The sequence below is a fragment of the Epinephelus fuscoguttatus genome, linkage group LG9, assembly GCF_011397635.1.
Source record: "Epinephelus fuscoguttatus linkage group LG9, E.fuscoguttatus.final_Chr_v1".
Classification (NCBI taxonomy): domain Eukaryota; kingdom Metazoa; phylum Chordata; class Actinopteri; order Perciformes; family Serranidae; genus Epinephelus; species Epinephelus fuscoguttatus.
The window spans coordinates 29,516,002-29,618,575 of record NC_064760.1 but is presented as its reverse complement, the minus strand read 5'-3'; the positions used below and the strand labels follow the sequence as shown (position 1 = coordinate 29,618,575).

The 102,574-nt window shown below is 42.4% G+C and overlaps 6 protein-coding genes across 11 annotated transcripts; 3 read left to right on the top strand and 3 right to left on the bottom strand.

The window, feature by feature from the left end:
• Positions 1 to 36,632: 36,632 nt before the first annotated feature.
• On the bottom strand, positions 36,633 to 40,126 carry hbegfa (heparin-binding EGF-like growth factor a). 2 transcript variants are annotated; one of them, XM_049586164.1, is made up of 6 exons: positions 39,859 to 40,126; positions 38,865 to 39,107; positions 38,566 to 38,764; positions 38,313 to 38,468; positions 38,097 to 38,183; positions 36,633 to 37,985 (listed from the first exon to the last, which is right to left on the bottom strand). In XM_049586164.1, the coding sequence occupies exons 1-5, from the start codon at positions 39,899 to 39,901 to the stop codon at positions 38,111 to 38,113; spliced, it is 714 nt and encodes a 237-aa protein (XP_049442121.1). In that variant the 5' UTR covers positions 39,902 to 40,126; the 3' UTR covers positions 36,633 to 37,985; positions 38,097 to 38,110. The 2 variants fall into 2 exon arrangements, with proteins under 2 accessions (XP_049442121.1, XP_049442120.1); XM_049586163.1 differs by lacking the exon at positions 38,097 to 38,183 and having other exon boundaries at positions 39,859 to 40,037.
• A 2,339-nt stretch (positions 40,127 to 42,465) lies between these two features.
• On the top strand, positions 42,466 to 51,204 carry rufy1 (RUN and FYVE domain containing 1). The gene is made up of 17 exons (XM_049585360.1): positions 42,466 to 42,822; positions 44,194 to 44,373; positions 44,491 to 44,608; positions 44,710 to 44,811; positions 44,932 to 45,055; positions 45,167 to 45,228; positions 45,383 to 45,518; positions 45,702 to 45,803; positions 46,645 to 46,761; positions 47,061 to 47,228; positions 47,315 to 47,412; positions 47,494 to 47,613; positions 48,184 to 48,313; positions 48,729 to 48,823; positions 48,917 to 48,965; positions 49,072 to 49,149; positions 49,238 to 51,204. Exons 1-17 carry the CDS (start codon positions 42,492 to 42,494, stop codon positions 49,379 to 49,381), a joined length of 2,154 nt encoding a protein of 717 aa, XP_049441317.1. The 5' UTR covers positions 42,466 to 42,491; the 3' UTR covers positions 49,382 to 51,204.
• Positions 51,205 to 51,216: 12 nt separating this feature from the next.
• On the bottom strand, positions 51,217 to 57,185 carry LOC125894151 (heterogeneous nuclear ribonucleoprotein H-like). Its single transcript, XM_049585361.1, has 11 exons — positions 57,042 to 57,185; positions 55,729 to 55,825; positions 55,484 to 55,639; positions 55,251 to 55,394; positions 54,165 to 54,303; positions 53,242 to 53,420; positions 52,955 to 53,067; positions 52,685 to 52,820; positions 52,519 to 52,602; positions 52,238 to 52,330; positions 51,217 to 52,016 (listed from the first exon to the last, which is right to left on the bottom strand). Exons 2-11 carry the CDS (start codon positions 55,808 to 55,810, stop codon positions 51,919 to 51,921), a joined length of 1,224 nt encoding a protein of 407 aa, XP_049441318.1. The 5' UTR covers positions 55,811 to 55,825; positions 57,042 to 57,185; the 3' UTR covers positions 51,217 to 51,918.
• A 2,549-nt stretch (positions 57,186 to 59,734) lies between these two features.
• Positions 59,735 to 92,334, top strand: ankhd1 (ankyrin repeat and KH domain containing 1). Of its 3 annotated transcripts, none has more exons than XM_049586318.1 (39): positions 59,735 to 60,190; positions 63,119 to 63,272; positions 72,359 to 72,482; positions 72,702 to 72,849; positions 73,048 to 73,195; positions 73,277 to 73,510; positions 73,956 to 74,050; positions 74,905 to 75,060; positions 75,741 to 75,822; positions 76,077 to 76,268; positions 76,384 to 76,493; positions 76,744 to 76,831; positions 77,444 to 77,571; positions 77,682 to 77,825; positions 77,941 to 78,043; positions 78,189 to 78,451; positions 78,614 to 78,901; positions 79,171 to 79,594; positions 79,702 to 79,841; positions 79,956 to 80,067; positions 80,706 to 80,851; positions 80,950 to 81,092; positions 81,594 to 81,807; positions 81,920 to 82,095; positions 82,470 to 82,632; positions 82,723 to 82,818; positions 82,931 to 83,047; positions 83,822 to 83,990; positions 84,098 to 84,294; positions 84,425 to 84,780; positions 85,665 to 85,817; positions 86,047 to 86,196; positions 87,610 to 89,176; positions 89,316 to 89,505; positions 89,834 to 89,950; positions 90,150 to 90,401; positions 91,112 to 91,296; positions 91,384 to 91,551; positions 91,697 to 92,334. In XM_049586318.1, the coding sequence occupies exons 1-39, from the start codon at positions 59,912 to 59,914 to the stop codon at positions 91,754 to 91,756; spliced, it is 8,031 nt and encodes a 2,676-aa protein (XP_049442275.1). In that variant the 5' UTR covers positions 59,735 to 59,911; the 3' UTR covers positions 91,757 to 92,334. The 3 variants fall into 3 exon arrangements, with proteins under 3 accessions (XP_049442275.1, XP_049442274.1, XP_049442273.1); XM_049586317.1 differs by having other exon boundaries at positions 72,326 to 72,482; XM_049586316.1 differs by having other exon boundaries at positions 72,326 to 72,482; positions 72,687 to 72,849.
• Positions 92,335 to 93,574: 1,240 nt separating this feature from the next.
• On the top strand, positions 93,575 to 96,076 carry higd2a (HIG1 hypoxia inducible domain family, member 2A). The gene is made up of 2 exons (XM_049586323.1): positions 93,575 to 93,800; positions 95,484 to 96,076. Exons 1-2 carry the CDS (start codon positions 93,614 to 93,616, stop codon positions 95,648 to 95,650), a joined length of 354 nt encoding a protein of 117 aa, XP_049442280.1. The 5' UTR covers positions 93,575 to 93,613; the 3' UTR covers positions 95,651 to 96,076.
• A 575-nt stretch (positions 96,077 to 96,651) lies between these two features.
• cltb (clathrin, light chain B) lies at positions 96,652 to 101,739 on the bottom strand. 3 transcript variants are annotated; one of them, XM_049586320.1, is made up of 6 exons: positions 101,299 to 101,739; positions 100,609 to 100,655; positions 100,274 to 100,391; positions 99,972 to 100,083; positions 98,633 to 98,653; positions 96,652 to 97,740 (listed from the first exon to the last, which is right to left on the bottom strand). In XM_049586320.1, the coding sequence occupies exons 1-6, from the start codon at positions 101,465 to 101,467 to the stop codon at positions 97,569 to 97,571; spliced, it is 639 nt and encodes a 212-aa protein (XP_049442277.1). In that variant the 5' UTR covers positions 101,468 to 101,739; the 3' UTR covers positions 96,652 to 97,568. The 3 variants fall into 3 exon arrangements, with proteins under 3 accessions (XP_049442277.1, XP_049442278.1, XP_049442279.1); XM_049586321.1 differs by lacking the exon at positions 98,633 to 98,653; XM_049586322.1 differs by lacking the exons at positions 96,652 to 97,740; positions 98,633 to 98,653 and adding an exon at positions 98,107 to 98,179.
• Positions 101,740 to 102,574: the final 835 nt, after the last annotated feature.

Below are 102,574 nucleotides of genomic sequence, written 5' to 3'. Positions count from 1 at the left end.
AGATTTAAGTCATAAGCCGCGAGAGGCAGTGATTCACACTAAGTTTAAAACAGATAAGGGGCATTGTTAGGTATGATGCAGAGGTTCAGTGCAATAATTTATTGACAGCAAATAACTATTCTTCTGCCAAGCAATGTAGTTCGTCAGTGACATTAAGTTGAATGGTTGCCAAACAAGACACAAAAAGGGCGGACTGCTTTAGAAAGCCCTGACAACATGAAGCCAAACAAGTTCTCAGGCTCTAGAATAGCTCATAGGAGAAAGAATAAACAAGTTTTCATCATGTCGTTATATTATAAAAACATATATTATTACCATCAGCAACTTTAATGCTCACTTTCCCTGAGCTGTTGTCGCTTCTTGTTACAGTGTAGCTTGGTTACTTTGTGTGAAACCAAACTACACTGTGTCAAAAATTATGTCTCTTTCAATTGACAACATAGCTAAAGAAAATTAGCATAATAGGTTAAAAATAAAATCATGCAAGCTAGCCACAGTAACATTGTTAACTTACCATGGATTACTGGTGTAGGTTGTCTGCTTTGACTAGAGATAAAAGGCTGGCAGATTGTGCAGCAATTACAGGTATTTCTCCAACAAAACGAGAGGTCACAGTGGTTTCCCCAGCTGCTCAAACATAAATCCCTGTAGGCTCTCTGTGTTTCTTCAGCAGCATCTTTGTGGGTACTTTGTGCATTCACTGAATAACAGCGTTGCGTACTCCTGACCGCTCTCATCCTGGTGGATGATAAATGATTTGAGCTGGTGGTTGCCCTCTTTAGCTCTGCGTCCCATATTACAATAGGTGACTTATTGGTGCAGTATAACTGAAACTGTAGCGCAGTCACAGATGTGTGTTTGTAGAGTATTTTACAACAGCTTCAAACACATCTCATCCAATCATAATCAGGGACCCGAACTATCTGTTCTATCGAATAAAATTAATGATGGCTGAATTCCATTTAGGAACTTGGAGTCCTGGCCGTGTACACTCTGTCACACTGTTCCAGCTTACTGTGACACTTGAAATAAACAGAATCATCATTAATGTTATTCATACCTGTACTTTTCCAGGTATAACGAGTCCAAATATGTCTGCTGTGAAAAATGCCAGATTCGTCTTAGTTCAGTTTCCAACACCGTCTCCGTGGAGTCTGTATTTTTCCAGCACTACAAGGAGGTCCTCCTTCATCCCAGGTATGTAACTGATTAATTAACCACATTAAATACTATGGCCTAATCTTCAATGCACTATATATATATTTTTTAAAGATATTTTTTGGGGCTTTTTGCCTTTATTTGATAGCCTGGTTCCAGACCATAGACCCCGCCCACTCAACTGAGTAGGCTTGCATCTCTGGTCTGGCATACTTCAATGAATTTGCGATTTATCTCGTCCAAACAATGGACAGACCAATGAAAGCCAGGGGTCTAGCGATTGGCCAATCAGCGCCAAGCTGATGTCAAGCTATACGCAGGTGGGTAACTGGTAAGGATAGCAACAATGGCGGCCGCTACAGATCCTACAGACCATATTAACGATGCCATCGAGGTATTTCACCACTACTCGCGTTAATGGAGGATCAAATTAAGGAAGCTGCTAAACTGGATTTAACGGCGATGCAGCTGGGTGTGCACGACGATGGAGACATTTTAAACGGGCAATGCTCGCTTGTTTTCGGCACCCCTTAGGCATGGATACTAATGATGTCAGATTCTGGGTGAGTCGTTGATCTCTCTACTGATTGATTAGGGAAAAAATCAAATTCCCTCCCCCTTGTAAATCGCCTTCAATGGAAGCCATGTCAGACTGAAGGTTCTGGGAGCTTCAGTCTGACACTCAGGCTATTTATTAGATTGATTTGACAGATATAGCTTGAAAGGGTGAGAGAGAGGGGGGATGACATGTAGTAAGGGGCCTGTGTTGGAATTGAGCTTGTGGCTGCTGCAGCAAGGACACAGCCTTTGTACACAGGGTACTTGCTCTACTGCGTGAGCTAGTGGGCTCCCCAGTATATCATATATTAACCTATGTTTTGAAGCAGCAGGAATTATGCAAAGCCTGTACTAGTGGATTTCAATATAGCTCCATTAATTATATTTTATTGTTGTTTGAAGCTCTAAAATATAAAACTAGGTGTTAATTTTCTATCTAGGGTGTGAAAAGTTCCTTCACTAGGGTTTTTGACCACTAGTAGCGCTATGGAGCAATGTTTTTATGAGTGGGTCCCCATTTTGGTTGTATCATGCACACGCAGGAGCTTGCAGATGATGCGATAGGTATTCCTGGTGCTTTTTTATGCCACTCCACCGCCTGACAGTGATAAAATACAAAGAAGAGTTGCAATGTGTGAGGAAAGGAAGCTAAGAAGACTGCTAGCAAGTGAACATGGATGCAAAGGAAGTAGAATTACTTTTTTAAAATCAGCTTTGTAAGTGCTAAATGCATTGCTACAGCATGATTGTAAGGCCTCAAAGATATATATATAATGTCTTTGGGTTAGTCACACTGAATGTAGGCATAAGTTTTGCTTGATTCAATTCCACAGGGCACCTTTAAAATGCTAATGTCCCAATGTATCATGCTCAAAGCATACACTGAATGACTGCATAGTAATGAGCTATTGGGAAACGAGGGATGATTGTAGCCAGGTGATATCAGGTGTTTATACAACCAGTGTTTAGGATAACCCGATATGGGTTTCATAAAACACTGGCATGCTCTCTCCTGTATTTGTCTTCGTAGGTAATGATGTGGGACCTAAGTCAAAACAGCAGCGGAGGGGAAAACCGGAGACATTTTTGGGTGTAGTGCTGCGAGTCAGCAGGGTGCACGCAGGCGGAGAAGGCCTTCTATTGTTGTGGACAGAATGGAAACTCTCACACAGCCAGATTCCATCCTACCAGTGCGGTCACGGTGGCAGCGCTCTGATAAGCTTCTTCTGAACCATTCTCAAAGACTCTGTTGTCCTATTCTGTCAGATCAAAATTATTTCCCCCTTTTGAATACCTCTGTGGCCCATTTTCAGACAACAGCTCACAGATCTGATGGAGGCACAGTGTCCCAGGCTTGTGAATGCACACATTGATGTCTGTTTAATCTGATAAAGCAACTGTATTGACAGGTCACCTGTGGGAAGTGCCTTTGTTCCTTTGTCTATGTCGACTGCATGAAGAAGATGTGGTCATTCACTGCTGTTCAGTTAAATCACACCTGAATGAACTCTTGAGTGCCACACTAACATCATAGCCTCTCCACTTGCGTCACTTGCTGCGGTCACCGCTGGCTGGCCGGCTCCATTTCTCCACCCACAGCATCCATTCCACAGTATCAGTGCATCTGAACACAAAATCAGAGTTTGGATGGAAACCATGGCAATGACTTGTTACCACAGCAGTGACTCGCCGCCACAGTCACCACAGCACTGGGCAAAGCTTCTGTAGACAGTTGCAGAACCACAGTGTTTTCCTCCACTGGTCTCTAAAAAATGTATCACTCTATGGTTTCTAGGCTTTTTGATTCTGCAATGTTTAGACCATGGTCTCTGCTTCATTACGAAATGGTTTTCTGACTCTTTTTCTACGTGAGATATATGCTACAGCCTGTCTAAACAACAGTTGAGAATTGAATCTGGAAGTATTTATTTTGGATATATATTTAGCTTGTGACCACCAGCCTGGATCATGCCAACCATGCTAACTAGCTGGGGCAGGGCTATATTTACAGAGGGCTGGGCATCCATCATCGCAACGCAAAAGCACAGACAGGCAGAGAGCGAGGAAGGGAAAGTGTGGCCCATCAGTCACCACAGTCCAATCCCAGGGCTTGCCTATTTAAAACACCTCACAATTTGACCACAACGGTGCCATAGGTCACGCTGTACTACTGGACCTACAGCGCAGCACTAAACATCTGCATCCCTACAGCATGCCATCGAATGTGCATGAGTGCATTCCTCTAGTCATGCTCACATTGCATGTTTTTTTAGCATGCACATGTGCATGCATCCCCAGGAAACCCAGAGTGTGAGGTGTCTGATGACAGAAGAAAAGGCAGGAGGGGGAAAAAGAGCTGATGGTGAAACCTGGGCTTTTTGCCCTGGCACACTGCACCTGAATGACATCACTCAGATGCACAGACAAAATAACACATCAACTGTCAAATACAAACGGGATAGACTGTCTGATACTGCAAATAGACAGCCAGACAGACAGCCTGCAATGACAGATAGTATTAAAGCAGACAGACAGACGGACAGGCACAAGGTCAGAGAATGACTGACAGGCGGACAGACATGCTGTGTCACTGCTGGAGACAGAAACTTGTTTTTCTGCATTATGTGTTTGACTTAAAACATGTAACCATAGGTGTAGATTTTGGGAGGGATGCAGGGGACACGTCCCCCTCAATATTTAGAATATTTGCATTTGTCCCCCCAACTTAAAGATGAAAGTAGCAGAAATTAAAGACATTTACATCATAAATTGATGCAGAAAATGTACAAATAAGTGCATAAACACTTACCAGAATGCAGGAAATCAAATGTTTAATGCTTAAAAATTTTGGAAGAGGACCCATAAATCTCCTGCTTCGTATATTTTACACCTAAAGTTGAAGCAAAATCTACACTTTAGAGTGTAAATATGTGGAGAATTCCAAGGATGCATGAAGGATCACATATAGAAAAGTATTTTTTACATTGTTATTTGAATATATTTTTATGCTAATTAAAGAGCATAACAGCAAAAATTACAATAAATATCAATAAAAAATTCATAAGAGAAAGAAGAAAAATATATTCCAAATTCAACAGCATTCAGTTCAACTGTTTTTGTGCCTATATTTTATCTAGTCAAGGAACGCTGACTGTGCATACATGCTCTGTGTTTAAGTTCATTTCTGGGAGCTGCCCGGTACAACCACAGTCTTCTGCTCCTGACCACTGAACAGTCCCACTGGAGCAGTTGGGGCTTAAGTACCTTGTTTGCCACAATAACCATTGTTGAGGTAGATGACAGTGGTTGTCATCCATCCCACACAGATTTTCCCAGGCCCTCGGGGGATCTGGATCACATTCAGAGCAAAACTGTGACCCCTCCAGTCACAAGGTGCCCAGTTTGCATCCAACTCCTGCTCTGAGGGGTTGCTGCCCTATGTGTGGACGTGCATGTGTGCTTGCTCAGGCAGCAGGGCGTATAGGTTGCGCTGATGCCCCGCAGCACGGGGTCCAACAGGATGGCATTTTCAGCGTGGGGCCAAGTCGTTAGCACATTGGAGCGGAGAAGAAACCCGCCATGTAGGGACATTTGTCTGTGAGCTCAGAAACACTGAAACCCAAGCAGCCTCTCAAATCCCCCCAACGAACCACCTCTGGGGTATTAATAACACACACCCATATACACACTCGCGTCCAGCTACTGATCAAAATGACCAAAAGCAAAGTTTTTATCCTGGTGAGTGCTGAAAAAATGTGCCGCTGCATGCCAAATGCTTGGATCGTAAAAGTCCAAAAAGCACCGTTTCGCCCTTTCCCTGTTGCATGCATGCTGTACACGCAGTGCATTGGGTTCATGTTAATGTTGGGGTCAAGTCTGGGCTGTGATAAGGGTGTGTGTATGTGTCCAATTTAATGACATCATGTAGATTAACACCCCTGCTACCCGCCGTCCCCTGACCATGTGAATGCACGAGCCTCCTGGATGGTGAGGTCATGATGGTCTGTAGATCCTTGTCATGGAGCAGGGGGGTGGGGGGGTTCGGCTGCTAAATACAGAGTAAGGTTGGGAGGAATGCTGGCAATGCTCACCCAGTATACTGTATACTATGTTTGGTTACCCCACCGTCACCTCTCCCACTTACAACACCTACTGTGTGCATTAATCTTAAGATGTTGGTCGCTGAACTGCACTGCATGTTTTGTATTTTTTAGATGCATAAATTGTGAAAGCAGTAAACTTGAGGCACAGCTGCTCCAGTCTGTGAGCGCTGTTTTTTTACGACCTCTGGGCTATGAACAGAGACAGTGGCTCAGAAACATAGGTGCAATAAATCACGCATGTGTTGATAGCTGTAATCTGTGACCTGTGTGTTTGTGTGGCGTCACGGGCTCAACAAACAAAACTACGGGGAAATGGAAACAGAAGGCAAAAAGCAAAGGTGTGGTTATTGTGGAGGAAAGTGTTAAATAAAAACTTTATTGGTGAATCTGCTGAAATGCATCCCTTTCCTTCTGCTGCTGCACATCAAAGTGTTACATACTTATTTGCAAGTGCCAACAACTTGATTTTTGGTTTGGCATCCATTATAATCTAAAGACATTAAAGTTGAGCACACCAGTTCTTTTGTTGGATAAATCTGTTTGGAAAACTACTCCAGCAGCTCTTCGGAAAAATACAACAGACGGGCTCCTGGAAGACGGGGGAAGCCTGCTCTGCATTCCTGAGTCATGAGAGGAGTAATCACTCAGTGTGATGTCATGACAGGTTGATAGGTTGTGCTCACATACATGTCCAGACAGAGCACCGATGTCAACACCTCACCACACACCTTCACCAGACAGGAACATTTTATTTCCTGCGCACTGTGTCAGTGGTCTGATAAGAACATTGTTTCCCAAGATACATTACAGCAATGGACATGATTAATGGAGACACATTAAATCAGCAGTGTCGCCGTAAATAACTGACACTTTCTAATTATAACACAATGTAATCTTATTTTGTTTTTAGCTTGCCGTGAAATTTTGTTCGGACATTCATGGTCTCCAGAAGGTGACTCCTGATGACTTTGAAGATCCAGACTTCTCTATTGCCACTATCATGTTGACATTTGAGGTTTTGAATGGAATATTTCGACAGCTACCAGATGCTTCGCGATGGAATTTGGCAGATATTCATGTTCTCTTCAGGATGACATAATTTTGGTGATCACTTGATCTTTCCTCTTGCGCCATCATCAGGCTAATCTTTTAATTTCTCAACTGCTATGGATTATTGCCAAATACCTGAAAAAGTAATGAGACTCCCATCCTCAGTGGTACTTAAGTGCTAATTAGCAAATTTGGTGAACATGCTAGGATTGTGAGCATGTTAGCATGCTGACATTCGCATTTAGTATTTGTGCTTCCTCACAAAATGACCATTTGTAATTTAATTAGTCATGCCATGTTACCTTGAATTAGTTAAGAAAACTTTGTATTTCTTGCACGACGCCACCACGGGAAACGGCAAGCATATGGTGGCTATGTTAAACATAATATATCCGCTAAACATCAGTATGTTAGCATTGTCACTGTCAGCATGTTAACATGCTAACATTAGCATTTAGTTTAGAGCACAGCTGCAAACATAGACTGTAGCCACTGTGATGTAACCCACTGGTGTGTGGACTACCATTTTGAAGCCTCAAGTTTAGCGTGATGGCCGTCGCCATCTTGTTTCTTTTTTTTTTTTTTTGACCCAGAAGTGACAACATTTGTTCGACACACCTCCGTGGTAGTAAGTAGGCACTTGTCAATCACACGGTAGCCAAACCCTAAAGCATACCCTGCTTTAACATCTATTTTACTCCATATGGGACCATAATTTACAAAATGAACATCGTGCTTTATCAAAGAAAACTTGAAACTAGAAATTGGGACCATAAACTCATTAGGACAATGCTTACAGAGGTAATAAATCAAGTGAGAAGTGGGGTCATTTTGTCATCAAGGTGTATACAATTGGACTTCCAGTGGAGTTGCCCCCTGCTGGCCATTAGCAAGAATGCAGGTTTAAAGCACTTAAAAGCACATTTACTTCACTTTTCAGACCCGGAGATAACCACTTTGGTCGCAAAGCCTCACAGAGCTGCTGGCATGGCTGTAGCGTCTTGTCAAAACCGGTCCAATTGGAGGGTTGCTCCTCTATACTGAGAGCTGTTCCAGGTGTTCAAAATGATCAAACCTGTAAAAAGATTTATGGGTGTGGAGCTGTGATAACACTGTCACAGTGCCAAGTGTCTAATATTGATGTTTAAACCAAACTGTTGGTGTAGTATCTAAAATGTCAAACCCATAAAATGTCCACTCACGCCTGGAGTGACAAATACAAGCGCTGATATTATCTGTGATGCAGCTGAACTCTCATCCCAGGGTCAGCTCCTGTGTGTCAGCTAAGTCATCAGACTGTCTGTCTGCTTGGATTGGTTTTATTTCCAGTATCGTTCACGTCAAACAGAATATGTCTGTCTCCCACACATCCTCTGCATATTTCATATAATCCATGAGGCGCAGCTGAGACCGCCGCCATATTCCCTCCCTGCAGGATGTGAGTGTGGTCCGCGATAGAAAAACAAACCAGGCTTTTCATCATGGGAGGCATCACTCAGTCAAGGAAACCCGGGGCAGACAGACTTGTCTTACTCGTGACAAATGGTTTCGCTCTCCTTTTTTTCTCCAAATCAACACACTTCTGTTCCATATATCCTTTTTATGCTGGTTTGTGAAGGAGTAAAAGAAACCACATTGTCCCAAAAAAAGAGTCTGCAGCGCCTAAAGAGCATGCTTATGTTGGCAAAATGCACCATTTAATTGCTGGCCTTGTAAAAAACACTATTTGCCTCAGGGATTCCCCCTCTCATACGACACACACACACATACACAGAGTAACCGGCCGGTTCGTGTGCAGAGACATTTAGTCTTTCAAAAGCAGCATTGTGTGAAGGTCAGGAGAGTATGTGGAATGGAGATCTATTGTTGTGACATTCTCTGAGAAAGGCTGGACTGCCAGCTCCTGTTACATAGGCACCAGAGGAGAGCTGGATAAAAGGCAAGGAGTGTATTAGCGTTGGTCCATGTCTGTGTGTGTGCATATGTGTGTGCGTGCCGAAGCCAGAGAGCATTAGAGAGACAGTGACTACTGAGATTCTGATCTTATTATGACTGTCTGCCTTTCAGACGGATCTGAGATGAGTGAGTAAGACACAGGGGATTTCTGACTTCAAAGAATATCTTTTCGCAAAAAGGCCCACACACAGTTCTCCATAAACATTTTATCCTGATACTGCCTCTATTAAATATTAACAAAAAATGGGGTGGGTTACGGTTTCTCAAGCATGTAACTGAACATGCAGAAAGTGCAGTATGAGCTAATCCTGATGATGCCATCAACTCTGTGAATTCATACAACACATCAGAATGCTGCAAAGTCCAGCATTTATCCAAGACTGCTGCCACGTTACACAGGTCAGTGTTTGAGGTATGTTTGTGGTTACTGGGTTTGTGTCATAGTGGGTGGACTTTGAGCATCTTAACAAAGTTTAACAAAGGATATGTCAAAACCTAGATAAAACAGATGTCCGATGTATGTTTCTCGTAATTTAGGTTTTAACAAATTTATAAAATTTAACCAATGTCTCAATGTTCAGGGATGTGAAAGAAGATGGTGAAAGCTCTTTCTTGAGAAATGAAACCACAGGAAGGGCAGTGATTTGCAAAGGAAGACAAAGCAGAACCACAACCTGCCCTTTTCACTTTCATTCCCTCTGTAGCTTCCTCTTTTTTTTCCTCTCTTTGTCCCTGTGCTCCTTCCACTCCTTTACAGCTCTATCATTACACTGTACTTTCTAGTAAATGACCCTCTGTATATTTCCAGGTTGGCAGCAGGTCATCTGCAAATATTTGCCGAGGACTGCCTCAGGAACAAGTTACAGAAAAGGCATGAGCAACGGAGAGCTGTCAAGCGAACAGTATTGATCTCTGTCACTCAGCTGCAGTTACGCTTTCCTTTTCAGTGAGACTGCTGAGATATGATATCATCATATAATATTGTTTATCTACTCCGAGGCTTTTATGTTGCTGACGGCTCTCATTTCTTCTTTTTAGTTGTGATATCAGTCAACTTGTTTCAGACTTATCTATGTGCCCTACCTGCCATCGATCAATGCCCCAGTAAAACAAGTGTATCATGATTGTGTTTTGCAACCCTGGAATAGTGGTGGCTATACAGGCATAGCCAGCAGTGCTTCCTGTAGGTGTGTCTGGATTCATTCAGCCTACCTGAATCACTGGGTCATCCTGCTTGTCCTAACCCAACCCTAAACTGTAAACTGTCAATACAGAGGTGAGGATGATTTTATCTACACATCTGCCAACTGTTAGATCCCTGACAAGTTTTGTGATAGTCCATATAAACATTCCCCATTCACACATGTACCAAATTACTCCCATTCGGCCTCCGCTCACTGATAGAAAGAAATGCTAGGAATTTACAGTGGCTTAGCTTTCATCGTGGTCTCACAGTTAAAGTGTGACTCATTTTCTGCATAAACAAGGTTAGGTTATTGGCAGTTGGAGCAGCTCCAGCGTTTGGATGGGCATGACACTCCACCAGTTGAATCATCCTGACAAAAGATGAGGACCTGCAGTAGAAAATGTCTGTATTTTTTTTTTTTTTTTTTTAGGAAACAAGGTACAAGGTGTGGTTATAAAAAATGTAAGAGCTAAGAGCACAGCACAGTTTCCTTTTTCAGTTCCCACAAGTCCTTGAAATCACTGGCCACTTGACCACTGTGAATTTGAGGGGAAAAAATCACGGCCTTTAAAGTTTTTGAAAATAGACATAAATAGACACGGGTCATTTGAAGTGCTTGGATTTATTTACATTCTGCAGGAATGGAATCTGAAGTTCTTTTGATATTGTCTACAGTCACTGTAATACAACACTGGTGAAAAGTGTTCACACATTCAAGCCTCTGCCTCTTTTTAACAGTTGTCCATGGGCTTTTGTAAATTCATACATTGTATTCTTATAGTATAGGACAAAAATATTAGTAAATGAAAAAGTCTCTCCCAAATCCAAGAGCTAGAGTGCTAAAACTCAAATCTGTGATGTCATTAAATATAAAGTCTTTAGCTGCTTCATAGACAATGAACTGGGAAAGATGTTACAGATGACACTGAGAGCACCCAGGGGAATGTCCTGAGTATATTTTCTGTTTTGCAGCGGACACCACTACAATAAAATAAAGGTCATTCGGGTATTTAAAAAAGAAAACATTTATTCTGTCGGTCCACAAAATCACAAATTCAGTCTGTCATTCATTGTCTATGAAGCAGCTCCAGACTTTATACCCTATGACATCACAAGTTTAAAAATGACTTCTCTGGTTTCTGGCTTTGAGAGAGAGATAGTACATGTTCACAAGTATTGATTAAACTTTCCTCAGCCATGGAAATAACACATTGGAATACTGAATTTAGGTGGTGTTCTCCTTTAACCTTGATCATACCTTATCTCAGAGTATGCAGTGTTAGGTCCTTGAATTTGAGGTAATCAGGCTTGGGAAGTCCTTGAAAAGTCCTTGAATTTGATATGTAAAAAAAAAAAAGTCGAAATCCTCTTTCAAAGGCATCCAAACATCCGATCACAAAGCTTGCAGTAAATGAGTGGAAGATAGATTAGGCTTTTTAAAGGTCCAGTGTCCAGTGTGTAGGATTTAGCATCTAGCGTTTAGGTTGCAGAACTGAAATTTCTCCCATGTGCCGAGCGTGAGAACTTCAGTGGCCAACGCAGAAATGCAAATGGCCTTATCTAAGGTTTGATTTGTCTGCTCTGGGCTATGGCAGAACATGGCGGCCTCCATGTGAGAGGACTCACTCATTATGCAGATATAAACGGCTCATTCTAAGGTTACAAAAGCACAAGTCTTAGTTTCAAGTGTGTGTGTGTGTAAAGTTTGGTCATGTTTTGTGAATCATTTTAGAAGTTATGCGTCTTTTTTACTATAGGCCACAACCCCCTACCCTCCTTAGCCAATTAGCATGACCACAAGCACACACCCCCAAACTGACACACAAACACAAATTTGACCTCAAGGCCAAGTTTCAGCCTCCTAGGGCAAAAACTGTGGCCGCCAAAGGGTGGGGACATTTTTTTGACCAACCAACAGAGAGATCTGTAGAGCTCATGGTTGCAGCTGACAAAGAAAAAAAACTTTTAAATGGGAATTTACAGTGGTTAAAAATACTACCATAACAGCCTTTACTGGTTCTACATACACACATCAAGACCAACCTTACAACCAAAAGTTAGGCAGATATTTAGCGCCACTTAGAAGTGGGTGAAAAGGCAAAAACAGCTGGGAATGAAAATATATCTGAGTGCTTACTATTACTTTTGACTGTAATGTGCATCTTGGCTACTTACCCTGCTGTGTCTCCCACAAATGTAACATCTGTCTGATTGTGCCACATGTCACTTTCTCAATGTCACTGTGTTGCATCACATCGCTCTCCAATGTGATGCAATGACAATGAGTCACCAGTTGTTTGTCAACTTCACCAGGAACCCTTGGCTCAGGTTTATCATGTGGGCCGTGGTAGTTTCAGTGATGTGGTTGTTGTAGATGTCAAACATACCTGACATGCAGCTCACAACGCCTGAGACCAACACATGTGATGGAAACTATTTAGATAATTCATGGATTGTTCTGCTATGTATTTAGAGGAATGCTGTAAACCTTAAAAGTATTTCATCCTGAGAAAATGTAAACACACACTTTTCAACTGAATGCATAACACATTCATATTGTAACTATTTAAAAAGTCTTTAATAGACAATATTTAAAACCATCAATTTGCTAATATATTGGTCTAATGTATTAAATAACTATGAAATGGTTAATTGATAGCCTATCAATGGGCATTCATGGGTATTTAGAAGATGATTTACCTCCAAGCAGGTGTTAAGATGGCATAACTAGCCTTACTGGAAGATATTACAGTCCGTACCTTCAAGAGAGAGCACATCAGAGACCGATCTGTTTTAACATGTTTGAAGAGAATGACGAACGGCTTATCAGCTGTTTCCGACTGTCGTTACATTCACAGACACTCACTGACGGTGCAGTACTGATGTGTCAGGGCCTTGTGCTTGGTTTCTGCTAATGTTTGTGACTGGTATCCAAAGATCAGTTAATGTACAGATGATGCCTTCAGTGTCCAACACAAGGAAGTGCATTTCTTGGATGGATAGGGACCTGATAGAAACTACCTGTAGCCATGGGGGAAAGGCGAATATTGTCCGCTTTGTGCCATCCAGTAGTTTGGAATATGACTGTATATAATGTATAACCCTATTTTAGCAGAATAACATTACTCAGATTAATTATGTATAAAAAACTGGACAGACAAGTTCTTTTTAATCATCCAAACTCACTGGACGATCAACATAGGCAACTGAATTGAGGGAAATAGTCTGTTAGCTAGTTAGCAGCCTGTTAGCTAAGCTAGCACACTGTCATATGAGCTTGCTGAAATCCACTGCAATTTTTTGAACATTCTCGAAGCAAATTCTGGACCGAAGTATTACGAAGGGGAGGAGTTTCAAATGCACATCAGATATCATGTAGATTCCCATAGGAATGAATGGACTTCCATTTGATTCGTCTCTGTACACATAGGCATGGTGGTAAGAACAAAAGCTGCTGGTGCATATGTGTCATGAATCGAACGGTGAGTAAGAACATTTCTGTTCACATGTTAGTAAATAAGGCCCTTTGTCATATAGCACAGGTGAACTGTCTGTTCCATATTGTTCTTCCTCTTCATTCACCAGGTGTGTCAGTGCAAGATCAAACTTCAGTTAAACCCTACATGACCACAACAGGCTCTTCACCTGGTCTTTGCCACCCTGGAGAGTCAGAGCACACAGAGGTGTGTTATTGATCAAAGGATTCACCCCTGATTCTCCTCCATGTCAAACAAAAGCGATTAAATGCTCAGAGCTTTTCTGTGGTGGTGTAACATTCCAGGAGAGAAATGTGATATGTTTGTTGGAAAAGGAGCTTTGAAGTTACCTGAGTGCTGCTGCCTTGTCACACGTTTACTCAGGTTACTACAGCTGGCTCTTAGGGCCCGCACATACAGGACCAAGAGCAACAGAACAGCTGCGTGAAACAGTGTAATCTCTGTGAGTCAGTCCTTCTTGTGTAAATTGTGTTTCATTCAGCTCGTACCTTTGCAGAGGCAGAACAAGGTGGCCCCAGGCTACACTTAGCAAACTTCCCCTCCCGTCCCTCCTTCCTCTGCCGCTCTTACCTCCACGCCTTATTTATCACCTTCCTGTGTTTTCCTGTCACAACCTGCATTTGAAGTGAAACACAGTGTGTCAGAGTGCGTGTGTGCCTGCATGCTGTATGCATGTCCTGGAGGTGACCGTTTATGAGAAGGATTGTGTATAAATCTACCAGTGCTATTTGAAATCAGAAACACTTTGTTGTCATGGTCCATTGTTAACTCTTAAAAGTGGCCAAACATAAAGGAAATATTCTTTTTATCACAAGTTTGGTTTTGTTTTTGTCGCTTTGGCCATCAGTTCCTTTATTTATGATAACGCTGTAATCACCCAGTTAATCGTTGAGATCTCAGAACATGCCAAACTGATAAAAAGCTAGATAAGACCCCCATGTTAGACACTTATTTGAAAGAGAAAACTAAGGCAGAGGGTGAAATTATTACTCATCTATCAGTTTATAGATAGATGTCCTGGTTCAACTTTGACTGACCACACCTGCCTTGGTTGTGCTCAATCACAGTTTTCCCTCTTGACATTACACACTCTGTTAATTTTACCTTCAGATAAAGTGGTTTGATATTCTGGCTGTTGGCTTGTTCACAGGCTGTCTGATTTTCTAACCATTTACATGTGTTGCCCCATTGGAACAATTTATAGCAATATTGAATTTCAAGTTCCCAGCAATTACTTGGGTGAGTGCAGTGTAATCACATCTGAGAGAACTACTAGGCAGAGTAATAAAAATGAAACCCATGTTGTTATAAATTGTGATTTCTTTCATACCTATCCCCAACCTTAAAGGTCTGGTGTGTGTGATTTAGGGGGATATATGGGCAGAAATTGTGTATAATAGTCATAACGGCATGCAGCAGTAGCTCAGTCCATAGGGACTTGGGTTGGGAACTGGAGGGTCGCCTGTTCAAGTCCGGACCAAAAATATGGAGTGACCAAAAATATGGAGTGTAGACTGGTAGCTGGAGAGGTGCTAGTTCACCTCCTGCCGAGGTGCCCTTGAGCAACGCAGCAAACCCCCCCAACCGCTCGGAGCGCCTGTCATGGACAGCCCACTCTGACATCTCTCCACTTAGTGCATGTATAGGTCCTGTTTGTGCATGTGTGTGTTCAGACCTGTGTGTAATTGACAACAGAGTGAAAAATTGAATTTCCCCTCGGGGATTAATAAAGTATATGAAATAAAATTTAAAAAAAAATCATTAGTGTATAACCACCTGAAACTAAGAATCATTGTATTTTTGTTACCTTAGAACAAGCCGTTTATATCTTCATACAGAGTTTGCCATGTTGTTTCTACAGAAGCCCAGAACAGACACACAGGAGAAGTTTTAGTTGGTTGCAATTTGCAACCTCACCTCTCGATGCCACTAAATCCTACACACTGGACCTTTAAACAGATAGTTTGGTACAGGTACAGGCCCATAAAAGTCCTGAACACAGAAAATAAGAGGAAAATAAAATGAAATCAAAATATACAGGCAGAGGGCAGAGACTCTGCAGTGTGTCTTATGACACTTTTAGTGGATCATAAGTGAAGACTGATAGGAATTACCTCTGTATGAGTCTATACGTTGTTTTTTAGGTATTTAAAGTTATACCTAAATTAGATGGCGTGAACTCTAGAAAGTTTGGTAAGCAAAGTAAAGGCTTGTTGACAGAGTATAGCCCCACTTATACACTGCTAAATGATGAATAATTGAATAAATAATATAAAGTAAAATAAAGTGATAAACTAAAGCCATGGAACAAATAGCAATATCGGTTCTGTACTGACAATGCTTTATAGCTTCCATTAAACTCTTTTTCCACTGGTGAGTCTTTGAAATGATCTTATCTCAGAGTGTAAATGCAAAACACATTTACCATTACTGCATAATATATGCAGGGTTAAAAGCCCTGGTGCCCGGCCGTCTCCTAGCATAACAATGTTACATAGTAATGTTGCTTAGTAATGCTTGGCATGCCAGCAGTGCGTTGGCTGAAGTAGGAGCATACTTTAGAATATAGTAAGGCCCTCGTGGGATTTTACACACATTCCATAGAAACAAAGCAATAAAGCAAAGTGTCCTTAACGGGAAGCTCAGCTCTTAAACCTTTAGACATGAGCCGCCTTTTGCTTTGGAGACTAAGAATGCCGTAAAACAATCAGGAAGTGTGTTTCTGACTGCTACTGTCTGCGCAAAAATACTGACATAAAACTGAAATAGCAGCTTCCCACCGGTTGTGTCCATACCCAAGGGAATTATGGGAAAGTGCTACCACCATGCCAATGGCTCCCCATTGTGGCATTGTGTGTATGTCTGTATAACGTGTCTGCCTTCAACTGCACAGGCAGTGCTTTCATTTATTTGAAGGTCAAGAGTTCTGCTGTAAAACACGTTAAGATTTCTTCGATGAGGCCAGCAGACAAAAAGCTGGTTGAAAACCCCCTCCCTCTACTCTTTTATCCTCACAACAATCTCACTTCCTCACTTCAAACACTTGTTATTTCAGCTTCTTTGTGTTTATGGAGGGCAGAACTTAAGATCCACTGCTGTATGGGGAGCTAGTGAGGCCATATCCTCTTAAATTCTACTCTGCCATTAGCTCAAACAATCTATAAACATCACCCATGTTATGTTTATTCGTTTTTAGCTCAAAATTATCATGCGTCGAGGCCACCAGCATTTCCATGGCATCAATGCAGCAGTGATCTCACTGGGCCACCCTCTCTTGACGTCTCTCAGTTTGTCATCACTGCCAGTTTCGGCCCTCCGTTCTCTTTCCTTCTCCCTTGTCAGTACTTTTCTGAGACAGCACAGGAACTGGTCAGGGAGGAATGTGGTGGCACAGCAGCATGACACAGACAGAGCACCCACACGGACACGACAGAGTTTAAAGTGGAGGAGGTGGAAGGAGTGAAAAAAAGGTGTCATAGGGGGAAGTACGATGAAGTGTCAATGAGGTGTTGGGACTTTTGACTGAGGCATTAGAGAGTATTAAAGAGAAAACCACTTTTACAGTGCGTGCCGTCACTGTATGAGGGAAGTAAAGACACTAATGTGACCACAATGGATCAAATATAGCAAGGAAGTGATTCGTGTGTGGGCTCCAACATTCTCAGCTGCCATTTTTCTGAGGAATGAAAGTCAGACTGTGACACATTTATTCAGTGACCTATGAAGACCTTTCATTGTCTCTGTGTGCTTTTACAGTGTGCATGCAGGTGTGTTTGTTCTGTTGTTTTTACAGTGACTCAATGACTTACAGTTAAGGACTGATAAAAACCTGAAAAAAAAATCAGAAGTGCCTTGAATTTTGTCTCCAGTAGATTCAAAGTGGCATCCCTCACTGTACTCAGGAGTAATGGTGTCTCACGTTTGTGTGATACAGTAACTGGTGTGTCATGTGGTGAGAATGAACTGACCACCATGTGTCTTTCACTTTATCATCTCATCACACCAGGATGCATAATCTGAGCATGAGTGAATTTTTCGATCACATTGTAATCTCATGAACCTGAGGGGGTAAAATGCTGGACTTTCTAGTCACTTTCTGTGAACCTAGTAAAAACTGCGACAAATAGGTGCTTTATTGGGCCATTACTAGCAACTGATTAACCAGCAACTAGCATGAATGACTTTTCCCCCACATTGACTTACTTAATACATCTGCCTACTCTGCGGAGGCTTGGAAAACACCAACAATAGCAACAACTGGATGCCCAACCACTTTCTCCCAGTCTCTAACCACACTATAAGCCAGCTGGCCTATATTATGTAAAGCCTTTCCATGGCAGCTATTCCATGTTTCCAGAAGGTCGAGCGTGCGCATCCACTCGGGGGCAGGATCAAAATTAAAGACGTAGAATCTGCACTTAAAGCTCTCAGCACACTCCCTGCGAAAACCTTTCATCTCCTCTGCAGCTGTGCGCGCACAACAAATATTGTGTACATACTTGGGTGAGTTATGTTCTCGTCTGTGCGGGAGTTTTCCATTGATCTCTGCTGTGGTGGGCACGTCTACGGTAATCAGTCTTTTTTCTTTTTAAGAACTTTTACAGTAGCTAGTCCCTCACCTCAGTGAATACAGGGGTTACCAGAGTGCGGAAAAGAAGTGGAAAAGCAGGTGATTGGGTCAGTGGTTGATCACAAACAAGCCAATCACAATCAACAGGGAGCTGCACACAGATGCCACAGACCACAATGTTTCAAGACATACACCAGTCCCACTTCGACCTAAAATAAATGTTGGCATTGAATGTTCCTGCAAACCAATGATATGTAACATTTGTACAATATTACGTAGCGGATATGTTGAAAGTTTCTTTACATTTCAACATCACTGTGGTTAACATGTGGTAAAGTTTAGGCACAAAAATGTCTTGGTAAAAAAGACCCAGTTTTGTTTTGTTGGTCTCAAACAGTGGTCTGCAGCTTGGAAGCTGTCTCGTCTAGGTGTCACACCATCCACTATCCCCTCCTCCTCTTAATGCTGATATGATACATATCAAACATACAGTGTAATGCATCTATGGTTTGTAGAAACGCACGATGCCAACATTTGCTTCTCGCAACCTGGCCACCCAATTACATAATTGCTGTGGCTTGCGTGAGGGATTGCATGTGTGTGTGGAGAGTGACTCAAAAAACATGCAGGTCTTACTCAGTATGATTGCAGTGTGTGTGAGAGATTGTCATTGTTTTGAACTTTGGGAGAAACGCAAAACTGAACAACACCAAATGTGTTCAAATGGAGGCTGAAATAATCACAGTTGGAGTGGGAATCAATTAAAGCCCCATGTTTTGGCACGTCAAATGGTAATATTGAAAAAGACTAAAAATTGCACTGATTTTCACCAAAATCGTCTCATTCCTCTATAAACAAAAATCTGTGGCTTATGAATCATTTGAACGTCAGTATAATCACATACAAATGGCACAAGTGATTGTTTTGGGACAGCAGTAGCTTAGTCAATGGGGACTTGGGTTGGGAACCAGCCACAGGCTCAAGTACCAGCCACAGGCTCAAGTACCTGTCTGGACCAAATATGGAGCATGGACTGGAAGCTTGAAAGATGCCAGTTCACCTCCTGGGCACTGCTGAGGTGCCCCTGAGTAAGGCCCTTAATCCCAACTTCTCGGGGTGCCTGTCCATGGGCAGTCCCCTCACTCTGGCATCCCTCCATCTAATGCATGTATAGGTCCTGTATGTGCATGTGTGTGTATTTTGGACCAGAGTAAAGAAAAAATAATAATTTTACATCAATAAATAAAACACATGTAACCAGTGGACTCATGTGTCTGCGTTGTGTTGATATGAGGAGGCCCAGACGGTCAATATCTTTGGAGGCGATGTTCATTTATTCCTGACAACTGACAAAATAAAATCCTCCGTCAATTACTACCATATAACTCAAGCCCCTCTCCCATGGAGTACAACAGCAAAAGGGGCGGCCATGTTACATTCAGTTTATTACGATAAAACACAGAAACATACTTGACAGCAAGAGGTAAAAACAAAATTACGACCCTATAACTTGAGCCCCTACACAAATGAAGTGACACAGGAATATGTTAGCATATTAGCATATTAAGTTTAGGTTGAAAAATGAACTTATAAACGTAGCTTACCTGCGCTAAAACACAGAAATTACTACAAGAGCAATGTCGCGTACCTCTCCCATGGAGTAGTCTACAACAGCAAAAGGGGAGAGGTAAGGCAGGAGACACTCCTTTATAGGTGGGGTACCCCCAAAGGTGATCATAGGGGTACAGAAACTGAGTATCAGACTTTCCACATTTTGACTATGGAGGTCTAAGCATGTCAGGTAATAACACCTGGAATAAATTTTGTCTAATAGTAATACTTAATATAAAAAATAACTGCTGTATAATTGACCCTGTTACATACATCTTGGGAATGTTGAACAATAATGAAGAAAGAGCCTTGCTACAGCTCGATCAACACAGCAGCAGTTTATCCTAAATTCAATGGTCGTCACTGATGTGATTCCAGTGTAGTGGATTTAAGAGAAGCTGAATCAGCAAGATGTCAACTGTCTTTATCTGTTGACCACAACAGTGACAGCACTCACTTCTAGAGAAAACTGACAATAAAATGTTAAATGAGGATAAACACCCGTAACCGATCTACAGTCTAAATGTAGCCTGTTTTTACACTTTATATTCACAGACTTGTTTGCCTTTTTGTCTTTTTATAAAATAGCAAACAACTGCTAATTATAACCAACTTGTGTACAACATTTAGTCAGTATTTAGTGTGCACAGTGTGTCTGTTTGTGTCAGTGTCTCTGGACATATAAAGGCAGATGACAGCTGTGCACATAAACAAACTAAATGTTCAGACATTAGTTTCTATGCCTCCACATCCTCTTCTTCCACCGGTTCCCTCTTTTGTTTATTTTTAGGTCATTTTGAATTTTGTATTTTTAGTGCGTTGGCGTTACTTTAGGCTTCTAACACCCACTTCTAAAGAAAGCCTCTTTAAATAGCACCACTGACAGACAGATGGAATAAAACCCAGCTATGTTGGTAAGCGACAGGGTACTGGAAGAAAAAGGAAAACAAAGAACAATCTTTGTGTTTATGCAAGACGGGCCTTTTCTTGGGTGTGTAGGGTCAGCAGTGTGTCATCAGTGCGTGTGTGTGTGTGTGTGTGTGTGTGTGGTGGATGTGTGCCTGTCTGTGTTTCCGTTTGTGGTGCTTATGACTGTGCAGTAATCAGCCAGGAGGAAGAGCCTGTCCAAGTGCAGACAGCGTATCTCCCCCTGGCCTGAGGATCCGCCCGTTTTCCCACACAATAAACACACACATGCATGCATGGCCCCATTTGACAGACATTAGACAACAATGTGTAGTGTTTAGACTACAAAGGCATAAAAAATACCAGGAAAAAGCAAATGAAATGTTTCACCAAATGGCATGGGCAAGTGAGACGACAGTGCAGCTCTGTTTACTATGGCATAAATAGACACAATGATCTTGACAGAAGGGTTATTTTTAACAGCTGTGAAGCAATCTTGATGTTGAGATAAGACAATGGAAAACTATCAGACAGGCCAAAACGGAGAAATGTGAAGGGCAAATGTTAGGGAGGGGTGAGGTAAATGTCAATGGAAAAAAACAAAAACAAAATAAAATTCCTGCTTAGGCTTTAAAGTGTATCAAGGGTCATTGTAGGCTAAATAATTCCTGGGAGTTTGTTTAAAGGCTCAAAAAATTGACCAGATGCATTTAAGGTAGACTTACATTCTGCATTTAGTCTTTTTTCCCCCCTGTAGCTGTTCTCTGTGGTGACTCATTAACATAACTGGTTTTAACAAACCTTAAACAGCATGTGGGCCATTAGTCGACTAGTCGCCGCATGTTTAGGATATTAATTTAATTATCAAATTATATATTTTGGGCGGGGCAACATGACGGTCTGAGTTCAAGGTCTGAGTTCAAATAGTGTCAGTAACATTGTTAACACTGTGCTACATTACAGAGAAATACAAACCGTACTAATGAACCTTCATTAATATAGGCCTATATTTTATCTACAAGTGCACGTCACACACTGAGTGAGCTGCCTGTTAATGACACTGTTGGCAAAGCAGTAATGATTGTGCTAAGTGGCTAATGGACACGTAGCTACTTACATGTTTCAGATGATACGTCATGTTTGTAGTCGACGAATGATAGGCAGAGTTTACATATCATCTTGGGTTTGTCCTTCACCTTCTCAAAATGATCCCACACTTTGGATTTCCTGCCCGACATAACTAGCCTGTGTAATAACAGCAGGTACCAGCCCTGGAAATTAGGGGCCATGAAGATATCTGTCAGCTGTGATTGGTTTGTATCGTGACTTCTGTCTGACTGCTGAATGTGTCCTCTTCCTGTGTCTGTCCTTTCAAATCAAATCCCCACATGGTCCAGTCATAAAGGTTTTAATTTATTTTGACAAGGTGCAGCTCCTAATAGAGTTTCAAGAGTTTGAATTTGTTTTGTTTTCTGCAACTAAGCGACCAACGAAATCTTGCCGACTATGACCTTTTTGGACGACCAACGTTTGGTCGACTATTAGGGGGCAGCCCTACACTAAATGACCTTGAAAAGTTGATATGGCTTAAGTGTTAGCAAACATTTACCTGTTTCCACATGTAGTAAATTAAACAACTGGTTAGTTATATCAAATGTTACAAACACAGCTGGCATTTTTATCTTGTGGCCATCCACAATGATATGAATCAGTTCAGAGAAACATGCATAGATTTGTCAGTATGGCTTTTTTCCCTGGATAGTAATGAGCAGCTTCAGGCAGAATAAATATCTGTTTCCATTGCATTACTTGTGCTTTCCCAATTACTTTATTCAGTAACAGGTACATCCCAAGTAAAGATATAGTGGAGTAATGGCATCCTGACCAGGGGATGAATTCACACTCTCTCTATGTGTGTTGGAATTCAACTTTTCTGTTTATTGTTGTGGTAGACGGTCTATTGGCATGTGCATGTTAGTGCATGTGAGTCCCTGTGTGAACATCCCACTGGTTAGTTAATCACCACCATGGACTGTGCTGATATGGTGGTGCTGCTTATTGAGTAAGCACGGTGAGCTGCAAGCCGCCAGCTCAGTCACCTCCTCCAGCCATGTGCAGACGACCTGAATCAGACTCTGAATCATAGATATGCTCTGAATGTCATATACAGCTCCTTTAAATATATCTAAATGCTCATATAAAAATGTTATACTTACGTAAAAAACATATTATTCACTTGGGCAACACATGAGCTATCTGATCCCTAAAAATATATGATGTGACTTGGAAATTAATATCTGTCTTCTCTGCAGTGTGTGTTACATCTTGGGAAATTCAGACTCCTACATTGACTCACACACAATGATAATGATGAAGGAAAATGATGAGGGCAAAAAAAAAAAAAAAAAACAGAACAAAGAAAACATTATCTCCAATTTCTTTCTCAAATGAAAAATGATAAGAGACAGACACTATTGGAAACAGGGTGTGGGAACTCCTAAAGTTGACTGACTAACCTTGACCAGGAAAGTGCTAACCTCATCCTAACTGTCTACTGTAAGCCTGCTGTGACACATGAGCACACAAAACATTTCTTTCAGTCGCACAAAGAGAGAAACATCTGCAATCACTTACTCCCACCCACCCAGCTATAGAATCCAATAATGACTGTAAAACGCAACAGCAATTTTCTTTTATGGTGTTGTTTTCCCTGCTTGGCATTGCTTTCAGTAACTATAGAGATGGACAGCAGAGGCGGGCACTGACTCTAGAGAATGGTGTTCGATTCAGTGGTCACATTAAGAGGAAAAAACAACTTCCACCATTACTAAGTTCAGTGGATGCTCTACCGCTGGTTTACCCTCCCTGTTTTTCTCTATATAAGGTGCTATAATCAGATCCTACACACACACACTCACACACAGGAGTGACAGGAATGTCAGTCCTGGACAGTGGCCAGTACCTACTCACTGTGCAACAACCACTATTTAAACCTGGGGCCCAGCAGGGAATGAAGTGAGTCCACGGTGAAGCAAACTTCTCAAACAAAGACTTGTGGTGTGGTGATATCACTTCCTGGCAAACTGTAACTCTGTTTGATGTGGGGCCTCTGTTGGAGGACGAGGGGGCGAGGCGATACCCCACTGCGATGGACGTAGGTCGGAAGAGGCCGGAGAGGAAAGAGGGCTGTTAATGAGCACAGAAGCAAGAGGATGTTGTGGTGGGTCACAGTGCGGCTGCTTGGTTTACCAAACTCATTTCCTTCTCAGGCTTCTGCAGCGCTGAGATGAATTCGTTCAGCAGCTGCTGACCTGAATGTTAGGTCAAAAAGAAAAAAGAAAAAAAAATCAACACAGAGATATGGAGGGAGTGTTTGAGGAGGGACAGAATTCAGTGTCAATAAAGATGTCAGTGAAGAGTCTGTAATTAGCGTGACGGAACTCCCAGCGTCGCAAACACACCTGCAGTCTCGAACAATCACTCCTCTGTCTTAGAGAAGAGAATTGAGCCCTTATGTCAAGACAGTTTCTGTGTGTGTGTGTGTGTGTGTGTGTGTATGTGTGTTGTGTTTGTGAGTGTGCGTGTGAGATAGAGAGAAAATGAAAACAGGTGGTGAGGACTGTGATTGAATTCCAGAAGTGACAGTTCTGAAAGTTAGATACAAAAATAGCATTAAAGATACACACAATCTGTCTGGTTTGAAGGGCAACCTGTTTTAGGGATCTGAAACAGTCCTGCAGATGTCAACTGGTTTCACAACCCTTGTAAAAGGAGCATTCTATGCGATTCAAAGACACTCGACCTTACTGAACCACTGACATATTACCCTCATCCAATAAGGTTTCAAGGGTTTAATTTCACTTTGACACAAAAGCCGACCTCAAGGAACCAACTCGACAAAGGTTGACCTATCAAATGCTTTGTGTTGCCCCCCAATGCCTCATGTCTTCTGTTGGAGGTGCACTTGAACACACAGAGAAAATAAAACTGCTCTTATATTGGTTGAAAAAAAATATTGCTTGCACAAAAATGTTGCTTTATTACACTGGTGTTGGCAGCCAGATGTCTTTTTGAGGAAGAGTTGGCTCCACAAAAATGCCTCCGTCACTTCTTGCTTGTTGCTGAGAGTGTGTGTTAGCCAGCCTCCTTTAAGTCTCGCGTAGCCAGACCTATCTTGACAGAGCTGTATCAATGCTAGAGAAAGGTCTGGACGTTGACATTATAATTCTGGTATGATGGGGAAAAAAAACATCTGGGTTGTTTGTATTTCTCTAAGCCAGTCACAATCACCATAGGTGGTGCTAAGCCCAGAATGTAGCAACAGTGCCCTTGCAAAGCGTTGGCATGCAGTTAGCTGAAAAAGCCAGCGAGTCCAGCGAGTAGGACTAGCATGTAACTAAACTGGAAGGAGTCTCTGTCTGTCTGTCCCTTGATTTTCTCGACTACTATTCACTGGATGGACTTCAGAACTTGGCAGGTGTATTGCTGAAGATCCAAGGAAGTGAAGTGTCGAGTGCGAGCTCTTGAGATCTACAGGACATATTTATTAGTAGTGTGTAGTGTGTGTGCACAAACTGTGTATTGAGAGGGGAGCACTAGTAACTGCTACACTGCCGAATGACGTGACAGTTGAGAGAAGTTTTCTTAGAGGGCTTTCTACCAGAAAGGGATTCTCGGTTAATGTTAGGAAAGAAGTTGCGGTTTCAGTTAAAATGAAGATATTTCTGTCAGAAAGGCCTACAAGGAAAACTTCTCCCATGTGCAACAACGTGCCGAGTACAACCCGATCTCCGTTGCTCGCTACAGGACGTTGAACAACAGATGAAGAACGAGAGACTGGAGATGTTAGATTCGAGCAAAGTCAAACATTTCAAGCATTTGCGATGTAATTTTCGGAAAGAAAGTTTTTGTTCCTGGAAATAGCCTGGACCTAGATAGCTAGCTGTTAGCAAATGATGAGTTTACTCTGGCATTGCTAGAAGATGCAAATGTGTCACGTATTGCTCAGGACCCAAGGAAGCACAGTGTTGAGTGTGAAGTTGTTTCGATGAGCGAATCACTGGACTGGTGGCCAAGTGATCAGCTTATTCAGGCACATTATGAATGGGCACTGCACTAGTTGTATGAATAAGCAAAGCTGATGACCTTCCCGGCAGCTTCAGCTATACTTTGTGTTTAGCAAATGTTAACATGCTAGTATAAATTTATGCGTTAAGTGATTTGCCTCCCAGCCCTTCTGTGTGGAGTTTGCATGTTCTCCCCGTGTCAGCGTGGGTTCTCTCCGGGCACTCCGGCTTCCTCCCACAGTCCAAAGACATGCAGACTGGGGACTAGGTTAATTGGTAACCCTAAATTGTCCGTAGGTGTGAATGTGAGCGTGAATGGTTGTTTGTCTCTATGTGTCAGCCCTGCGATAGTCTGGTGACCTGTCCAGGGTGTACCCTGCCTCTCGCCCAATGTCAGCTGGGATAGGCTCCAGCCCCTCCGCGACCCTCAAGAGGATGAAGCGGTTAGAAGATGAATGAATGAATGAATGATTTGCCTCCCATAGAAACTGAGCACCGCAGCTCTTGAATTATCACCTGGAGAACTCCATCAGCTGCTGGTGTTGCCAATTTGACACGCTGAATCAGCCAAACAACAGTCAATAATAGACAAGGCAGCAGTGCCAGACATGGTGCAAAAACTATGGCCAATGGTCAGCCGCAAACACTCAACAACAGCCCAACATTACCTCACAGTCCACTGTTAACTTGATGTGTCAGGGCTCTTAGATTTTTGACACTAGTGTTGAAGATAGTGCTCAGTGATTCTGTAGTCAATCTTCTAAGTTCTCTTACATCAAGACTATGACAGTTTGGGTTGGGTTATAAGAGTGACTCCAACTAATCCCGCTCACAGGAAGAGGATCAGAGGACGTATAAAAACAACAACTGCTCCCACAGGGATGTGTCACATTCAGATGGGGGCCCTATTGTCCCCCAACAAAGCTCTGGTGCGATGTCACATTCCCGAAATCCACGCTGGGGAAGGGGGCTCGGGGAAGGAGAGATATTTTTCACACCGAGGCACAAAGCCACAGAGCGTCGGTCTCCGTGACTCACACATGGGGAGGAAAAGGGGCTGAGTAATCACAATAATAACCACCATCATCCTGTCGTCTCGACAGTTGCTACTAACTGGGACTCCTCATCCAATCGGTACACTAATACACAATCAGATCACTCCTCAAGATGAGACAACATTGCTGTTGAATCAGCTGTGTTGATGCATATGTGCTGAGCGGGCTAATTGTAGTGTGTTAGTAATCACTCCCATCTCTCAGCTAGTAATGGGGCCGATTTTAGCCGGGCTTTTCACATGGCTGAGTCCACTAAAGTGGCCCGGTGGGGCTCGACTTTACTGCCTTGTGCAAAGCTGGCTGTCATATGTGGTGTGTTGATAAAGACAGAGCAATCTGGACTGGGAGATTAGCTGTGGTGTAATGGGCAGAGATGAAAACTAGATGTCATCTCTCTGCCAACCTTCCATGGGCTCAGCCCTTTCTTAGTGTGTGTGTGTGTGTGTGTGTGTGTGTGTGTGTGTTGGCAGAGGGAGGTCAGGGGCGCGTCTGCCACGAGCTCAGCTCTCGCTCTGAGAGAAGCCATCATCCATGACCTCATCCAAGGAAAAATCCCCCTCTCCTGCCTTCCTCTCCTCCCTCCTCTCTCCTCCAGCAGCTGAGCTCCGAGCGCTCCCTCTGCATTCCTGCTCTCTGAACAGCTCCCACACTGTCTCGAGGCTGCCGCAGGAGAGAGGGAACACACAGAGTAACAGTGGGTGGATGGACAGAGGGAGAGCAGCGGAGGGGAAAGTCTCGCTAAGGTCACGGACCCCGCTAACAGCCTGTGGGCTGCCTAGGCGGCCTTAAGGGGGGGAATGTAAATTTGTTGAGGAGTCAGAGAGATGAGGCAGATGAATGAAGAAATTCAAAAGAGGGAAAATCATTCCCTTATTTGCTTTCAATTTTCCGGTTCTTGGTCATGGCTTTTACATCATACATTGAGCAGAAGGCAGGGTGACACCCTGGACACCTTGCTCGTCTATCAAAGGGCTATACATGTGGACAGTCCAAGGCATTCAAACATTAGCGGCATGGCATGGACGGCCGGTCCACCACTTTGGTTTCGACTGAAATAGGTTGGCATTTGAGGTTTTTAGTGAAATGTCCGGAGAACTACTGGGTGGATTGCCATGACATTTGGTACAAACCAGTGACTGTATAAAAATGGACAACATGACAGCTCCCCAAAAGTGAAGACAAAACATCTCGATTGCCCGCTAGAAGCAGTATAGGTCATAAACCCCGCCCCCTCCATGTTAGCGGATGGGCCAAATTGAAAACTTACACACATCAAACACATTTTTCTCAAAGATGGTCTCTGTCCTTTTAGGCAGTTCTATCACACTGATGTCTATTCGAGTGCTCTTTTTTTACATATAAATTTGGTTTAATTAGTTATTTGATACAATAAAAAGGGGGTTTGACATCATGATTGACAGCTGTGTGTACCAATCGGTGCACTCACATTCAATGGCGTTGATTGAGATTGGGTCGAATGGGTGTATGGGTGGGAACTCCATCCTGTGACTATGGCTCCAAATTACGTGACCAGCACAAGATGGCAGCGCTCATATCCGGGATATTTTGGCTTAATTTTTTGACACTCACATTCATAGCTACGGGCAATTTTAGACTCACCACCCCAACCTGCCTACATATATGGACTTGTGCTCTTTATACTACTTCCATTTTTACTCCTGTCACAATTTTAGAGTTACCAAATAACCTAATGTTCATGTCTTTGGATTGTGGGAAGGAAGCCACTATTGCCATGAGACGACAGTGCTAACCACTACACCACCATGCCGCCATAAAGTTACATACTTAATGCAAAGTTATTTAGGTAAGGTTGCGGCAAGTAGAATTATATAGGTTAGGTTTAAGGTCATAGGTTAGTTTGGTTTAGGTAGACAAATGTGGTGATGACGTACCTTAAAATAACTCAAACGTCCCTTGCTTTCACACAGGTTACGAACACCAGTCTCCTGGGGGAAAGTCCTGTGTTTGTTTGACCCATCCACCACCCAACCTGCCTCCGTATATGGACTTGTGCTCTTTATACTACTTCCATTTTTACTCCTGTCACTTTGGTGATGTGATCGGAGCCTTCCTGATTACATGGGTTATATACCAATTCTGGTGCGCTACTTTTCATAGATATACTTTATAAACAAACAGTGCAAGAGAACAGCCTGCTAAGCTTTATGTCTTTGAACTACAAAATGAAGTACTCAGTGGGAACCTATATGGAGGGACAAGCATGCACACTCCACTCACAAAGGGTCAGGAATTAGACATAGGCAGCCCTGATCACCTCTAAGCCTATGTAACTGTCACAAAGTCTCACAAAGGCTTATTGCATTACAGCATTTCTACATTAGTCTGCTGAACTGATTGTCTAGGATTGCATTGTTGGACAGTCAAATCAGTGTTCTGTGATTACATGTATATCTGACACATTGCGTGGGAACTAGAAAGTTCTTGTTTGAGTGATTCTTTAGCGGGACATTCCTCCCATGCCGGTATATCAAATACATGTACCTCAGGTCCACAGAGGTATTTCTCCACAAGAAAAATCCCTAAACTCTTTCCCAACAATCTTTTCAGGATCAAACTGAAACAATAAAGATTAAAGTGTTTGCCTTGAGGGTGAGGGGTGGTGGTGGTGGGGGGGGGTTGAGGTGTTCAACCACAAAGGAAACACAGTGAAGAAGAATGCTTCGAGCCCACTCCTTGTGGTAACCGGAGCTTGCTGCCGTCTGCTCTGACATCCGTCCGCCTCTCCTTTGTCATAAGCTGTGGTGTCAGCCAGCTCAACTGGCCAGCACGCGTTGGGCTGATCCCCTAAAACCACCATTAGGTGCCTGCTTCTGCGCACACGAACACGCACACTGGGCGGATATGGGAGGAGTTTTTTTTTTATTTCAGAGAACTGCAAGGCATACTGTCAGGGGGTAGAGAAAACAGATGAGTCAAGCATGCAGTCATCCAGTCTTCCTGTCTGTTTGCCGGCATGCTGTTGTTTGTGTGATATTTTTTTAGCTTATGTGTGCGTGTATGTGTGTGTGGCAGTGGTGATGGTGATTAGGGGAATGGTCAATTACATCCAGTTTCTTCCCCTGCTTTTTCTTCATTTCTCTCTCCTTCTCTTCCTTCCTCTCTTCTGCCTCTTCTCACCGTCCCCTCTTAACCCAACCCCACTCTCTCTCTCTCTCTCTCTCTCTCTCTCTCTCTCTCCCTCTCTAACTCTCTCTTCTCCTCTTACCCAGTAAGTAATGTGATGCCACCATCAGCCTCCTTGGGGCCTAAATAGACCTCAGTGAGAATTTAATAGTGTGACCATGATACATAACAAGTGTCTGTCCAGCAGGGTGACATCAGCAGCGGGGAATCTGCTGGTATCCCTGCCCAACTCCTGCTGGCATCGGGAGCAAGTGGAGAGGGACAGCACTGAACTGAGTTGCATTTTCAACGCCACTAACATAGAAAGCAGCAGTGTGGAGCAGACTTGATCATTTGGGGGGTTCAAAGCAAATTGTGAACCTGAAAATTTTCTATCACATCTTAACTTTAAGTTATAATCCTTTAAGATTCTGCTTATTAGAATTTGTGATATGGCTGGCAATTACATTACAGTGAAGTTGTTTGCGGCCCAGGATTCAAATTGCTAACCCACACACAGTGGATAATGCATGCACATACAAGACATAATGCATTACACAACATGAAATCTGACATGACTGCCATCTTTAATTATTTTCATGTGACATTTGGAAAGGAATTCTGCGACCTGTATTATTATAACCCTGTTACACTCAGTAACCCAAGCTGTCGCCAGTGTAGCCACAACTGATATCTTAAGGGTTTTTTACTGTAACTTTAACGCATTAGTTTGATATTTTGGGACATTGACTTTTTTGCTAAAAGTTAGAAGAGGAGATCAGTAACACTGACATGACTATCAAGAGGCTTATTTTTCTGTACTGGGATCAATACTGGTGTAGCTCATGAGTCCAAGTCACACTGTATCGCATCGCATCACATCGCATCGCATTGTATCGTATCGCATCACATCGTATCGCATCGTATCGTATCATATAGCATTGCATCGCATCGCATCGCATCGCATCGTATCGTATCTCTGTTGGTCAATCGGGCCACTGGTGAGCATCTGTCCCCTAGATTTTGTGGTGTCTCACACTATTGACACTAGTTGGCTCTTGTTGGCTGTTTATTGGGCGATTGAGTGGGTTGATTAGGCATTTGAGACGGCAGAGCCCGTTCGTGAATGAAATCACTGTCATTGGCATTTCAGCTTCAGTGCACAAGAAGAGAAATGGAATTGAGAAACCAAACAAAGTCAAGAGGGCATGAGATCTAAATAAACTTTAGATGTTTTTTTGAGCCAGTGAGCTCTTGAGCAGAAAACTTCCTGTTTGTGTTATTGTTCACATTGCACACAGTAAACATCCTTTATTGTTTCTACATCAAGTTGTGTTTTTCATGTGCTAACTGGCTAACTAGAATCTTGAATCCCTCCTGTCGGTCTTCTGGTTTTCCTATGTGAATGACAAAAAGAGAAACCAGACTAGCGCAGACTACCACTGCCTGCTGGTATGGAGACTTATTTCCTCTCACACAGGTGCAGAACATTTGTGCTGGTTGGACTCTGGCTGTAGTCTTTGCGGTTTGTTCAGGTGAAATTTTTTGGCGAGACACAGGTGACAATGAGATGATTCCACAAGTTTGCTGTGTCTGGACCCGAAGAGAGGGAGTTTAAATCCCAGGTGTAGAGTGGCAAGTATGATTATCATGTAATTTGCTTGTTTCCATCAATTTGTAGGTTTTCATGTATTGTGTTTGTAGTTTCCATCGAGAAGTACTTTGGAAATGAATGTTTTTAGTGATGCTTTGAAGTGAGTCATGGTACTTGTACTTCTTTGAGTTATTGTGCATTTAAAAATCAAATTACATGTCTGTGTGCTCTATGGCACCAAAGAGTCCGTTAGCTTAGCTTAGCATAAATTTTGGAAGCATGAAGAAACAGGTATCTTGACTCATGGCAAAGTTTAATAGACAAGATATAATGTGTAACTATTGAGCTGTAGGTGCTTAATCTTATTTTCTTAATTCTGAGTGAGTAAGACTAGTTATCTTCCCCAGCTTCCAGTCTTAGCTAACCTAAGCTAATTGGCTCTAGCTTCTTTGTTAATGCACAGAAGAGAGTGGTGTCCGTCTTTTTATCTAACTCTCTGCAAGAAGGTAAATAAGCATTTCCCCCCCAAATATTATAATATACTATGTTAAAAGCTGGCTGATGAGAGACAATAAGATGTTACTAGCAGCCCTCTGAAGCAGTTGTGATATTATTAGCTGTATTTTTCTTGTAGCTTTTGGTTCAGTGGTTAAAAATATTTGAGGTTAAGAGCTGATGAAGTAGTGGAGGGAGTGGGCATGACTCAAGAATGACCAGTTTTTAATCTAACAAATGAGGGGTGTTGGTCAGTAAGTAAATATATTCCAAATTGATGAAAAATTAGCTTTCATTACTTTATATTTTTTTCCATTTGCAGACTGTGTGTGGCTTTCTTTGCCTTAATGGTAAGACTGCATCTGAGCACGTGTCAGTTTTAGGCTCGAGGGAAGAGGAAGAAAAAGGAGACAGGAAAAGGATGAGGAAACGGAGGAGGGAAAAGGGATGTAAGACGGACAGGAATAAAGAATAAAGAAGGTAGTCCACAGGAACTGAAGGGTAAATCAAAGTAAAGGACCAGAGAAGGAAGAGTGAGAGCTATAATAGGCAGTGACAGAGCGACGCCTCTCCTCTAATCTTTTTTATCCACATGCAGGCGAAGACAAGCCTGCACCCTCTTAAGTAGAGGTTCTCACCTTGACCCATTCTCCATCTTCTTTTCGTCTCTCGCTCCCCTTCTCATGTTACCATGTCGACCTTATCTCTCACTCCTTCTCTTCATTCCTGCCATCCTCCTCCACCCTCCTCCTATTTGGCTGTCCTCACCGTGTAAACGGGACGATACAGACTGTACAACACACTTGCAGCCTCTTTTTGTCATGCGACAATGACTATGTCGCTGTTATCACCTCATCAGTCAGGCCTGAGTGGCACACTGAGGCTGTGCTGGCACTTCATCTTGACTGTAAAGGAGTAGGTCGGGCTCCTATTTTGTGCTAACATGATGCAAACACATTTTATTTTGCTGGAACAACAAATTGTATACTGATGACACACACACTCATTAATTTTAGGTAATAATGTGTTCCTGTTGATGACATCCGGTCACAGAATAATTATATTTCCAACTGTTGCTGTACGCACTTCCATATCAGTGTGGAAACCACCCATTGTTGCTCCTCAGCGGGGCAGGAAGCACCTTTCACAATAAACTCACCCTCCTCACACTGATTCTATCCAATACAACAACTATAGCATCTGATTACTCAAGTCTATTTGGCAATATATCAAGATAACAGAGTGGTTTACTTTGTTAATGGATTTACGTCTTTTCATAAAAGCTTCAGAGAAATATATTAGGTGACTATGCAACGTTATCAGTACACCCACATGCTGCACTGATACAGTATCTGTGACTAGAAAAGTCAGGGATTCCACCTGTAAAGGCTTTAAATTGGTGGTCAACAACCTCTTCCATAATCAATGTACACCTACAAAATATCACCATGTATTTAAATGATTTACTGCTACTAGCTATAATGTGTATCGCAAAGTAGTTGGGAACATTTTCCTGAGTCTAAAAATCTTTTATGTTTCAGACAAAGGCGCCTACAGTAAATTCAGCTTAGGTGAGCACACCTTGATGTTAACAACCGCTGCCAAAAAGTATCAAAAACAATAGCAATCTTGGCACACCGGCAATTCCCATAGAGTGTGGCGCACAATGAAATCTGCCACTTCCGATGAATTTTGGCCAACCTGCAAGGAAATGCCTCCTGAGCTGTGAAAATATCCTCTTTGAGTCTCTCCAGGAACATTCAAGAACACTGAGAAGGCGAGGACGCTACTGTGACCCTACAAGGAAAATTCAGGAGTGGTGCAGCGCTGATGCCTGATGATGGGCCACCATGCCGGACATTATTTCCTGGCTGTGGTCCACTGAGAAACAGAACGCAGCGAACTCCCTTCTCTCTCAGCATTCTGGCTCTTTGGTGGCCATCAGCCCCGGGAATAGCAGCTATGTGAGCATGACTGCACGGCACTATTTCTGTGTGCTCTGCTACTTGACATTGAGAGGCCGGGATTAGGTGGCTCCACTACTGTAAATGACTAGCCCCCTGTCACACATACAAACACACGTACACATGTGTGGGCTTTTGCAAATACACACGCATGTTTATACGCACTGCGTATGAAGTCCTGTGACAAATACAGAATGGAAAGTTAGCTACGTTTATTTGTAACTGAGAATCAGGGTTGTCAGCATATTCGCTATTTGCTGTGACCTGAGAGAGGCAGACAGAGGGGTCTACAGTCTGTGTTTGAAGGATATATCCAGGACGTCAAACTGACTCAGCAGCAACAACAGGTTAAGAAGACAAAGATAGTTAGAAGCTAAAGCCGAACTATAGGCTACAGATCACAGTGTAAAAGTGAACCACCACATCACTGCTGATCGCCACAGAACACAATGAATATAAAGGGAAACCTCCCTGATATTAAACCAGCTGTGTGGCATCGCAGTGTGTGCAGATGAACGGTGTTTGGCTCTGCCTCCGTGCCACTGCCAATACCCGGACCTCCGCCGCCAGATGGGCAGGGATCTCCAGGGGAAGTCAAACATCTGTGCACAATGCAATGACACAGAGCTGGTTGAATATCAGCAAAGTCTCCCAGCTTCCCTTCACTGGTTCCTGTACAGCAGGGCCGGCCTTTGTTTCACTGTTATAATCATTAAAAAGCAAAAGCAGCATGTGTATACATTCAGTAGGCTATATCTTCAGTAGCTAGCTAGCTAACCCTACACTTTTCAGGGTTTGATTTTGGTTTTGGAACAGGGAAGAAACGTATATCTTTTTCCAACCTCTCCAGGTAACAGTATCATTAATACATGACGTGCCCCAGGCACAACATTTAGCTCCAAATCCACAGCCTGAAAATGAAGGAAATCTGAAACAATTGCATTAGAGTCAGTCACTGGTCTGAGCTGGCCCAATGCTACATCATGATTGGCCAGTCTGCATCCAGGGGCGGGACTTAGCAAAGGGTCAGTTGGTGGTGGGACGGGGCTAACCTAGGGCGCTGAATCAACCCATAAAATGACACTTACTCCATCAGTTTATCTGTAAAATTTTAAAATAACCAAATGTGGAGATACATAGTAGTTCTCATTGGACAGATTGGGTATGCTTTAAATATCGGCCAACACGACCATATTCTGTATCTTTAGATTGTTTTTATGTATGTGCATGAATTATGTGTGTTTTTATGTTTGTTTGATGCTAGACGTATCAAGTATTTTGAATTTAATTGAATATATCTGCCCTGCAGTGAGTTCATCTGCTAAAAATGCAAACCGAGCGTATGTGCATGGATTTTTTTTTTTTTTCCGTGAGAAAGTTAAATGCTGAAGTGCTGTTTTTTAGTTGCTCAACAAATGGTTTGAGGAGTACTGCGTCCTGAATCAGTTACCACACCCTTATGTTTCAGCTGAACATCTGTCTTTAACTACCATCCCCCCGCGTGAACATACAGTCCTACAGTGTCTTGTTTATTTAGTATATATAGAAAGTATGGGAATCAAACCCGCAAACAGTGTTGAAAACGATCCCATAGCAAACATGTAAACACTTGTGTTTTGCTGTGGATTTTTGCTTGTAATGGTTCGGTTAACCCCTCTAACCCACGCAGCCCCGGCACAGAGGCATTACTCCAACACATTCCCACACACACATACGCAGCGTCGGTGTAACAACATCCGTGTAGGAGGTGACTTCAAGGGGTGACTAACATTTGGCTGGGTCTCAGCCTGCCTTTGAGTCCAGCTGGGTCTTTTGACTTTCCTTACCCCCATTAAACCTGTGTGCGGCATACATGACAGCATTGTTGCATCCTGCTAGTAGTTGCCGTATGCGGTCTCTCTGAACTCTGCGGCATTCAGGGCTGGTTGAGGTCTCAGATGTTTCACTTGGTGGTGTGTCTTTGAACATGACATCTGTTGGCTGTGTGAGTAATGGCGTGTGGTGTTGTGGCACGATGTGTTGTGGCTGAACATCAGGTGTTCCCGGCCTGTGTGCCGCACATCTGCTCCCCGTGGCTCAGTATACGTACACACAGCGGTAAGTGAGTCCTGACCGCACTCACTATGATTGATCTGTCAGTGAGTCTGATGAAGCTGTTGTCGACACATGAAACTGATAAAGTCTTCTTTTATATTTGCTCCAAAGAGAAAGGCCTCTGGGAAACATTAATTTAAGTACAAACAATCATTTGTTTTACAGCACAATTGGAAAGGACTAGCGATTACACACTGCATGGCCTACCAAGATAACCACATCTAAACATAATAAACTGGGAAGGCCTTCTGACTCTATATCCACACAGCACTGACTATAAATATTTGCCTTTTGAGCACAGAACATAATAGCACTAATAGCCAGGATACAGGTGCTTTTTAAAAGTTGGTGCTCACACGTCAGAGACAAGGGAAATAAAATATTGTGTTTACTATAATTACAGCTCCTGAATGGGCCAAAAGAACACACCGGTGTTATCATTGTCCACACGGGCCACTCTAAAATATCACATTAATGTTTGGGCCTGTCTCAGGAAATGAACCAAAGAGCAAAAATAAACTTGACCTTACTTAACTGATCCTCCAGTACAACATCTGAGACTCCTATTAATGCTGAGAGCACAGGGGGGTTGATGTAATGAAACAAAAACTACATGAGTCAAACATTTGGATAGACTTTTTTTTTATTTTGCTCTGAAAAAAAAATCACATAAATAAAAATCACTTCAAAACTACAGGACAGGATTTGAAAGGGTGGAACACTTTAATTCACATTTTTTTTTTTTTTTGCGCTTGACAGCTTAACATGGATCTGAGGGAGTTTCTCCTCGAATGAAGGTAAGACAACATGACATCATATTCATACCAAATTCTTGCTACAGTGCATTTGATATTTGACTCCCTTTTTAATAAAGTTTCTTGACAATACAAGCGCTGAGTGCACAGTCTGTATGTCGCCTTTAATCAATACATAACCAGTGCAGTGTATCATGACGGCAGGCGTCCATCTGATCTTACGACAACAGTGAGGCAGAACACTAATGTGGCCTGAAGATCCCCAAACCTGCGGGATGCATTAGGGTGGGGGAAGTGAAAGAGCAGTGCACCACTGACGTGCCTTTGAGCAAGGCCCCCCGACTTCTACAGCAGAGCTGCTTGGTGGCTGACACATCCAACTGGTTGTACTGGGCAGCTTCCATGTGTGTAACTGTGTGAGTGTGAGCAGGGCGTTCCTGAAAAGCACTGCTCTCAATCAATAATTTCAAAAAATACGATCATATCTATTCAACGATCAATTCTTTAATCACAGTGCTATTGATCATCTACCGAGTGCCAAAATTAAAGTCAGTAATCAGATAGTTTTATGCATCATCCCCCTTTTTTTGCAGGAAATACTTAATATCTCAAGGAGCTTCTGCATTGTTTGCTTTTCTGTTTCATAAATAAATAGCGTCCAATAAGAAATATAAAAAAAACTGTAACATCATTATTTTAAAAACGGTTGAAGGTGGTTAAAATCTCTATAAATACAGTTAGCTTAAATAAATAAATTAAAATTATAAATATACTGTTTACTGTACACAAAAAAAAGATGGACTTGTGCAGGAAAATACAAAATGCTGTCTGTTGAGAAAAAAATTGTTAAAAATCTTGTTCAGTTCAGTCTGACACGACCTCTTTTTTCACACAGTCAAGAAGCAGCGCAGGGTCTAGACGCGTTCCTTCTTCTTCTTCTTCTTCTTCTTCTCATTCCTCCGTGCTCGTCACCTAACTGCTCGTCACATCTCCAGTCCATCCTCGGGGCCGTTAGTATTCCAGTTTCAGGTGGGCCGACTTCTTCTGAGGCCTTCAGGAATATGTTCACCTGCCCTTTTTACATCTGAACGTCTAGCAGAGGGTTCGAGGCAGACAACAACCTCTGTTCCCTTCTTCATGTACGATCCTTTTTCCCCTCCAGGACCTCCTTTTGCAGTTCACTTCTCTTTTTCTATTTTGAGGTAGAATTTCCACATCTGTGCCTAACGTGGAAAAAAAACAAAGAGAGGCGATGAGCACAACTTTGTTTCACGGAGGCAACAAAGACGAAAGAAAGATGGTGTTTGCTGGTGTGCATGTTCCTCACGACTCACCTCTCTTTGTCTCTTCAGTGGTTGGACGCTAAACCTAGTTTGACCTTCTCTTCACTCTCTACATCATACGCTCCCCGCTTGTGAAACCTGTAGTACACAAAAGAAAAAGGAGCTCAGTCAGACTATTTTCTGTGTCTAGCTATGACAAGTATCCTAAAAAATCTATCTGTGTGTGTGTGTGTGTGTGAATGGTTGTTAGTGTGAGCCTTCTCTTACCTGAGCAACAATAAAAGGCCTATGATGGTGAGGCACACGGACGACAGCACCACCGCCACCACCGCCAGAGCTGTGGTCCGGTTGTAGCCCTCCTGGGGTTTCTCCAGGGGCAACGTGAAGAACTCACACCTTTCCCCGGAGTAGCTGGGGTGGCACCTGCACACAGGACAAAGAGGGAATCGGTTTAGAGGCTGATAATTTGGTGATAATCTGGAGAGGGGGAAATGGTGAGCAGATAGATGCTGATACTTACACACAGGACGCGGCACGGATTTCCCTCAGGTACTGGCAGGTGCCGTGAATGCAGAAATCTTTGTACTTCCTCAGGCAAGGATTCCTCTTCTTCCCCTTGCCTTTCCCCCTCTTTCTTCCCTTTCCTCTCCTCCTGTTTCCTTCGGTGCTTTCAGCCTCCAGGATGGCAGACGGGTCTTTGGGTTTGCTTACCATGGCAACTAGACCAAAACCAGAACAGAAAAAAAATCATTTTATGACCTTTGTTGAGGAGGCGAGTAACAGTGGTGAGGAATCTGAGACAATGACAAACTTCCTTACCTCGTGGCAACTCCTCATAGTCTCCAGACAAGCCATCTTCATCCTCATCTTCATAATAATAATCACCGTACTCCTCCTCATCCTCGCCTTCCTGGCCGTACTCCACTGTTGTCGCTTCCACACTTCTGCTCTCCTCCTCCACCCTCCTGTTCCTGGTTGTGTCCAGGTTTATAATGGCTGTGTGCCGCTGCCTGTCGCTCTCATACCTGTCCACTGCAGCACCGCTGGCGGGTCTGGACACCACTGAAGGAGAGAAAAAGTTTAAAACGTTAAAATTGCACATAAGTTTGCTTTGATAGTCTGTAACAGAGCAGATCCCCCAAAACCACCCCAGAATCACTTCCTCTAGGGGACGAGCCATGCTCACAGGTTAGTGTGCCAAGGTGGGAGGACCTCTGAGGGCAAGTTGAAACATGTTGTGCACCAGGAAGCTCCAGGCGGGATTTTTGGCTTTCAGTGCAATCATGCTGATCCCTATTGGGAAACACACAAGCTCAGATCCTTAGGGGATGGTAGGTATGCAATGCCTTGCTCAGGAGCACCTTGGCAAAGCGGACACCGGCTTGAACTAGAAAGCCAGGCCCTCCCTCAGAGAGAGACAGCTTAGATTTGTGGGCTTTGGACGGGAAATGCACCAGGGAGGCAAATAGAAGTTGGCATCTACTCCCTGTGTCTCCCACACGAAACGCATGGACAGACAGTTAGCTAATGTGAGGCAAGAATATGAGTTAAAAATAAATGTATCCAGTTACATAAAGCATGCTCTAAAATAGAGAGATGACCCCATTAGCTCCCGAATAGCCTGGCATCATGAAAACCGTTGCCTTAAAGGTTATGAAGTTTACAAGTGACAGCCCGGCCATGCTGGAGGGGTTTACAGTGATAACCAAGATGAGACGGTGTCTCACAGGTAGGACACACACAGGATATGACAAACAGAATGAAGTCACTCAGCAAAGATACACAGAGAGAGAAATGAACACATGAAACTCACCCAAGGCGTGAACCAGTAAGAGCACAACACTGAAAATCCTCATGATGTCCAAACTTCCAGTGATTTTTAGGAAACAAATGTGATGATTTATAAGATGTATTCCGTCCACTTGTTCCGCTTCTATAAATTCCTTCCCTTTTTTCGCTTCTTTTTTTTTTTTTTTGTCGGTGTGTTTTTTGTGAATTAATTCCGCCTGTTTGCGACCTCTTGTCGTTACTTGAGAGGACCGCTGCGTCCCGGAAGTTCCAGTGTGAGAGGAGCGGAGTGAAGGAGCGTCCCGACAGAGGCACCGCGGTATTTATGCTCCTGCGCACTTCACCACGCCTACAGACTGCTGCTGCTGCTCACAGACTGCAGGGAGGAAATTTGTGAGAGGATACAGTCATATGCTGAACAAAGTGTGGACTTCTGTCATAAAGATAGTGGCACATTTGAGTCATTAATTACTACACTAATTAATGGATCATTACAGTAATGACTGTGGTGTGCAGCTGCAGTATACAGCTCCACTTAAAATTCAAATGAGACCCACTGATGGTCACACTGGTAGGCATTACTAAGGTATTAATATTTTAGTACATGTGATTTTTCCTACTCTTAAATGTAGGCAACACCCTGTATCAGTTTCTGTGGAAGTTGTTTGATGATATAAGAATCTGCATCTTCATCTTCATCTTAAAGCTTTCATCTACCTGAAGTGGTCTTGTCTTTCAAAACACTGTCATTTCCATAAGCCACTTGTTGCCCCTTTTTTAAGAGTTTTATAAGTATTTAATGTCAAGGAAAACATGGTCTTACTATGATTTTACTGTTATGGCACAGATGGCCCATGTACTTTAAGCTCCCTTGTTATTAGACAGATAGATAGATAGATAGACAGATAGATAGATAGATAGATAGATAGATAGATAGATAGAAAAACACCAAATAATAAACAAAAACAACATAAAATATTTTTTTCTTTCTTTAAAAAAATAAATAAATTAAAACCCAAAGTATAAAATATGTGCCTTTTTATTTGTGTTTAAATTTTTACTATTTTGCCGACCTTTTAAGATTTACTTTTTTTTGGGTCACCCATTCACTCACACTTGCAGTCTACACTGTAACTCTAGGGATTCAGTGTTGTTTAATTCAGATGAGTCCAGTGTCCTCAGCCCACACTTACATATCGGAGTGCAAAGTATCCCTCACATATCTTAAAAGTAAGATAATTAGTGATGTTGAAAAATGGTGGGTTAACACACCTGATAATACAGAAAAAAAATAATGATAACTGCTCGATCCAAGCTGGACTGGTGGGTGTCTTTAGGCCTATAAATAATAAAAAACACCTTGTGAGAGGTTCCACAAGAAAGTAACGCACAGCTTGTCTGCGCCACCATGTGGTGAAACTAGGAAGTACAGCATGCATGCTCTCAGTACTTGGAGAGGATCTGGATGACGTCTTTAGAGAATATTTGACCACTAATTAGTTTTACGAACTACATCTAATTATTTAGTGAGGCAGTTGTAAGATTAATTATTTCTAAAAAAAATATTCTGGAGAGACTTTTAATGTAACTTTATTATGAAACTTAATTCTTCTGAGAAAATTTTTTCAATATTTTTTCTAGTTCAGATTTTGGTCAGTGCTGCACAGTGAGTTTAATGTTTAATCAGTCTGCTCTTTACACTGAGGCCTGCAGAAGAACCTGAGCTTTGCTCTGGGTCAAGGCCTCAAAATGTCACATAGATAGGACTGATATCTGCAGACTTGCTGCCACATAGTGACCCTATAGAGCCTGTGGTGACCCTGTGGGTCTGAGGCCGTGGGGCAGCTGCTCACATTGCATGGTTGGTAATTTAGGCTTGATTGTCAAATACCATTTCCTGGGGAAAAAACCATCCTATTTGAAATCTACATAGTAATGGTTTACTTACTTCCATCTGTAGTCTACAAAATACAAAAGCATTAGTGATAGAAGAAATTGTGGCAACAACAGAAAGGGCAACACCCTCACTGCTGGTCTGAAGTTAGGACACATATGGTTCAATTAAGGACTTAATGAAATAAACACAAAACAACTTGTACAAACACAGTATGATCAGCTGTAGTGCATGTAGTGCTACTTGTAATACTTTTACCATGAGAATCAGGAATGTCATATCTACAAAGAGGAATAAAGGAAGCAAAACACACCATTACAACAGGAAATGTTATTGGTGCTGTATCGCGGAAATGACGTAATCATTTAAGGAATTAGTTAATAGAGGATGGAAATTTTTTTTAAGGAAGTGTTTGTCATTTGTAAGAGGAGAGAGGGTGATGCAAAATAAGCACTTGGGGGCGGGGGGGGGTCATTCAACTTTAAACTGTCTTATTTGTATTTATTTTAAAAACCCTCAGAACCCCGCAAAAACCTGTGAGTGTGTTTGAAAGGCATGTATTCTGATAAGTAAAGTGCAGACTCTATTTTCTGTTTATACTGTACTGCACCGACCCTCCAGTCCAGTAGGTGGCGGTAAAACACCTGTAAACTGACTCCCTAACCGCCAATAAATCCAATGAAGAAGAAGAACGTCCTGACAGCGCGCGTGATTGCACTGGCCTGGTCACGTGAACACAGGGGGAGAGGGGAGGGGGGACAAACATGGCCGACGAGGCAGGGGAGGTAAACACAGCTGTAGAGGATAGCGAAGCAGAACAACAGCTAGATGAGCCCGAAGTTTCAGAAGCCGCGCCCGAGGCCGAGTCCGGCAGCAGCGACGGGCAGGAGCGGACGGAGAAGCCAGCTCCCGCCGCGACGGAGAACAGCTGGTCGGCTCCTATCTTGTCTCTGGCTCGGAAGGCCACGGAGACGATTAGCAGCGGGGTGAGCTACGCTGCTGCCCAGAGACACCCCTCACAGGGATCCGCTCCGAGCTCTCCGCTGGAGAAAGAGCCCGAAAATGAGCTCAACAACACTTCAAGGAAACTTCCAGGTAGGCGGTGACTGCTCAGAGTAACACTCTTTATCTGATCTCGTTATGTTATAAAGTATTGCAGCCATACAGTCCATGTCACTACTTCCTCTTGAACTTTAGGTTAGTTAATTGTCAGCTGTCATGACGCATGACTTCAAGGCTTGGTGATCGTGCATAAGATCACACCACTTCATGTAGTGTTTATGCTGCATTTCATGGACTCAAGCATGCATGACATCTCCTCCAAGCCTGCGTCTGTATGACTGTTCTTATTGCAATGCTTTCTCTTTGCCTTTTATTCTTTTCTTTTTTTTTTTGTAAATTCAGTCTATTATTGAATGTTTTTTTTAAGAACACAAAAAAAACCACAAACTAAAAGAGCACATACTAAGCAAAAGCACAGCATAATCTCTGCAGTGTTTATAACATATATGATTCAAAAGCCCATCAGCACAGCACCTCTCCTTGTAGCAGCCATTAATGTGCATTTGTTTATATACTTGGACAGGCTGACACCCGTCCTGCAGTGCACAGTGCCAGGATGCATCCAAACCTTATCTACAGATCAAACCTGAAAACAAAAGAAGTCTCTGTGGCACACCCAAAGGAAAACACAAAGGCCCAATCCCTTCACCTGCATATTAAGAAATAAGAAATATTAATTTCACTAACTAAACATGACACATACATGCACAAAGCAAACACGTTTCTCAACAGTACACTGTAGTTTCTGGCTTCTATGACATGTTAACACATTTTCTAACAGTCAAAAACTGATTCCAGACATGCAAATATGATTCACTACAGCAGGGATGTCAAAGTAATTTTAGTTCACAGGCCACATACAGTCTGATTTGATTGCAGGTGGGGCTGGACCAGTAAAATCATTGTTTCATATCCTATAAATAACAAACAACTTTTTTTCCCTTTATTGCTTTAAGAAGTACATTTTAAAATTGCTAATCCATTTACAAAACAGATGACGAACAGCCTGTGATGTCTCCAGAAGAATAAATGCAATTTCAACTTCAGTTGCAGCCAGTCATTCTGTCATTACATGTGCATTTTTTTTATACATTTCCACTCCTGTGTAGTCATTCTGACATCACCACACCAAACTAAAGTGAAAGAAAATAACTGTATTCTGGTCAGGGTGGAAAAGCCTCTGAAGCAGCATTTCACATGAGGAAAGCAACTCAGTGTTTAACTTGCTCCTGGCACCTGGCACCTCTTAGCCTTCACAAGCGCATCACTATAGGTGTGCAAGGTCATCCAGAGGGCTGGATTGGACCCTTATGTTTGACACCCCTGCTCTACAGTTATGCAGGTTGGCTATCAACTGATGTGTTCTCTGTCATTAACTTCACCTGTGCCTTGCATTCTTTACAGTTCTGCCCCCCAAAGACCCCATGGCAATAGAAAGGTCCAACCTCCTCAGCATGATGAAGCTGAGCATCAAAGTATTAATTCAGTCCTCCTTAAGTCTGGGCAGGACGCTCGATTCAGATTACCCTCCTCTGCAGCAGTTCTTTGTCGTCCTGGAGCACTGCCTCAAACATGGGCTGAAAGGTGAGACAGTCAAGAGGCTCACCCTTTTTTTTTTTTTTTTAAACTGAATTAGTTTCTATTAAAAGTGATCCAAATAAATGTCAGTGCTCTTATATTTGTTTTGATTTTTCTTTTCAGTCAAGAAATCCTTCATTGGTCAGAACAAGTCCATATGGGGACCTCTGGAACTGGTTGAGAAGTTGTGTCCAGAGTCTGTTAACATTGCCACAAGTGCCAGAGACTTGCCCGGCATAAAGTATGCTATTGCAAACCATTTCCCAGCATACCTACAATGTAAGATATGCTCAAACCTATTTGATAAGTGTTTGTGTAATTGCATTTTTATTCTCCTTTGAGGACCGGCCTGGGGAGAGCAAGGGCTTGGCTGCATTTAGCGCTCATGCAGAAGACAGTAGCTGACTACATGAAAGCTTTGCTGGACCGCAAAGATCTCCTGAGGTTAGTAACCATAATTATTTTGTACAAGAATATGTTCATGTTCATGTGTCAGATAATAGTTCATTTTTAAAGCTTCCAACTTATTCTTATTCAATCCCCTTCATGTCTGTCTCCTCCTAGTGAGTTTTATGACTCTGGAGCATTGATGATGGAGGAGGAGGGGGCAGTGATAGGGGGACTGCTGGTGGGCCTCAACGTAATTGACGCTAACCTCTGCATTAAAGGGGAGGATCTTGATTCTCAGGTGAGTGCTGACAAGTTTTGTAAGCCTACACATCCCAGCTGCTGCACCTCAGTTTCAGTATGAGAAGAGTGAAAGTGGATACACAGTCATGAGTTTCTCTTTCCCATTTAGGTGGCAGTCATCGACTTTTCTCTTTATCTGAAAGACACTGCCAACAGTGAGACTTCAAAAGAGTGAGTGCTTGCATTCAGATGGATTGAGCATACTGCCTACACTGCCTTTTGTTATATTATTGTAGTTTGAACTGTAGCGCCTGGCATGATAATAATTCGATCCCAAACAGACCTGATGCTTACTCAGCCAACATTGTTATTCTTTCTCTCTCAGCGATGCCAAGATGACAGCCATTTTGGATCAGAAGCACTACATTGAGGAGTTAAATCGTCATCTAAGCGGCACCGTCACTGACCTTCAGGCTAAGATGGAATCTATTGAGAAGACCAACAGCAAACTTGTAGAGGAGGTCAGACACACCGTGTGTGAACTGTTGTGTGACTGTGCTCGTAAGTGTTGGGTGTGACACATTTTTGGATCACCACAATGATCTGTCTACAAAGAGGGCTTTCCTCTGTAATGTAAACATGTCATCTGTGTATATTAGGTGTGTTTCACCTGACTGATGAGCGTTTGTGTTCTTTATCCTCAGCTGACGGCAGCGACAGACAGAATCAACTCTCTGCGGGAAGAACAGGAACAGCTAAGAAAGGAGAATGAGACGATCTTGCAGTCCAGCCAGAAAAAGGAAGAGGTCAGAAAGCAACTAGAAGCATCTGCAGTTTGGGTTGGGAAGTGAAGTGAAGTTAAGCTCAGGAACTTGGGAATTTTTGCATCATTTTAATATAAAAATCAAAACTTTTTAAAGTGAACTTATTTGGGAGGTGGGGTAATACACATAAAAAAAAAGCAATACTAGGTCTTACGGCATGTTTTTGTTAAAGTATGGTCACTTAATTGAACTGTACGCATTCAGCAGCGCACCCTTCCATCACAGACACATATAAAGTAGTTTGCCAGCACACTGTCACATAGGAATTCAGTGAAATTATAACCTCCGCGTGCACAGTGCATTCTCGTGTCACATGTTCAGATAACTCTACTGCACCGTTTGAGTCAAAGGACCGAATACTGGAATCGAAGTTTCCATTATATTACTGAAGTTAATATGTATGTTAAAAAAATAATATTTCACTTAACTTGTTAACACCTTCTAGCTATCTGTTATCATGTGGCACGTAGCAAAGGAGTTTTAATTACTTAATTGCTCGCTAGCTAACTCATAACATGGCACATCTCGCGTTGTTTGTATTTGACAAATAGAGTTGTTTATCAAATTGATTATATCTGCTTTTAATAGGCTAAAGTTTTTGTTTCTGTCTGCAAATGACACTGTAAATACAGCCTGAACAAATAACCCCTTTATTTCCATTTTATTTCAGTTACTTTTTCATTAATTCCAATAACTTACCTATATATTCCATTTAATACCCATAGCAAGTTTCCACCTTATTTCCCAGAATTTTGCAACCCTAAATGCAACTAATCCACTTCTAATTTACAAAAAACTGTGTGGTGTGTTGGTGTTTTTCCAGGCAGCCCTTCAGGACAGCCAGGTTGAGCTGGAGACGTACAAACAGACTCGACAGGGCCTGGATGAGATGTACAACGTGGTTTGGAAGCAGTACAAAGAGGAAAAGCGCATTCGCCAGGTCAGGTATCAATTGACTGTAGCACTATATCATGCATGTGGCAGTAGAAGGTGACTCGGCAGCTCTGTGTTGCTTCTTGGGCGGGGGGGTAGAAGCTGGATTCTTTTTGGGTGGGAGGCATCGTCTGGTTGTCTCCAACAAAGTTAAACAGAAGCCAGCAGTGTGAGTACTGTGTGAGTTTTAATGAGTCATTTGGCCTCCTGTTAGCAGAAAATTCAAAGCTCATTTTTGTGGCCTGATTAGACTGTAGAACTGAATTTGACTCATGCCTTTTGTACGTTTGCAATGCATGATGTCAGGAGCTGGAGCGTGAGTTGGAGCTCCAGGTGGGCCTGAAGCAGGAGATCGAGGTGGCCATGAAGCTGCTGGAGAAGGACACACACGAGAAACAGGACACGCTGGCAGCCCTGCGGCTCCAGCTCGACCAAGTCAAGACTCTGAACCTGCAAATGTTCCACAAAGCTCAGGTAGACACATGTGAATACACCTTTTCTTTCTCTTGCTTGGCCACTCAGACAGAACACACATTAACACAACCTATGTGGCTCTTTAGGACTCAGAACGAGAGGCAGAAAAAAAGCAGGCGGAGGCTGTGCAGCTTGAGCAGAAGATGGATGAAATGGAGAAAGCCATGATGGAACTCGAGCAGAGGTACGTGTTGTGTATTTTTCTGTTTCTAAAATGACATTCCTTTAAATTAATATTTTCCTTCTTGTCGTTTGTGCATCACAGACTTCAGAACTCGGAGCAAGAGCGCAAACAAAGCGACCAGTCAGACAAAGATATGAGGGTGGAGCTGGAAGGAAAGGTGGATGCTTTGCAGAAACAGCTGTCTGACCTGGATACACTAAGGTAAGACACACATTTGGAAAGCATAAAATTGATACAGCACAATCCCATAAACCTACAAAAGAGGCACGAAAAATGACATGACTATAAATATGTTCTGCACATGGAATAAAAAACAAAATTACCAGAACACAGAAAAGACAGTCTATAAAGGATGAGATTTAAAACTACTTTGGCTAACGTGTTAATGCCATACTGACGAGCAGTTAAGTAGCTCTTCTTGGAAGTATATCAGCTAACACTTTATTTAAAGACTATTAAATCTTAACTGCAGATAAGATACAAGCTTAGCTTTTAACTTCAATCCATCTGACACACATTTAAAACATTTTTACAGGTATTAGGTTTGATTTTTTTTTAATTGTCACAGTCCAAATCAAGTAATTATTAATGATAGATTCGGGGTCTAAAAAAAATCTGCCATTCATGGTATGTGTTTGAGTCACGTATCTGGTCCCCCATCTCAGATTTTTACAGTTATCATATATAGATTGATACTTAAAACCTGTGATCCTGCACACACACAGGCTGGCGCTGGCTGTAAGAATCACCATGTCTCTTCTGTATTCTCAGGCTGGGTTTGGAGAATGAGCTGCGCACTGAGAGGGAACAGAGACAAAGCCTGCAGAAATCTCTCCAGCGGGAACAGGACAACAGCATAGAGCTCCGCACACAGCTGCAACAACTCCAGGGCCTGCACACGGTCAGTGTCACACACACTTAGACACCGAAGTGTGCAGAAGTCCTTGAGATCATGTGTATAACATCCAGACACGGACACAATATAATCACTTTGTAAAAGGTGTAAAAGTGCCTCTTTATCAAAGCTGTTGTGTTCGAGTAAATCCTTAAATTCCATCCTAAATCTACTCTAGGATTAGTTTGGTTTGGTGCTGTAGTTTGTTTCCTGTTATAATGTTTACATATGTAATATATATACATATATATATATATGTCAGTATTTGTTTTGTAAATGCTGTAGCTCAGATTTTGCAACAGCCTCAAGAAAAGATTGTTCACCTTACTTCAATTTCTCCAAAGTATTGTGAGCAAATACTGATAATCCTGCACAGCACTGTGATGTAATGGTGCCATTCTTTTGCGAACTGTTGGTGCAGGAGCTGCAGGATTTGAAGCACGAGAAGCAGCAGCTGCAGCAGACGTGTGAGCAGCAGGAGCAGGCTCTACAAGAGATGGGACTGCATCTCAGCCAGTCAGTACTTCTCATTTATTGTCTTCTTTTGCTTTTTCCTAACTATGTGCACCATTTAATGGGGTTTTTGTGTTGCCTTCGTCTTTGTCAAAGGTCCAAACTTAAGATGGAGGACTTCAAGGAGGTCAACAAAGCTCTGAAGGTAAAATATGAAGATGTAAAGAGTAGCACACTTCTACAATTGATGCCATAAAATTGAAAAAAGAATCCTGTCAAGTAACATGCTGCACGTTTACTGCTCCCATCAGGGCCACGCCTGGCTGAAAGATGATGAGGCCACTAATTGCAAGCAATGTGAGAAGGAGTTCTCCATTGCACGCAGAAAGGTCAGCTCCTTTATGACTGCATTTTATTTGTGCTTCTAGATACTCATCTTCACAGTAATAACAATTAACTGTTGTGTTTGTGTTGCAGCACCACTGTAGAAACTGCGGAGACATCTACTGCAACAGTTGTTCCAGTAACGAGCTGGCCTTGCCCTCCTACCCTCGGCCTGTGCGGGTGTGCGACAGGTGCCACTCCCTCCTGCTGCAGAGAAGTTCGTCCACAGGTTCCTGACAAAACCCCTACAAGCTTCAACGTTTCTACGAGAGCTTTCTAACACTGCACATACTCATCCACTATGATTTTTAACGACTCGTGTTTGAAAAATGTCATCAAATCTTGGGGGAAATGTGATTTGGTGTTCCATTTCCACTGTTACCTGAAATTCAGGAACATTAGTAACATCTGTATTAAACAAGGGGCCACCTTTTAACACTGATGAAATGAGCGATGTGTGTCAAAGGGATAGTTCACCCCAAAATCAAAAATATATGTTTTTCTCTTACATGTGGTGCTGTGTATCAATTCAGATTGCTTTAGTGTTAACTGCAGAGAGTTGGAAATATTGGCAGTCTTGAATATGTCTCTGACACACCAAGCCAATGGTCAGCTTGTGTTTACTGTTAGCACAAGTCAGCACTTGTCGGCTGCAGATTCAGCATGTTAAATTTGTGTCAGAGCAGCAGCTCAGCTCAATGCATGAGAACAGAAACAGAATTGAGGAAGGCAAATTAACAGCTAGAGTCAAGAGGGCGAGAGATGTTAACAAATGTTGGGTAAGATCATTTTTTTAGCCAATTAGCTCTTCAGCAGAAATGGTTCATAATGGGTTGTTATTGTTCGCTAGCACATGGTAAATATCCTTTGTTATTTTAACAGTGGGTTGTTTTGTTGTAGTGCTTAAGGGCTAACTAGCTTGACTTGATGTCAAGCTTCTTGACTACGTGATGTCAGTCTTCGGTTTCCCTTTTTTGAATGATGAATATAGACTACCGCCACCTGTTGGTATGGAGAGTTATTTCCTGTCACGCAGGTGCAGAACATGCATGCCAGTTAGCCGTCTTAGTTTTAGTTAGCGGTTTTAGTTGTATGCAGTGAAACGTAATGGTTGACACACAGGTGACATCAGGTGACAACAGTTGGCCTTCATTGACACTAATTCTTTAATGTCTTGCATTTCCTCATGGACGAAAAGCATCCTCCTTGGCTGAGCTGTAATGTTAGCTTGCTGAGTCAAACTAAGATGCCCACCTCCTTATGTGGTGGGTGTAGTTTGACAGAAAGAAAATAGTTCCTACATGAAACTGCTAGCAAGGCCTGTGGATTATCATGAGTAACCGAGTCGTGATTTCTGGAAAGAGACATTGAGTCTTCAAATATATTTGTTAGTGCTTTGAGCACCACAAGCCTAGTGTCATCTAGTTCCATTATAATCCCAGAGAAGGCAGCCTTGTCTACAGCTGATATCTCAAACACTCAGCAACAAGATTGATAAATAGAACTACAGGTGAGAGGAAAAGAATTTGTATTTTTGATTTTGGGGTGAACTGTCTCTTTGAAGATACTCAAGGTAGCCTGGAGGTTGAAGTAGTTTAGAATATTTATGTGATCAGTGTTTCTTTGGGCTGGAATAACATCAGTTTTACAATTTGGCATCATAAACTGACCATTTTTAGTGTGTAACTTTTCTAATTCAAACCGTGGATGTAGATTATGTTGAGATCCATCAAGGTTCCTGTTGGTTTCTGAGGGTCACTTGTGTGATCTTTAGTATGAACTATTCATTGTACTTCACTTTGATATTATTCCAACTTGTCATACATCTACTCTGTAATAATTTTCACAGCTACAGCCCCACTGCTGGACACATGCAAAATTATTGTGTAAATGACTGTAGAATGTTAACAAATCTAACTATTTTAGAATGTATTATTACGACAGGGTTTTGCGGATTGTGTCAACTGCTACAAAGCCATTTTCTTAATTAATTTGGGAATGGTGACCAAAAGTTTTTTATCTAGATATTTGATAAATGAATAAAACCTCCTTTTTTGCAATGCTTGTTTCAATTTAGATATTCCAGACTAGTTTTTATTCACTTTGTGCACAGGAAATACAAATAGCATTTGAAGCAGTAGAAACCTTCATGTCAGCAGATTTGAAATTCACTTGCCCTTGACATAGCCCTCATCCAGAAAACAAAAAACGCAGAACTGTCAGTCACACTGAGGAAAACAAAAAACATGCTCTGACCATGTAAAGTCTCAAATTCAGATCAACATTTTAAGTGGAAATAAAAAGGCTTTACACTATGTAGAAGGTGAAACAAGGTCTAAACATCAGAAGATACCAAACATATTCTGAATTTTCTTCTTTGTTCATGCACTCAGACATTGAAAGTAATGTTAACGCCACCAGCACAGGATTAGTTAACTTTGGGGAACAGCCAGGTTTGTGGAGAACGGTAACACAAACATAAAAAGAAAAAACAGCACACTTCCTGGAAATGAAAATTTAAAGCATGGTTTCTGTGATGTGTCAAACCTGTGAGGAATGGGGAAGACAAACAGCGCTTCTCTGACACCGGTGATCTCACTTTCTCTGAAGAGCATCCACTTAAAAAAAAAAATACAAACCCTACCCCTCAGTATTTTCAAAACAACCTCACCTGACCCTACCCTATGTTTACTAGGTGAGACTTGCATTTCCAGTCCTTCCAGCAAAATGCTGAGTTAAAAAAACACATTGAATTAAGGGGGGAAAAAAAAAATCTACATTCCCCATCCCCCGCCCAGTCCATTCATAGAGCCTCTGCTTCCTCCTCCTCCTCCGCCGCCGTAGTAACTGCTTCCCATTCCGCCCTGGTTACCTAACAAGAGAGAGAGAATACACACTATAGGACCGAGGAGTTCCTCAAGGAGTCATACATAGGAACACTGCACTTTTGTCCTGCAAACAAAAATATTATGCCAAGGTTTCAGTCTAAGAGTTTGCTGTGATGCATAATACTTTGTGTGTTGAGAGAGCAAAAGGTTGCAGTTTAGGGCGGATCATGTGGAGGAAAACTATTATAACAGAGCTGACACTCACTGTAGTCACTGTAGCCGCCCATATTGCCCTGGCTGCTGTATCCTCCAGAATACCCTGAGCTCAGCTGCCCACCGCTGTAAGACGACTGGTTCCCTGTAGAGAGGACAGATCCCATCAGGCTCAAGAGGACGTTACAGACTCACAATTATTCCTTAGATGTGTCCTGCTGATTTTGTGAAGCCAAGCATCATCAAGGCCACAAGATTTTTTTTTCTCTTGGCGCGAGCACTTCCATTCACACAGACTCAAAGAGTCTCGTGACCTCCATTACTGAAACTCACCCATGCCACCCATCATCTGGCTGCCGTATGCTCCGTTACTGCCACCTGCTGTTGAGTTCAAGAACAGTTCCACATAGCGGTGTTCTGAGGAGCAGAGACAGAAACCATGAACATCATGATAACATCTATATGCAGGGAGGAAGTGGTAAATGTCACTTAAACTCACGCATGTTAGCTTTGTCTTTGGACATGGCTGCCACAGCATCCTCGTGTGTTGCAAACTCTACATCCGCCTCCCCAGTTACCCTGCCGTCTGGACCGATCTCAATATGGACCCGCACTGGATTCAACGGTGAGAAGAACTAAGACATACAAACAAGGACAAATTAAACACGTTTATGTAAGTGGAACCTTAACATCTGAAATATGCAGAGTGAAGAGAATTTAAGCAATCCAGTTGTTTTGCAGATATTTTGCATTTGGTCCTCCAACTTACATTGTAGATGTCTGTCTCTGTGGCTCTGTACGGCAGGCCCCTCATGTGGACACAATGGCCTGTTGTACTCTGGAAGGAAGAGCCGCCATCGCCATACCGTCCATCCGATACACCTGAATATTTATAATCAAGATTTACACAAGGTCTAACGAGGACTTTACATGCTAATCTTTGTCATTCTACTGTGCAGTGTTAGTATGAAGTGACACAGGAAGAGTTATTACCCTTAAACAGGTTCATATCACTGAATCTGATTTCAATTTATCTTCAGTCCATTTGACACCCACCTCCTCCATAGCCTCCGCGACGCATTCTGTCATAGGATCCCCCTCGGCCCATCATGTTGTAGCCGCGACCACCCGAGGGTCGGTCATAGGGGCCAGGTCTCTGCATGCCCATGGGCTTCCTCTGGGGTTCGTAATGGGTCCGCACCTCAGCGCGGCTACTCTTGAAGATCTCAATGTACCTAAGAGCATAGAGATACCACAGTGAGGGCATGGGGAATGGACGAGGCACGGCTGCATTTGCTCAATACTGATGAATCTGGGCTATGTAGATGCTGTCATGGTATAGTCCATAGGTAGTAATATCTTTGAGTGCTTAATGCTAGTTGTTAAAAGAGCAGATAAAAAGAACAACTTGTTAACTGAGTTGCAAAATTAATCTGTCCAAATTGATAAGGGCCTCATTAACTTTTACACTTTTCTTATGGTTACCTGAAGTGAGTTATATATCTGATTTAGTAGAGTGTCCTGTGTCCTTGCCATGACAGCAATTGTCCTGGTTTTAGAGGAACAGAGAGAGCTCCAGCCCTTCTGCGTCTCGCTCTAAGCTTTACCTGTGACAAAGGGCTCCAGATCCATGTGTACAGTGGCCCTCTGATTTTACCACCAGGGAGACTCCTTACCATTATGAACGTGGACTGATGTTTAGTGCTGAGACACCATTTGTTCTCAAAATTAAGCATGTGCTCTGATTCACGTCATACTGGTGAATGGTGCCCAAGCACTAATCTTCCCATTGAACAGTGTGAGTGTGTGGCGTATTTGGATCTAACATGACAATTTGTCTGTGTGTTTGTGGTAAATATTACAAATATGCTTGAATGAGCCAAGAGTAATGTGGTGTCCGTTTTGCATTTGGTTCAGATGTTGAGGGTGCACACCATAAGAAAAGCAACTTATCCAGCCAACCAACCAACCATCCCCACCTGTGCCCTATTCTTTCCTTGTGTTTCTTTAGAGCCTTTTCAGCTATATCCTGTGAAGCAAACTGCACGAAGGCCTCCCCCGTACTCCTCCCCTGGATGTCCACCGGCAATGTTATCCCATTTGGCACGATTTCCAACCCTTCAACCCAAGGACAGATAACCCCAGCAGGGGACATATTAAATCACATGCCCAATCACAGAGAGAACTTTCTCTAAAGAGAGATAGAAAACTTATGGAAAACTCTATACATCATCACACATACCAGTTCAGTTTTTAACCAGTGACTGGCCATTTAAACGACTTATAGTTACTGCACTTTGGGGATAAAATAGAAATGAGAGGATAGAGGAAGAATATGGAAAGGGGCACTGTGTGGGACATCGGGCTAGTATTGGTGTGTTGATGAAGAGAGAAAAAGATCCTGGTGGGTGACATGAGGAAAAATTACTGTTCACCAATTAGGAACTGATGCAACACTTGCCGTCTAGTGTGTATAAGAAAAATGCATTTAAAAGACAAGGGTGTGAGTAAATGGGGAAAAAAGAAACAATGATACTTGGGTAAGAGACTGTCTGATCAGTGATGAGTGGGACCCATTCCATCATTAGTAAATTACCAGTAGACACAGATCACTTAAACATTTAATTCACGGTTTTACATCACCAGACCCAATTAAAGAGGAAAAAAAGTGATGAAAATGGGTTTATGATGAATATGATGGGCAAAGATGGGAAAGGGTGTCTGCATAACAGAATCCTGCTGTTGAGCTACACAAAGTCTTCAAATAGTTCCTCCATTTAAATTCTATGTAGCTTCCTTTTCTGGCGTCATTTCCTCACTTATCACAAATCCATAAACATGACTAATTTTACTATGCTATTATGTAATAATATACAGTAAGTTAGAATAATTTTCCAATATCCACTTCTACGTAAAATCAGATGCAAGTCTTGGTAAGTGTCCACAGGAGAAAGGAAACAAGAAAAGGAAGATGAAAAAATAAAAAATAATTAAATAATAAAAAAAACCCCGTATCACTAACATTATATCAAGAAGTTTAACAATTGCGCACTGAGCCTTCTTACCTGAGAAAAACTGTACTATCTCCTCCTTGCTGCAGCCGAAAGGAAGGCCTCGGAGCCGGACGAGCCCATCTCCTGCTGTTTCTGGACAGTTTGGACCGGTGTGCTTCATGACCCAGTCCATCTCGACATTGTTGGATTTAAAAACTATCACAGGACATATCAAAATCAGCCATCACAGCATAAACCTCGAACAATTAACAAAGGAGCCATTATCTGTAAGAAATTGTACACACCCTCTACATATCTGTGTCCCATAGTTTCCCTGTCCTTCTTCACCGCAATCTTCAGGTCTTCCTCTGTCTCCAACTCCACAAACGCCTCTCCGCTGGGACGCCCCTCTCTTGTGTAGGTGAAGTGGATGCCACCTCCATTGTTGATGATTTTGCAATCTGCATTTGAAATTCAAATTATCAAATCAATTCCGACTACATTAATTGCTGATGTATTTGCTGAAAATGTATAATTCATGTATACATACCTGAGAAAAATCTCTGAACTTCATCCACTGAACAGGACCAAGGGAGACCCCTGATGCGTACTACATATCCCTCATCGGCCATGACTGGTCACGATCCCTTAAGGAAAAAAAAAAAAAAAAAACACGATATTATACAAGTGTGAAAGATCAGCACATGCTACAATATAAATAATGCATCCCAATCAGACATCACCAATGTCAGTAAAGGTGGACAGTGTGGATACAATCCTCTGTCATGATATTCATCCCGCTATAAAACAAGCTTCTGCGCCTTTTTCTGATGTAATGTTCATATCCTCAGTTTTGGTGCATCACTGTTCCACTTGGGAAGCACTTTTCTCTGTGTCACTGCTTTAAATAGATCCCCACAAGCACATAAGTACACCGTGCCTCCCATTTATGCGCCAGTAAATCCCACGAACACGACTTTTCATTACAAAAGTGGAAACACTCACCTACATTTGAGGAATTCACTGACATTTTAGTTCTTTCCTGTATATTTGTCATACCAAACAACACTTTTAACGGTTAAAAACTGTTTCTTTCTCCAATAAAAGCTAAAAGTAAATGTTTCGGGCGCCGTTTTAATTTAGATTTAACTTCTAAAAGGTAAAAGGGTATAATTTTTCCCTATAGACAGTAGTCTTGTAAGCGGGTTGCATGGTGGGCCTGAGTATGTTAACTGTTATATGTGAATTAGTTGGCAGCGCCATCTTGAGGCCGCTCAACGGTGCCTACCGGGAACGAAACTAACGTTTATCAAAAAACTCATTGTCGTGTCTTTACTCTGCTACACAAAAATGTTTCTGTCTACAATTATTAATCGAAGGCAATTCACACAACCGTCTTATTCCCAGCTCTTCATACCTAAACCCCTGAGGCGAGCACTTCATAGAAAGCGCGAACCCAGTCGGTCCCAGCTAGCGTTAGCGACACAATATGCAATGTTAGCTACGTTACTTATATTAGCCAACGTTTCTACTAATTGAAGCGTTTGAATTAACGTTTAAAAGTTACCGGAAGCCGAATTATGAATTAATAATTAGGGACCTCATTCATTTTCGACGGAGTGAGTGGCCCTCAGCACGCTCAATACCGCACCCAGACACAAGAACAAAAGCGGCCCTCTCACCCGGCGCCATGTTATTAGCGTTAACTGTTAGCTAGCTCTGACGTTAGCATACGCTAACTAACGGTATTATAATTTAATATGGTGAACAAACCGGTTGCTATGTTATGCTATTAGCGCCCAGAAACGTGACATTGTGTTTTAGATAAAGTAAATTAAACGATAGTAGCAATGATCAATTTACCTGAAACAAACGTAGAATCAACACGCCGGAGTATGTATGACCAGACCTGCGTGATGCAGCTGAAACCTTCTGCTGGGTTGCCAGAACTCCTCAACTATCCCTCTTTCAGCAACCACTAATACATTATAATAGACACTTAACAAATCTTTGCCAACATAAAAACATTATTCAACGTGATCAAATATCTTAAATACCAATATGAGTATCTTTCTTGTTCTGAATCGTGTCCATTTTTAATTATCCCAAGTTTGCTGAAGCTCATGTACTGTGACAAAATGGACAGAAAGTGTAGGTTTTTATACACATCTGGCAACCCCGGCTGCGTCCACGCCCTAAAACGATGACGTTCTCGCCCAAGGCCTTGGCTGACCGGGTGCATCTCCTGGCCTTCTAATCCAGGTTACCCTGTTTGTGTGGTCAGTAAATTGTAATGATTCTCAGCCCCTGTCAAGGTAGAACATGTGTAGCCTACTTCATAGGCCACATTTCACAAGGCCAAACGGATCTAATGCTCATCAAAGTCAACTCAAAAATTATGAAAAACAATATTTGACACTAAAACCCACTTAAGACATCTCATAGATTTTGGAGTTTTGTGACAGTGATAATAATGATGCAGACGATGATGATGTGTAAAGAGTAACCTATAAGCTTATTTAGGTAGCCTACATTATTGTAACCAGAGTAGACCACAAGCCTTGGCAGGTGGTTTTGGTGACATTTATGTCTGAGCGATTATCGGTTTAAAATTTGGAAAGGAGAAGTGAACAAGCAGCACTCACGTACTTAACAACTAGCTAATCCACAATGTTAGTGTGGTGGCAGCCCAAAAGTAATAATAGTGAGCCACATATAGCTCATTTGTTGAAATCAGTGAACACTCTGCAAGGATTTGGGCAGGAGAGCTTTCTCTTTCTTTAGAAACAGAGGAGCCCTTTAGCAAGGCACTACCTCCTCCTGCTTCGGAGAAGCTATTCAGTGGGCAATGGCAGGACACTATAATAATGGTGAGCTTCAGGTATTAATTTGTGTATCTCAGAGGTAGAAAGTAAGAAATTAAAAGTGAATATATTAAGCAATGTAATTAAGCACAGTTTTGAAGTACTGGTACTTGAGTATTATATATGCCTAATATACATAATTTTAGTAGGAAATGTTACTCTTACTAGTTACATTGCATTATATCATTAAAAATGAGGCATTCATGTATATCAAACTCCACAAGACTGTGTAGTTAGACTTACCACTGCCTGGGCCATCTACAACATTAAAACGACTGCTTGACGCTTATTAATAAATCATTAATTTCACATTTTAGGGTACATTTATGTTTGATTCTTGGATATGTGTGCAGTAATACATGTTAACTTTTATGTGAGCAAACTTTCTTATGGGGTATTTTTATACTGCAATATTGCTGCTTATTACATAAGTTAAGGTTCCAAATAAATCATCCAATACTGGTACATGTAAAAATATGAAACACACAGTGTTAGGAATTTGGCTGATCACACATTTATAAAGATAATCAAACAGTGTCACTGTCACAGATTGCTAAGTTTTATTGCAAAAGCAGAGGACATCTTTTTGTGTTAACTTTTGTTTTAAGTCTCACAAAATTCACTTACTTTGTATTTTTTTTAATGCATCACTCATTTCTCAGGAGGAAACAAGACTTCAACAAAAAGTGTCCCATCAATGAAATAGCTACACCTCTTTAAGCAAAGACATTTTTACCCTACCTAAAAAATAAATATAAGCAATAACATGGAGCAAAGGCATTCAAGGGACTTTGTTAAGTGAGGCAATTTTTACCCAGGGCCAGTCTGTTGTCATGGTTCATGATGGACAGATGCCAAACCAAACCTGAAGTTCAAACCAAACATTCACTGGGGTCCAGGTAAAGACTTCCACATTTGTGAGTACTTGAAAATATTTTTTATTACACCAGAAGGCCATTCAAGAGAAATGTGAATGCCTCAGTGTTTTGGAAATGAAGTTCTTGATTTCTGTGGCTGAGGTCACTGGTGAAACCAATGTGTGTTTTTGTCTCCATTATGTAAGTCGCCTAAGTATACACAATAACTTAAAGTATATCATATATACAATATACTCATTTGCAGCAAAACATCTATGTACATATTTAAGAGGCTCATTTTAAATAACAAATGTGATTATAATACAAGGTGGATATTGTTTTTTTTCCTTGTTTTTCTATGTGTGGATGTATGTTTTGTGTCATATTATTGACCCTTAAAATGTCCTCTTTATTTTTTTCTAATTCCAACCTTATTAATCATCACTAACAAATTAAAGACATAATTTACAGCATATGTAACTTGTGAAGTTCAGCTATATATTCCTATTCATTGCCGTTTAAAATTACATAAAATGAGTCATTAAAATTTACAACAGGTACCGGCTTACTGTCACTGTGGCCCTTCCACATAAGTGATTTCCCAATAAGAGTTTACATGAACTAGTAAAGCTAGCTACCAGTTAAGTTGGCCTACCATGTCATGTCTTGACGTTCGTTCTACAGCCTCGTGATATTGGTAAACCTAACATGACGTTGCGGTCTCATGTTTGACAAACGTTAACCTCGTCCAATTGGAAAGAGAGCTTTTTCCTGCTAAGCCAATAGCATTATCAGGATTTCCTACAGAGGCGGTCTTTCTGAGAAACAGTGCGTATCGGGTTAGGTTGTTAGAAAGTTAATGGCTGGGGGAAAGAGATCCTCCTCAACCCTCGCTTCGGGAGAGTTTTTGGATTCCCTGAAGTAAAATCACGCAAATATCCTAAAAGAAACAGCCTGGACGGACGTTTAAGTCAACAACTAGCTCGTGAACACACGTATCGTGAACATAAGTATGCAGGATGCAGTAGCCGGGACGGCAATGCTGACGGACGGCTTCGAGGACGAGATTGACTCGGTGACTCCTCGCTCCCCAGTGGCAGGGATGGGGGTAGGAGCGACACCAGGAGGAGTCGGACTAGGGGGCATTGGGATTGGTGTAGGAGGAAAGAAAGTACGCTTGTACGGTGAACCAGGCGGGCCTGCAGCAGAAAGACTGGATTTCAAACTAGCGGCCGCGGCCGTCCTCTCCTCGGGTCCAGGATCCGGCAGCGACGAAGACGAGGTTTCAGAGGTAGCTACGCTAAGCTAAGCTAGTTAGCTAAGCCTAACCAGAGAGCTAAGCAACATTCCTCTCCTAGCGCGAGCTGGCTGCTAGCTAGCGATTAGCTCGCAGTTGGCAACCACCCCCTCCCAGGCCGCTGAAATTACGTAAAATAACCCAGCAGTTTAGTCGAATAACACCTCTTGCCAGCTCAGATGCTTATGGAGGGTTTGATGTGGATAATGTTTGGTGAGACACAGGCAGTTGTTCACGCTGAGCGGCTGAAATGTTTTATTTATGCAGCGCAGGCTGTGACCACGGCCTAGTTCGGGTGGAAGCGACGACGGCCTCGCTCGGTGCTGTCGTCTCGCAACACCCATCACAAGTTTGCAGCTCTTCCAACAGCTTTCAGCCACGGCAAATGGAAGATGCCCGTAAACCCACGGACGTACACGGCCAGCTAACTATCTGCCATTTCGTAGTTGTGGTGCAATTACGTCACTTTTCCAAATCATGTAAATGAACTCCGATCGTCCCTGAGCTAACTTTTCGATACGTATAGATAATGCTTTTCCTCGCGGAACTCCTCGAATTTTCGACAGTTGGTGTTGACAAATAAACCAGCTGTTTTTTTTTCCATCCCTCGGCTCTTTCGGTCAGATAGCCTCTACCAGTGTGTCAACTCGATTTGCGTTGTCACAATTGAGAGCAGCTAGAGTTCAGGTTTGAGAGGTGTCCAACTTTCCATGTGCTGGCAGTCACACACGGGGACAGGTGTGATGGCATGTCCTCCTCAGCTAAACATACTTCAGACATGCTTTATATCAGCTCAGAAGAATACACAATATTTGTCGCTATAGCACAAATTTCATGTGTCACCTAAAATCACCTGCTTAAATGACAGCGTGACAAAACCGCCTCTTGGGGAATTTTCTCAGAAATAATGAAAAGGTTACTTTGTCATAACCAAACCCTTTTTACTGCGTGCCTGCTCCAATGTGAGCTGCCAGTTTTAAGATATCAGGGCTTCTCAGCCACACTATTGTCATGTAATCGAGTTTACCATATCATATGACTGCAGCAGACACAGGAATGGGACTTGTCAGACGGCTAGATGGCACATATATTATTTGCACAAACGTATCAAAGGTCTCAGCTTAATGACATTTTCATGGTAAGGTAATATTCATTATCATCTAAGAGGTCATGCAGCCTTTACTGTCAGACACACTATCATCAAAGAGGTATGGGTGTGGAGAGAATTTGCACGGTAGAGCAATGCATATTACCTGTTGAGCTGTCTATATTACACTTAACTAATATCTGACCAAAGGGGTATCGGTCTGACACATACTGCAGGCATAACAGGAAGGATGTCAGTTGAAACTAATGTCAGTGTAGCCTGGACATTTCTGTCTGAGCATCAGCTGTGTAGCAGCAGAGGAAGATAATATCAAGTTTGACCATAACACCTCTGGCAGTTTAATTGAATCAAATTGCAAATGTGTGTCCCCCGTGTCATATTTCCTCACTCACCCAGCCTCCTATAGAAGCCTGAAAGGGAGCGTTTGTTGTGGTGTTTTACTCCAGTGGAGAGCTCGCTGCTCTGGGCAGTAGCTAAAATCTGAGCCCCAGGATTAAGCAGATGCCATTCTAGGCCTTTCCAGCTCTCTGGATACCACCACTCTGGGAACTGTAGTTCATTAATAGTGGAGACTGATGTCCATTGTTGATTATAAAGGCCTTCGTGGAACTACATCCCCCATGGGTTGTTTTGCTCGGCGTTCCTATCGTATAGCTGAATTCCTCCACATTGCTGAATGCTGACTCTCCCAACGTTTGCTCTATAGGCCAGGCCCTAAAAGCCGGCTGCAGCTTATGGATGGCCATAGACAGGGATCGTTACCGCTTCACTTATTGTCAAAGGTTGTTTTGTAAACTGTTGAATGATGTGAATGCTTGTAATTTATTCAAAACCTTATAATTATTTTAAAATGTCACCTTTTAGGTAGGCTGAGTTAGTTGTGACTTCTGATGTATGTAATATATTGCTTTTTTTCCGCACTAACACTGTAAACAGGGGTCAGTATAACTAGGTATACTTTTCCCATATCAAAGTTAAATTCTAAGACAGTGTTTTTAAATCAAGAGCTCTAATCTGTAGTTTTAATTTAGCCTCTGTACAGTCTACATTTTATTTGAAAGGTTGGCATATTGGCTTCATTTAATTGCTTAGTGTTATGGAGATACTAGTTCATGCTGTAAGATGAGGCTAGCTTAGGGATTTATCTCACCTGTGTACCAAAATATGTCACAAGTAATTTCCACAACGCCTTGCAGTGCTAAAGTCTCATCTCTAAAATTAAAACACTGGAATTGAACCAGCAGATTCTCTGAAAATCACTAAATGTAAATATAAACTTAATTCAATTTAAACAAGTCAGCTTGGTGTATTTGTTAACATTAATAATTGATTTAGTAAGTGATTAGTGATCACTTAAAAAAAGCACCCTTTCTTCTCTACAATAACGTGAGTATAGCTGTAATTTATGAGGTAAAAAATATGAATTGGGACTTGATTTACAAAAGCATTAACTGACATAGTAGCTACACTGGTTGTTGTTCTAGTTAAGTTTTCTGATGTGGATTCAGTTCGGGTATTTTGATGAACAAAATGTAACTCTCAGTAGTATCTCTCGTGTTGTGTGTAGAGGTTTTAATTCCTGGCCGAAGCACTTCCTGTGCTTTGACCCTCGTATCCCTGTGCTCCTTTTGTCTCTACTTGTGTTAAAAAAGCGAGAGAGATGTATTTAGCAACATAATGTATGTTACAATGTTTTCACACTTTATTAGGAGTTATTATATATTACAAGTACTAGTGGAGGTCTAGACTTTATATGAATTAATGTTAAAGGGCCAGTAATAATTCTGTTACCCTCGTCTCTGTTACTCTTCCAGGTGGAGTCATTCATTTTGGACCAGGAGGACTTGGATAACCCCATCATGAAGACGGCATCAGAGTTGCTTTTGTCAAGCGCTACAGATGGAGTAGATTTGAGGACTGTTGATCCAGAGACACAGGCTCGACTTGAAGCTCTACTGGAAGCTGCAGGTACGACTGAGTCGTCTCAACTTAATTCAACTTAAGACTTGACACATGTTTGTTTGTAGTTGACCAGTATCTCATTGGCCACACCTGTTTTGCTCACACCAGTATTGAGTTGTTCTTTAACATACAGTAACTCTGTGTAAGTAAAACCACACCTTTCTGCCTCAGCTTCTTTCCCCCTATCCCTTTCAAATCCCAACAAAAGTTGAGGTCTTGGTGTGTAAGGCCCCGAGGCTGAAATGGCAATGAAGAGAACCTGCCGGTTCTGCAAGTGTCATATCAGCACATAGTTTGAAAGTGATTTGGGTAAATTAGTTTGATTAGAATTTGTAATCTAGGTGTAAGAAGGTCTGTGTAGATTAATCCATTAGGCCTGGGTGTCCTGGCCTCGTTTGGGCTTATGAACATTACCGGGCAGATTAACGCTGCAACGCGCTTGAGCCTCCACAGCATGCAGAGAGCCTGTGTTGAACGGCTAATGGCTAATCTCATTCTATTCCCCTTTCTCCCTGACTAGTCGGAACAGAAGAGGTGACAACATACGTTATTCGTTTGCTTAAGATCTATTACAGCTTGAATAATGATGATAATAGTAATAATGATACCTTGAATCTTTTCTTATATTGATTTGTGAGGTCTACTATTCCTTTAATACAGAAATACAGTAGAAAGAGGAATGTCTGTTTGTAATAGTTGTGGCACGAAGGTTTGGACATCCTCTCATCATTCTTTGTATGAACAAAGTAGCCAAAAAGATGCCAAGAGCCTGGTGATGTTAATGACCTGCAGACTTCAGACAATTATTTATTGCAAAAGATTTGCAACCGATTATGTTTAATAAGTCGTTGAGGTTATTTTCATTTTTCCAATACATTTTAGACCCCTTACATTGGGCTGTATCTATGAAAAGGACTACAATATCCATGATGGTAATCTGACATGGACGTAAACACTTTAATTTAAAAATAAATTTTAGCTCTTTACCCTTCATAGCTGTTGTGTCAGTTTCACTTCCAATCCATTGCGCTGGATTGCAGAGCCAACAAAACATTTTGACACTGTCCTGCTACCATTATACAAAAATAATACAGGAAACTATCAAAGGAAAAGAGTCCATTTGCTATGTTTTCTTAATGTGTAACATTAACAGTAATTATAACTATAAATATATTGTTCAAAAAATCATTTAACTCAAATGGATGGTCCGCTCCACAATCATATCAACCACAGTGGTGAACGATAAAGTCAGGATCATTTTTGGAGCGATTTCATGAATGATGCAAACACTGACAGCCAGTCAGAATCTATTTACAGGGCGTAAGCTGCTGACACAGCAGGAGTACACAGCGCATGCTTGGCACCACTGTTAACACAACATTAACGGTCATCAGTGTGAATGCTGGCTCACATTGGTATAGTTTCAGTTGTCATTTTTGGTTGGACAGCCCTTTAAACTAGGACAGATTTAAGCAAAATGTTCAGTGATCAAATTTGGTGTCAGGAATTAGTCGATATTAAAGGACTCAGGTTGTGATCTGGTTAAAAACCTTGTTGGTGACATCCTTAGTCCTTTGAATAATACCTCCTGAAATGTGTAGGGATTTTCTGTTTTGTTTTATCAAGCCTGTTGTAGGTGTTGTAAAGACTATTCATACTCAACAGAAATTTACAACAAACGCAAGATGTAAGAAATGTCATCATGGATTATTCATGAAAGCTAGTGATACTACCATACTTGGCATAATATCTACACTTCTCTTGTTGATAAAGCTGTAGTCTGATGAGTAAAAAAAAGGGTCGTAAAGTGCGCAGAACACAAACACAAAACCTAGTTAACATTAACTTTAAATAACTGATGAAAAAACTGATAAAAGATAATGAAAATGGACAGAACGATTGTTTGAGATTACAGACGGCTTTCACAGAGTTACATACAGTGGTCACTTTATTAGCTACATCTTTACCATCTACTGCAATTAAATAGTACAGCTCTGCCATATAGTTTACTTTTGCAAAGTTTATGACATTTTGTTTTTGTTAACATTAATTATGTAAATTAAAGTTTATGTTTATTAGGTCATAGTTAAAGGTGGTGGTGCATTGGACTATATCATTTTTTTCCCCTCCCCGTTTGCCTTCAGAATATTAGAAACACCTCAATATAATGCAGTCCAGTACAACACCATCACTAACTATGACCTCAGCACTAAAACATGATGAAATAAACACTTCTGTGACAGTGTACAAAAACACTCAACATTTATAGGTGCTATGAAAGTAGACTTTGTGGCAAAACAGTTTTGGATTTCATTAGATTGTACAGGTGTACCTAATAAAATGGTCACTGAGTGTATAAAACAACATGTCAGTGTTTTAGCATTATTTAATGTTTACATTTTTGCTTCTTGACTGTAGCAAGCCACAGTCTTAAACCAGGGGACATCTGTGTCATCTATCGATCCATAAGTTGGTTCACGTGGACTTTTAGACTAAAATTTGAGACTAGATTTTTTTCTTTCAAAGTGAGGAAAAGATTCTTTCAAAGGGCAGAATACGCATAGGTCTGCATCGCCTGTTAGAACCCAGTGGTCATGTAGCTTTCTGCTGGCCAGGTGTGCATAGGTGTGAAAATGGGCTTTCCCCCGCATGTTCTTTTCTCTGCAATAATCACAGTCCTGCTCCTGTCACAGTTTGTGCTCCTGCTGAGCTGCCTTTGCCTCTGTATTGCCAGCGATGACAGGCAGTGTGTTTTCAGAAAAGAGATGAGAAAAATGTGACAGAAATCAGCAAGTTCTCAACCACAGCTCGGGCTGCTAGTTTGTGGCAAAAATCATAATCACAATTATTTTTGTCACTTTTGAGATCATGATTAGTTTACATTTGTACTCAATGACTTTGGGAACATTGACATTGGCCTTAATTATTTTGTGACAGTTAAGACACTAATACTGGCATATCGTCAGTAAGAAAAACTAAATATAAAAAACAACACAAATGTCAGTAATGTAATTCTCCATCATAAGACTCAAACCCGTTGATCATTCCTGAACTGCAGCTTGTGCTTGTTTAACCAGAACAGACAAAACGGACTGACCTAAATGTATATGTTGTAGCAGGGTTTAAGCACTTTGACAATATGCTTTAATCCGTATTCTCTGTGACATACAGTATATGCGGGTGTGGTAGGATACCCACAATTATCAACACTCTATAGCAGTAGCTAGCTTTCACTTTGGCACTGTCTGAATCTGAAGTGCGAGGCTGCCTGAACACTGTGGGGAGAAGGTTTGCCTTCCAGTCTTTTTTTGTCTCATTCCATTAATCAACATCTTCAGGTGATGCTGTCGTAGAATGAAATGTAAGCAGCCACCCCGAGACCCTCGTGAAGTCACCAGAGGGTCCAAAAAGCAGCTAAATCTTGCAAAAAAGTCATCAAGTTGGCAACACTGAGCGCCCAGCTGTGAAACGTCATGCGGTACAATAATCGATCTATCTCGATTATCTTGTTTTCTTAACCGTTGGAAGCCGTTATTGAAAATGAAATTTGACTTATTGCCCAGCCCTAGCAACAGCTAAGGTAGTTGTACGCTGATAGACAGGCTCTCCCTATCTAGATAACCAACTTTTTGCCCCTCCTTTGCAGACCTATTATTAGATATCGTATAAATTTACATTAAAATATACCCTGTGGTGTTTGTGAACACAATGTAGTGTTTGCACGTTAGGGCTACTATGAACAAAATAATAATCATGCTTATATTGATAGATTGAGATCACAATTACTTATCATCATAATTATTTATCCTTTTTGGGACAAAATAATATCATTGCACTTGACATTTAAATAAGCAGAGCACTGCTTTTACTTCCATGTTGTGCTACATTCCGAATGTACTAATCTTCCCATCAACATAAGACTGGTCCTTTTCCACAGTGCGTCTCCTAGAAGCAAAATATAAATAACATTGTGACAAAACTTTTTACCCAATATTAAATCAACAGAGCACTGCTTTCCCTTTCAAAATACTTCTTTAAAATAAGGTTCTTCTTCATCCGACTATAGTGCATCTTCTATGGATATGCATTCAACACTGCGTGTAGGCCCATAGATATATTTTTTACAGTGGTCACAGTACTGAGTTGACACTGGGCGAGGACGAGGATTAATGGCAACAGTACAGTAATGTTAGCGACCTTATCCATCTTGGCCTCCATGCATTCATCGCACTGCAGGTTGTAGTGTTTTGTTTTTTTTTCTCAGGTGGCTTAACAAGGTAGTTGTGCTGCTTTGCGGCACACAAACCTCGAATGCACTCTTTGCATATGATTTGTTCACTCCTGTCTCCAAACAATGGATAATGATGGTTGATGATGGATGTTTTGCACGTCTGCAGTTGCAACATCCAGGACAGTTTTTCCACAGGCTGCTGCTGCAGCGTGCACACGTACAGGACAGCTCTTCCAAACTTGAGGCTTGATGTTTGTTTAGGGAGCACTTTATTTGATATGCAGCAGAGTTTTCTATGAGCGGAGCACACATTTTGACGTCAATATCGCAGCTGATCATATGTATGTAATTGTGTGAAGCTAAAATCTTGATTGTGATTAATATTCGATTAATTGTGCAGCCCTAGCACATTTACAAAAATTGTTGGTATATAGTGCTCGACCAGTGCTCAGATGAGGACGCATGTACACGCTGAGCATGGGTGTTACATGATAGACATTTTGATGACTGCTAAAGGTGGTAAAACATATCACAGTTGTTTGTGTTGCAAAAAGTAGCACTGTGCCTGTAAAAAGAGAAGAAAAAGACTTTTCTATTAGCAATTATACACAAAAAACACATTCCAAAAGGCGTAAAAATATTAAGAAATACATAGGACATTTGTATATACCCTTAAGGGTACAAAAAATGCACTTTCAGGAGTATCATTCAGTGCAAACAAAACAGTTTACAGTTATTATTCCTCAGGGTGCTTTTAAGGCTCAAACCCTCATATATTCTTTTTGGGGAACCTTTGTTGTTCTCTGCTTGGAAATGAGACATGTGGGCATGCTGTATGAGATTAATAAGAATTAAATCCCCCTTTTTGTCATATCTTGGCAGTCACAGTTCCTCTGTCAAATAATTTTGCACAGTAACAAAAAAACAGTGTGGAACTCCCTTATTCTCAGGTTTAAAAGGAAAAAGAAGGCGGGTTTATTTGTTTCAGACCTTACAAACGCACACTATAAGTACTGTATGTCGTTGGATAGAAATGCATTGTGCAGCATTTAAAATGACAGTTTAAAGTTAAATATAATGGAAATAAACAAAGCTGATAGACGCACGAGTCAAAGCAATGCAAACTTAACCGTGAGTTTTAATAAAGGAGGTGTGAAACCTCTTTGCAAAGGGAGCCCTTCTTAATACAGCAGTATAAAAGTTTCAGAACAACAACACAAAGCAGACAAAGTACAAAAGAATCAAGCTCAAAAATAAAGGTCGGAGGTTCAGTGCAGATACGATCCAGTAATAAATGGCGCACACTAATTAATGAAGTGAAAGTCAAAGCGACACATTAGCCAAGACTCAACAGTGCTAACATTGCTACATCTTACCCAGAGTGCAACAAGTTCTCCATGCCACCTGTGAGACAGGCCACCACTAGAAGCTCACTTTTGACCCATTTTCTTAAAGTAAATCATTGGTGTGGGAAACGAAACCATCTTAGTCAAGGATTGCTGTAGATTGCTGAAGTTAAAGGTGCTGAAAGCTTTATGTTGGATAAAGTATGGCTGACGTTTAAATAATGATGACTAGAATATATATAACGATATTTTTTACACGATACCTCTAACAATATTGCGACGATATTGTAAGGTTCACTATTGCTCCCTTCAGAAAATATTTACATTTCCAGATAGATGATGAATAATCATCTGCAGTGTGGACATTAGTGCGTAAAGGCAGAGAATAAAGCAGCTAGAACAGTCTGGTAGGTTAAAAGAAATTACATCACTTCACTGTAATGCCGCCAAAAAGACAACAAGACAAGATATTACGATATTTAAAAGTCATTATCTAGTCTCATTATGATAGCAATACGATTTTTGAATTGCTGCCCCACACATCTCTGATATCATTTGCTGTTTTATTTTTGCTCATTTCTCCGAAAGGTCAGGATGCAAAGTGGTGTTTCTATGTATGAACAGTAACTAGCCTCAGAAGAAAAAGATGGCAAAAAAAGGCTACGCGATTCCTCATTTGACCTCTCATTTTTATATAGCTAATACAGTGTTTCCTGTTCATCTTTCTGAATATTAACCCAAGTGTCCCTCTGACTTATCTCTAAGTAAGTGTGTGGTGGTGTATTTTTCTGCAGAGACTCTCTCCCTCTGTATGTATTTTCTTGTTTTTCGAGTTCAGGACGATAACGTGCGTGTACCCTCACAGCACCCTGGTGAGGTTGGGGCTATATAAAAAGGTAGGGACCAGGTGCCAGACTGTAAGCAGCAGGCGTCGGACACAGCGCCCAAAAAAAGCACAACTATCGCAAGCCAAAACACCAAATGACAGTGAATCTGGGGTTGGCTTCTACTATCACCTTCACTTTTGCTGGTGAATGTGTTTACAAAAAGTAACCAATGATCTTGCTTAGTGTATCTTTAAACGATCAGACGCTAAGTTAATGTGACCCACGTGGAGACAACTACCACCTTAAATAATCTGTTGAAGCTGCGCTGCAATGTAAATACCATGTAAATGTCTTACCAATGGTGCTTCCAGGTTAGTGGGAATGCCATCTGTATGTTTTGAACAACTATTTGGTATATACACCACCACTGACACTTAATGTTAGCCCAACTAGATAGAAGATCTTGTTATCTGTGTAAACATGTAAGAGTTTTGGGGAGAGCAGTGCAGGAGCAAGTGTTTATGGATAAACACACTGTACATCCCTTTCATCTTGGATTTGGAATTGATTCCACGGATTCAAACACCTTTTGTGCTGCGTGGTTAAAGGCCAAGGCAGGTCTCAGCCAGGAGCTAGGGATTCTTTGTCAGGGTGTCTGCACATTCATAAAAAGTCTAAAATGTCTTGAATTCAATTTTTTAAGTAAGAGTCCCTAAAAGTCATTGAATAGTCTTAAATTTAAATATGTGAACATTTAATCTAATTTAATCTTTTTGTCAAAATGGGTCAAACTCAACTGCGTGAACATCCACATTTCTGATGTTACAAATCTACCACTGAAGCTAATACTTTCTTTTATACCTGATGAACCTAACTCATTCCGATAACTTTATTTCTACATATATTCTACTTGCCTTTTATACTTACCTGCAATGCTTGAATAAGAAAAATATGTTTTGTCAAGAAATCTGCCTTAAATTTGGTTTAAAATGATCTTGAAAAGGTCATAATTCCAGTGTCTGAATACGCCCTGTTTTATATGGTCATTCTAAAATGCTGAAAACAGCTTAAATCAGAACCAGTTGCTAGTATGTTATTGGATAAAAAAGATGCAAGTCATCTTTACTCCTGCCTAGTGAGCCATTTCCTACATCAGGAAGTTAATTTACAGATGGACAAGTTGATTCATTCATGTTAAAACAACAGATGACAACTGCTTTGTTCATAAATTCAACGAGGTTTTAAGGTGACCTGCTTGCAATTTTGCGTCGGCTGCTCTCAAACAAACTGAACTTTTAATTAGCAACTCGGATAAAAATGTTTCTCCAGATTGCACAGTGCGTTGGTGGTACAGTGGGTGTAGGCTGCTCAGTGGCTAGCCAGTTACTCGTTTCAGTCGAAACACAACAAAAATATCTGCTAGTACTCACAGAGTCACAGTCTCGACCTCAGTGAGAGCCCAGTGTCCAGTTTGATCTAAATAGATGAAGATCAGTTATGTCTGTTTAAGGTGTGATCCACAGCTAAGGAAACTTGTAGTTTCAGAAATGTACAAATAGGCCTGAGGTATTTAAAATGTGTCAGCCTCAGTCTGTTTTGGTTCAATGAACTACTTGCATTCTCCGAGATAAACATGCTACAGTAAAACATTAATGATCAACTTCCTTGACCTCTTGTTTCCTTCTGCCTTTGGGACTATTGCGAAATTGTTGTCTGAGAGCCGTGCTAAGTTTAGCCTGAGTCGCAGACCTAGTGGTCAAAACACAGGAGGACCACAAGGACCGGAGCTCACTTCTGCCTGGCTAATAGATGGGTTTCGGGCTGAGGCCGAAAAGTTCAAGGCCAACACTTTTTTCCGTCACTCTTGGCTTGTCTTGCTTCCTTTTTTCCCCACATGCCTTTAAAACATATGCCGCCACACACAATACAAAGACTTGAACAGTTTCATTAGTTGGGAAATGGTCCTTGTTCTGTCTTCTGAAAGAGATCTTTCAATGTAGGCCATTAGCAAACACGTTTTTTTGCCTCCTCCTGCTTACTCTTCCTTTTCATTCCCCTCTTTGGCTTTTCTTCTCTGTCCTGACAAACGTGCACACACAAACACATTTTTCACTCATATGGCATTTTGTTTTTCTCCCAGCTGTGTTTTTCTCTCTTTTGGACCACTGTCTTCAGTTTCTGTTTCCCTCACATTCACTGCCTCTTACCCATCTATAATTCACACAGGAGAAGACCTTTTTCTCTTTAACCATTAACAGCCTGCACCTATATCTACTCGCCTATAGGACTAACATTACCTCCCTCACTGTATCCATTCAAGTTCTGCTCACAGATCTGCTCTTACCTGGACAACAGTAGTCGAGCAAATATTGTTTATGAGTCATTGGCATATATATTGGAGTTATTAAGAATCATAGATGGTGTATTGAAAGTAGTGAAAAAAAAGATATGAAGCCATATTAACAAATGCTTGTGTGTGTTTTCTGTGTGTGATTTTTTTTTTTTTCTTTTTTCTTTTTCCTCTTTGTGTATGCTGCTACTAACCCTGGATTGGATTGGCTGGACTGGACTTGCTTCTTCATCTGGTCTGGTGTGGTTGTGCTCCCCTGTGGTTTGCCTTGCCCTATGCACCTCTGCCCTTTTGGTGTTCGGCAGGCATCGGTAAACTGTCCACTGCCGATGGTAAAGCTTTTGCAGACCCCGAGGTGCTACGGCGACTGACGTCATCCGTGAGTTGTGCCCTGGACGAAGCTGCAGCAGCCCTGACACGCATGAGAGCTGAAAACACACTCAACGCCGGCCAAGCCGACAAGTATGTATCTCGCCCATACCGACACTGGCGTTAGTCAGTTTGTCTTGTACACAGTTATTATACACCTGTCATTCTCTTTTCTGTCAAATCTGAGTTGCACATGCAGACTGTGTGCATGTGAGTGTGAGTTTGCTCTTTGGAAGTGTTTGTGTAAATGTGAGGCGTATGTGTGCTCACCTGTCACAGTGGCAGTAATTGTAGCAGTCTGGTTATTTTCAGCCGTAGTTTAGCAGAGGCGTGCTCAGATGGGGATGTCAACGCTGTGCGCAAACTGCTCGACGAGGGACGAAGCGTCAACGAACACACGGAGGAAGGGGAGAGCCTGCTGTGCCTCGCCTGCTCGGCCGGCTACTATGAACTTGCACAGGTATGTAAAGGCAAGGTCGGAGTGAGACGTGGTTGAGTATAACTGTGATTGACATGTTTACAACACGTAGTACCTGTACACTTGAATAACCTCCCTGCAGAGCTAAGATAAAATGATGATGGTACCTCTAGTTGATTGTTTTGGTGACAAGTTTCCGTGCTTGTTTCTTAATATCACCGTTTCATGTTTCATGCTCAGGTTTTGTTGGCCATGCACGCCAATGTGGAGGACCGGGGCATCAAAGGGGACATAACGCCACTTATGGCTGCTGCCAGTGGAGGTTATGTCGATATCGTCAAACTGCTTCTGGTCCACGGGGCAGATGTTAATGCACAATCCTCCACAGGTAAAAACCTCTCTTCACTTACTATCATTTCCCTTTCTCTCTGTGTTTCGCACTCTGATTAATCTCTCTGATGTTTTCCAGGCAACACAGCTCTGACGTACGCATGTGCCGGTGGCTTCGTGGATGTGGTGAAGGTGCTGCTGAAAGAGGGTGCTAACATTGAGGACCACAACGAGAATGGACACACACCTCTAATGGAGGCGGCCAGTGCGGGCCATGTAGAAGTGGCCAGAGTACTCTTGGAGTATGGCGCTGGCATCAACACACACTCCAATGAGTTCAAGGAGAGTGCTCTCACGCTTGCCTGCTACAAAGGTCAGAACTCAATTATTGTGTCTTTCCTGTTGGTCACCTCATTCAAATGTCCAGTGTGTAGGATTGAAGGGCATCTATTGTGAGGAATGGAGTATAACAGTCATAACTATGTTGTCATATGTTTATAACCTCCTGAAAATAAGAATTGTGTTTTTGTTACCTTAGAGTGAGCCGTTTATATCTACACAAAGCGAAGGGCTTCTTTCACAGAGTCTGCCATGTTGCTCTACAGTAGCCTAGAATAGACAAACCAAACACTGGCTCTAAATAGTTCTCTTATGCGCTCGGTGCGTTGGAGAAGTTTCAGTTCTGCAACCTTACCGCTAGATGCCACTGAATCCTACACACTGGACCTTTAAGTTCTGTGCTATTAACATGCTCTTTGCTAATACTTGGTGATAAAAGGCTTAGAATATTGATTTTTGTTTGTCCTCTGCATCTGCAGGTCACTTGGACATGGTGCGTTTTCTGTTGGAGGCTGGAGCAGACCAGGAGCATAAAACAGACGAGATGCACACGGCACTGATGGAGGCGTGCATGGTGAGCATCTGACCCAAACCATTATTTAAATATTTTATCTCCAGAGTCAGTGAATGCTGTCGTATTTTTGTTTCAGACAAATACTGCATTCATTTTAGTCTGATTTTGTTTGATTATATGTTCTAGTTTTTAAACACTTTATTTACATTTTGTCTCAGTTTGAGTTACAATTTAATAACTGATATCACTAAAAACTGTCTTATTTTTAAAGTCACTTTGTACGTATATAGAATATATTTTATATGACTGTCAAATTATAGATATAACATTAAAACCAAGTCAGAATTAGAGTTTATAAGATTATGGATCGTCGAAATCAGCACGTCGGCAGTAGAACAGCTGCACATCTTTAGTGTCCGCACTTGGAAGCACTTTGACAGAGCTCTCGGCACAGTACACAGTCATGTACTTGTGCACCTAAGTGGGGAAAAAAAGTTGACTTGTTTCAGTAAATATGGAAAGCACAGCCTGTGACCGCCTGTGCCCCATGATTATGATTTCAGCCATCTTGCTCAGTGTTAGTTCAGAGTTTTATGGTGTGTTTTTATGTAGGCTAGGCCACTTAAATAACTAGATGTTGGGAAAGTTGGATTATGTTAATTATTTTTGTACCTTTTGATAAATGATTACACTGTTGTGAATGTAGCACTACAGTAAGAAGATGTATGGAACTAATTATTGATTCATGAAGAGTCATCAGGAAGTGTTTTGTAATTTAATTATTGCACGCTGTTTTAAAAGTGAAGGTTCTCGGGCTCATGCAGCATGACTGTATGTTGGTGTCGTTGAAAAGTGATCCCACGTATTTATTCAGGTGCTTATCTCTACATTCTCTGTGTGTCTCGCTGTCCCAGGACGGCCATGTGGAGGTGGCACGGCTGCTGTTGGACAGCGGTGCGCAGGTCAACATGCCAGCGGATTCCTTCGAGTCGCCCCTCACCCTCGCAGCATGTGGAGGACATGTGGAGCTGGCAGCCTTGCTCATAGAGAGAGGAGCCAACTTGGAGGAGGTGTGTAAAGAGACAGACACCTAAATACCAACACAAGTTTTGGGAAGACCACAAAGTACAGGAGAGGCTGCAGTTGTCATATAAATATGAATTATGTCGCTGTATACCAGTTTTTGATTGCACACACACTGCAATAGAGATTTTTCCGAGGAGAATAACCTTCAACTTTTTGACAGTCATACTGCTGTCCTGCTACTGGGATACATTGTACTGAATACTTTAGAAGCTGCGGTCTTAGAATATTGATAGGAATGCGCGTTTAGATAAGAACTTGTTTCTGAAATGGCAGTGACATTTAAATGACATTTATGAAACCAACTGCTCGGGTAATCCTTAAAATGCAAGCTAGAGTAAGTAAGTAAACATAAAAATGATTTGGTCATATTTCATTGTTGTTATTTAAATCTTAATAAAGAAATAAACACAGTCAGCTGGCAGTGAGGTGGCAGACTTAAACTCAAGATGCCAGGCTGAATGACAGTGCTTCAGGTTTTTGTGGCCTCTCGTCTGTCACCACACGTTTGATGTAAAGATGTCGACAACAGAGCCAGTGTCAAACAACCTGCCAGTTGCAATTTCCCATCCTCAGTGAGAGTACACAGACACGAAAGACAAGCCCACGGAGTAATCTTGCAGTGAGTCATGTTCGCCCCTATGTTTTCTTATCTGTTTGTGTCCAGGTTAATGATGAAGGCTACACACCTCTGATGGAGGCAGCTAGAGAAGGCCACGAGGAGATGGTAGCACTGCTGCTGGCTCAAGGTAAGCTTTGCTCCTACATCTGGGAAATGGAAACTTAATGTCAGATGCCATTCCAGTGAGTAGTACACACTGATGAGCCATCTCTTGGTATCTGAATGTTTCTTTAGCAGAAATAAGATGAATGAGAGTGTTATCTGTGAAATGATAATGACATGATTTTTGTTTTTTGTTTTATTAAAGAAAACATGCATGTTTTGTGCTTTAAGAAAACAGATCAGTCACTCATCACTAACTTTTCTCATTCTATTGTCCAGGTGCTAACATCAATGCCCAGACGGAGGAGACGCAGGAGACAGCCTTGACCCTAGCATGCTGCGGAGGCTTCTTGGAAGTGGCCGACTTCCTCATTAAGGCGGGCGCCGACATCGAGCTGGGCTGCTCCACACCTCTAATGGAGGCTGCACAGGAGGGCCATCTGGAGTTGGTCAAATACCTACTGGCTGCAGGTGAGCTGGAGGAAAGAAGGCGGGGAGCTGCAGATCTGGAAGAACAAAGAGACAAAGAATATGCCTTTGTTGTACCACTGTGCTTACAATCCTAATTTCTGACTTTGTCATTCAGGGGCAAACGTTCATGCTACCACGGCAACAGGTGACACGGCGTTGACGTATGCGTGTGAAAACGGACACACTGATGTGGCGGATGTGCTGCTGCAGGCCGGAGCCAACTTGGTACGCCATACTCTTAAATCCTCTTTGTCACTTGTGATTGGCCTTTTGTGTTACGTAGGTTTAGCTTTGGTATACAAATGTTAATTGATCAACACAGTCTATTGTGTAAAGCAAGGCTTGTACCTTGGAGAACTACAGAGGCAGTTTCTTGTTGAGTCACATTTTTGTGGACAAACATATCCTGACTCTTTTGTTTAACTTCTGGAGTAAACTAGAATCTGACAAACATGTCTTCACCTTTGTCTTCCAGGAACATGAGTCTGAAGGGGGGCGGACGCCCTTGATGAAGGCAGCGAGGGCGGGACATCTCTGTACAGTGCAGTTTCTTATCAGCAAAGGTGTGTTATTGAGTCGCTGTTCCAACAAACAAGATAAATGTCCTTTTTTGCAAATGATTGGTTTTTGTCTAAATCCATTGAAATGCTTTTTGAGTCTCTCTTTTGAAAAGTCAAGATGTAGATTGTTAATAACATGCCTTTGGGCATTTTAAGTAGTTTTCTAAATCCAGTTCAGTGTATTTAAATGTTTTTTTAAAAGACTTTTCCATATGTAACGTCATTATATAATGAAATCAAAAGCCGAAAAAATATTTTATTAATTTAAACAATTTGACCAGAAGATGCTTCACTTTGACAGAATTTTTTTTTTTCTTCAGTTTTTATGGAGTGTATTATACACTGATGCGCATATTTTTTGTATGACACCAGTAATAGATGAGTCACAATTTGTTACAGTACTTGTATTAGTGAATTTACACACTAAAATTTCCTTAGAAACATTTTTCACAAGCTCACTCATCCTAATGAAGGAATGCTTATTTGTATATTTGTTTAATCCCTAATTCATTTGGATTAGAGGTCGAATGAGTTTGATTTTGTAAATGTAATAATAAGACTTATATCTCATACAAAGTGAGGTAATGTGTTCACTCTTCCTCTCTTGTTGTCCAGGTGCTAATGTGAACAGAGCTACTGCCAATAATGACCACACAGTGGTGTCGCTGGCCTGTGCTGGAGGACATCTGGCTGTGGTGGAGCTGCTGCTGGCACATGGGGCGGATCCTACACACAGACTCAAAGTAATGCACACACTCTGGATACATATTGGACCAGTTAGAATATTTCTGCTTGTACACATATATGTAATAAACGCACATTATTGAGACCGTATGTGTTTTCTCTTTTGTAGGATGGTTCAACCATGTTGATAGAAGCTGCTAAGGGTGGCCACACCAATGTGGTGTCCTACCTGTTGGACTACCCCAACAACATCCTGTCTGTCCCAGCCCCTGACCTCTCCCAGCTCACTCCCCCCTCGCAAGATGCCTCTCAGGTAAATGCAGCGATAAATCATATTTCTGCAGGGAAATAGATCTGTTTTTGGTTTTTAGTGGTTTTTTGTTTGTTTTTGTTTTTTTGCATGACACTAACGTCCTCGTTTGGTACAGGTTCCTCGTGTCCCATTCCAAGCTCTCGCCATGGTAGTGCCCCCTCAGGAGCCCGACCGAGCCCCATCAAACATCGCCACACCCCCACCCGTCTCCAGCAAAGGTAATCATCGCTTAGAGTCCTGTTACGTGGAGATGTACTCACAAAATGGAGGTGCAGACTTAACTCAGCCATTTGACTGTTATCTCCCCAATTTTAAGGCCGATCCAAATCCTCATGTTCTCATGTCTCTTTTGTTCAAATCTAGGCGTCTCCAAACAGAGACAAGCAGCCCTTCAACCCGGTGTCCCCAGCTCAGTCGGCCGGGGGCCTGAAGCAGAGCCTCTGCCGCCTTTCCACTTGTGCCAGCCTCTAGAGTGCATTGTGGAGGAGACGGAGGGGAAGCTGAACGAGCTGGGCCAGAGAATCAGCGCCATTGAGAAGGCCCAGCTTCAGTCGCTAGAGCTCATTCAGGGGGAGCCGCTCACCAAAGACAAGATTGAGGAGCTGAAGAAGAGCAGAGAGGAGCAGGTATAATCCATCACCCATTAAAGATCTGATCCCACTTTGAATCTTGTTTTTAGAACTTACAGTAAGATGGATGTCACCTTTACATCAGATCACACTTATTTTGCATGCAAAGCGACATATCAGAAGTAAGACAAACAAGGATGTGGCTGTCCCCCCACTTAGGTGCAGAAGAAGAAGAAAATCTTGAAGGAGCTGCAGAAGGTGGAGCGCCAGCTGCAGCTGAAAACACAGCAACAGTTCACCAAAGAGTACATGGAGGCGAAGGGTTTGAAGGAGGAGCAGGAGGCCGGACAGAGCCAGGGCCCAGGCCCGGGTCCTGGAAGTACGACGCCTGCTCCGGGGCCGCTTCCCACCGCAACAGGTGCCCAAGTTCACACCAGCTCTGACACGGATGAAGAGGCCAACAAAGATGGGGAGCAAGAGGAGCGGCCAGGGGAGGAGGGGGAAGAGGTGAAACTCTTTGATTTTGATTTCTGTGTTGTTATGATGTTTGTTCTGACTCCTCTAACACCTCCGTTTATTAAGTTTAAGTTTAAGTTTATTCACTTTATTAAGTCTATTCACTTTATTAATCCCCCTGAGGGGAAATTCAATGTTTTCACTCTTGCTTGTCAATTACACACAGGTCTGAAAGACACACACATGCACAAACAGGACCTATACATGCACAAAGTGGAGAGATTGACTTAAGACTTAAGGTGTTTTCTATACATTTTCAGGAAGAGGAAGACGACGATGATGAGGAGGGCTCAGATGAAGAAGCAGATGGTGAAGAGGACGATTACCCCAAGCTTCCTCAGGTGGGCACAATCCTCTACAGGGATGGGCCGCAGCTGCCACAGCAGCCTCCTCTTCCCCCTTCGCCACAGGCCCAGCCCCAGCCTCCTCCCCCGCCTCTTCAGGCTGCCTTCGTCCCTATCCAGCCCCTGCCAGACTACAACCCTGCAGACTACCCGGGAAGCACCAGCCCAGAGCTGCAGAGGGTACTGGTGGGGCAGCAGATGCTGGGCCAACAGCAGCAGGGTCAGGGTCAACAATTGGCTGGGTTAGGCCCAGGAATGATACCTCAGCAGGCCCCAGATGGGCTCATGGTAGCTACACCTGCACAGACGCTCACAGACACGCTGGATGACATCATGGCGGGTAGGTGCACTTCTTTTTGCAGTAGGCTTTGGATTATTGGTGACTCTCGTTGTATGTAAGTGCCCTAATCTGTATGATCTCATACTTTTCTTTTGTTTCTGTTGCAGCTGTGAGCAGCCGTGTGCCCATGCTGAACACTACAACCTCACCCACACCCCTTTCCCAGCCACCCACACAGATGCCCGCAAACATCGCCTCACCCCCTTCAGTCCTGCCCCTCTATCCCTCTGTTGACATCGATGCACATGTAAGACACACTGCCAGCTTTGACAAGACTGAGATCTTCAAAGTGACAACATAAATAAGTAGATGCATGCACAAAGTTCCCAACCCTGTTAAGAGATCTTGTTTTCCACCACAGACGGAGAGTAACCATGACACAGCGCTAACGCTTGCATGTGCAGGAGGACACGAGGAGCTTGTGTCTGTCCTCATCGCACGGGGAGCCAACATTGAGCATCGGGACAAAAAAGGTATGAAAGCACAATAATAAAATAGGCATATGAAAAGGTCTGTAGTGGTATTATGAGCAATGGGGGGGTGTGAATTGGATTTTAATTTAATTTATATATTAAAGGGATACCAATTTTAATTAGCTTTTTATTATAATAAGATGGGGAGTATGTGTAAATTAAATGTAGTAAACAGTTCTCCATCCCACCAGCACCCAAATCTCCCTGCTGATCTCCCCTCTCATATCTTGATTCTTAATTTTCGCTGGCTCTCGGGCTATTGCTTGAAGTGCACATTGTACCTCTGCATTTTTTCTACGCCAGCCACCACAGACACAAAGAGTATAGAAGCGGATCGAGAAAGAGTCTCCCCTCTCTCTCATTCTCTCAAACTCCGACCAAACTCCAGGCAAACTCTAAAACTAGACAATAATGATCGAAAATAAACCAAGATTCTTTTACTGTTTTCCACCTCTTCAGCAAAAGTAAATACCACAGCCCTTTGCTCTGTTTTTGTCGGTCATGTAGCACCAATTTTAAATGTATTAGCATCTTTTTACTGCATAGACAGCCTGGTTTTATGAAAAGACCATCTTTCCAGCATTGAAATTATTCTCTAAGTAACCAAAAAACCTGCATATTCCCTCTGTTCTCCACAGGTTTTACTCCTCTGATCCTGGCTGCCACTGCTGGCCACGTAGGAGTGGTGGAGGTGCTCCTGGACAAAGGGGGTGACATTGAGGCTCAGTCAGAGAGAACCAAAGACACGCCCCTCTCCCTGGCCTGCTCCGGGGGACGCCAGGAGGTAAACACATTGTTTTTCAGTTTAACCTTCACAATGGTGACATTCCTGTCAATTTTTTTTCCCTGGCTTTAACTGGCAACTGTCCCTTGCGTTGTCAGGTGGTCGAGTTGCTGCTGCTTAGGGGAGCTAATAAGGAACACCGCAATGTTTCCGACTACACGCCTCTCAGCCTGGCTGCGTCCGGGGGTTACGTCAACATCATCAAGATACTCCTCAATGCTGGAGCTGAAATAAACTCCAGGTAAGTGACAGGAACTTCAGTATTCACTTTGGCCCCTTGGTGTAAGTGAAACATGTCCACTTATATTAGGGTCATTATCAGAATATAATCCTTTTCCCTGATCTGAATGTCACAACATTGTTTTAGTTCCTGAAAGTGACTGAGGTTGCACGTAGGAGACACGGTGCCAAACTAATACAACATTACTGTAAAATGTGCCTTTGGGTTTTAGCCACACCCAGAAATGACAGAATGGTGATTAACTGTGTTATGAATGAGGAAACAGCGGGGCAGTTACTTCAAAACAGAGGCTTTGTAGCAGCTGCTACTTTGCTAAATGCTGCACTGCAAGAAGTGGAAACACATGTTATGTTGCTAAGTCGCAGTAAAACAGTAACGTGAACTGAAACTGAGACAAATTCTTTGTGATACATGGTATGCTTTTAGTGCACATTAATACACAGTTCGATGTTTTATTTTGGTTTTAGGTGTCTAAACATTTTATTGATTCTCTCTCACCAGGACCGGCAGTAAGCTGGGAATCTCTCCTCTGATGCTGGCAGCCATGAACGGCCACGTTCCGGCAGTGAAGCTGTTGTTAGACATGGGCTCGGACATCAACGCTCAGATTGAGACCAATAGAAACACCGCCCTGACCCTAGCCTGCTTCCAGGGGCGGGCTGAGGTTGTCAGTCTGCTGCTAGATCGCAAGGCCAACGTAGAGCATCGCGCTAAGGTGAGGAGTCCAAATCACATTGGCTAGATTTCCAGACTTAATATATATTTTGCACTGTCTGAGCTCATGGCGCAGCTGGCCATCTTGCTGAGTAACTTCTCACTTCCTGCAGACTGGTCTTACTCCTCTGATGGAGGCTGCCTCAGGAGGTTATGCAGAGGTAGGCCGAGTGCTTCTGGACAAAGGCGCTGACGTCAACGCTCCCCCTGTTCCCTCATCCCGAGACACTGCCCTCACCATTGCTGCTGACAAGGGCCACTACAAGTTTTGTGAGCTGCTTATCAACAGGTGAGGACTCTAGGGAGTTTGTGTACAAAACCATGTTCTAGTTTTCTTTTAGGTTACAATCTTCTTTTGAGTGAATTAGCTGTTAAGGCTTGGCAGTAGGTCATAACTTTCCTGCCATTTTTCGAGTTCTTTGATGCCGTGTAAGACGGTGTTCTGGCAAAGGCTGTCTGTAAAATAGAGCCCCCTATTGTTGCTTTGAATGCAGCGATGATTGCTTTTGTCACATCATATTCTACACCTTGAATGCTGGTGAGGTAGAAATATAAAGACACCCTTTGTGATTTAAATCAAGCTTGTGTTTCAGTCTGTTGCCCTGCTTGTCCTTTTAGCTGCTATGTGACCCCTAAAGGCAACACTTCTTCCTGTCTTTGCAGGGGTGCCCATATTGATGTACGAAACAAGAAAGGGAACACCCCTCTTTGGCTGGCTGCAAACGGCGGTCACTTTGACGTGGTTCAGCTCTTGGTGCATGCCAGCGCTGATGTGGACGCAGCCGACAACCGCAAAATTACCCCACTCATGGCTGCTTTTCGCAAGGTGCAGAGTTTACCAGAACCCTAAATGTCAGTGTGTCACACGACACTTTGGCAAGCCTCTGGTTACTAACCATTTTACTTGACATTTCAGGGTCATGTGAAGGTGGTGCAGTATCTTGTGAAGGAGGTCAACCAGTTCCCATCAGATATTGAGTGCATGAGATATATTGCCACCATCGCTGACAAGGTAGGTCGATTTCCTTTTCGGTCATTAGTCTGCTGCGTTTATTGGATTTGAGAGAGCTGTTGAAGACGTTAGCAGAGCTATAACTCCAGCTGATTGATTCCTGTCGTTGCAGGAGCTGTTGAAAAAGTGCCACCAGTGCATGGAGACCATCGTCAAAGCCAAAGACCAGCAGGCAGCCGAGGCCAACAAGAATGCTAGCATTCTCCTCAAGGAGCTAGACTTGGAGAAGGTACAGTCAGACCACATGGCTGTCCTTTGGGATGTTAAGGCCCTGATCAGACAGAGGGCTTTCTGCAGCTTTCTGGTTGTTGCCATGCAACCACCAAATCACCTGTCCTCAGCTTAACATCTTTGTTGTGAAGTAAACTCACAGAAATGTACCTTTAAAATCTGGTTTTTAAAAAATGGACAGGCAGAGGGCTCTAATTGAGCATGAGAGGCTGTTCCCAAATAGTGTGTTGAATGCAGGGAAATGGAGATCCGTGTGGGTACACAAGGCCCTCAGAAAGAGAAAAATTTAGAGTATCTGCAGCTAGTCCAGGAGCTTTGCCTAAATTACGGTCGGTTTAAGCCACGTTTTAAGTTGGTGAAATGTTATAAAGAAGTTAAGGCTACAATTTGTTCAGATATGTCTTGCAGCTTGCTCAGGGCAACGTTGAATGTGAGCGAACTTTAGCTTAACACAAACCATGTACACTACCACTTGTTGTCATTGCCAGCCCGGAAGGCCTGCCTCTGAATTCTTCTGATTGGACAATCGGGGGGAAAAAGGCCAGCGACAGTGGGTGCTTTTCCACTCTGATTTGAAGTCTTGTTTTATCTTGAGGTGTTTAGGGCTGAAAAAACATGACAAAACACTCATTGAAAACACTTCCAAAAAGCCACCCCAGGCTGCTAAAACACGCTCTGTCTGATTGAGACCTAAAGCATCCTGAATACACTGCATACAGTGAACGAGGACAAACATGGTTTTATACAACTTTGTGTGCGATGTGTGTTACAGTCCCGAGAGGAGAGCAAGAAGCAGGCCCTGGCTGCTAAACGTGAGAAGCGCAAGGAGAAACGCAAGAAGAAGAAGGAGGAGCAGAAGAGGAAGCAGGAGGAAGAGGAGGGGCAGAAAACCAAGGAGGACTTCTCTGAGATGCAGGAGCAGAAGGAGGATTCCGCTGACGGTAACTTTATATGACTTTTGCTCTAGGTTGATAGTTACTCACTATGTACTATAGTGAAGTGGTTGGTACTGATCCTGTTTGAATTTTTCCCATTTCCCCTCCTTCAGAAGCAGATGTTCCTATTGAGCCTCCAAGTGCAACCACCACCACCACCATTGGTATATCTGCCACCTCCACCACTTTCACTACAGCTTTTGGTAAGAAGCGAGCAAGTGTGGCCACTACCCCAAGCACCAATCGCAAGAACAAAAAGAACAAGACTAAGGACTCGCCCAATGAACCCATCATATTACAGGATCCGCAGGTGAGCACTGCTGCTTTTATTGATAGCATTGTTTGTCTTTGCTGATTCATAATGTGCTTTGTAGATGTGTTTTTCTCGACTAAAAGTACCTTTATCTGTAATGACGTATGTGTGTGTGTCTTCCCGCTAGGTTGCACTAGCACAGCACAAGGCTGACAAGAACAAGATCCACGGTGAGCCACGGGGCGGGGGTGGGGGAGTGACAGGTGGCAACAGCGATTCTGACCCTTTGGATAGCACCGACTGTGCCAGCGAGAGCAGCAGCAGCGGGGGCAAGAGTCAGGAGCTCAACTACCTCCCTGACCTCACCTCCTCCGCCTCCTCCTCCTCCTCCTCCTCTTCCTCCTCCTCCTCCTCCTCAGTCCCCTCCTCAGGAGCAGCCCAGGGCCTCCTGCGCGGTCCGGAGAAGAGACACTGTCCTCAGCCGCAGAGTGACAGCAAGGTGGACAACAAGGTCACAGTCTCCATCTCAAAACCAACGCAAAAGTGAGTCTCTGATGGAGCACATTTATCATCTGAAGTGCAGCTTGTGTGTGTGTGTGTGTGTGTGTGTAGCTGCTCATGTTGGAGGAACATGCAGAGTTTTAAAATGCTACCATTATGTGTGAATTATATGCAGCAAGTTTTGTGAAAGAGCAGGTCCAGCTGCGTTCTGTGCGTGATTTTTCAAATGGAAACGCCCACTCAGCCATTAGCAAAAAGCAGTGACGTAGGTTAGAACAGCGAGTGCTGATCATCATAATAATAATAATATTTGAAAGGCTTAGCTCAGATATTTTGAAGCGGGGTTGTTTGAGGTACTTATCCATAGTCACTGCTTCACCTTGCCGTCAGACAGCCCTTTCTGACAGGGAACTGAAGCAGTTATCTGTGCTCTCCTCAAAGCAGCCAGACTCCTTCGACGGTGGGTCAGTCAGTTTGTGATAGTGTAACTTTCAGATCCAAACTGTGTAGCAGTACGTTGGTTAAGGGGTTAGAGGAATGCAGCTAATGTCAAAGATGAGTAAGACACAATTCTCAAAGAAGGCTTGGCTCAGTCACAAAGAGGAATGTTAAGGGGTTTATATGTAGCAGCGCCATCAAGCAGAAACTTCAGTCATGTCTCATGAGAAAACGCTTTTAGGGCTTGGGAAAAAAAACCCACTTGGACACTAAAACTTAAGCATCTTGACCAGAATATGAATGTTCGGTTTTGAATACACAAGAAACAGAAAGATTCACCCTTAAACCTTTAGACTTACATTCTAACTTGAACCTGTCGCTTATTTCAAAACATTTCCCAAGTGTAGGCCAACATAAAAAATGCAGGTTATATCCTCGTTATTATGATTCAGTCAAACCCGAGCTTTGTCTGTTTCTTCTTGTCACAGAGCTCTGGACACGAGCGACTCCACCTCCAACTCCTTGCCCTCTCCATTCAAGACCATGGCTCTTCCCGTCACCTCACCCAACAGTAAGCTCAGTCTCACAAGCCCCAAGAGAGGCCAGAAGAGAGAAGAAGGTTGGAAGGAGGTTGTCAGAAGGTAAGTTGTTTGTTAATTTATTTTACATTGCAGCCTTTCACAGTGCTTTTGATTGACATGGCCAAGTTTTACTGAATGTGCAAATGTTTATAAGAGAAAGATGGTTCTTAAAATTCTGTGCAGAACTGGTTTGGTTTGAGGGTATCAGTTAATGTAAATTACCATCAGCAGTGTTTCCATCTGCCAGTATAGACGCATAAATAATACAATTTCACCGCTTCTTTTGAAGATCAAAGAAGCTGTCTGTGCCCGCCTCTGTTGTGTCTCGGATCATGGGCCGAGGAGGCTGCAACATCACAGCCATCCAGGACGTGACAGGAGCTCACATTGACGTAGACAAACAGAAGGACAAGAACGGGGAGAGAATGATCACCATAAGGTAAAAATAATGCCCTCTGGTGGACTGTAAACAGCCCTGCAGCTAGAGTAGAACAGTCTGTTAGTTGCAACAAGCACGTAAGCCTCGTCTGGATGATGTCATTCATTCCCACTGGGCCAGTCTTACAGTGCAATTACCCCACACTTTGTTTAAGATACGGGAACACTGGGTTTGCAGAAGGTTAATGTTTCATCTTCTTTATATTTTATCATCTTTATTCTTTTTGGCATTAAATGTGATGTCAAAATCATTAATAGTGCTGCTGAGGACAAGTACTGCAGGATGAAAATAAAACCAGAAAATGATCTGATACATAAAATGATCAGCCCTCTCAGGCCTGTAAGATCTAGAGCAAATTTTACAACAAAAAAGTCTGCCACTACAACAGTCGTGGGGAACATAGGCTCAGTTCCATATGCAGAGCAGATCCTTGAGTCAAATGTTGATCAGGCCAGCTGTATTTCACTCACACTGGTATGTCAGGTGGAAGTGTTAAGTTTTTAGACTCTGGTGGATGTGTTGCCCGCATCTTGGTCTGCCATTGTTATGGTGAAAATAGCAAACATGCACATCTGCTATTGCTAGTGCATAGCTCACAGTGTTTCCTGTGTACTCAGAAACTAGATTTGAGATAAGAAGGCTGATAGCACGAGAAGAATGATGCAGCAGCTATATTTGACCGAGGACTTTACACACCGGCAGAGGCTTTAATAACTACATGTGATGTAGACCATTGGAAAAAGTGTTGCTTCCTGTTTTTCAGAAAATGGGGGTGTGGTTTATAGTTGGACATAATCTATTACCATGGCAACCCGACTGTCAAAGCTATAGCATTGATATTAGCATAGATAGATGCCATTTGTAACATAAGTTATGAGGTGAAGGATTTTTCTCCACCGCCTTCACCAAAAGGAAATGTAAATCAGTAAATATGACTCTATTGCTGGCTGGAATTCAGTCACTTCTGATAACAACCGCATAGCTTAATTAGTTAACTGACAGTTTATAAGGGCAACTAGTAACTTTGCAACAACCTAAAGAAATACCCTAATTTAAAATCAATATTTCCGGTCAACTTCCAGTTATCTCAGATAAGTACGTTAGCCATAGCCTACTGTATATCAGCTGCTTTAAATGGCAAATGGTGTGACTAATCAATATTGTTCAGAAATGACTGAAATGTCATCAAAATGCCAAAATATACTGAATCAGGGCTGAAACTGTGCAGCGCAACCTATGCAAAAACTGAGGACCTAAAAAGGGACCATACGGGGACTAAGCCATTAAGCTTTTTTTGGTTGTGTGCTGGACTATCTCACAATTTTATCAGCCTGAATTACGTCATCCCTTTTGATTTGTTCTACTTTTTAAAACAAGAACTTAGTCTGAATGAAGTGTGTTTTGCTGTTTTAGAGGAGGGACGGAGTCTACAAGGTATGCAGTACAGCTGATCAACGCTCTAATCCAAGACCCAGCCAAAGAGCTTGAAGATCTGATCCCCAGGAATCACATCAGAGCCCCAGGCTCTAAAACGACCTCAGCTTCCTTCCCCAGTACCACAGGGGCCACCAGCGGTTCAACCACTGGGCCAAAGGCCCTGAGCTCGTTGGTCACCTCCACAGGCGTCTCGTTCCAGCCCTCTTCATCCTCGTCTTCACCCTCCTCTCAAGCTGCGGGAAAGATCGGGAAGGGGTTGTCATCAAACGTCAGACAGCCCTTCCCTGTGTCTCTGCCCTTGGCGTACGCCCACCCTCAGCTGGCTCTACTGGCTGCTCAGACCATGCACCAGATCAGACACCCTCGTCTACCCATGGCCCAGTTTGGTGGCACCTTCTCTCCCGCCGCCAGCACCTGGGGACCCTTCCCTGTGCGTCCAGTGAGTCCTGGCAGTGCTAACAGCTCCCCTAAGCACAATGGAGGAACCAACAGCACCGGAGGCCAGGCCAGACCCAACTCCACTCATAGCGAGCACAGCAACGCAGCCAGCTCAGGAGCCTCAGTCACGACCACCAACACCACCACCACCAGTGCTCCTAACACATCTACAGCTGCAGCTTCACCTCATACTCCTAACCCTACTCCATACAATCCCCAGCCGAGCGTCCCCACTCCTTCATCAGTCAGAAAACAGCTCTTTGCCCCAGACCCCAAGCCTGCTGGTGTCACCCCTGTGTCTGTTGCTGCCACGTCTACTAGTGGCAGCAGTGCAGTACGAGGCACAGGTTCTCCTGCACATCATAGTTCCACTACAACAACCGCTAACGCCCCTCAGCAGCCAGTCGGACCTATCTCACAGCCCCCCATCCAGCCAACGAAAACAGAGCCCAGTGCTGTTGCCCCTCCTGGAAAAGACAAGCCCTCTCTATCTGTTGAGAACCAGGCTGTTTCTGTCAGTGAGAGCATCAACTCCGTGGGTTTCAGTGCCCCCGCCATGGCTTTACCTCCGAAGCCAGAGCCTCGACAGCAGTTACCTCCTCCTCCCTCCTCTGTACCATCCACAGAGGCTCCACCACCCCTCCTTAACCCACAGCCCAGCTCCCACCACCCCTCAGCGCCTCCTCCTGTCCTCTCACACAATGTTGCACACCCCAACAACACTGTACCCCATTTCTCAGCCCCTGCCCCCCGAGTCTCCCATCGTATGCAGCCACCAGGGCCTTACTACTCCCTTCCTGAGCAGCAGCAGCAGCAACAAACGCAACAGCAGCAACAGTCTGTGTTTGTGCCCTTCAACGCTCAGCAAGAACCTCCGAAACAGTCCCAAAACCAGACGTCCCAGCCGACAAATTTGCCTCCACAAGCCCAGACCCAAGCTCAAGCCCAGGCTCCAGGCTCTCTTCAGGTCTCTGCTAACCTGGGAATGATGAACGGTTCCCAGATGCAGCATGTGGCCAACACAGGCAAGCCACAGCAGATACCCCCGAACTTCGGCCCTGCAGGCCTCTTCAACTTCAGCAGCATCTTTGATAACAATAGCCAGGTGAGTTGGAGTAATATTTTATTTCAGCTGTTCACATGTAGTAATTTTGACTGACAAAGATGGTGTTCAAATAGCTAAATAACTTAGCTTAAATATCATCATCCATACTCAGTAATTACAACATTATCAATTGTTGCAGGTTGGAAACAATCAGGTGTGGGGTGCATGCCATCTGCCAGCTCGATCACCTCCAGAGCAGTCGTACTCAGCCCCACCAGCCTACATGAGCATGGGCCAGATGGAGAACATGATGCCACCACCTCCTCCGGACAGCTCCAAAGCGCCTGGCTACCGCTCTGCCTCACAGAGGATGGTCAACAGCCCCATCGGTATGACTGTCATTATCACAGTGTGCACGTGATCATTGTGTTGATGTTTATTTAAGCAGGCTAAATTCAGTAATTAAATCCCTTTAAGATTAAGGATTAGTTTTTAAGAGGAACCTAATTTAAATAACTGCATCAAAGTGGGGGGTATTAACTGCATGTGCTAACAAATAGAATAAAAAAAAAATCCTACACACATCAGAAAAGTTAGTATAGTTAACGTGTCTTAACAAAAGGCCTCGTACTTTTTAGAGTGGTGAAGTTTTGAGGTATATTCTGCTGTCTCCTGTGCTCAATAATGAGCTTTCTCTTTAATTGTGTGCGCCCACAGCGTTGACCAGCTATGCCACCAGTATCTCTGGCAGCCCTGTGTATCTGCACGGTCACGGCACACCCTCATTCAGCAGACAGCACTTTTCCCCTCACCCTTGGAGTGCTTCCACATCAGGTAGTAAGCTCACACTCAAACCTTTCAGCCTTTATTATCTATTTGGACTTCTAAAAAAAAGTAGTTTGGTAACCCTTTTTAAATTCATGAGTAGTATTTTTACTGGCTTCTTTTTCTTCTACTTTCAAATACTTTCAGATGTTTAAACGTGATCTGCTTCTAACTACTTTTTCCTGCACTGTCTTTCCTCCTCCACCAGGTGAATCTCCTGTCCCGCCTCCCTCTACGGTGTCATCCTCCGCCCTCTCCACCTCAGCCGTGCCCCCTCCTCCCCAGCCTAAGCAGGGCAGCTCCTCGCAGCAGGACCGGAAGGTTCCCCCACCCATCGGCACAGAGCGGCTGGCCAGGATCAGGCAGACGGGTTCCGTCAACCCGCCTCTCCTCACCACCAGCTACACGGCATCTGTGGGACAGGGAGGCATTTGGTCATTCGGGGTCGGCAGTGCTTCGGGTAAGAGCGAATGCGAAATTTGTTGTGGTATTTTGTCTTCCTTTTTTGTTTGTTAGAATTTAGACACAGGTGAAGATGGAAAAATAGTTTGACTTAAACACAACCACATATTTTAATTATTTAAGTGAGTGAAGTGTTTTGCTCGCTGCTTTTACATTGCAGGGCACTTCGCGTTTTTCTGCTCTATGCATGGAGTTTTTTTCCCCAGTGTCTGATTGGATGAATTAAGAGGTGGGCCCTCTGTGGTTGCGACGACAACAAGTGGTAGCATACAGTTCATGGTTTGTAGTAGGCTAACAATAGCTCACTTTTTCAAAATGGCCTCAGGCAAGCTGGAAGACATATCTGAACAAATTGTAGCCTGAACTTCTTTCTGACATTATACCAACCGTAATTAGGCCCAGTGATTGACAGCAGATTATCAAACTGTCCCAGACTCATCCTAAAATAAGTACCACCAGCTGGTCCACAAGACTCCCTGTGATTTATCCGCTTTGTGAGGATCTCTGTCTTTGTTTCCTTGTGTCCAATGCACGATTTGGGAGCAGCCTCTCACCCTCAGAGCCAGAGCAAGTGCCCTCCACCAGTCTATTTTTATGCAGCTTTTAAGGTTTTGTAGGCTGCAACACATAGTGTCTAATGGAGGCCTTACTGTGCAGTAGTAGCTGATATCCTTTAATGATGTTAACCCTCTGTGTGTCTTGATGCAGAGGCCATGTCCGGTTGGTCCCAGCCCCTGATGAGCAGCCACATGATGCACCCTCAGCTGCAGGCGGAGCAGTCAGCCTTCTCTCAGCACCAGCCCATGGAGCAGGATGACACAGGCATTGCAAACCCTGCTAACAACTACCACCAGCCTCAGCATTTGCCCAACAGTTACATGGACTTCCCAAAGGTAACACAAAGCCATCGCTCTGCAGATGATTTTAACCCGTTCCTCTCATGAACACGTTTTATTAATCATATGTTATTGTCTGCTAAGGGGATGCCTATGTCAATGTATGGAGGAACCATGCTGCCCCCTCATCCTCCCATGGCAGAGGGGCCGGGGGGACCGATGTACAATGGTTTGCACGCTGGTGACCCTGCATGGAGCCCCATTATCAAAGTGGTCCCAAACAATGCAGATAACTCTGACCCACAGCAGCAGGTATGTCCTCTTTTATTGTAGCCATGCTGTCTCATCACATGCTTGGAGTTAAACAGTCAGGCTTGCATTACTGCCATTAATCAGATATAACATTTGGCTACAGTCGTTCTAACACGTACTTTTTATTGGTCCCCTCTTCCCGCAGGTGTGGCCTGGTACCTGGGCACCTCATGTGGGCAATGTGCACCTGAACCACGTCAACTAGACAGCGTCCACAGCAATCAAACGCACACAGCATGACCCACAGCGCAAACATGAAAAACCAACTGACGAATATGACCGAATAAGACAACGAAAAAAGAAAAACGTACAACATGTTAACTTTAGTAGAGACCTGAGAGTGCAGAGCAGAGGTTAAAGAATTGGAAGTTCTCTCGACGCCATTCTTTGATGTGCCTATCTCAAACAAATAAAGAGGATAATTGGGCGAGAGCTGTTATCAGTGTCCCAATGATGCAAACAAACATGCGCGATCACCTGTTCAACAGGATCCATTCTCTGCGTAGTTTAGCGATTTTGACTTAAACCCACATACACCGTTCTTGGGCTGCAGGGGGCTCAACATGAAGTAGCTATTTAAACTTGGCCCAGAACTAGATGATGATTACCTAAAGAGAAAGAGAAATCAGAACCTTTTAGAGTGGTAAATACATGTATAATTGTTTACATACTAAAAAGGGTTAAAATGAGAGTAAATTTCATGTCGTATAGTGGCTCTACTTTATGTAGCCTGTATTAATGTGAAATATTTACCTTAATATTCAATAAAAAGATTGAAAAGTATGTGTGCTGTTTTGTGATCTCTACTGTTCTTTCAACTTCGACTTGGTACACGTTTCATCTAATGAGATAGTCAGTTTTGGCTCCTTTTTGGGCATCCTTTTCACAGTCCACTTCACAGCTGGAGTCTTTGTGCAGTCTGGAGATCGATCTTTATGGTTACAAATTGGCCTTGAAGATCAGTCAGATTTCTCTTTGGTAACTGTATTTCACTGAGATATGTAAGTTTAGTTTTTAATTTTTTTTAGCTGAGAATAGAGACATCTGGATGGGCTTCACTTCAATAATTTCTAACTCCAATATCATACCTTGAAAAATATCCATATTTAAGAAATTTTCAATACCTTTCAATATGACTGCTCTTTTCTTGGTTATTAGCACAGAATAGCAGAAAGGCTGTGATTAACATTAATAAGAGAGAGAGCTAGTGTATCAATACAACAGAAAATGAGTATTAAAACTGTCTGAAATATTCAGAATTTATATTTTTGACACTACTTCACTGTCATGACCAGTGACACTCAGACATGATGCATGCTTTGCTGGAGTTTGACCATGGACTACATGGAGAATCTTGCAGGGGTATTGAAGAAATAAATTGGAGGCATAACTACCTGTTTCCAACCCGAAAATACTGCCACTTAGTGGTAAGAGCGGGGGTCCTAAAAAAAAGAGACTGGCAAACATTTTTACCAGTTATACTATTACAGTACTAGTAGTAATTTTGCTATCAATAGCAAAGTCATGATCAAACAAAATGTGGCCCTATCTCACCATAGATTGCAGTTTCTTACAATGGTTAATTCATTGCCACATATTTTTAATTTGTATAGTTGCATTAAGCTTACCTGAGCCTGTAGGCCCCAGTTTACACTTCAATATATCACTACTTCCTTAACTGACAAATGCCAAATGGTTAGTTGACAGTAGGGCTGTATAATATATTGAATTTAGTTAGCAGCAGCAGTTGCTATAAATAAATCATGTTTAATACCATATTAAAGTTTTTACATTTTGAAATTGTTATACCCTAAAGCAAGTTAATGAGTGTTTACCCATATTTTTATGTAAAGGGAGGTGCACTTTATTACACACTAACATTTAAAACGAATTTAGTGCAATGTGTGCACAATGCATGTAGAGCAGGCAGCAGACACCAGGAGGAGGCACTGACACACCTTCCTCTGACGTTTGAAACATCTGAGCTTTTATTGTGAAATCCGGGGTCAAAGTGTAACCGGAAGTGTAGTTCTTCAGCTCGTTGGGTTTGTGTAAGTTAGGCATGGCGGCAACTACAGCACCAGTGGTCCCAGACCAGACGCCTAAATCATCGCCGCCAGCAGCTTTGCCGTTTGACATATCTCAGCCTCCTGTTATCGAAGGCTTCAACCCTCTGCCGAAAGTCAAAGATGAGACGTTCAAAGAGAAGTTCATGAGGAAAACAAAGGAGAACCCGTTTGTCCCAATAGGTGAGTTATACAAGAGTGGCAACACAGCTGAGGGGAGTTACACAAGTGCTGCTCCGAGTCGGTACAACTCGTCCTTTGTTTAAAAAAGATGGTCAAATTATATTTTCGGAGGCATTTACATTTCAACCTAACGGAGCCGACTGTAGCATGCTAGCAATTAGTAACTGCGTATGCTAACGTCAGAGGAAAAGTAGCTAACTTGTTGTATGTGTGTCGGTTTGCGTTTGTCGTCAGCGTCACCAAAAACACCTTGTTGTCACCTGAGTGTCGTCAATGCATGACTTTGACAACAATTGCCAACAACTGTCAAACTTATTTTTGTGTAGTTTGACCTTACTTTATTTTGAAAAACGTATTGAAGCCGTGTTGCCCTTGGTGCAATGCTCTCAAGGTTCTATCGATTCAGGTAACTCGAATAAAACACATAAATAAAAATCTCACTCTTAGTAGTTTGTACTTGTGCATTGTTGGTGTCAGGAGATAAAACATTATCCATCTCTGACATTTGTGCTGCAACCCTTTACATACACACATAGTGGTAAAAGTCCTCCTTTTGTGATGTAAAATTTGAGATCGATGAATTTCTAATTGGTTTAACAACCCTAACTGCATGACAATACGAACACTACAAGAGGTTGAGATTGAAAACGTTTTCCCCCCTCTGATTTGGGTGAACTTACCCTTTAATATTGTGCTTTGACTGCTGTGAGTGCCCCATTGTCTTCATGGTATCCTCCATCTTAATACTGTAATACTTCAATTAGTAGCCCAGGCTATTATTTGCCTAAATCACTGAACTCAACAGACTTATATTAGGGACAGGTGTCTATATGGGACAGGCCTTTAATTTCTTTCACACAAAAGTCTTGCTCAGCAAAGATGAGAAACACAATCAAATTGTTTATTTGGGCCAGTATGAATATTACTTGTATAGAAATTAGGCTTCGAATACCATCAGTTATGTGTTATGCTATGACACTTGTTTCTCTGCACTCAAGGATAATGGCACCTGGCACACTGACACACCACCACTTTGTCCTAACTTTGATTATTTTTAATAAAAACACTTAAGATTATTTTTATCAGTAGACCCTTGTGGGCTTAAGGATATAAATACTTACCGGGTAATCGAAGAATGACTAATATGACTTTATTACGGCTTCAGAAGAAGGGAGTCGTCACTTGTTTTTCGTCATGCTGGTAAACCTGAATGACTTACAGTCCTAATCAATACGTCCTAACCTAGGTAACAATGTGTATCACTCCATACTGACATGGTTTAAACATGTATTATTTGTATGTGCTATCTAAACAGAAAAAATGTTATCTCAAGTGGGTAGGGAACAATCCAGTTTTGTATGTCAAAGAGCATCTATAAAATTTAAGTGCTTGGCAACCAGTCCATGCATCTAATTGAGACAGGCCTTTATTTGTCAAAATGTGAAGCTACACCAGGTTAGTAAAAGAGACTTGGCGTTAAATTGAGACTAGGCTTTTAATTGAGGTTTTACAGTACTTACTTGTCTATCAAAGGAGTATTGGAAGTGTCTATGACATCAAATATAACATCTGTTCATCACTTCTACATTGCTTTCCTGGTTAAAGTCAGCATGTCCAGCACTTGGGCGATATTCTGTCAGACAGTCTACAAGTTGTGTTAATAATTTCCCTTGTGTTCTCCAGGTTGTTTGGGAACAGCAGGAGCGCTGATGTATGGTCTCCGTGCCTTCCATCAAGGGAAAACCAGACAGTCGCAGCTGCTGATGAGGGGGCGTATCTTTGCTCAAGGCTTCACTGTAGTTGCCATTATTGTTGGCGTCTTCACCACAGCTGTGAGACCCAAGCAGTGAAAAGGGACCAACCCCACACCTCAACCACCGCCCATTCAACTTGGAATCAGACCAGATCCAACTTGGACTTGGACTGATTGTGTTATCTGAATGAACTGAATAATGTGTTATGTTTCTAGCATTGTTCAGATACCCTTGTTAATGCCAACGCTATTTATTGTTTGAATATGTGAACTGCTCATGGTTGTTAAATATTTAGCTTCAGAGTAGCACTATGGAACAACTAAGTATAATCAGCTCCTTACCAGCCTGGGTAAGCAAGCTGGATTTCACTTTTAATGTGCTAAAATGGCACTGAAGTAAAATGCTGATAAATATAAAGTGTATGCTTCTTGCTCTTCAGGAAGGTCAGATTTCGAATGTTCCCATGTGTCGTCACCGAAATGATAAATGCATCACCTGACTGGTTATAAAATTTAATTTGAAGCTGATGTCTCATCTGTACTGTGATAAAGCAACACACCCACAACTGTGATCAGGGGACATCTACTCCTCCTTATCCAACCTTTATTTAACAGGTTATTTTAAAAAATCAGTGGGGAAATCCAACACAGTTTTTATATTAATGGCCTGGGTGAGTAGATCTAGATGGAAGGAGACTTTGACACAAAACAGGCCCAGTCTAAATGCCCACCTTTGACACAAAACATACTTTTCATTTCACTTCAATTCTCAAACATGAGGGCTTCAAATATATTAGGAATGTAACAGCATTTTGTGAAGCATGGTGGCCGTGCACCTCTTGCTTCTTGGACTTCTTATGTTGCCTGTGTCTAACATTTAAATGCTTTAAACTGTGGGTGAATCCCTCAAACACCAGTATCACCATAGCACAGGCTTCAGCAATGTGCGTCAGAGTATGCAAAGGTGGATGTTTGCACTGGGCCACACATGATTTAAGATCCTCACACATCAACTGGACAAACTCAAATTCAAGTGATTATGTCCTGGGCATTTAGATGGCAACAGTCTTAGCTTGGAAATATGTGAGGACAAATTAATTTCGGTGATCATACTCCACTTGCTTTTATTTTCCAGTTCCCTTTTAACATTCACTTGTTTCTGTATTCAATATGTCCAAATAGGCAACATGTGAAACAATGTGCAGACATTACCGTTGAAATTGACACCTTATTGATTACCGTTTAAAAAAAATCTAAAACATATTGGTGTAACATGGAACATGGTGCAAGAAAATCAGTGAAATGATAAATCGCACAAACTGTTAATCATGTGAACTCTGAAAATTTAGATGATGTTTCAGAAATCTTTGGTTGTGAATTTTTATTTTTTTGCCTAATTGAATAGGAAATCCATCTGGCTGAATACTCAAAACTGGAGTAAGAGCTACATCAAAAAGGCCACAAGCGTATGTGTTTAAAAGAGAAAAAATATGCAAGCTACGTTAAATATGGTGAGAAGGGATATAATGCAACAGATGTGAACAGACTTTGTGTTGATAATTCTACACCGATGAGAGGCATAAGTGGTTACAATCTAATACGCAATAGTGCTTAAAAAGTGTTTGACATCGACCAAAATGCTAATTTATAAAACAACTAAAAATTGTGCATCCAAAATATTGGCAGAGGCATGCAATAAAACTGACCTAATAACAATTTATAAGTTAAAGGGGAAGGAAAATGTTTAACTTACAGTAACAATATTTTCTTAAGTACAGCTGTGACAAAACTGACCAGCCAGAGGAAGTCGTAACAATAGAGCAGTCCTTCATCTTCTCACAAGAGAGTGTGGGCTAAGTATATTATTTCAATATAATAGGCATCGAGAAAGGCGGGAAGTTTTTCAAAGGTTATAAACATACCAGGATTCTATGGAAAAGGGCGTACAAACTCTTCTGATGCGACGTGAGGTTAAAACTGAATAAAGGCAATGCTTCTAGAACAAAATTCTCCCCCTAGCGCACTAGAGGTGTCTGTTTGAGAGAGATGAGGACAGAGCGCATTCGAGAAACATCCTTTGCCTGTTTGTTGGTTTTCGGATTGAAGTCGCAGAGGCGGGCTACTCTCTCCCATTCGGATCCTGGGCTGTCGCCATCGCTCTCTGCCAGGAAAGCCTCCTCTGATGCTCTGCAGGTGGGAGGGAAAGATATGAATGAGTCGCAGTGATAGAGGGATTTCGGAGCAGTTTCCATAACGGCAAACCCGTCTGAGCCAAACATGGTGCTCAACCACACAGTTCAATCACATGAACAGCACCATGCACATCATACACAATAACTTCATGCGTTTCTTTATATCAATATCAATCAAACACTTTGCTGGAGACATGTTTAATATTTATTACAACCTATGGCTAATGTAACAAATAAATGCAAGAAATACCAAATTAGGCCTTCAAAAAAACCAGACTTTTAGTTGTAGTGTTTGGGGCATGCATCGGGTGTAAATCAACTAGCGATAATTCCTGGGGCGGGGCATACAACATTAAAAAGCATAAGAGTTCTAAACCTACACAAAGCCTATAACATCAGAGTTAGGCTGTTTGTAGAAAGCCTTGTCAGCAATCCTAGACCGCAGGCAAGGCCAGGAAAGCAGGAAAAAGAAGGAGAGAGGAGAACAGTTTCAGTGTCAAACAACAAGCAGCGAAAAGTTAGTCTGCATTAACAAGATTATGTAAGCGACTGAGAAACAGTTCTAATGAGGGTGGAAATAAAAAGGTTCAGGACGGACTGAATACAGTCTTTCTGTCTGCTGTACTACACTGTTGCCAATCAACGAGCTTTCACAACGGCGACTGCAGACGGCTTTGCTGCTCCGCTGTTTTGCGGATGAAAACTGTGACATTTGATCTCTGCTGTTTGCATTCCTTCTAAGCCAGCCAGCTTCCTGTTTTGTTTTCCAGGCACACTGGACACACAGCTTTAGACTAATATCTCATCAGAGGATTGCCTCTCAGTGCTTTCACAGACACAGGGGGAAGAAACTGGCCAAAGCTAGAGCCACAGATGCAGAGTGATACCGTGCCAGACTTGGACAGAGTCTGTTGGAAAGTGTGAGAGAAGAACGGGGTTAGCTCGGTCAAGAAAAGGAAAGGCTGTATTGTTTTTGTGAGTATAAGGAGCCACCCTGACTGCGACCAGACTAAACTAACAATCTTTAAAGCTACAGCTAGTCACTTCTATGAAAATATTTTTTTGGTCATATTTGCTGAAACTGTCAATATATTCTGAAAGATGTAAATGAGACAGTCTGTGAAGAAAATCACATCCCTCCTCCTCTTCTTTCTGCTTTTAATGGCATTTGCTAGAATCGGTCGCGGCTCACCGGAAACAACCAATCAGAGCCGAAGAGTCTCTAACGCGGCTGTATGTCATGTGAATCAGTGCTCGTGAACTGTGGTCAAACTTGGCAGAACTGATCAAATATGAATCAAGATTCTGTTGCTGCAGTGCCTATTTCTCACCTCAAATGTTTTCATAAACATATTTTAGTGTACTGTTTAGCGGTAACATGAGAAAGGTGGTCTGGCTGGTGTTTTGTTTTGCCTCGATTGTTGCTAACATGGTGGCTGGGTCGCAAATGTTCTCATTTTACAGCTAAACAGGACACTGGATTATATTCTGAAAACATTTGAGGTGAGAAATAGGTAATGCAGTGACAGAAGCGTGATTCATATTTGATCAGTGCTGCCTAGTTTGACACTATGACAGCAGCTCATGAGCAGTGTTTGACATGATTGACAGCTGCGTTAAAGACTCCTCAACTCTGACTGGTTGTTCTCATTTATGTGAGGGAGTGCCATCAGAAGTGTAAGCAGAGGAATATAATATTTTTCAGATTATCTGTCTCATTTAGTGCTGTTGAATGTAGTGACAATTTCAGTAAGTATGACAACAGTTTATTTTTTATAAAAGTTACCAGTGACAGCTTTAAGCAGAAGAGAGATTGACTTTTTATATACGCAATAAACACATTTGATGAGCAACACTTTTAAACACGAAACTGCTACACCAATTGTACCAACATTTGATCCCTTGGTGCATAGTCAGACACAAGTGCTTCAATTTTCCACATCACTTATTTTAAAAAAAATCAATTACAAAATATCTACAACTCCAGCTAATATAACAAAGTCTTATGACTATAGTGTTCCTGTTGCCACACGCTGGATCTGACTTGACATGTGCAGTAAATTTAAATAGGCTCTTCCAAGAAAAACTACAATCTGCCAATATGACACTTGAGCTGTTAATCTGAATAAAATGTGTCCAGTGTAGCGATTACAGCATCATCGCATCATAATGACAAACCAACTGTTACTTCCCTGCACATTAACAGGGGACATGTCAGACACTAACCTGTTGTTGGCCTTGTTCTTCTCCATCTGCTCATTCTGGTGTACGTGCCAGTCCTCCAGCTCCTTTTTGGCTTTCTCTCTCCACTCTGCCTCTGCTGCCTTGGATGCTGAGTCTTTGTTAGGGAGCAACATCACAGAAACATTATCAGAGAGGCCTCTAAATTGGGTACCAGCGTGACATGATTAGATAAATTAGATGATGCGTAATTTGTCTTAAAGGTAAACTGCAACATACCACATCAAAGTCATTCATTACAGCTGAAAACTAGGAAATGTATGATGAAGTATGATGTCTTTGCTCACCTAACGCTTCAAGGCGTGTCTTCTGCTCCTCCCTCCACTTGCGTAAACTCTCTGGCTCTTGTCTCTGAATATCCACCTGAGCGATGGCTGCATAGTTGTCTGTTGGGCCATTGGACTCCTGTTGGAGGACATAAAATAGTAACCATATTATTAACAACTACCTATTTGATCCAGATACTTGGTAGATGGCAAATTAAAAACATGACATGCAAGACTGCCAGTACAAAAAAAATGTTTGTTAAATGATTTGAACCAAACCAAACACACAAAGACATATACTTTGCATAATATAAATATAATTTAAGAATAAGGCTGAAGACATCTGTTAAGCTCACCTGAAACAGGTCCCCATTCACTGTGGCAGGCTCCTCTTCGAAACCATCTAACATTGTGACAAGAAAACAAAGTTTAATATTAAAACAAACCTCTTTGATTTCTCCACTTAGCTGCCTTTCCTCGTCACCTGGATTAACTTATGTTCACTGAGACTGTGGCAGAGTCACTTTATTCTTAAGATAAACGTTACAGTAAGACCTGAGAAATGCAGCAGCACCTGTTTGGGCTCTTGTGTTGTCCACGCAGCTTTGTCAGTTAACCAGACAGGTTTTTCCGGAAAAGTAACGTTATCAACAGTTAGCCCCATAACGTTACTATATATAGCTAGAAGTACTCACTTGATCGAAATCAGTGTTTGCTAAAACGCTTTGTTGCACAGTTTGACATTTCTAACCTTTCAACGTCAGGAGGAAGTGCTGTGAATTACTAACGTACGTTGGTGGTGTGCAAACAAACGCACCACGGTCAGCTAACGTTAGCTAAGCTAATAAGCTAACTTTTCCTTTTAGTTTAACTGTAGACTAGCTGACTGTATAAGCTAACTGATGCTAATGTTGACGTGTAACGATGGGGTCATTGTTCCCTAACTATGACCAGTCCAGTCCAAGTACCGGTAGGCACATTAGCTAGCTTTAGTTAGCTTGTTTGCTTGCTAGCCGACGCTGACATTAGCTTAGTCCCAAACTTGCCATAGTTGTCCGGTGCCGGTTGAGACGGCTGTTCGTCCTCCGCACCTTCCAGCGCCCCGAAGCCTTCGCCGTCACCGTCATTCTCTATCCCCGCTATCTCACTCTCCTGTTGAGCCAGGAAAGCAGCGGCTGGGTCCTCTTCGGTCGGGTGTGCGCCGTTGTCGGCCATCTTTCACAAAAGTGTTTACAAGTTTAACTGAGCTTGGGTTGGTTGAGCTAGCTTAACGTCAAAGACACAAAATTAGGCCACCGGTTCTGCAACGTTAATACAAACAACTTTTTAAAAAAATCCCCTAATATAATCTAGTCCAGGTAGACTAGAGTAACCACAGGGCAAACGATTAAACCGTATGAAATTTACAATCTGAGCTTCGACTTAAGGCCGTTACTGATGATTCATGATTTCTTGACTTGCTCCAGCTACTGTGATGATGGAGCAGGGCAGCACCCTGAGGGTACCATTGCCTTTTGTTGCAGTTTGTCTCCATCTGCTGACCGGCTGCTGCATCGCTTTACCAGGTCCTTAGGTTCATTTCATCAAAAGCTATACACAAGGCCTACTGTAGTATATGGCCACAGCATCATTTCAAAGTGATGTTTCAAATGTTACTGTTACTTGCACCTGTAGTAATGACAATAGGTCAAGCCAGGGATACTCAACTTGCATTGCCTGGGGGCCACTTTTGCAGAATGACTGGAGGTCAGGGGCCAGTCAGCAGCCCTGCACATGTACATGTTAATAAACAAGCTCTATTTTAATGCTTTTTTTATGCACTCTGGCATAAGTATATTAAAAGTATGAAAAAGTCCCCAGTGTGAATCAAGTCATTTCCACTGTGAATTAGAAAATAGTTGGTGATAGGGCTGCATGATATGCAAAAACAATCATATTGCGATTACTCTGAGAGATATTGGGATTTTGATATGAGTTGTAACTTTAGTGGGAATGGTCATTTTTGCATTTGGTTTTCAAAAATGATGATGATGTGATCTTTGCTGGGGTCCGTGCCAAAGCTGGGGTGTCTCTGTAGCATTACAATGCTTCATTCGTAATGGTATGTTGTGACATATTTTATCTTCATCAAAAATTGCAGCTCCTACAATATGAATATTGCACCTGACCATATTGCGATGTCAATAATATTTTGAGTAATTGTGCACCCCTAGTTGGAGGGTGCACCCAGCACTCTATTGGGAGCCAGATTCCATAAATTGAGCTAAGTGTGATGTAGCACATATTATAGGCCTATGCAAAAAACTCAGCAGACAATTTGAA

Excerpts from the sequence above, each read along its gene's own strand:
- hbegfa (XM_049586164.1), bottom strand. The coding sequence starts at position 39,901 with ATGAGGATTTTCAGTGTTGTGCTCTTACTGGTTCACGCCTTGG. Across the intron at positions 39,108-39,858 it reads CTTACTGGTTCACGCCTTGG|TGGTGTCCAGACCCGCCAGC; the intron begins GTGAGTTTCATG and ends TCTCTCCTTCAG. Across the intron at positions 38,469-38,565 it reads ATCCGTGCCGCGTCCTGTGT|GTGCCACCCCAGCTACTCCG; the intron begins GTAAGTATCAGC and ends TCCTGTGTGCAG.
- rufy1 (XM_049585360.1), top strand. The coding sequence starts at position 42,492 with ATGGCCGACGAGGCAGGGGAGGTAAACACAGCTGTAGAGGATAGCGAA. Across the intron at positions 46,762-47,060 it reads AGGAAAAGCGCATTCGCCAG|GAGCTGGAGCGTGAGTTGGA; the intron begins GTCAGGTATCAA and ends GCATGATGTCAG. Across the intron at positions 48,314-48,728 it reads AACTCCAGGGCCTGCACACG|GAGCTGCAGGATTTGAAGCA; the intron begins GTCAGTGTCACA and ends CTGTTGGTGCAG.
- LOC125894151 (XM_049585361.1), bottom strand. The coding sequence starts at position 55,810 with ATGGCCGATGAGGGATATGTAGTACGCATCAGGGGTCTCCCTTGGTCC. Across the intron at positions 55,395-55,483 it reads GGGACACAGATATGTAGAGG|TTTTTAAATCCAACAATGTC; the intron begins GTGTGTACAATT and ends GTCCTGTGATAG. Across the intron at positions 53,068-53,241 it reads TCGCGGAGGCTATGGAGGAG|GTGTATCGGATGGACGGTAT; the intron begins GTGGGTGTCAAA and ends ATAAATATTCAG.
- ankhd1 (XM_049586316.1), top strand. The coding sequence starts at position 59,912 with ATGCAGGATGCAGTAGCCGGGACGGCAATGCTGACGGACGGCTTCGAG. Across the intron at positions 73,196-73,276 it reads TAATGCACAATCCTCCACAG|GCAACACAGCTCTGACGTAC; the intron begins GTAAAAACCTCT and ends GATGTTTTCCAG. Across the intron at positions 85,818-86,046 it reads TGGAAGGAGGTTGTCAGAAG|ATCAAAGAAGCTGTCTGTGC; the intron begins GTAAGTTGTTTG and ends CTTCTTTTGAAG.
- higd2a (XM_049586323.1), top strand. The coding sequence starts at position 93,614 with ATGGCGGCAACTACAGCACCAGTGGTCCCAGACCAGACGCCTAAATCA. Across the intron at positions 93,801-95,483 it reads GAACCCGTTTGTCCCAATAG|GTTGTTTGGGAACAGCAGGA; the intron begins GTGAGTTATACA and ends TGTGTTCTCCAG.
- cltb (XM_049586320.1), bottom strand. The coding sequence starts at position 101,467 with ATGGCCGACAACGGCGCACACCCGACCGAAGAGGACCCAGCCGCTGCT. Across the intron at positions 100,656-101,298 it reads ACCGGCACCGGACAACTATG|ATGGTTTCGAAGAGGAGCCT; the intron begins GCAAGTTTGGGA and ends TCACAATGTTAG. Across the intron at positions 100,084-100,273 it reads GACACGCCTTGAAGCGTTAG|ACTCAGCATCCAAGGCAGCA; the intron begins GTGAGCAAAGAC and ends TCCCTAACAAAG.